At 51.0% G+C, this 116,599-nt stretch overlaps 5 protein-coding genes and 1 long non-coding RNA gene across 23 annotated transcripts; 4 read left to right on the top strand and 2 right to left on the bottom strand.

Annotated features, from left to right (window-relative positions):
* Positions 1 to 2,715: 2,715 nt before the first annotated feature.
* On the top strand, positions 2,716 to 16,434 carry LOC118144101 (uncharacterized). 3 transcript variants are annotated; one of them, XR_004728606.3, is made up of 4 exons: positions 2,716 to 2,793; positions 11,595 to 11,836; positions 13,028 to 13,253; positions 16,213 to 16,434. It is a non-coding gene; the product is annotated as an uncharacterized LOC118144101 (long non-coding RNA). The 3 variants fall into 3 exon arrangements; XR_004728607.3 differs by having other exon boundaries at positions 16,261 to 16,434; XR_004728605.3 differs by lacking the exon at positions 16,213 to 16,434 and adding an exon at positions 14,205 to 14,395.
* A 525-nt stretch (positions 16,435 to 16,959) lies between these two features.
* On the top strand, positions 16,960 to 34,707 carry PLEKHG6 (pleckstrin homology and RhoGEF domain containing G6). Of its 5 annotated transcripts, none has more exons than XM_054238045.2 (16): positions 16,960 to 17,077; positions 18,956 to 19,160; positions 20,441 to 20,596; positions 21,878 to 22,042; positions 22,427 to 22,522; positions 22,761 to 22,811; positions 23,141 to 23,290; positions 24,505 to 24,615; positions 24,750 to 24,899; positions 25,054 to 25,191; positions 25,496 to 25,615; positions 25,945 to 26,077; positions 26,193 to 26,308; positions 32,649 to 32,794; positions 33,466 to 34,155; positions 34,340 to 34,707. In XM_054238045.2, the coding sequence occupies exons 2-16, from the start codon at positions 19,023 to 19,025 to the stop codon at positions 34,347 to 34,349; spliced, it is 2,370 nt and encodes a 789-aa protein (XP_054094020.2). In that variant the 5' UTR covers positions 16,960 to 17,077; positions 18,956 to 19,022; the 3' UTR covers positions 34,350 to 34,707. The 5 variants fall into 5 exon arrangements, with proteins under 5 accessions (XP_054094020.2, XP_002752296.4, XP_009001707.3 ...); XM_002752250.7 differs by lacking the exon at positions 16,960 to 17,077 and adding an exon at positions 17,525 to 17,642; XM_054238044.2 differs by lacking the exon at positions 16,960 to 17,077 and adding an exon at positions 18,043 to 18,203.
* A 265-nt stretch (positions 34,708 to 34,972) lies between these two features.
* On the bottom strand, positions 34,973 to 49,595 carry TNFRSF1A (TNF receptor superfamily member 1A). 2 transcript variants are annotated; one of them, XM_003733711.4, is made up of 10 exons: positions 49,285 to 49,595; positions 40,675 to 40,828; positions 40,264 to 40,392; positions 39,891 to 40,040; positions 39,592 to 39,670; positions 37,094 to 37,167; positions 36,844 to 36,954; positions 36,515 to 36,543; positions 36,022 to 36,310; positions 34,973 to 35,846 (listed from the first exon to the last, which is right to left on the bottom strand). In XM_003733711.4, exons 1-10 carry the CDS (start codon positions 49,321 to 49,323, stop codon positions 35,536 to 35,538), a joined length of 1,365 nt encoding a protein of 454 aa, XP_003733759.3. In that variant the 5' UTR covers positions 49,324 to 49,595; the 3' UTR covers positions 34,973 to 35,535. The 2 variants fall into 2 exon arrangements, with proteins under 2 accessions (XP_003733759.3, XP_035111382.3); XM_035255491.3 differs by lacking the exon at positions 39,891 to 40,040.
* A 181-nt stretch (positions 49,596 to 49,776) lies between these two features.
* On the top strand, positions 49,777 to 60,976 carry LOC144577746 (uncharacterized). 7 transcript variants are annotated; one of them, XR_013522274.1, is made up of 3 exons: positions 49,777 to 50,000; positions 59,205 to 59,321; positions 60,266 to 60,976. XR_013522274.1 is itself a non-coding variant. In XM_078337947.1 (3 exons), the coding sequence occupies exons 1-3, from the start codon at positions 49,805 to 49,807 to the stop codon at positions 60,808 to 60,810; spliced, it is 441 nt and encodes a 146-aa protein (XP_078194073.1). In that variant the 5' UTR covers positions 49,777 to 49,804; the 3' UTR covers positions 60,811 to 60,976. The 7 variants fall into 7 exon arrangements, 1 of the variants encoding a protein (XP_078194073.1); XR_013522275.1 differs by having other exon boundaries at positions 60,464 to 60,976; XR_013522277.1 differs by lacking the exons at positions 59,205 to 59,321; positions 60,266 to 60,976 and adding an exon at positions 50,557 to 51,607 and having other exon boundaries at positions 49,777 to 49,837; positions 49,940 to 50,000.
* SCNN1A (sodium channel epithelial 1 subunit alpha) lies at positions 54,356 to 84,949 on the bottom strand. 3 transcript variants are annotated; one of them, XM_035255487.3, is made up of 13 exons: positions 84,739 to 84,949; positions 83,752 to 84,242; positions 71,328 to 71,592; positions 69,649 to 69,839; positions 63,338 to 63,441; positions 62,841 to 63,004; positions 62,301 to 62,399; positions 61,993 to 62,110; positions 56,826 to 56,904; positions 56,658 to 56,715; positions 56,449 to 56,504; positions 56,226 to 56,301; positions 54,356 to 55,748 (listed from the first exon to the last, which is right to left on the bottom strand). In XM_035255487.3, the coding sequence occupies exons 2-13, from the start codon at positions 84,225 to 84,227 to the stop codon at positions 55,368 to 55,370; spliced, it is 2,067 nt and encodes a 688-aa protein (XP_035111378.2). In that variant the 5' UTR covers positions 84,228 to 84,242; positions 84,739 to 84,949; the 3' UTR covers positions 54,356 to 55,367. The 3 variants fall into 3 exon arrangements, with proteins under 3 accessions (XP_035111378.2, XP_035111379.1, XP_078194071.1); XM_035255488.3 differs by having other exon boundaries at positions 84,719 to 84,949; XM_078337945.1 differs by having other exon boundaries at positions 83,752 to 84,949.
* Positions 84,914 to 101,937, top strand: LTBR (lymphotoxin beta receptor). Of its 3 annotated transcripts, XM_054238047.2 has the most exons (11): positions 84,914 to 84,980; positions 89,640 to 89,735; positions 95,462 to 95,558; positions 95,895 to 96,020; positions 96,104 to 96,256; positions 96,653 to 96,749; positions 96,934 to 97,031; positions 98,925 to 99,032; positions 99,303 to 99,328; positions 100,484 to 100,712; positions 101,049 to 101,937. In XM_054238047.2, the coding sequence occupies exons 5-11, from the start codon at positions 96,106 to 96,108 to the stop codon at positions 101,312 to 101,314; spliced, it is 975 nt and encodes a 324-aa protein (XP_054094022.1). In that variant the 5' UTR covers positions 84,914 to 84,980; positions 89,640 to 89,735; positions 95,462 to 95,558; positions 95,895 to 96,020; positions 96,104 to 96,105; the 3' UTR covers positions 101,315 to 101,937. The 3 variants fall into 3 exon arrangements, with proteins under 3 accessions (XP_054094022.1, XP_035111383.1, XP_035111384.1); XM_035255492.2 differs by lacking the exons at positions 84,914 to 84,980; positions 89,640 to 89,735 and adding an exon at positions 95,029 to 95,331; XM_035255493.2 differs by lacking the exons at positions 84,914 to 84,980; positions 89,640 to 89,735 and adding an exon at positions 95,029 to 95,328.
* Positions 101,938 to 116,599: the final 14,662 nt, after the last annotated feature.

Here is a 116,599-nt window from a genome sequence, read left to right on the forward strand (position 1 = left end):
GTAAATTTAATAAATATTTCTAGAGCTCTCCACTTTAAATACACAAAATATACATTCTTGTCAATACCACATCGCACCTACTCATAGGTTTAAATGAAATATTGATTGGCCATTATTAATACCCATTTTTTTTAGAATAAAGCAACATTTCCGTTCTCTCTCCCTCTTTTTCTTCTTCTTTCTTCCTCTCCTTCACTCCTTTTTTTTTTTTTCTTTCCTAGAAAAAAAAAGAAGGTGGGCACATTCTTGTCTGTCAGCTCCGGTGCTTAGGCACATGGATGTCCTTCTTGGCCACCATGACTCCCTCCTTAAAAAGGTGTTCATAAATGGCAGTCCCATTCTTCTTAAGCATCAACATCTTGGCAGTTGTAGGGGCTGGGGCTGGGGCCGGAAAAGAACTTGGGTATGTCTTAAAACCACTGAGATTACAAGGTAAACTTCATGTTATGTCTATTTTACTGCAATTTAAAAAAAGTTGAAATTCAACATCAGAACATGAAGTACTTTCCAATGAAGCCAAGGGTTGGATAAGAAATCTCTTTGCCACCACCACCACCACCCAGGGTTAAGACAGTCTTCCAAATGTGGAGTGTCATGTGCTTACAGTTGTAGGTCCTGGCGGTGTGGCAAATCGCCTTCCCTGAGAATGTCCTCCACGGTTCTGAGTTCAAGTTTCATGGGCTCATCTAGGACTAACAGCCACAGAGCCCTGGATGTCATTCCTAAAGTCTGACATCAGGCTGAATATAAACAACCTAGTGAAAATGACGACGTCCTTCTCCTTGATTTAAAACAGAGACACTATGGTTACTTTTTTAGTGTTTTAATGCATTATTTTAAAATTCAAGACAAATTTTTTTGAGGCAGAGTCTTGCTCTGTCACCCAGGCTGGAGTGCAGGGGTGTGATCGTAGCTTACTGCAGCCTCAACCTCCCAGACACAAGCGATCTGACCACTTCAGCCTCCGCGGGCAACTAGGACCTCAGGCAGTGCGCCGCCACACCAGCAGTGACGTTTTCTTTTCCAAGACAGGGTCTCACTCTATCACCCCGGCTGCAGCACAGTGGCATGATCTTGGTTCACTGCAACCTTTGCCTCCTGGCTTCAAGTGGTTCTTCCACCTCAGGCTCTCAAGTAGCTGGGACTACAGGTGCCCGCTGCCATGCCCAGCTAGTTTTTGTATTTTTAGTAGAGATGGGCTTTCACCATGTTGGCCAGGCTGATCTCGAACTCCTGACCTCAAGTGATCCCCCCACCTTCGCCTCCCAAAGTGCTTACATTACAGGCATGAGCCACTGGCGGGGGCCCAGCTGACAATTTGTCAAGTTGACCAAAATTTTGGCACTTTGTGTGTATTAAACACCCATTAAAATGGCCCAGGGAGGCCCAAGTTTGAGAGACATTTATTTGGTAGAAAGAGCATTGCACCAGGTGTGGTGGCTCAAGCCAAAGTGTTGTAATCCCAACACTCTCGGATCATTAAAGAGAAGCCTGGGCAACATGGAGAGACCCATCTCTATTGAAAAAAAAGAAAAAAATTAAAGAAAGCACTGGCCAGGCATGGTAGCTCAGCCTGTAATCCCAGCACTTTGGGAGGCCAAGGTGGGTGGATCATGCAGTCAGGAGATCGAGACCATCCTGGCTAACACAGTGAAACCCTGTCTCTACTAAAAATACAAAAAATTAGCTAGGTGTGGTGGCACATGCCTGTAGTCCCAGCTACTCAGGAGACTGAGGCAGGAGAATCACTTGAACCCAGGAGGGGGAGGTTGCAGTGAGTCGAGATCGTGCCACTGTGCTCCGGCCTGGGCAACAGAGACTCCATCTCAAAAAAAAAAAACAAAAGAAAAAAGAAAAAGAAAGCACTGAACTGTAGCCAGGAGCTCTAGATTCTAGTCCTGTTTTTGACCTTGGCTGTGTTAAACAACTTTCATAAGCCAGAGTTTCCTCATTTTAAAATGGATTGATGTTTTTTGTCCGGGCTTCCTCACAGGGCTTCTGTGACAAGCAGATGAGAAAATAGAGGCACAAATGCTTTGTAACCTATGAGGCTTTGTGCAAATGTGTGAAATGAAATACTCTTTTGAAAGTCCACCTGTCCCTCTGGCTTCCCTTTCTCTTGGTTCCTTTATGTATGTCTCTGCCAGATGCCAAACAACTGCTCCTCCCAACTTTGCATTTATACATCTGCCACCGCTTTGGGGAACAAGCGACTTGCCCTTGGTGAAGAAACGAGCCGCGTCTCCTAATCCTGCTCTAACTCTTCCTGGAGTCTCTCTCTCCATCTCCTGGGCCCCTCCTCTAGTTATGCAGAGGGAATGGGGCTTCCGATCAGCTTAGAGTTGCCCAATTCTCGCCCACTCAATGGACGTGGCCCCAAGCCCTGAATGCAGAGATCTGTCCCTTCACCCAGCTCCTTGTCCCAGCCTCCCAAGGAACCCCACATTTGAGATTCCATAAACAAAGACACTCCCACAACCCCCCACTGCTGCTGGCTGGGAAGCTTCGAGGAGTTCTGAGCCAGAAAAGGGAGAGGACAGCCCCACCCTGTAGACTCCACCCTCTAGGAATGGATTTATGCTTCACTGTTAGTGGGAACCATAGAAACCACAGATGACTGTGAGTCAGTAGATGGTAAACAGGACTCTTTACAAACAGAGGTTGCCCAGGGCAACCCTGGGAAGGTGAGGCCCTGGGTTCTGTGGTTTGGCCTCTGAGAACCTCCTAGCACCCTAGAACTCCCAGACAGAATGTTAGGTAATGCTAACAAGCACAGATCAATCATTTGTACAGGTAAGTCCTTCTGGGGTTCCTATTCCAGAGGCCCCAGCACCCTAAGCTCCCCCATCCAGAGCTTCTTTCCATTCCTCAAACTTACCACACGGTCTCTTGGCTCTTGGCTTTCCTACCCAAGCCCGACTCCTTGAAATTCTCTTCCCTCTTCCTACTCAGAAAATACCTATTCATTCTCCAGACTCAGCTTAAATATCAGGACCCTGGCATAAATGTCCCTGATCCCTGAATGTGTCAGAAACCCCAGAAAAGAGGGCCAGGCTTGGTGTCTCATGCCTGTAATGCCAACACTTTGGGAGGCTGAGGTGGGCAGATCACTTGAGGTCAGGAGTTGAAGACCAGCCTCTCCAACATGGCAAAGCCCTGTCTCTACTAAAAATACAAAAATGAGCTTGGTGGGGCGGCGGTCACCTGTAATCCCAGGCACTCAGGAGGCTGAGGCCGGAGAATTGCTTGAACCCAGGAGGTGGAGGTTGCAGTGGGCCAACGTCTCACCACTGCACTCCAGTCTGGGTGACAGAGCAAGACCCCAGAAGAAATGGGATCTTACTTCTCCCCGACATAGAATGAAGATGGAGCACTTTCTATGGAGGTGATGCAGGGCCGGGGTCCTAAGCTCCTTCCCGCTGTGCCAGCCCTAGGGCAAGTCTCTCAGCCTCAAGGTCTAGGACAGCAGCATCTCCTGACAAACAGTAGGACAGAGACTGGAACAAGATAAGAACAAAGTAGGGGAGGGGCCAAGGGCTGATGCTGGCTGGCGTCCCACCAGCCTTTTGCCATGAGTCACCCTTCTGCTACTTTATAAAAGAGAGGTGGACCTCTTCTATCGGTGGCAGGCAAGAGCAGGGTAGTAGAAACTGTTCCCTGCCCACCACCAAGGCAGGGAATAGATGGTACATTGTCCGTAGACAATTGTAAAAGAGTAACCAACCCAAAGCTCTTGGTTATCCCCTCAGCCAGCAATCCTAAACAATGTCAGTGATAAAACATTCCTCCCTCAAAAAGTATTTTATTGGTCCAAGTTCTAAATATAAATAAATGCTGTCATTACCACTGAGTTTTAATAATGTGTGAACTTCGGCCAGGCGAAATGACTCACGCCTGTAATCCCAGCACTTTGGGAGGCTGAGATAGGTGGATCACCTGAGGTTAGGAGTTCGAGACCAGTCTGGCCAACCTGGTGAAACCCCCATCTCTACTGAAAAATAAAAAAGTTAGCCAGGCGTGGTGGTGCATGCCTGTAATCCTAGCTACTTAGGAGGCTGAGGCAGGAGAATCACTTGAACCTGGGAAGCAGAGGTTGCAGTGAGCCAAGATCAAGCCACTGCACACCAACCTGGGTAACAGAGTGAGACTCTGCCTCAAAAATAAGTAAACAATATGTGAACTTCAAGTTAACTTGTTTTTATGACTGTGCATTTAAAAAACATTATCTCCTATGCAGAATTTAAAGCTGAAAGCTCCAGTTATACAGTGGGCCCCTGACACCCGCAGACTCAGCTACATGGGTTCCTTCCTCCTGAGTCCTCCTAGCTCCCTGCAGGCTGGCCAGTGCCTCCGTTCCTGTGGGACTGCTACAGAAGCAGGGGCGTGGGAGAGCCAGAGTGACGCCATTTTACAATCAACTCCATCTTTTTTTTTTTTAATTGAAAAACAGGATCTCCCCATGTTGCCCAGCTGGTCTCAACTCCTGGTCTTAAGTGATCCTCCTGCCTCGGCCTCCCAAAGTGCTGGGATTATAGGTATGAGCCACGGCACCTGGCCAATAAATTCCATCTTAAAACTAGAAAGGCACATACCTTGCTGGTCACAGTCTGTAGTCATGGGGTGTTTATAGTTGAGGAAACAGTCTAAAGATCCTTACAAAGACACACTCCAACAACAGTGGAGAGTCCGCATGTCCCAACACCCATATCAACAGATGCTCTGAAGATAATCATAGTTATACTTTGATGTATTAATACTTACATCTTGGGCCAGGCGCAGTGGTTCACACCTGTAATCTCAGAACTTTGGGATGCCCAGGTGGGCAGATCCCCTGAGGTCAGGAGTTCGAGACCAGCCTAGCCAACATGGTGAAACCCTGTCTCTACTAAAAAATACAAAAAAAAAATTAGCTGGGCTTGGTGGTGGTCACCTGTAATCCCAACTACTTGGGAGGCTGAGGCCAGAGAATTGCCTGAACCCTGGAGTCGGAGGTTGCAATGAGCCAAGATTGAGCCATTGCACTCCAGCCTGGGCGACAGAGCAATACTCCATCTAAAAATAAAAAATATTTTGCTATCATTTATCAATTACTTCTCTGCTCATTTATTTATTCCTACCATGTTCTTAGATTAACTTACCACTGAGATATGATTTTGCTATAAATAATGCATTGAACAATTATGAATACATCTTTTAGAAACCTCCAACTTACTAGTGATATAATATCTTCTTTTCTTATTAATTTGCTCTGAACCCTAGTTATTCTAGCAATAAATAATTTTCCATCCATTTGGTGCATTCTATTACATCAAAAACGCAAACTATGTTTACAATATATCAGGTAATGTTCGAACTAAGCACTTTATATACTAATTCATTTGGTCCTTACCACAACCATATGACGTAGACAGAAATATTGTGAAGATTCTGTGGCACAAAGAGAATAACCTGCCCAAAACCACACAGCCCCTAAGTAGCAAAACCAAGATTCAGACCAAGGCTGCCTAAATCCACACATGAACCAAACCCCCACACATGTTGCCTCTCCTTGAAAAAATGTTGGGGTGCAGGGAAAGCTCTGTCCATCTCACTGAAGAAGAATACAATCTCAATTAAATTTTTCTTTTTAAATTGAATATATATTTTAAATATATTTCTGCTAGCCTGGATAACATAGTGAAACTTCATCTCTACGAAAATTACAAAAATTAGCTGGGTGCAGTGGCAGGTGCCTATGGTTCCATGTACCTGGGAAGCTGAGGTGGGAGGATCACTTGAGTCCAGGAAAGTCAAGGCTGCAAGTGAGCCATGATCCTGCCGCTGCATTCCAGCCTGGGCAACACAGCAAAACCTTGTTTCCAAAAAAAAAAAAAAAAAAAAAAAATATATATATATATATATATATATATATATATATACACACACATATTTTTTGTTGAGACCTTGTCTCAAAAAAAAAAAATTCTGTTGGTAGTGGTAACAGGTCCAAAGTTTGACGGCAATACAGTCTTAAGGAACATATCTGCTTTTTTTGAGATGGAGTCTCTGTCGCGAGGCTGGAGTGCAATAGCGCAGTCTTGGCTCACTGCAACCTCCGCCTCCCAGGTTCAAGTGATTCTCCTGCCTCAGCCTCTGGAATAGCTGGGATTACAGGTGCCCACCACCATGCCCAGCTAGTTTTTGTTTTTTGTTGTTAGTAGAGATGGCATTTCACCAGGTTGGCCAGGATGGTCTCAAATTCCTGACTTCAGATGATCCACTGGCCTCAGCCTCCCAAAGTGTTGGGATTACAGGTGTGAGCCACCACAGCCAGCCTCAAGAACATACCTGCTTTTATCCTATTGGCCAGATCTTGCTACATAGTCACCTGTATCCACTCCCCACAGGTTAGTTCCAGGAAATCTAATTCTAAAATGGGGATATGAATGTAAGAGGTCAATTTGAAAGTCTCTTGAATTTGACCCTTGTGGAGAAATTAAACCGAATTAGGCAGAGGAGAAAGCAGGGACATGATGTAGTCATCCAGTCCCTAGCCACAGGCAGCTCTGAATCTGAAGCTAGGATGGCCCTGCAGAGTTGCCCCCAACAGCAGCAAGGGGCCAGACTTTCACACTTCCACATTAGCCAGTCAATGGCTACAGGCGGCCCCAGGAAAGGGAGCAGAACCCTGGGTGAAGCAGCTCTTCAGCAGAAGCAGTCACTGGGAGAAGAGCCTCGTCTGAAGCTATCAACAGTGTCCACTACATTTCCATTTTACTGACAAGGAAGTTGAGGTATATAGCAGGCAGCTGGGTGTGGTGGCTCATGCCTGTAATCCCAGCACTTTGGGAGGCCAAGGTGGGTAGATAACTTGAGGTCAGCAGTTCCAGACCAGCCTGGCCAACAATGTGAAACCTGTCTCTACTAAAAATACAAAAATTAAGGCTGGGCTCAGTGGCTCACGCCTGTAATCCCAGCACTTTCGGAGGCTGAGGCAGGAGGATCACAAGGTCAGGAGTTCGAGACCAGCCTGGCCAATATGGTGAAACCCCATCTCTACTAAAAATACAAAAATTAGCCAGGTGTGGTGGCAGGCACCTGTAGTCCCAGCTACTTGAGAGACTGAGGCAGGAGAATTGCTTGAACCTGGGAAGCAGAGGTTGCAGTGAGCAAAGATCGCAGCACTACACTCCAGCCTGGGCAACAGAGCGAGACTCCATCTCAAAAAGAAAAAATGTACAAAAATTAGCCAGGCATGGTGGCATGTGCCTGTACTCCCATCAGCTCAGGAGGCTGAGGCAGAAGGATGGCCTGAGCCCAGGAGACGGAGGTTGCAGTGAGCTGAGATCATGCCACTGAACTCCATCCTGGGCAACAGAGCAAGACCTTGTCTCAAAAACAAAAAAGTATAGCAGGATCACAGAGCTAGTAAATGGTTGTATCCATTCTTTAACACCACATAAGTGCTGCATAACAAGTACCCACAAAATATCTACTGACAGCTTAATAACAATACAAATGTACCTTTTTTTTTTTTTTGAGACGGAGTTTCGCTCTTGTTACCCAGGCTGGAGTGCAATGGCGAGATCTCGGCTCACCGCAACCTCCGCCTCCTGGATTCAGGCAATTCTCCTGCCTCAGCCTCCTGAGTAGCTGGGATTACAGGCACGCGCCACCATGCCCAGCTAATTTTTTGTATTTTAGTAGAGACGGGGTTTCACCATGTTGACCAGAATGGTCTCGATCTCTTGACCTCATGATCCACCCGCCTAGGCCTCCCAAAGTGCTGGGATTACAGGTGTGAGCCACCGTGCCCGGCCTACAAATGTACTTTTGCACAGCAATCAATAGGGTTGGCTAAGTCACTCTGCTGATTTGGTCCAAGTTAGTGAGATTTTATCTGGGCTCCCTTGTGTGTTTGCGGCTCTGGGCCAGCTTTCCTCTGCTGGGTCTAGGATGGCATCAGCTAGGATGACTTGCTGTCCTGCACGTGGTCTCTTGTCCTCCTGACCTTGTTCCTCATCATGGTGGGAAGCTTCCAAGACAATGAATGTGGGCAGAGCCTTTGGAGCCCCAAGACTAGAACAAGTCCATCATTCTACCACATTCTATTGGCCAAAGCAAATCACAAGGCCGAGTGCGGAGTCAGTGCCGGAGGATCTTAACAAATGGTATAGACGTTCAGAGCATGAAAAAGCAGGGACGACCCACCACAGTGATGGAGCCCGAATGCAAACTCCAGAGACCTTACTCCTAGAGGTCTTACTCCACAGCCATTTCCCAAGCAAATCTTTAATTAGTATCTAAGTCAAGTTTCACCTACCTGGGCACTCTGAAAGAGCAAGGCCCTGCTTTTAAGGAGTTTACAGCCTAGATGAGGTGAAGCATCACACACCCTGAAAGTCTGCTAACAAGAAAGGCAAGGCAAATGGTAAGAGGGGCCAGCGCCCACAGGAATCAGGGGCAGGGAAGGGACTGTGGACCAGCTTGGTCCAGGACTGTCTGGGCAGAGATTTTTCCAGGTCTTGCAGGATGTGCAGAGTTGAGTCAGATGGTAAGGAGGGGTTAATACCCACACCTCTCCTCCTCCTACCCCAGGTACTGATGGAGGGAAGGGAAGGAAAAGAGACAGAATTTAGAGCCTGTGACGAAAGTAGTTTTCTCTTCTTTTTCTTTCTTTCTTTTCTTTTTTTTGAGACAGGGTCTTGCTCAGTTGCCCAGACTTGAATGCAGTGGCACAATCTCGGCTCACTGCAACTTCTGCCTCCTAGGTTCAAGCAACTCTCCTGCCTCAGCCTCCCAAGTAGTTGGGATTACAGGTGTGTGCCACCATGCCTGGCTAATTTTTTATATTTTTAGTAGAGATGGGGTTTCACCATGTTGCTTAGGCTGGTCTCGAACTCCTGAGCTCAGATGACCCACCCACTTTGGCCTCCCAAAGTGCTGGGATTACAGGCATGAGCCACTGTGCCTGGCCAGAAAGTAGTTTTCTAAATCCCCTCTCCGTTGTCCCCTCAGCCCCTTAGGGTTTTCTTTTATCTGCCTTGGCCATGCACGGGGAGCCCAGCATGCCAAGTACAACCATATTTCATTATTACATGGATTTACTATCCTCTTCTTGAGGCCCATAGGCAAAACATCTTTGTTTTGCTGAGCAGGTCAGACAAGATTACCAAAAGAAGGCAAGGGTAGATGGATCCATAAAGGAAAGGGAATGGAGCCACGGGAAGAGGAAGATCAGGAAGAGGGTTTGGAAGGAGACAGAAGTGGGAGTGGGAGAGAAGAGTACTGAATGGATACTACTGGGAAAAATATTTGGGGAAAAGAGGATTGAAGATACATGTTAAGAAACAACACTGTATGGTGAGCAGCAGAGCCCTGAACCAGGGCTCTAGGCAGCAGCCTTCAGTAAAGACAAGCCCTGGCCAGCAGCCTTCAGTAAATACTTCTCAAAGCTTTAAGGAGTTAGATTTTTTGTGTATTCAAATGCTGAGATGACCTTTAGGGCTGAAACAAGGCAGTTGGCTTTATCTGGTTTCCTTTCCATACACCAGGCTTACCTAGAGCAACTTGTTTATTGTCCTATTGGATAGTAGTTAAAGGCACCAGCTCAGGAGTGAGACAATTGAGTTCAAACCTTGACCTTTTTTCTTGCTAACTTTGTCATCTTGAACATGTCATATAACCTCTCTGAGCCTGTTTCCTCCTCTGTGATAGGAGTATGATAATATCTATCTCCTAGGATTTTTTTGAAGGTTAAATAAAATAAAACATATAAACTACGTACCTTACACATTTTATTATTGCTTTAATAAAATGTTAGCTCTGGCAGGGTGCAGTGGCTCATGCCTATAATTTGAGCACTTTGGGAGGCCAAATCAGGAAGATCCCTTGATGCCAGGAATTCAAGTCAAGCCTGGGCAGACAGGGAGACCCCCTTCTCTACAAAAAATTAAAAATTAGCCAGGTGTGGTGGCACACACCTGTGGTCCCAGCTACTTGGGAGGCTGAGAGGGGAGGATCACTTGAGCCCAGGAGGTTGAGGCTGCAGAGAGCCATGATCGCACCACTGTACTCCAGCCTGGATGACAGAGCAAGACCCTGTCTCAAAAAAAAAAAGTTAGCTATTGTTGTTATGACAATAATCCAATGATCCCCAAATTCAGTTATTTTATCCTCATTTTATATACAAGGACAGTGAAATAGACAAATCAAATCGAGCTGCCCTGAAAGTCTGATGAAGGGCTTCCCTATGAACAAAGACCCTGGCATGAGACAGGGATGGCTCCAAGCCTCTGAGCCCTGCACCATGCATTTGTACTCTAAAAACAGCAAACCAACAAGTGCATGAGCAGAACGGGAGGCAGAAATCCGTAACTGAAGGTCATTTAGGCAGGCAGAAATGACTAATGCAAAATTAAGGTAGAAACCAGGCAAAATGGATGCAAAGTCAGAGGCAACATCTGTCCTACATGCTCACAGTGGTCTGCTTGGCAGCTGGTGGCTGGACCAAATGTCCGCTCTAAAGCCTTGTTAGATGTAGGAATTGAGCCAGCTTTTCCACATCCTGGCTTTGTCACCTTGGTCATGTTATTTTACCTCCGAGACTCAGTCTTGCGCCAACTAAGTGGGATGATCCCAGTAGCACCTGCCTCTTGGGTTGTAAGGAGAAGTGTGGAACGATGTCTTCTGAGCATCCTACCCAGTGCCTGGGGCACAGGATGGTTCCTCAGACCTTGTTGTCTGCCTGTATGAACCCAAACTGAGAACGTGGTCTCTGAAGGAAGGTAAAAGGATCCAGGACTTCTAAACCTGCTAAAACGACTGGAACTGTGGTTCAGTTACCCAAAGAGGGGTTCATGATAGAGAAGGGTATTCGGCAGAGCATGAGGAAATTACATTTAAGCTGGAGGTATCTGGGTCAGAGATGAGAAAGAACTTCCTGAAAGTCAGGTTTGTCGAATTAAATTAGAAATGATGATTTAAGACTGTTGAGCTGCTACTGTCTACTCTAAGAGGAAAACCAGCCCATCTTCTTGGGCTGGGCAAGGTGTGCCATAATGAGATGGGCCCAGACAGTCAGCCACCCAGGGCAAATGGGCCTCAAAATACATGTGCCACAGGTGAGGGCTGGCTGTGACCCTGGATGAAGTGACAAGGGCCAGAGTTAGAAGACAACAGAGTTAGAAGTTGGCCATGGGGGAAGGGCTGTTCTAGCTTTGAAGACACTGGCAAGGATTGACCCAGAGGCTTAAACTGCCTAGGTGCGCGTATGTTTGAGTCATCGTCAGGTGGAAGAAACCTGAGAGGACCCAGTGTCAGTGCAGACCCGAGGGAGGGAGCCAAATGACCACTGGAGGGAAGGGGGCTTGAAGGAAGTGACGGCACTCCCTGAGCAGAGCCACCTGAACGAAGGCATTGACCCTGGAGGAAGCATTGCTAGAGGTGTTGGGCACAGGCAGGAGCCATTTGCCAAGGCACTAGCCCGTGCTCCTGCATGGGGAGGCATGTGGGACTGTTAGACCACTTGAGGCCCATCGATTCAGGAAGGCCAGGCCTTGGGGGATTGTACACTCCTGCCCCAAAGACCAAGACAAATCTCATTGCATTTCCAGGGGAGGCTACTACGGGAGGCCATGGCTGTCAGGTGCCCTGGGGCAAAGATAGAAAGCCAAGAAATAAAACTCCTCTGGACGTCATTCACTTTGGATATGCCCTTGTAATTCCTGAAGGCCTGAGCTGCATGGAAAGAGAGAAGGATGGGGAACATTCCCACAGCTGGGAAATTCAGTGCCATCACCTCATTGTCACCTGCTAAGGAACCTGCTGGGGCTCCTGAGCCATAAAGGCCCTACAGGTCTGCTTAAGATTCCACAGCCCCTCTCTTTCTCTCCCCATCCCTCTGCCTCCTCTCCTCTCTCTCCCGCTTCCTCCTCCTTCCCTCTCCCTCTGTCTCTCTCTCTCTCTCCTTCTCTCAAGAGGCCCTCTCTCTCTCTCCACCCTCACCCTCCCTTTCTCCCCCTAAAAAAAAAAAGATTCCACAGCCCTTGGTTGGGCGGGGTGGATCACTCTTGTAATACCAACACTTTGGGGGGCTGAGGCTGGCAGATCATGAGGTCAAGATATTGAGACCACCCTGCCAACAAAGTGAAACCCTGTCTCTACTAAAAATACAAAAATTAGCTAGCATGGTGGCACACACCTGTATATAGTTCCAGCTACTCTAAGGCTGAAGCAGGAGAATCATTTGAACCCAGGAGGCAAGGGTTGCAGTGAGCTGAGTTCATGCCACTGCACTCCAGCCTGGTGACAAAGAGAGACTCCATCTCAAAAAAAAATAATGAAATAATATAAAAAAGATTCCACAGCCCTTGGTCCAGGCCCTTTTTCTCCTTCTCTACCCAGCCGACTGCTACTCAACCTTCGAGTCCCAGAACAAAGCTTGCCTCCTCTAGAAGCTATCCCTGGCTCCCCTTTGTAGTAACTGGTCCCTTCAACGTGTTCCTGCAGCTCCCAGTTTATCCCTCCTGTGTCTAACCTCAATATCAATACTCTGTTCACCCAGTGTTCTGTTTACTATAGGGCATGCCATCATGATGGCATGCTCCTGTAGTCCCAGCTACTCAGGAGGCTGAGGTGGAGAGGTCTAGGCTCAGAGAGCTGTGATGGTGCTACTGCACTCCAGGCTGGGTGACAGAGGGAGACCCTGTCTCAAAAAAGGAAAAAAATTCCACAGCTGCCCTGGGGCCATATGTCAGAAGGGTGCGTCAGAGATCCAGGCATCTGACTGGAAGGTAAACCACCATAAATCCCAAGAAGGTAGATCCACCTGCTGGTCTTCTAGTCACTTTCCCCATCAGCTCCACCAGAGGCAAAGGCCCTACATGCTCAGGGTCCCAGTCTTGGCTCAGTGCAAGAAAAGTGACAGACAAACATTTCACACTAAGGCAGAAAGAGCCCTCTTTCCCCTGGGGCAGACATTGCTAAGCCATCTTAGCATTCTTTCTGCCCAGCCAGCCACAGAATCCTTCTTAAATTAATATTCTAGGAAAGCACCACCAATCAGAATTGGCTTGCAATCCAGGATCTGGGAGAATTTGGAATTTAAAAAAAAGAAAAAGAAAAAAGAATTGGCCTGCAAGGTAAACTTCCATGGTATGTTTCTCCTAACGGGGAGGAACCTCGGGGCGCACGACAGATGTGCTGATGCTGCAGTAATCAAGCAAATGCGAAACTGAAATGACGGAAGAATTCCAGGGATCTAAACAGCAAAGGTGGGTCCTTTGGGCAGGGATAGAACAGTACAAGCAAGTCCATCTGGAAATCATTCGATCTGGGTCCTCCAGCAGGTAATTCAGTTCAATTTCCAAACACTATGCCAGTCCTGTGTTTGCCAGTCCCTGCCCTCAGCATAGGTGGTATAGGTAAATATCAACAGCAGTAGGCAGAACAAGAGTGATTGGTGACTTTTAAAGAAACATAGCCGCCAAAGCAGTTGCAAGCAGGGAGGAAAGTGATCAGCCTGGCCGTGGGATTATTAAGAAAGGCTTCCTGAGGGAGGCAGTGAGGAAAGACCTCGAAGGAGGTAAGTGAAGTGGGAGGACAAGGCACCAAGCTGAGGGGAACAGCTTGAGCAAAGGCATGAAGTCGGCTGGGCGCGTGGCTCATGCCTGTAATTCCAGCACTTTGGGAGGCCAAGGTGGGCAGATCACCTGAGGTCGGGAGTTTGAGACCAGCCTGGCCAACATAGTGAAACCATGTCTCTACTAAAAATATAAAAATTAGCCAGGCACGGTGGCGTGTGCCTGTAATCCCAGCTACTCAGGAGGCGGAAGCCAGGGAGGCTGGAACCCAGGAGGCAGAGGCTGCAGTGGGCCACTATCAAACCACTGCACTCTAGTCTGGGCGACAGAGCAAAACTCCATCTCAGGGGAAAAAAAAAAAGGCATGGAGCCAGGAAAGCCGAGGGAGATCCAGAAAATGGGGACACATCTGGGGATTGAGTAGGGAAGTGTAACAGGTCAAACTGGAGGTCCTGAAAGGCCATCAGGAGGGTTCGTCCTCCTAAGTCACTTCCCAGAGATCACTGGCTTGGAAGATGGGATGTTCCCAGGGAGCCAATGGTGGGGGGGCGCTCAGAAGGCCTTTAGGGAAGTCTGCCCTCCTCCAATTTCTTTTTAAACATGCTCTTCCCTCCTCCGGAAATGTCCTTTCCTCCTCCTCAGGCCAGCTGTCTGCTACTCATCCTTCAAGTCCCAACGCAAGCTTGCCTCCTCCAGAAGCCATTCCTGGCCGGACGTAGTAACTGGTCCCTTCAAAGCGTTCCCACAGCTCCCGACTTACTCATTCTATGTCTAACTTAAATGTCAGTGCTCTGTTCTCCCATCTGCCTCCTCATTAGTCTGTAATCGCTAGAAGTCAGGACCTGTCTGATTCTTTTCTATATTCCTACTGTCTTGCACATTGCCAGTAAGTGTGGAAGGAAGGAGGGAGGGGAGGAAACGGGAGGCAGCAGTTCTGGCCTGAGGTGCCGGTGGCTATGCCCTTGGCTGGCCTCCTGGTATTCATCTGCCTCACATGACCTGGGGCATCCCTGCTTGAACCCTCAGTTTCTCCCTCGCTCTGGACAGGGAGGACACGGCTCCCATTAGCTGACTCCTGTTACTAGTGCCTGTTAGTCCCTCATTAGCCCAGATGGTCCCCACTCCTGCCCTGACATTCCTGCCTGGTGAGCCCCTTATGCCAACCCCATAGGGACCCCCCATGCCAAGTCCAGACAGTTATCCTCAGGTTGCTGTGGGACAGAAGCATTTGATCCTCAGAGCTCTGACCGTGGAAAGACACTTTACCATCAGTTATAGGGTCAATGTGGGGGGCCTGGTGAGGCGCACCTTACCTGGGAGAAAGTGAGGGATATGCCTCAAGCTAGGGATGTGAGGAAAGACTAGGACCACCAGGAATAGAGAGAAGTATCCAGGTGGCATACTGTGGTCCAAGGACCAGGTGGCCCCTAGCCTCACTTGGTAGAGGCCAAGCCTCTAGCCTCCCAATTCTTTAGATTTCATCCAGCTCTCTGAGAGTGCTCCTCTCAGTCTGCCACAGGAGTGTGCTCTCCACAGCACAGAAGGGATTGTGGAAACAGAGACTGTGAGAGCAGCAGAAGAGAAGAAAGAGAACACAGGAGGCCCGCCTCCCAGCCCACACACCCGTGCCTGGCCACACCTCTGGCTTCTAGACTCCAGCTTTCCCAGGGAACCTCTGCTCCCAGGGAGGCTGAAGATAGGCCCTGGGGCAGTGGTGGGTGGAGATTGGACCTTAGGGCCTTGAGGGAAGTGAAAGGGTTAACTCTCCCCAGTCCACTGGGCCAGTCTAGCCAGCTCACCCCAGAGCACTGTAAGCCCAGGCATGTCTGGTGCTCTCTCAAGTTCATTTTCCCTCTTACTCCTCAATCCTCCTTCTCACTCCTTCTGGGAGACACTGGGAGGAGTGGGAGGAGAAGCTAGGGGCCCTTGACACCAGCTGTCTTTGGGGTGTCATTTAATACTGTTCATAATCACCACCTCCTGGCTTATTAACTCTTTCCCTCATGGCTACTCTTGTCATTCCTGGATCTCTCTCTCTCTCTCTCTCTCTCTCTGTCTAGCTCTCACAACACACACACACACACACACACACACACACACACACACAGAGTGAATGGGGAAGAGGGAAGGGCTAGGAACTAGGCAAACTCCGGTTTCTCCTGTCCCACCCGACTTCACCCCCGAAAACTGGTCCCACCACCAGCTGGGAGGCAGGAGCAGGAGACAGGCTGGTTCAGGGAGCCGGAAGAACAGAGAGGCTTCTGAACCAGCAGGACAATCACCCAACAGCAAGCTCAGAGAAAGAGAACCCCGGAGGGCAGATCTGAGGATGGACACAGGGAATACAAAATTAGAAACTGTCCAATGATATAGATTCCTCCTCCAAGCGAAATAGAATCACCAGAGTCCAAATGAGGATTAGAACACTCTGATCATGTATGCGTTTCATATGCTAGAAAGGAGAGAGGAATAGAGACCCCCTTCCCCGAGCAACCCAAGAACATTCTGCTTCTGAAAGTGTTTCCTGAACTTCAGGATGCTCTGCAGAAGTAAGGAGCCGAATCAATCACTGTCAAGTTCACTGGCAGGACATAAACCTCAGGCAGGGTGAGGGAGTGGGAGCCTCAGACCTGCCGTCTGCCCACTACAGGATCTTGGGCTTCATGGTTGTAAGATTATAATGACCGCACATCCACAGCACGCTTCTGCGTCAAATACCCAGTGCTTCCATCAGACGAGGTGCCATGATCTGGAGAAGTGAAAAGGTGGGGAAACGGAAGCAGGAGGATCGCTTGAGCCCAGGAGTTGGAGACCAGCCTGGGCCACACAGCAAGATCCTGTCTCTATTTTCTTTTTAAAAAATCAAATTTAAAAATAAAAAATAAAGGATATAAAGTGTGGTTCTTTCCGCAATGCCCAGCACGTGTAGGTCCTTCCATATCATCTTTTTTTTTTGAAACAGAGTCTTGCTCTGCCGCCTAGGCTGGAGTGCAGTGGTGCAATCTCTGCTCACTGCCACCTTTGCCTTCTGGGTTCAAGTGATCCTCTTGCCTCAGCCTCCCAAGTCACCGGGACTACAGGCACCCACCACCACGCCGGGCTAATTTTTGTATTTTTAGTAGAGTCGGAGTTTCACCATATTGGCCAGACTGGTCTCGAACTCCTGACCTCATGATCCCCCTCATGGGTGGGGATTACAGGCGAGAGCCCCCATGCCTGGCCCCACAGCATCTATTTTAGCAGCCACCACAGGGGCTGCGTGGCCCTGGTGTAGCCGGGAGTGGGCTTATTTGAGGGTGAAGTTGGAGGGTGCCCCCACATGAGTCTTAGGTCACAGAAGTGCGATATGCCTCAAGCCGGACACTGGGCCCTATCCCTGGAGCAAAGGCAAAGTCCAGGATAGCTTTCCACCATCACCTTCCACCAGGAAGGCAGCCGGCCCGCTGACAGATAAGGCCCCTACTTTAGACTCCACAGCCGGAGAGCAGCGATGGGGCCCCCCGCGGCCCTTCCAGGTGGAGGAGGGCTCCCTGCTTGCTGAGGGATCTAGGCCGAGGGAGGGGAAGGACGGGAGGGCCAGCCACTCGCCGCGACCCGCAGGAGGGGGGTGCCTGCCATCGGTCGCCACCCTGGCCGCCTCCCCGGCCGCGCTCGCCCCGCACTCAGTCCTCACTACTGCGGCGCCTCGCGGGGGTCTGCCCGGGAGGGGAGGGCGCGCGGTCCCAGTCCTGCCGCCCGGGTGAAGAGTTCAGGCGCGACGGAAAGCGGGGACGAAGGGCACGGCCACGTGAGCTGTCCTGCCCGGGGAAGGCGGCGGCCGCGTGAGGGCGGGGGCTGCTTGGTCCCCAGGGCCCCGCCTCGCTGCCCCGGGCGGTGCGGGCGGTAGGGAGGGGCCAGCCGGGTCCCCGCCCCTCTCCGCGCCCGGCCCCGCGCCGCCCGGCTCCCGCGGGCCGCTCGGTCCCAGTCCCGGGCCGGGCAGCGGGGCTGGCTGGCATCGCCGGGGAGACGACGGCTACGGGGAGCCCCGCGGGCGGGGAGGGCGGCGCGGGGCAGCGGGCGCGGGGACACCTGCAGGCACAGGTGAGCGGCGGGAGGGCTGCGCGGCCTGGCGCGGGGCGGCGGGGACCCGGGGCCTGGGAGCCGGGGCGCAGGGGAAGGAAGGCGGGAGGAGGGGGAGCCGGGGGCTAGGTTGAGAAACGACCCTGGGTAGGGAGCAGTGCCAGGGAGACAGCGCCCTCCGAGGGAGGACTTTTGGAGGCAGCACGAAGGACGGTGAATGTTTCCTCCTTTACTCGTAAATCGGAGGAAAAGTAAGGGGAGGGCTGAGGAGTGACCTCAGACCCACCTGGTGGGGGCACAAGCACCTGCGCTGCCTTCTTGAGCCCATCGCCCCTTAGGAGGCCTCTCCTCTCCAGGCCCTGCCCACCCGAGGGCGGGCCCTCCCTTCAGGTTTAGGGGGAAGGGATGGAGCCCCACGCCTGGCCTCCAGCTCCGTGGTGGTGTTCCCAGAGGCTGGGGAGGACCAAATATAGCCCAAGAGCAGAGAAACTCTTCTATTTGGCTGGTCGTCAAGGCCAGTGTCGGAACCCTCACTCCCGGCCCCACTCGCCTCCCTGTCTGTCTGTGGCCAGGAGGGTTCAGGTAAGAGATAAGCGAGCCTTTCAGTAAAGGCCAGACAGTAAATATGAGAGACTTTGCGGCCCACACCATCTGTCCCAACTAGCAAGAAAGCAGTCACAGACTCTTAGGAGACCAGCAGAGGAGGCTGCATTCCAACAAAAGTGTATTTTCCGGCACTGAGTTTGAATATCATGTAATTTTTGCTTGTCCCAAAATATTGGTGTTTTTTTCTTTTCGCATTGAGGTTGCGGTTCTTTCAACTGTGTAAATATGTACAAACCATTCAAAGCTTGCAGGCTGTACAGAAGCTGGTGGAGACTGGGCTGTCTGCAGCCGCCCCCGCCCCCGCCCCCACCCCACCCCTCCCACGGCCTCCCTCCAGCATTTTCCCAGGCATTATGTGGGGAAGGCGATGGGGTTATATCCAGGTGCAAGGACAGCTCTCCCATCTGGGTGTATCCAGAAAGCCTGAGACCTGACTGGGACCCTGGTTCCCATTTGAGGCCAGTGCAGGAGTTTGTACCCCAAAAACGCACATATGTGAGAGAGGAGGTACCTCTCCAAGGGGCTTTCTACCCAGTATGTGCCTGGACCTACCCTATTCCCACCAAGTCGTAGATGAGGCAGCCATTTCCCCCCAACAAGTGACCAAGCCCTCAGCCCTCTCCTCTCCCACTACACCCTCTCCCCAGGCCCCCCACCAGCCTTGGTCTCCTGTCTGGTGCCACTCACTGATTGCGGATGGCTCTTCATTCCTCTTTTCTCTCTTGCAGCCCCAGAGGACCCTTTCTCCTGAACACTGAAGTTATGGCCCTTTGGAGGTGACCCAGGAGAGAAGACATGCAGGCCTTGGGTCCTCCAAATGAGGGCCCCCTGCAAGGACTCGTGGCCTCCCGCATTGAGACTTATGGGGGCCGGCATCGAGCCTCTGCTCAGAGCACTGCTGGCAGCCTCTATCCCCGAGGAGGCCCCGTGCTGGTAAGTCTAGGCTGTGCCCCAAAAGTGACCTGGTGGGGCAGGAGGGAGGACACCTAGGCTGCGGAGTCTCTGTCCCCTTGCAGTTTCAGAGGTTGCGCTATTCCTGTGCCTTACCCTACTTTTCTTTTCTGGGGGAAAGAAGGGCAGTGCCAGACCAGGGGGAGAGAAGGGCAGTGCCAGACCAGGCTCCAGGGATGTCACACTCCAGTCCGAGACAGCTGGGCAGGAGAGGCAGAGCCAGGAGAAACCAGGCCCACAGAGGAGTGCTGTTAGACAGGTCTCAGGCACAGAGCTGCGGGTAAGGTCATCAAACCCTGAGCTGGCGCCTCCCAGGCTCCCGCCTCTCCTTGGCAGGAATTTGAGGGTTTCCTGACATCTGCGCCTCCCTGAGTCAGGATGAAGAAGAGCAAAGGTTCAGGATGTCCCTGCTCTTCCAGTGGTGGGTAGGAACAGGAGGGTGCCCGCCTTGGCTCCACCCCTGGCTCCACCTGCCTGGCCCTCCTCCAATCCTGACCACGGAGAGGGGTGTGGAAGCCAGGTGTGTCCCTCAGCCTGCAGGCTTCCCCTCCACCTTGAAGACAGTTCCACTTATGGCTGGGATATCCCCTGCCTCACTGCACGAGAATTTCACCCTTGGAGATGGGACTCTCCTAGGCAATAGGTGAGAAAGGAGACTAGGAAGTATGTGGGGTAATTCAGGCCACAGGCAAATGAAGGAATGTGACCAGGCCTGCCCTGGGAGGAGCCATGTGGCTGTGGCTGCAGCCTTTCACACAGAAGGGCAGCCACCCCCAGCTGGATGGGATGCGGCTGCATGTCCCTGGGGAGGAGGCTGCACATGTATGTGCCCTTGTCCCCATGTGTGATGGAGGCTGGTCACAGACAAGGAGAATTACTAGAGACCAGAATGCCATGTGCACCACACCTTGTCCTTGCACACCTCATGGTACAGAGAGCAGGAGGCAGTGGGGACACATTCACCAGAGCTCAGGCATGTGTGTGCCTGTGCACCTGCTTGGCAGGAGGCCCCACTTCTGCTCCAGACCCCCTTGGGGAGTCAGACTGTCATGTCCCTGCCCACTCAGCTTAGCCTTGCTGGCAGCGGCCGCTGTGACTCAGGGCAGGAACAGCCCACACCAAACTGGTTTGTGGTGAGAGGTGAGCCAGCGCAACTTACCAGGGTGGGGGACGACATCCAGAGCCAAGCCTGGCCCCTACTACCTCACTGGGTTTCTGTGGAAAGGGAGGCAGCCCCAGAACTTCCCCTGCTTCTCCCCCAGGATCCCAGTCGCCGACGCCTCCAGCAGTATGTCCCCTTTGCCAAGGGTTCTGGCCAGGCCCGAGGCCTGTCACCCATGAGATTTCGAGACTCAGAGCCCGAGAAGAGGCATGGGGGCCACACGGGGGCCGGCCCACCTCACTCCCCCAAACTCAAGGTAAGGGGGTCCCTCTCCTCCCATCCCCACTCATACGGCCCCAACTGTGATGGCTCCACAGATGACCAGCAAACCCCTGGGGCTGAGAGCCCAGGTCCGGGAGGCTGCTGCCTGCCAGTCAGACATGGCTCTGCCTAGGACATCTCAAGGCTACACTTCTCCTTGGTCCATGGATTGCAACCAGGGACTTTGACGTGAGACACTTTGCTTAAACGTGGATAAACAACTGATACTGAGCTTTCAGTTTTTGAAAATTAGCAAGTCAAATTAGCAAGTCAAATTAGCAAGTCACTGACAGTCAGGTATGCTCCCTCCATCCTCAGGGCCACGCCATGCTTCAGAGCCGCCAGCGGTGAGCCTCACCCCTCCTCCCGAGCCACATCTGGATGGAGTGAGTGAGGGTCAGGAGTGTCTATTGCCCACATTACTTGGTACCAAAGAAACCTTTAAAATGGGTTGGGCACAGAGGCTCATGCCTGTAAATCCAGCACTTTGGGAGGCTGAGACAGGTGGATCACCTGAGGTCAAGAGTTCGAGACCAGCCTGGACAACATGATGAAGCCCCATCTCTACTAAAAACACAAAAATTAGCTGTGCATAGTGGTGCATGCCTGTAATCCCAGCAACTCAGGAGACTGAGGCAGGAGAATTGCTTGAACCCGGGAGGTGGAGGTTATGGTGAGCTAAGATTACGCCACTGCACTCTCCTCACCTGGGCAACAAGAATGAAACTCCATCTCAAAAAAAAAAAAAAAAAAACAGAGAGCAAAGAAAGAAACCTGTAAAAAGCAATGCTGTTCATAAAAAAGCCCATTTTATAGGCAAATGTCAAAACGGTGCCTGAGACCACTGGTTCTCTAAGTCTTGTTCTGATTCACTTGAAGGTCCCCCTGAAGCATCTGTTTCTGTCCCTCCCCTACCTCATTGTGAATCAGGAGACCCACAGAAGACCTCTTTCCTGTCAGAGAGCCTAGATCAGACCCCTTTCTGCACCCCTTTCAGAGACCTTTCTGCAGACAAGGGTGCCTCTTTACCCATATTACAGCAATGCATTTTTCCCTGGAATTCCAGCTGGGGCTGACCTCCATCCTCTAGGCCTCCATGTCCCCCAATTCATACTCAGTGCTGCTTGCCTCCTCCCATCCTAAAACACACACACACACACACACACACCTGTGCACACGCACACTTAAACACACGTACACACACGCGGCCCTCCCGCAACCTTGTGGCTGGGTGCCAAGGATGTGGCCAGAGCTGATGCCCTTCTTGGCTCCCCAGGAAGTCAGCAAGGCCCACGAGCTGGAGGTGAGGCTGCACACTTTCAGCATGTTTGGGATGCCCCGCCTGCCCCCTGAGGACCGGCAGCACTGGGAGATAGGAGAGGGTGGCGACAGCAGCCTGACCATCGAGAAGTCCTGGAGGGAGCTGGTGCCTGGGCACAAGGTGAGCCTGAAACTCACAAGGTGAGTCTGTCCCCATGGTGTGAATGCACACACAGATTCTGCTCTGGAGGAGGGAAAGGCCTTGGGAAGTGGGGTCATGTGGAAAAAGCATCTGGAAACTCGTTGATCTGGCTTCAGATCCCAGCTCTGCCACTTACTAGTGAGACCTTGATGAAGACAATAAGGTTCTCTGGGCCTCAGTTGGCACAAATGTAAAGTGGGGATAATGTCACTTATACACTGGAGCATTGGTTTGAGGGTGAAAAAGTCATGGCCATGTACAAAGTACCTAGAACCTATGAAGTGGATCCTGGAGCACTTAACAGCTGGTACCTGCCATTCGAATCATCATTCCCCAGCTGAAGCAGCACTCTCCCCACCCCAGGAGATGAGCCGGGAACTTTGCCACCAACAGGAAGCCCTGTGGGAGCTCCTGACCACCGAGCTAATCTACGTGAGAAAGCTCAAGATCATGACCGATGTGAGCCTCCCTCCTCCCCAGCCCTGGCCCCATCTTCCCTGCATGATCCCCCATCCTCTCAGACTGGAAGGCAGGTCACTGGGGGAGGGAGGGGCAGGATTTTCGGCCAGTCTGGGATCCAGGGAGAGAAGTTGGCAATACTGAAGTTGGTGGGGGCTGGGGGCTGACCCTGAAGTGCTGTGCTGGGTCCTGAGTGCGGGGCGGGGGGGTGCTGAGATCCTTATTTCCCTCCCTGCAGCTCCTAGCCGCCGGCCTGCTCAACTTGCAGCGAGTGGGACTGCTGACGGAAGTGAGTGGGCACTCAGGAGGGGACTCTGACACGGCCCGAGCTCTGAGGATGAGGGTGGGCCCTCCAGCCATCCCTGTCTGAATTCCCACTGCCCCATTTTTGGGACACCTTGCCCTCCCTACTCCCCTGTTACTGGGGACTCCAAGCAGGTCACAGGCCCCCCCATTTCCCAGACCAGTGTCCTTGAGATCTTCCAGGCCCACTGCCAGGTTCATCCTTCTCCCTCCCCGCCCCTGCTGTCCAAGCTTAGGGTTCTCACCTTTCCTTGGCCATTACTGCCCTTGGTGACCTGCCAAAGGCATGCTGCTCAGTTCTGCTCCCTCCTCCAGGTGTCAGCTGAGACCCTGTTTGGAAATGTCCCCAGCCTGATTCGAACACACCGGAGCTTTTGGGAGGAGGTGCTGGGGCCCACCCTGGAGGAGACTCGGGCCTCGGGCCAGCCCCTGGACCCCATCGGCCTGCAAAGTGGCTTCATGACGGTGAGGCCTGTGAAGGGCTGTGTCTGGATGGGGCAGAATTGGGAGCCCTCGGGTATCCTGTGTATAGGACATGCCTGCAGTACACAAATCTCTGTGTGATTTGAGGGGCTGAAGGACGCAGCCCCTGCCCCTAATATCCCCTTAACTGCACCTTTCATGCCACAAATCTGACTCACCTCTGTGCCAAAGGCTCCTTGTTCTGGAGGCCCTTATGAAGTGAAAATGCAGCTGTCTCAGGGTGGGTGCAGTGGCTCATTTCTGTAATCCCAGCACTTTGCGAGGCTGATGCAGGTGGATCATGAGGTCAGGAGCTCAAGACCAGCCTGGCCAAGATGGTGAAACTCTGTCTCTACTAAAAATACAAAAAAATTAGCTGAGTGTGGTGACGGGCACCTGTAATCCCAGCTACTCAGGAGGCTGAGGCAGAGAATTGCTTGAACCAGGGAGGTGGAGGTTGCAGTGAGCCGAGATCGCACCGCTGCACTCCAGCCTAGGCGACAGAGCGGGACTCTGTCTCAAAAAAACAAAACAAAACAAACAAAAAAGAAAATGCAGTTGTCTCAGGGAAGCGTCACACCTCGGCTCCCCTCAACTACAAAAGCTGGGTGCAGCAAATGGGCCTAAGTGAGGAGACCCTGAGGATGACTTGGGCAGATGTAAAAGGCCACAGGAGGTGCTCGGGGTATGGAGAAGAGGGACAAGAGAAAGCGAGAGGGCCTGGAGTCCAACTTTCTTCTACAATGTTACCTAGCCAGGACAACATGGGCCCCGCAGGAGAACGTTGCAGTGGGGTAGAGAGGTGGAGAGAGGCAGGCGCACGTCTCCTGGGAGCCTTAGGCACCCCCTCCACAGGAGCAAGGGTTCTGAGCAAACCCTTAGGTCACCACCCCATCCCCGGGTGAAATGGGATCTACAATGTTCTGTAAACGGCCCAGCTGAATTATTGATGGTGGGAGAGTAAGTCCAGAGCAGCAGGGCCCAGTAGCTCTGGATGGAGAGAGCTCTCTGAGCTCTAGGTCTGTGTCGGGACCTCCACTCCTCCCTGGAATCCAGAGAGAGGGGCCTGGGCTCAAGAACAATCCTGGGAGGGAGAGACCGGCAGGAGCTGTGCTAAGGGCCTCTGTGAGGCTCTCTCGTCACCTGCTCCTGGGTCCTGCAGCCAGAACCTGTATGCATGGCCTTCTCCCCGCCACTTCCCTTATCTGTCTCTCCAGTTTGGCCAGCGGTTCCAGCCCTATGTCCAGTACTGCCTCCGAGTGAAACAGACCATGGCTTACGCCCGAAAGCAGCAAGAAACTAACCCTCTCTTCCATGCCTTCATACAGGTGGGAGAGAGGGTGCTGGGGAGGGGGACGGGTGCCCTTTAGCCAGCCAGTCTCCAGCTGAGCCTGAAGCTGAGTTCACCACTAGGCAGGGCAGGAGGAAGCAGACCCCTGAGCCCTGCCTGCCTTCCCTGCAGTGGTGTGAGAAGCACAAGCGATCCGGGAGGCAGATGCTAGGTGACTTGCTCATCAAGCCCCACCAGCGCATCACCAAGTACCCACTGCTGCTCCATGCTGTGCTCAAGAGGAGCCCCGGGGCACGAGCCCAAGAGGCCCTGAATGCCATGGTAGGTGCCCCAGTGGGGCCAGGACTCTGATGAGTCGGGGACTGGAAACACGTCTTTCTTACTGTGTCTGTGACAGTGTGGCGCTGTGCTGTGGCTGGTGTTGGTTGGGAGGGGTGCTGAGCTGTGCCTCCTCCCGCACCCCAACTCCACCTAGATTGAAGCTGTGGAGTCATTCCTGCGACACATCAATGGACAAGTCCGCCAGGGCGAAGAGCAAGAGAGCTTGATGGCTGCAGCCCAACGCATCGGGCCCTACGAGGTGCTGGAGCCACCCAGTGATGAGGTGGAAAAGGTGAGAGGACAGAGGGAAGGGATGCAGAAAAAGCAAGGTCCCAACGATACTGGTGAAGGGGAGGCCTGGAGAGGCCAGAACACCCCACACTTGGGTGCCATAGGGTGTCTATCATTCTTCCCGCTAGTGACAGCCCAATGAGTAGAGGTAGCAGAGTAAAAAGGAGACACTGGGAGGCTTCCTCTGGCCCGTGGGGGAAGGATAGAGACAGAAAGGTGTTGGTGGCAGAACCAGGAGCCGCCACTGGCCAGGAAGTCCAGGCAGCCTGCCAGGGGCTCTGACCCCTCCCCTGTGTGTCCCTCAGAACCTGCGTCCATTCTCCACCCTGGACCTGATGTCCCCTATGCTGGGGGTTGCCCCTGAGTACACCCGACAGTTGCTGCTGGAAGGACCCGTGCGAGTGAAGGAGGGGCGAGAAGGGAAGGTGAGGGTGCTGCAGGCAGAGCAGAGGGGACGGGGCACAGCGGGAGAAGTTAAGAGGCAGCAACTTCCGGGGGGAAGTGGGAGAAGAGGGGTGTTGGGAAGAGGATGTGGTTCTGGCTAAGCTCCAGTCATTTGTGTGACCCTGAGCCCGCCATTTTCCCTGCCTGTAAAGCAAGAGATGGGACCAGAGTGATGCCCCTGCCCACTCCCACATTCGGGCTCTGCATGTGTCCCTCTGTGCCTGCGCACCACACCTGAACCTCCTCCCGGACCAGCCCTGCCTCTGGCTCCAGCTGACCCTGTCTCTTTCCCCCGCACCCCCACCCCCAGCTGGACGTGTACCTGTTCCTCTTCTCTGATGTGCTCCTCGTGACCAAGCCCCAACGCAAGGCAGACAAAGCCAAGGTCATCCGCCCCCCTCTCATGCTGGAGAAGCTCGTGTGCCAGCCCCTGCGAGACCCTCGTAAGTCCTTCCTGCAGGGAGCCTTTTCCCCTACCTTCTTTTATCGAGGCGAAGGAGGTGTCGGGATGGGTATCAAATAAAGGCTGGCCTCTTGAAGGTTGTCTCCTCCATCCAGACAGCTTCCTGCTCATCCACCTCACTGAATTCCAGTGTGTCTCCAGCGCCCTCATTGTGCACTGTCCCAGCTCTACAGACCGGGCCCAGTGGCTGGAGAAGACCCGGCAGGCCCAGGTATGGGAAAGCCAGGAATGGGGAGGCATGGGCAGGGGTCCAGAGCTCAGAAATGGGAGCAGAGCGGTGGCTCACACCTGTAATCCAGCAATTTGAGAGGCTGAGGTGGGAGAATCACCTGAGGTCAGGAGTTTGAAACCAGCCTGGCCAGCATGGTGAAACCCATCTCTACTAAAAATACAAAAATTAGCTGAGCATGGTGGTATACACCTGTAGTCCCAGTTATTCAGAATGCTAAGGCAGGGGAATCACTTGAGCCCGGGGGGCAGAGGTTGCAGTGAGTGGAGATCGTGCCACTGCACTCCAGCCTGGGTGACAGAATGAGACCCTGTCTCAAAAAGAAAGAAAAGAAAGCAAGCAGGGAGGGAGGGAGGAAGGAAATGGGAGCACAGAGGGGAGGAAGAGGAGGAGAGAGAGGCTGGGTGGTTTCAGGTTCAGACTGGACCAGCTGGTGAGCCCTAAAGAGGGAGGCAGAGACTCCACCATCCATCAGAAGATGGAAAAAGCCGTTGGCCAGCTACTGCGCCAGCCACTGGGAAAGCCCAAGACATGGCATCCTCTGAAGGTTTGTGCAGCCTGGAATGATTAACTTCTAGAAGTCGTCCTCCATTCGCAGACATTTATGGGGCACTTGCTGAGTACAGGCACTAGGGCTAGCTGCTAGGGAATCAGAAGAGAATAAACTGCCATTCCTGTCCTCAAGGTATAGGTACTGCAGCCTACTTAGGATACCTAGGAGTATGTCGGGGAGTCAAGGGAGGGAGGAAAGGGCGTTCCACATGGAGGAGCAGAAAGTGCAAAGGCCGGAGATGTGAAACAGTTGTGTGTGAGAGAGAACTGTCCCCGTTGGTATTATAAAGTGCAAGAGCAGATGCATGGAAAGGGAGAGCCTGTAAGTGCCACCAGGTCATGCCCATCTCTGGATGTCATGATAAGGCATCCTGTAGGTGAGCTAGGGGAGTGATATGAGCAGATATAAAGCAGGAGGAATTCAAAATAAGAGAGAGTTACAAATGGAGCTGTATTAGGTCCCACAAACTTGGTGGCCTAAAATCCATCAGAAGCTTACTCTCTCACATTTCTGGAGGCCAGAAGTTTCAAACCAAGGCACTGGCAGAGCTGAGTTTCCTCTGGAGGCTCGAGGGGAGAATCCATCCTTGCCTCTTCCAGGTCCGGGTTGCCCCAGGTGTTTTGTGGCTTGTGGCAACAGAATTCCAGTCTGTTTCTCTATCCTCCCCTGGCCTTCCTCTCTGTGTGTCCTGTGTCCAAATCTCCCTCCCCTTTCTCTTAGAAAGACACAAGTATTAGATTTAGAGCCCACCCTAAACCCAGGAAGAGCTTATCTTGAGCTCTTAGGATCTCCGCAAATCTGCAAAGACGCTTTTTCGCAATCAGGTCCCATTCATGGGTTTCAGAAGTCAGGAATGAGATCTATCTTTTGGGGGGGCCACTATTCAACCCACTACAGGAGTGGAATGGCCAGAGACGGGTGTTTGAGTTGGACTTTTAAGGATGGGAAAGACCACGGGCAGAAGAATCAAAGGACCATTTGGGCGGGATTTATTTCTGGAATAATGACCATACCTGCCTAAGTCTGGAGCACAGGGTTTGTGAGTGGCTGGTAAGAGGCGAGATACTATAGAACCTCAGAGCTGCAGCACCCTGTGGCCTGGATGGCTTGAGTTGAATAGGGTTGACAAGAGACAGCCACCGTGAATTCTTTTTTTTTGGTCAGGGGCAGAGTCTTACTCCATAGCCCAGGTTAGAGTACAGCGGCATGATCATAGCTCACTGCCGCCTCAACTTCCTAGGCTCAGATGATTTTCCCATCTTAGCCCCCCAAGTAGCTGGGACTACAGGTGCACACCACCACACCTGGCTAATTTTTTGCATTTTTTGGTAGAAACAGGGTCTTGCCATGTTACCCAGGCTGGTCTTGAACTCCTGAACTTAAGCGATCTGCACACCGAGGCCTCCCAAAGTGCTGGGATTACAGGTGTGAACCACCATGCATGGTCCTGCCATGAATTCTTGAGCAAGGGAATGACATGGTGAAATCAGTGTGTTTCCTCTCGAATCGGGGTTTTCGGGAAATCAGGTGGCAGGATGCTAGGTGGGCTGGAGGAGGGAGAAATTGGTGGCAGGAAGTTTATTGTGCTAGTGTGGATGTGAAACACATTGAAGGTGTGGTGCCGTAGCCTTAGGGAGATATTGCAAAAAAGGACAAAAGCAAAGGAGAAGAAAGGAGCTATAGAAGAAAGAGGCAGGGGAGCCTTAAGGATACTGTGGTTCAAATCTTTACTGAATTCAGAAAAATCCACATTCAGACACCGGTCCTACCAGGTCCTAACCATGTGACACTTTGGGTAAGTTATATGACCTCCCTCAACTTCAGTTTCTTCAGCTGCAAAACAGATAATAACAGTACCTGCTTCCCAGGGAGATTCAAAGCTGTCATTCAGCTTAGGCGCACAGCCTGGTGCCAGCACTGGGCACAGGCCCAGGAACTCTAGATACCCAGGGGCAAAGAGCACGATTGGCCTCCCGAAGTTTCTGTCTGGAAGACTGCGTGGGCAATGGGACCCCGGACAGCAATGCATTCATTAGAAAGGGAAAGGGAAACGTGTTTATTTAGTTATTGCTTCCTCGGCGAAGTAGGTTAGAGTAGGAATATTTAGTTTTAAACAGCAGCGCTTTGAAACTGAAGCAGCCAAGATATACCCAACTGGAGATATCTTTGGAGCTTTGAGAAATACAGAAACAAACACCTGGAATTCAGGTGAGAAATAAAGACAAAAGACAAGCCCCAAGGGGAGGCAGGTGGGTTTTGTGTTGAGAGTGGCCTCCCATCTGCCCTGCCCCCTGCTTCCAGTGCCGTTCACAGTCCCCTCTATGAGGCAGAGACTTCTCTCCACCACTTCTGCCTAGGCCTAAACACACTTTCCACTAGGCTGGACTGACTGGCAAGTGACACCGTTCTGTTGGTTAATCAGATTTTCTTGGCCAGGCACAGTGGCTCACTCCTGTAATCCCAGCACTTTGAGAGGCTGAGACGGGCAGATGGCTTGAGCCCAGAAGGTCAAGATCCAGCCTGACCAACATGGCAAAACACCATCTCTACAAAAAATGCAATAATTAGCTGGGTGAGGTGGTGGCTACTCAGGAGGCTGAGGTGGGAGGATCGCTTGAGCCCGGGAGGCAGAGCCTGCAGTGAGCTATGATCGCACCACGGCACTACAACCTGGGCGACAGAAAAAAAAGTCAAATAAAAAAAACATCCCAAAGACTAGAGGCTCAAGGGGAGCCCAAGGACAAAAGATGGGGTTCTAGGGCCTCTGTGTTCCTAGAACCCCAACTCCCCAGGACAGCCAGTGGGGGTGAATGACAGGCTGCCTTTTTTCTTTGCCACTCCCACCTTCAAAACTTTCTCCTTTTTTTTTTGGTTTTTAGTCTTGGAACAACTGCCAGACCCTCACCTTCTCCCTCTAGAGTCCCCAGGGCTATTAAAAAATACGAGTATTTTACTATGCCAAACAATTCAGCCCCTGTAGTCTCACTCCAGGCTAACTAGAAAGACCTATGAAGATCTATAACCAAGATGCGCACCAAGGCTCCCTGCCTTCCTTAGCAAAGCAGAGGAAACCGAAACTTTGAAATTACTTTTCCTGCTATTGTCTCACACCAAATTCTTAGAGTCCTCTCCAGAGCCCTCAGTCTTTATAAACTGAAGAGGGCAGTAGAATCTCTATTGGTCCCTTTCAGAGAGCAATCCCCAGGGGTCAGACTGTTGTTTTCTCACCCTGGCAGAAATGTTGACTTGTAAATTTATTCCTACCAGTCTAGCTGTGATGGCTCACACTGTTAGGGAAAGTGAGCTGCAGGGAGAAGAGACTGAATCTTGGGGAATGCCCAGGGACTGAGAAGAGGAAAAGGAACAGTGACAGGAACAGATACAGCTGTCAGAGACGGCGACCAAGAAATTAAAGCAGGGAGACTGAAGGAGGCAGCTAAGGCTAAGAGCCAGGGTTGGAAGGAGAGATCCAAGTCCCCCCTGAGCTCCGGCACGTAAGCTGTCAGGGAGTTACTTCACCTCTTCTGGGGAACTTCAGTGCACACAGGACAGACAGAACAATTATATCCGCAAGTGGCTGGCCACAAGGCTCAGCACTATATGGTCACTCCATAAATGTTTGCCATTGTCATATTAGAAGAAAGAGATGGTCCGTGGGACCTGGGTAGGGCCAGCTGCTGACTGGGGAAATGCATCTGTTGCTGGGGAAGTCAGTGGGTGCCTTTCAGAATTCGGTTTTAGTCCAGCACTGGGGAGTTCTGGGAGGAGAGTAGGTGAATCTAGGAGCCACCCCAGAGACAGCAGGGAAAGGTGGCATTTCCTCTACACGGGGACAAAGGAAGAAGAATCCTGCTGGGGACCCTCCCTTCCTATTCTCAGGTTTGTAGGGTGTCACATTCTGGCTCAAGTGCCAATTTCCTTTTCCTTCCCTGTCCTCTGCTCTGCCCCCTATGTGTCTCTCCTGTTATACAAGCTGAGAAAATCCTCCCAGGGTTGCTGGAGAGGATTTGGGCTTGCTGGGAGGCACCTCAGACAGCCCCGTCCCCCACCTCCAGCCTCTTCTCGGGGTCAGGCAAGGAGTTTAGTAGAGATGCTGGCATTGGATGTCCCTTACAGAAACCCCGCTTCCTTCCAGTTCTTTTCTTACATGTAACATCCCTCTCCTGACACCCCAAACATAAACTGAATTTGGGTCCTGTGGGGCACCCCAGCAGGACAAGCAGATCAGCCCAGCCCCTCTACCCTCCCTTCTCTCACTCCTTCCCTACTTCACATGGACCTGGGATATAAGGCCTGGGGAAGAGGGAATCCTGCCCCAGGTCCTGGCCCTCACAGGTTTCCTGTCCCCAGGTACCTTCCCCTGCTCTGGACAACAGACCACATCTTATAAGACTGCTGTCACCCTTGGGAATAAGTGACTGGAGAGCCAGAAAAAACGGAATTGGAAATATAACTCTGATGTCATTTTCCTATCTGGGTTCATCCAATTCATTTCTTGTGCTGACCCAGATGCCCCCAGGCTTTCTTGAGGGGTTTCGGGAAGGTCCAGGTGCCCAGGAGCTGCTGCCTCATATACCTCAAGCTGTGGAGAACAATTAGCATGGCATGGGCATCAACCAATCAGAAGGGAGCGTTGTACTAGAGGTCCTCTGCTGTGCCAGACTGTACCCACTAGTTGCTAGATCATGGGGATGGCAGAAGTGGATGAGGCCCAGGCAGCAGCCATTTCCTTACTAGCACAGAAGCCTTCAATATTTTAACAATGATGTGGCCATACCAGCAAGGGCTGATATCAGTGCTGCCCACAGCAGCCACCCGTTCCTCCCCTTTGCCAAGGCTTGTCTCTGCCTCCAACCTCAGCTCTGCTGCCTTCTCTTCCCTCCCCAAGCTAATGACCTTCAGTAACTCTTTATCCTTCAAGGCTGCCCTTGAAAGTGTTGCAGTGACTGAACTAGCACTCAAAGAGCAAGGCCCTGTCCCAGCTCTGCTTCTCCACAGCTGTGGGGCCTTGGGCAAGTCACTTCGCCTCTCTAGGTCTAGGATTTTTATCTGTAAAATGGGCTACCATTCATGTTCTCCACGCCAAAGGGTCATGGTGTGTATCAAATGACCACACGTGCAAAGATCTTTGAAGCTTATTCAGATGGCGCTATTTCATTCTGATGGTACCTGTATGAAATTGCTGAGGGAGGGAGGAAGACAGACGATACAATGCATCCTCTCCTCAACCTTCTAGGAACTTTCCTCCCTCTGCCCGGGACAAAGCCCACCTCTGCCCATGTTCTGCCCTCCTGCTCCTCCCAGCTTCAGGGCAGAGGCCCAGGGGGTAGGAAAGAGGTGCTCTTGAAGGAGCAACCAGTACCAATTCAGAACACTTACTCTACCATCACCACCAACCAGGGAGGGCTTCCTGAAGGAGGGGGAAGGCCTGATAAAGGGTCTACCAAGAGGGCATGAGAAGCAAGACCTGTACAGGTAGGAAAAGGGGCATTCTGTTCACCCCACTCACCCCCAACACCAGCTCCAGAGTTTGGTGCCACCAGATCCCCACACCACCCCACTTTCTTACTATAAGAAGTACCCCCTTGGGCAGTTACTCAACCTTAGAGTCTCCATGTCTTGGTAGTAAGGGAGGGGTAAAAATATCTGGCTAATGGCGTTTTGTAAAGATTAAATAAGGTGATATATGTAACGCACTTAGCAGGGTGCCTGGCAAACAGCAAGTGCTCAGTAAATGGGAGTGCTTAATAATGAGGTGTCCTCTCCCAGGCCACCCTGCAGAAGCTGAAGGAAGAGGAGTACATCCAACAGAAGAGGGAGCTCCTGGCCCTCTATCGGGACCAGGACAGGGAGTCCCCCAGCACCAGGCCCTCCACGCCTTCCCTGGAGGGCTCTCAGAACAGTGCAGAAGGGAGGTAAGACTCACATGGACTACAAGACCACCCCGAGTAGGGGGCCGCAGGCAGGGAGGGGAAGAGGAGGAAGCCATAAGGCTGAGAAATGGCATTACAGGACACTTTTGGTGGAATTAGGAATAGACAGAGGAACGCAGTCTATTGGGAGGGTAGGGAAGGTCTGTACCAGTTGTGTTAGGGGTGGGGGGCAGGGCATGGACAGCCTACAGGGTTAGCCAGCCTAGAGCCACACGGGAGCACCCCGAGAGGAGCAGGCTCGAGAGTGAAGGGGCTTGTAGATTTGCAGAAGATCAGAGCTGCCAAATCCCCAGGGAATATGAGAGGTTCATCTAGGACAGCACTGCTGCTTGGCAGCATGATTAAGGAGAAAAGAAGAATCGATCCATGAGGATGACATCGGGTAAGTTTAGGAACCACTTGGCAAAAACCTGACCACCCACCCCATACAAGATCCTGAACCAAGTGCTATGGATAAGACAGCTTAGAGGCAGCCCATGCTCTCTTAGGAGCTTAAAATCTAGGGAGCCAGATGAGAAAACCAATCACAGTGAGATGGAAAGACTACCAAAATAAGTTTGGAGGAGGGGCTGTTTCTGGATGTAGTGATCAAGGGAACCTCCCTGAACTTGAACTTGACCCCTATGCATCTGACTCTTCACCATTAACTCCAGGATTCCTGAAATCTCAACCATCATCCCCCACCTGGTGGTGACGGAAGACACAGATGAAGATGCTCCCTTTGTGCCAGATGATACCTCAGACTCTGGCTATGGCACTTTGATCCCAGGCACCCCCACGGGGTCCCGCTCCCCACTGAGCCGTCTACGCCAAAGAGCCCTTCGGCGGGACCCTCGCCTCACCTTCTCCACCCTGGACCTCCGGACTATCCCTCTGCGTCCCCAGCCTCCCGACTCCCAAGCTCCTCAACGCCGAAGTGCCCCCGAACTGCCAGAAGGAATCCGAAAAGGAGGCAGTCTTCCCCGGGGAGACCCACCAACCTGGTCTGAGGAAGAAGATGGGGCCTCCGTGCCAGGGAATGTGGTGGTAGAAACACTGCACAGGGCCTGGCTTCGGAGCCAGCTTCCCTCCTCCCCAGCCCATGCTGACTCTGCCGGGGAGAGTCCCTGGGAGTCCTCAGGGGAGGAGGAAGAGGGGCCTCTCTTCCTGGGTGCTGGCCAAAGATCCCTGCGCCCGCTGAGGGCTGAGGACATGCTCAGAGAGATCCGGGAGGAGCTGGCCACCCAAAGGATTGAGGGGGCTGCGGAGCCCCAGGACAGCAGGCCACGGAAGCTGACTCTGGCCCAGCTGCAGAGGATGCGGGGGGCCCACATCATTCAGCTGGATACACCCCTGTCCACATCGTAAGTGCTGGAGGGAAGCTGGCCTGGGAGGGGTCAGATGGGGACATCTGTATGGGGGTGCAGTACAGAAAGAGGGCAGTACAGGAGCAGGGAGCGAGGCAGGAAGGGCTCTCCGCTTCACTCTTCACCTGATGCTCAGCCACTGCCACTGACTGTCGCCTAACACCCCCTCCTGTCTTTTCAGAGAGGTGTGAGGAACGCGGAGGACCTTCGTCATGCATCTCTCCCAGAGGAAATCTCTCACCAGCAGTGCTGGTCACCCTCCGGCATCCTTGACTCTACCTCAAAGCCCAAAGGAAGCCTGGCGCAGGCACCCTCCCTCCTGCTCTGAGGACTTTGGGGATCAAGAACTATAAATTTATGTATAGGTGCACCTGAGCCCCACAGAAACTTGACCCCTTGTGCATAAAAATGGCTGCCCCGGCTGGGCATGCCTACCTATAATCCCAGAGCTTTGGGAGGCCAAGGTGGAGGATCCCTTGAGCCCAGGAGTTCCCGACCCGCCTAGGCAATATAGGGAAATCCTGTCTTTCCAAAAAAATTTTTCAAAAATTAGCCCGGTGTGACAGTGTGCCTATGTCTGGAGGCTGAGGTGGGAGGATCCCATGAGTCCAAGAGTTGGAGGCTGCAGTGAGCTTTGATGGCACCCCTGCACTCCAGCTTGGGCAACAGATAAGGGAGGACAGAAGGAGAACCTGCTGCTCCTCTCAGTTGGCGTGGTGGTGGTGGGCTACCTGGCCCTAGTGCAGGACTCTTCCCAGCTCACCCCTCAGGATCTGGGCCTCTGCCCTGCCTCCCATCTAGACAGACCATTCTCTCCAAGAGCAGAGCTTTAATTTCCGAGATTTAGTGCATTTACAAAAGTCCACAGCTCCAACTGAAGGCCCCATTGTTCTGTGCTCACCCCTGCCTTGGGACAGTTTATCCTGCTCTGTGCTTGTTTAGGCAGAGGGCACAGAAGTGCCAAGTTTCTATTAGTGTAACATGATTGCTTTAAAAAAAAAAAAAAAAGACTGCTTATGTATGAAAAAGGCTCAGGGAGAAACCAGGGGTCCCCGAGCAGTCTTGCTGGTAAGAACACCCAAAACAGACAAGAGGCACAGCGCCCCTCATCCCCGAAACTACCCACTCAGGCTCCTGGCACGCTCTGCCTCTCCCGGGCTCTTGAGCCCGTGGCACACCTCTCTCCAGGCACGCAGCGCACAGCGCTGACTGTCGGCTACGCTCAGACAGCTGAGAAAAGCTATGTACATCTAGAGGGTAGCACCAAGCCGGCCAGCGCCTGCCTGCTCCTCCAGCACCCCTCCTCTCCAGAAAAAAGGGGGGTCGGAAGGGGATTTCGCAGCGACAGTCCTTCGAGCTGCCCACGGGGGCGCAGCCTCATCTGAGAAGATCAGGCGCGGGCGGGAGGGTGGTGGGGCCGCACAGCGCCTCCTCGATGTCCTCCAGGCAGCCCAGCAGGTCCATGTCGCGGAGCACGCGGCCCAGCAGCTCCAGCGTGGCCTCGCGCCGCGGCGTGCGCCGCCTCCAGGCCGCCAACATGCTGTAGTGCGCTTCTCGGAGGCAACGCCCGTTCTGCAGCTCCAGTCGCTCGATCTCGTGGTCGCTCAGCCCTAGGCGCCGCACGAACTCCTTCCAGCGCAGCGGGGGCACACCGTCCACCACAGCGTACAGCGTCGCGGGGTCGTCGGCTGCGGGGACGAGGGCTGGTGAGCCTCGGGTGGGTGGCAACCCCAGACCCCTCCCGCATCCCGCGCCCTCCGCCTTTTCCAGTCCTCTCTGGGAGCGCAGCCCGTGACCCTCCCACCTGTCCCCCGCCAATCCCCCCATCCCCCACCTACATCTCCAGCCGCTGGAGAAACTCACTGTCTACGCTCTGTGGCTGGTGAGCGCTGTCCTTCCACTTCTGAAGCGGGGTGGGGATGAGGGCAGAGGCGAGGGCTGGGGCCAAGATGGGGTCAGCACCCTGGTAGGGTGGTGCCATCTCTCTGTGAGGAGCCGCAAAGTTGGGACAGTCACCAGGGGTATAGATGGAGCTGGAGGTGAAGATGGAATTGGGCATGGGACTGAAGCCCTGGGTGGAGATGCAGCCTGGAGAGGGACTGAAGCTTGGGGTTGGGGCCAGGGGCTTAGAAGTAGTTCCGTCAGGCTCCCCCTGAAAGAGAGAAGGCGGGTCAGCATTAATGGGGGAGCAAAAACCAGCCCCCGCCCCTCCCCTCTTTATTCTGGATGGGGGGTTGGGACTTAGAGGAAATGAGGGGAGCCTCCGGGAGGTGAAGGATGTTTCCAGGGGAGCTGAATAGGCACTTATAAGGAACAGTCAGGGACATTTGGGAGTAGCTCCCTGATTTCATCTCACCTCTTTTTTAGGCGTTGGTTTCCCACAAACTGAGAAAAAAGAAACAAAGCATCATAAATTTCACTTCCTCTCTCAGCCCTTGCGCCCTGGACTCAGCTGGCAGTGGGGAATTGTGGTGACATGCCTCAGGGCTTATGTGGCCCCAAGGACAAGAGAGCTACTGATGCAGCTCGACCTCTCCCCAGCCATCCAGGGCCACCTTCTGCCCAGAGTCCCCAGCAGTGTGAACTGAGGGGACACTCCTCACCTCCCTCCACACCCATCCACCGCACCCACCCACCTCCTCCCTCACCCTCACCAGCTCCCTCTCCCTCCCAAAGCCCACTCACCAATGGAGTAGAGCTTGGGCTTCCATCGTTGATGACGATACATTAAACCGATGAAGAGGGATAAAATGCAAAGACCAAAGAAGATGACCAGGGGCAACAGCACTGTGGTGCCTGGAGAAAAGCAGGTGGCGGTCAGAGCAAGGGGCAGAGGGAGGCCACAGGGGTAGATGGATGGGTGGGATGGATGGACGTGTGGAGTAAGGAGAAAGAGAGGGCGGGTGAGCATGGGTACCGGGACACTTCTCCTCACCTGGGTCCTCAGGGCCCTTAATACCCTCAGTGGGGGGTAGGCACAACTTCGTGCAGTCCAGGTCTTTCTTACATCTAAAAGAAGAGGTGGCACTGGTGAATAGAGGCTCTACCACTGGAGGAGCACAGAAAAACAACAACAGAGACTGTTGGAGATCCTTTCTTTACAAATATTTTTGCTGTCTCTTGATATAATTTGTTTTGGGAACTGATATAGAAGAATGAAACACAGTTGATCACAAATCATTTAATTTTAGAATTGGCAGGGATCTTGAAAAGGCTGTGTAGAAGATGTGAAAAGCAGCCAGGGTCAGGGTGTAAATTCCAGTCCATTCCTTGGCTAGCAGCAGGAATCTAGGCAAGCCATTAACTGTCAAGCTTCGGTTTCCTCATCACCACAGGGGTCACCCCCTCTCAGGCTTGAGGATTAAGCAAAATCCTTTTACCTGATTGAAGAAGTGCTTCAGAAGGTAACTAGCTAGCTTGGGATTGCTGTTTCATCACTGTTTTGTTGATGAGAATCCTTTGGCAAAGAGAGGTTAATTGGCTTTTTCTTTTTTTTTCTTTTGAGAGAGAGTTTCAATTTTGTTGCCCAGGCTGGAGTGCAATGGTGTGATCTCCGCTCACTGCAACCTCCACCTCCCAGGTTCAAGCAATTCTCCTGCCTCATCCTCCTGAGTGGCTGGGATTACAGGCATGCACCACCACGCCCAGCTAATTTTGTATTTTTAGTAGAGACGGGGTTTCTCCATATTGGTTAGGCTGGTCTCAAACTCCTGACCTCAGGTGATCCGCCCACCTCAGCTTCCCAAAGTGCTAGGATTACAGGCGTGAACCACCACGCTGGGCTAAAGGGCTTTTTCTTAAATGACATTGCTAATTACAATACCTGACTTCAGGGAGGGAGGTCAAACATGCATGTGAAAAATTTAAAATACATGTTGCTGGGGCAGCCAGACAGCACCCTGTAGGACCAGCAGACCTTCCATATTGGGCATTGTCACTGGACAGTGTGGAGCCATGAAAACTATATGGGGTGGTGCTGGAAGGAACTTGAGAAGGTGAGTTCCCAGCAGGAAGCTGAAAACAGGAAGAGGCACTTTAGCCCACCTCTCAAGCTCATGGTGAGAATTACATGGAATGGCATATAAAAGTGCTTTCAAGAAGAGATGAAGCCAGGTGCGGTGGCTCATGCCTGTAATCCCAGCACTTTGGGAGGCAGAGGCGGGTGGATCACCTGAGGTCAGGAGTTTGAGACGTGCCTGGCCAACACGGTGAAACCGTTTCTACTAAAAACACAAAAATTAGCTGGGCATGGTGGCGCGTGCCTATAATCCCAGGTTCTCAGGAGGCTGAGGCAGAAGACTCGCTTGAACCTGGGAGGCGGAGGTTGAAGTGAGCTGAGATCGCACCACTGCACTCCAGCCTGGGTGAAAGAGTGGGACTCCGTCTCAAAAAAAAAAAAAAGAAGAAGAAGAAGAAGTGATGAAGATTAATGGAAAATAAATAGCTTTGGGTCAGACGTGTTATAGGTTTTGTTTGTTTTGTTTTTAGCTCTCACAAATTCACCAAAGGAATGTCATTATGTTTACTTTAAATATAAGAAAGGTAAGGCCCAGGTCAGACATGGTGGTTCATGCCTGTAATCCTAGCACTTTGAGAGGTTGAGGCAAAGGATCGCTTGAGCCCAGGAGTCCAAGGCCCGCCTGGGCAACATAGTAGGACCCTGTCTCTACAAAAAATAAAAAATTAGCTCAGCATAGTGATTCGCGCCTGTAGTCCCAGCTACTCAGAAGATTGAGGCAAGAGGGGATGACTTGAGCCTGGAGGTGGAGGCTGAGCCACGGTTGCACCACTGCACTCCAGCCTGGGTGACAGAGTGAGACCCTGCCTCAAAAAAAAAGAAAACAAAAGTCAGGCTCAGAGATGTTGAGAAACTTGCCCGAGGTCACACAGCCAGTGTCTATGCTGTGGCTCAAACTCTGAGAGCCCTCAGAGTTTATCTTTGCCTCTGGAGAGCCAGGAGTGAGGAGGCCTGGACAAAGTGACTAAGGAGGAAATACCATATTGCACCAAACCGAAGGTGCATCAAGAATAAAGGGTGCCTTTCTTTCCATCACCCGGACACACACAAAGCTGCCAATCAAACCATGACGAATCATCAGTTACAGGAAGATGCGGTCTGATTTCAGAGCTGTGAGTGTATGTCCTAGAATCAATGAACTATGGTAGATCCTATGGCCCAAGAATCTACCTATCTGAGTTGGAAGGGCTACAAGTCCTTAGGGCATGATCTTCTATCCTTGAAGACTTCTTAAGAGTTGAAGAGCAAGGGGAAGGACTGCCTAGTGTCTTAACAAAGTGTCGTCCACTCAGCCAATAGGAGCTTGAGCACTCTGGGGCATCCTGGCATCCGCTGCTCTGCTAGTGGCTCCCTCCACGGTCACCATCCCAACCCATGCTACTATCCAGTGCCCAGCAGCTCACAGAGATACTCACTTACTACAGGAGACACACTTGTTTTCACATAGAAAGAACCCTGCATGACAGTTGCACACGGTGTTCTGTTTCTCCTGGCCTGTGGGGAGAAGTGCCGCACAGCTAAGGAGGAGCGCCTTGCACCCCCACCCCACAGGACAGAGGAAGTGATGAGGGACAGGGTGGGGCGGCTGGCCCAGAGGAGTTGGTTGTCAGACCCACAGACTAGGGAGGGGAAGAAAAGGAAGTGCCCGCGGCATGGGGAAGGGGTCAGCCCCTGGGGTGGGGACAGGGCTTGGGATCGGGAGAGCTGCACTCACAAGGGATATGTATGGTGCCATTGAGGCAGAGGCTGCAGTTGACACATTGGAAAAAGTTTTCATTAAAATAATGCCGGTACTGGTTCTTCCCACAGCCACACTCCGTGTCCCGGTCCACGGTGCAGGGAGAGATCTCCACCTGGCCCACTTCTGGTGTCGGGAGGAGATGGGGTATGAGTCCTGCAGCCCCTTCCTGACACGCCGCTACGTGTGTGTCTGTCTCTTAACACACAGTCACACCCATGCAGTGTCCCACTGACACACGTGCCCACACCCACCTGCCCTCACGCAGGCGGGTGCCCACACCCACCTGCCCTCACGCAGGCACACGCCGCTGAAGACCCGCCTGACTCTCCAGCCTGTGCACACTTACCCTCTCGGCATTTGGAGCAGCTGAGGCAGTGTCTGAGGTGGTTCTCTGAAGCGGTGAAAGAGCCGCTCTCGCACTCCCTGCAGTCCGTGTCCTGCCCTGGGCCTGGACAGTCGTTGTACAAGTAGGTTCCTGTGAACGAGGCAGCAGAGTTAGGCTGCGGGTGAGAGCTCAGGGAAGGAGCCATGCAAGGGACAACAGCAGAACCCTTCCTGCTGGGAACTCACTCTCTCAAGTTCCTTCCAGCACCACCCGCTGTAGTTCTCATCGCTCCACCCTGAAGTCTCTAGGAGAGGAGGGAGGGAGAAAATCCCAGCCCAGGAGAGGAAGCAAAGTTAGGGAAGAACAGCTGAGAGAAGCAGAAGCAGCAGCGCCCCAGACCTGAGGACGTTCACCGTTTCCACTTTCTCCTACCTTTGTGGCACTTGGTACAGCAAACAGAATTATTTTGAGGGTGGATATATTTTCCTTGGGGACACGCACTGTCTCTCTTCTCCTTGTCCCCGAGGTGAGGGACCAGTCCAATAACCCCTGAGGGGTATATTCCCACCAACAGCACCAGGAGCACCTGGGGAAGAATCAGATAGAGGAGACACCATCAGGAGAGGGAGGGAGGGAAGCTTACGGGCAACGGATCTAAAACGTCCCCAGCTCAAGTCCTTCCTCCATGAAACATTCCCCCCAGGCCACCCCCTCACAAAGCTGAGAGTTCTTCCTGGAAACTTAGACAGTTGGGGCCATATAATCTGAAGCTTCATTTTTCTCTAGTTGTCCTGTGTGCTCATTTGTGTTCCCTCAATTCGAAGCTAGTAGGCCCCAGAGCTAAGCTGTATTTTTTTTTTTTTTTTTTTTTTTGAGACAGGATCTTGTTCTGTTGCTCAGGCTGGAGTGCAGTGATGCAATCACTGCAGCCTCCACCACCCACGCTCAAGCGGTCCTCCCACCTTAGCCTCCTGAGTAGCTGGGACTACAGGCGTGCACAACCATGCCCAGCTAATTTTTTTTTTTTTTTTTTTTAGTAGTGTCAACTCCTTCTACCAGTTCAACAAGTCTCCAACAGCTAAACCCGTTCAAAAAATCCTGGTCTCAAAATCCTGGGCTCAAGTGATCCTCCCACCTTGGCCTCCCGCAGTGCTAGGATTACAGCACTGCATTTTATCCTCACTGTGAAATCCCCGACAGCCTCTAACAGTGCTGGACACCGGGCAGATGTTGAAGGTTGTGTTTTTGATTGGGAATTGGCAGGTTACTTCAGGGCTTGTTGGCCCTTTCTTCCAACAAGCAGCCCTGAAGACTGGGGCAGTGTTTCTCCATCTGGGTGCTGGGTTCACAGTGGGATCACTTTGTGAACATTCACAGGGGTAATCAGTGAGGATCTGTGCACATCCCGGGAGCATGTCACACCATGAAAAGCTTTCTGAAAAGTCGGCTGCTGGTGGGGGCGAGCAGTGTTCCTGTGAGCACCACTCCTGGGGAGTGGGCAGAAGCAGAAGGAAGTTTATTTACCCGTTTGTATCAAACCTTATTTGGCCTCCTGCCCTCACATTCCCTGGCCCATCCCCTCCACCTCATAATCTACACAAACACCCAGGGTTGGCAAGGACAAATGGGGAGGGGAGTCAAAGGGAAAGGTTGTGGGCCCTGGATGGGTGGATGGGAGACGAGTTGAGATGGGGACAGGAGTGGGCAAAGGTGTACAGGTCACAGGCAAATATTGCTGGCGAAGGCTGGTGACCCAGCTTGGATGAGGGTCAGGTCAGAGCTGAGGGCGTGCTGGGGGGTCCCGGAGGCCCCTGCACGCCATGGCATTCTGGAAGGTATGCTTTACAGCCTCAGGCCAATCCCGCAGCAGCTAAACGGCTTGCCCTGTTCTGGCATCAGAGCCAGGAAAGCAAAGCCAGGAGTGAATATTTAGCTCCAGCCTGGGACTTTGATCTCTGCCAGTTTCATTTCTGGTTTTCCCTGGGCTTCCACTTTTTTTCTCTGCTATAAGAGTCACTTTATGTAAAGATAAGAGGGTGTCCTCAACGTCTGTTAAACACTGGGGAGCAACAGACTCACCAGGTCACAGAAACCCCAGGCCAGGGAAGAAGGGCCAGGCAACCCGCAGCTGCCCAGCCTCTCCAGCTCCACATTTCTGAGTAGGAGGCCAGTCGCACCCTGAGTCAGCCACTGGGAGACGCTGCAGCTGCAGCTGCAGCTGCACAGGCCCGGAAGCCCAAGCCTCAGCCGCAAACATGTGAAGCCAAACAGAACAAACACAGCGGAGCCCCAGCCCTGGCGGGCGGAGGTGTGCGCCCCCTCTCAGAGGACAGCAACCTTTCCCAGCCCACACCAGCCAACACCGTGCCACCTCCCCTGAAATAGGACTGGGGCATCCAGGGCAACAGGAAGGGCTTGGGGTGGTGATGGGAAGAACTTCCCAATCCTGAAAGTGTGGTTCCTTTCCCCGAAGAAGACATTGGGGCATCTAAGGTCACTGGCATTTTGGATCCCATCCCGGCCGCTTGAGGCAGAGTCAACAGGCAGAGACAGAGTCAGGATGAAGAACTGGGGGACGCCAGTCCCAGACAGCCTTGAAGGAAGCTTTACAGGGACCTCTGGCGAGTGGGGGATGAACCTCCCTGGAGGGAGGAAGAGAGGGAGAGAGGCTTTCTCAGGTCACGTGTTCCTTTTTCATTCCAGTACTCTGGGGGTTAAGTCAGATCCGGGAAAGGGAAATCTTTTCCCAGCAACTCCGCCCCAGTGACTCAGGCCAGAGGGAGGGAGATCTAAGGAGGGGGAGAGGGAACTAGCAGCTTCCCCAGCTCCTCAGGGTCGTGAGTCAGCAGAAAGGCAGAAGGCACCAGCCTGCGTGTAGGACTCCATCAATCCCTTCTTCCTATGACCCAGTCCCTCCTTTCCATCCCCACTGAACCCCCTTTCAACCCCTCTCCATTCAAAGAGCCAGGCCACAGACCCCTGTCCCACTTGGCCCACTTGTTCCGGGAAATGCCTCCCTCTCCCCATTCCATCCCAAAGGGAAGTCTCCCTTGACCCTGGCTTCCACCCATCAGGTCAGTGCCCTCCCCTCCCTGAAGACCACTTGGCTCCTCCTTGCCCCTCAGCATCCTTTAACTGAGGCCCCGCCCCGCTCCTTCTACCAGTTCAACAAGTCTCCAACAGCTAAATCCCTTCAATGAGCTCTCACTCCAGCCCCCGACTCTCCCCAATCCCAGTAGGAAGCAGGCCAAGGCTGCCCTCGCACCCTGGGGTCACCGCATTCCCACAGCCGGGCTGGCTCTGGCCAGTTGTGCTGGGTTTGGGGACCTCCCTGGGGTCCCCAGACAATCCCTAGGAAATCAGGCCAGTTCTGAGTGTCCAAAGCCCCTCCCGAGCCCACTGGCAGCACAGGAAAGGTTCCAGAGCCCTGAGCACCCACTTGCAGGAATAAGAGAGCAGGCAAGAAGAAGAACTGGGCCTGCTTCCCAGGCTTCCCCTGGCCCCCAGAATGCTCCAGGTCAGCCCTCCCTGACCCCTAGGAGCCAGGGCCCTCAGACTCCCCCCAAGTGGGCACCACTGCTGGCACCAGCTGGCCCAGTGAGCCCAGTCCTCAGCAGTTGCGTAAGTGAAGCCAATCAGCGGGAACAGGAGGTGAGCTCTGCAAGCCCAGACTCCAGCCTAGAGCAGGGGAAGGGCAGGAAGCTAGGGTGCCGGTGGAGAGACAGTTGAGGGGGTGGCCCAACACCCCTCCAACTCCCCCGCAGTTTCCGCCAGGGGAGGCTTTAAAGTGTGACTTCCTGTGCTGGGGCTGCGGAGTGGGGAGGCGAAGCTGAGATCTACCTTGTGGTCTGACCCGGATCCAGCCACCTTGCAGGGACTCAATTAGTCTTCCTTTCCCCTGCATTCACATGTCTGTTCATTTAATGTCAAGATCTTGGGGGAGGTCATGGCAGCTTCTCCTCTGAGGGCCCAGTTGAGATCCCTTCTCCCTTCCATGAAGCCTCCATTGATGATGTCTGTTTCCTCCATCCCAGCTCCTTAGACCTTCAGCCCCTGTGAACTTGAATTCTGTGAACTGACCCTATCTACTTTTGGCTCTTATCATAATATGGTTATGTTGGGTGACAGATATGATCTTCCCAAAGTGACCACGAACCTTGGTCAGATGAGAGATCAAAGAGGGTCTTGGTCGGAAAGTATCGGAGAGATCAAAGAGGGTCTTGGTCCTCTCAGCTCCCAGAACCAGGCCTCTAGACTGGGAGCAGATAAATATTGATCAACTGATCGATCTAATGACACATCTGTCTTCCACTCTGGTGGAAGCCAGTGATCCCCAAAGAGGGAGGTGAGGAGACAGCACACTGGTAGGAATATATTGATCTCCAGGGGATAGTTTTCATACCATTCCCCACCTCCCCACACATAGGCACACACACCCATACTGAAGAGTCTGGTGTGCTCCTCTCCTCTTGAGAAGCACTGATGGGTGAATACAGTGCATCCATGATACAAAGGCAGAAAGAACTTCGAGCACCTCTGCTCTAGCTTGGTAGGTACAGACTTCCACGTGACCATTCCCCTGACTCTTAACATGCCTCAGATGGAATTCATCTGTCTCCTTACCTAGACGAACGACACACCATCAACTTCCCAGACAAACGCTGAGACCTTGCCACGCTCTCTCCCCAGGTCCCTGTCCCTATCCTTGCCGCCATCCTATGTGTCAGTTCATCTTGCCAGGCCTCCCTCTGTGAGCTCTCCGTCCTCTCCACATTCCTGGGTCGCCTTACACCTGGGTTATGGAAGGTGTGAGGCAACCTGCTCACATTCACCCTACACACTTCCTTATCTGCGTTCAGGCTTTTTTTATTTGGAATGGAGTCTCACTCTGTCACCCACGCTGGAATTCATTTGGCTCACTGCAACCTTTGCTGCCCTGGTTCAAGCGATTCTCCCGCCTCAGTCATCTCAGTAGCTGGGATTACAGGCTCCTGCCACTATGCCCGCCTCATTTTTGTCTTTTCGGTAGAGACGGGGTTTCACCATCTTGGCCAGGCTGGCCTTGAACTCCTGACCTCGTGATCTACCCACCTCAGCCTCCCAAAGTGCTGGGATTATAGGCGTGAGCCATCATGCCCAGCCAGTGGCATCAGTACTTTCAGGCTTTAACTTGCACGCACAGGTGTGTGAACTTCTCTCTGTCTCCAGGGCCTGGCTCCAAACACCATTTCCATGGTCATGGAAATGATCCGAATGAGCACTTCCAGAGATGCCTCACTTCTTTTTTGACATTCTTTTTTTTTTGAAACAGGGTCTCACTCTGTCGCCCAGGGTGAAGTGCAATGGCACAATCATAGCTCACTGCAACCTCCACCACCAGGATGGAATGCAGTGGTGTGTTCAGGCCTCACTACAACCTCCACCTCCTGGGCCCAAGCGATCCTCCCAGCTCAGTCTCCTGAGTAGCTGGGACGACAAGCATGCTCCCCATGCCCTGCTCGTCTTTGTATTTTTTGTAGAGATGGGGTTTTGCTGTGTTGTCCAGGTTGTTCTCAAACTCCTGGACTCAAGCAATCCATACGCCTGGACCTCCTGAAGTGCTGGAATTACAGGTGTGAGCCACGTCACCCATCTGAGATGCCTCACTTCTAATCACAGTCCAGGAACAGCGTGTCCCGTGGGGACATAAGCCCACCTGGGCTGAAGCACCCCAGGCCCCAGGCACTTCCCTTTACCTGTTCAGGCTACCTTTACCCTCTGTTTTCCAGACAGGCAGCCATCCAGTAATTACTACTAATCAGAGCAATATACAAACTTTATTTAATGTCAAGATCTTGGGGTTTATTGAGTGCTTTCTATTTGCTACAGCCTGTTCCCCTGACGGACTGTCAAAGCTCTGAGCAGGGATTTTGTTCTCTCCTGTAATCCCAGCACCTGTCACGGTGTCTAGCCCAGAGCATGCACTTAATAAATCAAATGAACACGTAACATGTATCAGAACAGCTTCTGAATAAAGGAATGAATGAATTCCTTCACCCGGGACCACATTCAACGTTCTTCCTCCATCCTCTCCCCGACTCCCTCTAATGTTCCCATTCTCACTTCTTAGTGTTTCTCAACATGGTCTTTCCACTCCCGCCAAGGTGTCTGGCTTCCTGCCACCCTGCCCATCAACACAAAATCCCATGTCTCCATTGCTCTCCTCTCCCTTACATCAGCCTCCCACTCTGCCTTCCTCCTTTCTATCTACCTTGCCAAGCAGTGACTTTGGATGTCAGTCTCATATCCACTTTTCTATGAGGCTTTCCCTCCCTCATCCCATCTGACCCATCTCTTGTTCTTTAATTCATTCGGCAAATAGTTAAGGGGCACAGTTTATGTGACAGGTCCTGTGTGGGTGCTAGGGAGGCCGAGGTGGGTAATACACAGCTCGTGCTCTCAAGAGCTCTCGGCCAGCACTTTGGGAGGCCAAGGCGGGTGGATCACCCAAGGCGGTCAGGGGTTCAAAACCAGCCAGACCAACATGGTGAAACCCCGTCTCTACTTAAAAAAAATACAAAATTAGCCAGGCATGGTGGCACAGGCCTATAATCCCAGCTACTAGGGAGGAGAATTACTTGAACCTGGGAGGTGGAGGTTGCGGTGAGCCGAGATCACGCCATTGCACTCCCACCTGGGCAACAAGAGTGAGACTCCATCTCAAAACAAACAAACGAAAAAGAGCTCTCAGTTGGGTCAAAGACAGTCATAGGCCCTGAAATCTATATAGGGAGACTCCAGTTGCACAGTGAAGGACACCGAAGCAGCCTGGGGAAGCTCCTGAATTTTGTGACACTGAGAGCTGGAGCTGAGACCTACTAAGCAAGGCAGGGCCGTGGTCAAAGGCCCATCTCGCTCCCCAGTTCTTCCTCCTTCCACTGCTGCTCAGGACACCACATCACCATGCATTTTCCTCGGGATTGCTCTGAAATCATTTTTCACTGTAAGCTGTCTTGGTTCCTAGGCTGTAAGCTCGTGGAGAGCAGCAAAATCCCGTTTGCTTTGCCACACTCTCTCCTGTATCATTCTTCTCTAGTCCCCTACCCCACCTCTCTCTCTCTCTCTCTCTCTCTCACACACACACACACACACACACACACACACACACGATCACACACTGTGAGCTCTGCATTGCCCAGTGAATGGTGAGAAATTCAGAAAGATGTTGCACTCTCTTGGTTTCCCCTTTCCCCCAACTCCAGACCAGGCTTCTATCCCTTAGGCAACATAATCCCACCTGGGTTGAAGCACCCAGGCCTCAGGCACTTTCCTTTACCTGTTCCTGCTACCTTTAGCCTCTGTTTTCCAGACAGGCAGCCACCGAGTAATTACTACTAATCAGAGCAACATACAACCTTTATTGAGTGCTTTCTACTTGCTACAGCCTATTCCCCCGATTGACAAAGCTATGAGCAGGGATTTTGTTCTCTATCACAGTGTCTAGCTCAGAGCACGCGCTTAATTAAATCGAATGAACGCTTAGCATGTATCAGTCTAGTCAATTTTCAGAACAGTATGAGGTCATGACTATGACACCCATTTTGGAGATAAAGAAACGAAAGCATGGAAGCTTAGGTTATAAGACCTGCTCTTGCTCATGCCACTGGTACGTGGGAGAGCCAGGGCCACCCCAAGCAGAAAACAGAAGCAGGATGTCAGGGCAGCTGTCTGGGTGAAGGACAGTGGGGAGAAGGGAAGATGGGGTGAAACTAAGGAGACAGGAGGAGGGAGAAGAAGAGTCAGACCCTGACGGAGACGTGCCGCTTGGGGACCTGGGGCTGGAAATGTGGGACCAGAGCGGAGTAGAGAGGAGGTGCAAGGGTACTACAGAGAAAAGATTTTAAAAAAGAGGCTCTTGGAAGTCTGTGGAGAGTGTGGGGAGATTGTTGGAAAGAAGGGAATGGTGGGAGTGGAAGAGCATAAGAACGAGGAGGTAGGCACAGCTTTCAGAGGCCGGGCAGGGCAAGGCCACAACAGGGCAGAGAAAATCTGCCCGATTTGATGGGCCCAGGGCGACTGAACGGGATGATTCCCTGACCAAGACATGGAGGGTGATCAAGGATACATTGAAACAAGGCCGAGGTCAGAGAAAGGGACATTTTCCAGTGACGAAACAACTTTCTACCAACTTCCCCAAACTGAACTGTAGAATCAGAAACCAAGGGATTGTTGTTTAGGTCTGTGGGAAGCAGGGGGTGGGGGAGGGGAGGCTGGAGGACAGGCCCAAGGACACTTTCCAGGTGGGGGTAGTGCTAGCTCCCTGTGAAGAGTCAGTCCCACAGAAGCACCTGCCTACCAGCAGGCAGAAGGGTAAGGAATGCCCCCAGGTGAGAGGCCGGGACACTGGGGCACTGTTTACTGGGTTGCCCTGCCCCATCCAGTGTCCCAGCCCATTCTCAAATACCTCCCCCCACGAGCATCCCAAACCCACCACACCAATGCGTCACGCCTGGACTCACTCTCCCCACTTCCCTAGCCACCTTACTCCTGCCCTACAGGCGGTGCTGAGCCAGCCTCCATAGGCAACCTGGCCTCCCCACAGCCCGACACACTCCAGGCCAGCCAGCTGACCACAGGGACAGGGACAGAATTCAGAACTGTCTGGGCTCCCGGAGCACTAACCTTCCTACTCCCACTCCTTTCCTTTCCCCGCCAAATCTGCCCCACCCTGGACCTATCACCTGCCCCCATTCCCGCGGCTCCGGCAAACTCCGGCAAACTCCGGCAAACTCCCACGCTGTCAGGGGCCAGGGCTTCCTTTTACTCTCTCCCTTTCGAACTTCTCCAGTTCCCCTGCCCTGCCTCAGCGCAGCCCCTACTCCAAAAGGCGGATGAATGGGGAACCCCACACTGGCAGCGGCTGACGTTAGGACCTGCTGGCCTGAGGCTCGTGCCAGAGCCAGGCTGGGGCAGGAGAGGCTCAGCCCCCTCCTGGATAGTGCCCACGCTGGCCGGGCAGGGCCTCGCCCACCAACCCACTCTTCCCTTTCTCCCTGGTCTCACCAGTGGCAGCAGCAGGTCAGTCACGATGGGGAGGCCCATGCCAGACACCTATGGCCTCTCACTCCCCCATTTGGGCTCAGGGCAGTGTGGCAGTGGCAGCGCAGGAGGCTTCCCGAGTCTGGTCTCGGTCTGTCCAGGACGTCACAAGTGTCTTGGGATGACAGTTAAGGGTTGAGACTCGGGCATAGAGACCACGGCCCGGTCCCAGTGATCTTGAACCCCAAAGGCTAGAACTGGAGCCCGGGTGCAGAGAATTCTGAGAAATTAGAGAGGAGGAGAGAGGAGGTGGGAGGAGAACAGTGAGGCAGAGTGAGGCAGTGTTGCAACAGCACACCAGGAAGAGCTGGAGGAGGAGGCGGGAGGCGGGTTAACTCTTTGTAAGCCCCAGTCAGAAGCACAGGAATCCCAGATCCGGCTGCCTTGCACCCTGAACCCACCAATCCGAACCCACCAATCCGACCACTCCCAACCAAACACCAGGGTGCAATAAGCCCCTTCCCCCATCACCAGCTTTTCCCAAATGGAACACAGCAGTGAAGAGACCCAGAGCTTGGTAGTCAGAGTCACTGGGTTCCAGTTCAGAATGCTTAGCTTCTTAGCTGGGTGGTCTTGGTCACATAACTGAACCTCTCTGGGTCTGTTTTCCAATTTGCAGAGTGGAGATAACCTGTCTCCTGGGGTTCCTGTGAGGATTCGTTCAGACCGGAGAGATACAGGTAAGTGTCTGCCACACCGCAGGTACTCCGCGTCCCTTACTGGCACTCCCCTTTATTTACTCCGGAGTTCTTCACTAGCCTCCACGCCTCCCTCTTTCTTGGGAATTTACTTGTCCAATCCAAACCTCAAAGTAAGCCTTAACCCTCGTTTTCTGTCCTGACTGGGTCCCTGCCACTACTTACCCCAGGTCTCATCCACTCTCTGCCTGGTCAGGTCTCCCTGCCCCACTGCCCCACTGCTGATCCTGGCTCTGCCACCAAGCATGGGGCATCAGGCAACTCCTCTCCTCAGCCTCTGTTGGTTCCTCATTTATTAAATAGAGGCAACAATGCCTGCCCACTACATGTGGAAAGTGATGCCATGGGGATCAATGAGACACACGAAGCTGCTGTGGAAATAAAGGTATTTCTATCAGGTGTTCCTCATATATTCCCAAGGCCCTTTTCCCAAATATTCTAATACATCAATTATAAGTGACCCTAGAGATCATTTACTCCAACCCCATAGGTTTTTTTCATTTCTTCGTTTGCTTGTTTTTCATTTTTTTGTTTTGAGGATCCACCCCGTTTCCCAGGCTGGAGTTCAATGGTGCCATCACAGCTCACTGCAGCTTCGACCTCCTGGGCTCAAGTAATCCTCCCACCTCAGCCTCCCAAGTAGCTGGGACTAGTGTTTTTTGTAGAAACGGGGTTTCACCCTGTTTCACAGGCTGGTCTTGAACTCCTGGGCCCAAGAGATCTGCCCACTTCAGCCTCCCAAAGTGCTAGGATTACAGGTGTGAGCCATTGTGTCCGGCCAACCTCCTGGTTTTATAGAGAAGAAAACTGAGATCCAGAGACCCGGTGTGCCAGGAGGCAGAGCCAGTAGAGAACACCAGACTCCCGACTCCCGGTCCAAGGGCCCCTTTGGCTAATGAGAGACACACTGCCACTTCTTCTGTCACTTTGAGTCAGACCCCACATCCTGACTCTGGGTACTTTATGCCATCCCCCCTGATGCAGATGTCTCCCCAAAGAATCCTACAACAAAGATAAAACATTTACACAACTATCTTCTGGGTACAATGACCTTCCCTACACCCAGCCCCATCCAAGGGCCTGCAGCAGCCGAGGCTGCTAGAAATGAAGGGAGTCAGAGAAGAGGGGGGTCGTAGAGCTTCAGAACTTGAAATCAGAGCTCCTCACCCCTTCTCCCTCTGAGATGACCTCCCAGCCGCAAGACCACCGTCCCTGGCTCTTCCTGGCCTCCCCTCTGTGATCTGTAGATGAGAATGGCGCTTTGGGGTCCCGCACTGCGAGGGGAGCTGACTCCACCCCATCATCCAGAAGCTGGACTCAGAGAGGGAGCAGCTCACCACCACCGTGAAGGGAGACCCCGGGGACAGTAGAAGCAAACCCGAAGCAGAGTTCTTGAAGAAGCAGGGACCTTAGAATCAAGTGCAAGTTTCCAGTATGAAGCAGCAAGAACTTCAGTCTGCTCATCTAAAAACTGGGAAACACGCTGGTACCCTTCAGAGAGCTGGCTTGATGCTTAAATCAAGCATGTGAAGTGTTTAGCAAGCGTTTGCCATATATTAAACGGTCAATGAGTGATGGCATGATGCCAATTAATTTTTTTTTTTTTGAAACAGGGGCTTGCTCTGTCACCCAGGCTAAAGTGCAACAGTGCAATCATAGTTCACCTAACCTAGAACTCCTGGCCTCAAGCTAGCCTCCCACCTCAGCCTTCTGAGGGGCTAAGACTACCATCGCACACCACTGTGCCCAGCTAGTTGTGTTAATGATTAATAACAGCTTCAGGGAGATAAGTGATACAGTGGAGTGTGGTGTGGGAGAGGGCTGCAAAAAAAAAAAAAAATGACTTCAGTGTCCTATTTTTAATGCCACAAGGTATTTCTAATAGTCTAAAAGTGCCAAAGCCATAACACATAACCTGGCACAAATGCAGAATATTTCTCAATATTTAGGATAAATGCTTATTTACTCAATAACTTTACAACGTTGGCACATGTAGTATTAAATTGTTCAATAAAATGTTGTTTAGAAAAAAAAGACAGTGAGAAGTGGGTGGATCTAGGAATATGAAAAACTGGAACGTTTCGTGAAGGAGGTAAGAATGAGACCATCATCCCTCCAGGGATAGAAAAAAATCATGATCAGAGGAGATGCAGAAACAGGACACAGGAGACGAGGAAGCACAGAATCGGCTGTTAGGGTTTGTAGAACAAAGGATGAAGAAAACAGCTACCGATAGCAGTGACCTTCCTCCCCCATCACGAAACACACACATACACACACACACAGGCACACACATACACACGCACACACACACAGGCACACACACATACAAACACTGGCACACACACAGGCACACCCAAACACCGGCACACACATACACATGCACACACACACAGGCACACACACACAGGCGCACACACACACAGGCACACCCAAACACCGGCACACACATACACATGCACACACACAGGCACACACACACAGGCACACACAGGCACACACACATACACAGGCACACACACACAGGTGCACACACAGGCACACACAAACACTGGCACACACACAGGCGCACACACACAGGCACACACACACACCGGCATATACACAGGCACACACACACAGACACATGCTTAACCCAAAGGGTCGCTGAACTCCCAAGTGCAGGTGACATGGGTTCTAGCCCCAGCCCTGCCATTTAGACTGCATGTGTCATAGCGTGGCAGGGTGAGTCAGAAAGGGACCGGGTTCATGGCTGGTTCTGTAAGAATTATGAACCTTAGCAAGTCACTTCATTTACTAAGGCTGATAAGGAAAATAAGTCAACTTAAACCCTTTTATTGCTAACAGCCTGATTCCAACTCCTAACCCCAGGGTCCAGGAGAAACCCACAGACAAGAGAAGATAAGGAGACAGGTCCGGGGGAAAAGAGCAGGAAGCAGGAGAAGCAGGATCCTGAGGGAGATGACTGCAGCCATCCATGATACACCTGGCTATGTCTGGCAGGTCCTCCTGCATCAGCCAGAGGAGAGGGCGCTGGGGACCAGGCGGGCCAAGGCTGAGGCTGAGGGGGCAGACAAGGGCAGTCTGTGCCTGAGGGCTCTGACGGAGAGACTGGTGAGGCAACACCCGTTTCCCCTTCGTCAGCTCAAATCTAGGAAAGGGAAGTCAGCAGTCGTCACACCGTTTCAGGTCACAACACTGCCTACCTTCCTACCCATCACCAGCTCCTTCTCCTCTTTCCCTGAGTCCCTTTCTCCTTTGACTCCTCAGAACCGGGAGACTGTAATTAAGATGAATAAGACTAGGCTGGGCGTGGTGGCTCAGGTCTGTAATCCCAGAACTTTGGGAGGCTACGGCAAGCAGATCACGAGGTCAGGTGTTGGAGACCAGTCTGACCAACACGGTGAGATGGTGAAACCCCATCTCTACTAAAAATTTTTTAAAAAAGAAAATAGCCAGGCGTGGTGGTGTGCACCTGTAATCCCAGTTTCTCAGGAGGCTGAGGCAGGAGAATCGCTTGAACCTGGGAGGCAGAAGTTGCAGTGAGCCAAGATCACGCTGCTGCACTCCCGCCTAAGCTACAGAGTGAGACTCTGTCTCAAAAAAAAGAAAAGATAAACAAGACGAAGGTGGCAGGGACAGAATCCCCAAAGATGGTGAGAAAGGGATGCTTCTGGATTGCAGGTCTTACGCTGGAGCTGGGGAGAAACCAGGATCAGAGAGCTGGGGTTCCACTAACACATCCTTCAGCCCCTCCCAGGACCACAGTCTCTCCTTTACTCAAGCTGGGAAGGTTCCCGGTGCCCCTCTCTGCAATCTTGTATGAATAAGACCGTATAAGGCTTTGCAGCTCCAGAAGAAACTGGCCTGAGCCTCATCATCCTCCACCACCACCAGGCGGCTGATGGGAGATGGACAGGTGAGGGTTCATTGTCGCTGGGTGGTGAGTGAGACTCAGCAAATGGAGTCAGGGCGGGGTGGGGGGAGTGTTAGTGATGATGGTGACTACAGCAGAGAAGGAAAAGGAGGATCAGCCACTGGGCAGGGCAAGTGTCCCCAAACACTGTCAGGTAGGTCTCCTGAGGGGGCGGCACCATGTCTCCCCGCTTCCACCCTAACATGGCCACGGGCACATAGCAGCAACACCCATGGAGGAATTCACGAGAACATTTGTCCCTCTTAAGATCCCATGAAGAATGGTCACTTCCATGGTGCAGCCAAGGAGCATGGGAGTCTATACCCTCCCCCAACCCTGGGACCACCCAGAAGCCTGGGCGGTGACTTGTATCCACTCCCTGCCCCCTTCGTCGTGCCCCATCCAGCTCTCCAGACATTCCTTTATGCAACAAACATTTATTGAGCACCTGCCTACTTGCTCCAAGCAGGATGATGGGCTAGACGTGGAGCATATGTAAATGGGCAAGATTCAGTCCCTGACCACAAGGCCCTGGCAGTCTGTTGGGGAGGCAGACACAAATGCACAAGTGTTACACAACAGCAGCACTCCAGCATGACACAGCGTGCTACAGAAGCCCAGGAGAAGGGGCAGCGATCAATTCTGGGAAAGACAAGATGGGGTGGAAGCCTTCACAAAAGTAATGGTGTCTGAGCAGGGTTCTGAGGGATGCATAGGAGTTCTCTGGCAGATGGTTGGGGAAGCTTTCAGGCTGAGGAAATATCCTGAGCAGACTTGAGTATGAAAGACACAGGGCAGAGACACCAGGGCATGGCTCTGTGAGGGCATGCATATGAGGCTAGAGGAGCCTTGGGGCCACCTTTACTACATGGGTCTGCTCCAGCCCTCGCCTGGGGAGTGAGGGAAGGAGAACTGCCTAAGAAATAACAAAGGAGGCTTTTGGGCGGGGTTTTCCACCCAAGTTCAAGAGGAGGAGCAGACATCTGTGTCACTAGAGAGCAGTGTGGCCAGGCCAATCAGGGGCTGGCTTTAGCCATCGCTGGGCAGGAAACCCATGCATGCCCGCGTGTACCCTTGGCTGTGTTTTGTTCTGGTCGTCAGTCATTTCTTAGGAAAGTTCCTTGTCAAAGCTCCAAGTTTGGCTTGGCTGATTCAAGGGAAAAGGAGTCTTGTCTGCAGTTGAGTGGGGAAACCAGAGTGCTCAGAGGCAGTTCCCAGGGGCACGGAGCTGGAGCCAAGGCATTTCTGGGTAGCTTCATTGGCCACTGTTCTTGGAGTAACTTCCTGAAGCCCTTACCCATCTCCTTCCCCTCCACACATCAAAGACAGTCTGGGCGGCTCCGAGTGGAAGCCCTGCTCCTCCTTTAGTCCAGCCAAGGCCAGCCCCTCCCACCAGGGGAGCATCTGCCTCGGTGAGAGGAACCTCTCCTCTCTCAGGGCCCCCCCAGAGGACAGGCAGAGGAGCTGGCCCCTGTGGTGCCCCCTGGAGATGGGCAGGAACCCAGGGTGGCATAGGCAGGGGGAGGGGCTGTCAAGGCTGGGGAGGGAGCAAGACCCGGCTGGGACAAGGACAGAGACGTGGGGTGGGGGCAGAAGTGGGAGGGGAGGGAGGATGCCGGGGTGGAGGCCACCTCCTGAGCACCCCTGCCCCCTCGGCCTGGAGACCAGTATCGGCTTCGGAACCTTCGGAGCAGCATGAGGAACGTGATGACCAGCAGGTCCAAGATGAGCTCAGCCATCTCCACCACAGACAGCACTGAGGAGCCAAACCACAGGCTCCACTGGCTGCCCAGGTTGGACAGGAGGGTGACCATCTGTGAGAGGAGAGGCACACTGATGACGGGGCAGAGGGCTCTGGGTGGGCTCTGGCAGAGGAGCCCCCATCCCTCCTCATCAAGCGGTTTCCCTTCATCCCTGAGGACGCCCGAGTCCTCTCAGCCTCACAGCGGTCCCCTGGGCTCCTTGTCTCTGCTCCTGGCCAGAGTCACCCAGAGAAAACTGAGAACTGGCCCCACAGTCAGGGGCAGCTGCAATGGGGACATGGCTCAAGCACCTTCTCCCCAGCATCTGGCATGCCTGTCCCTCGCACCACCCCCAGAGACCTTATGCCCTGGCTGAGCTCCTTCGTTCAGCCCTCCCAAACTCCCCCTGCTGACCCTCTTATTTGGTCCCCTGCCTCAGAGACCCAGAGCCTTCTGACCCCACAGAGACAACCTTTTGGCTTTCCCTGACAGCTGCCCTGCTAAGACAGACCCCCAGAGCATCACAGGTTCCATCCAGGCAGGACCCACCGTGACAGAGGGAGACTCGGAATTGCTTTTGTAGTTCAGCTCCTTGAAGAAGATGTTGACTTTGGCCACTCCATTCCTTAGATGTGGGTCAGAGGGCGGGAAGAAATGGCAGAGGATGAACTTCGTGGACCTTCGTCTAATCAGCCATATCGACCCCTCTTCCTAGGTCTATTTTCCCTCCCAAAGATCCCTTTCCTGCAGCTGGGACCAGGGCAGGACTGACCTCTTGTTGCTGATGGTGTAATTGTTCTGCAGGGATAGCATCTGGAAGACCCATTTCTAGGAAAGAATGGGGTGTCATCAAGGTCATCCCGTACTCTTCAGGCATACAGGGATAGGGTTGTGTCAAACACACTCATACATATATGCAGAGAAGGCCACAGCATTACATGGGTACACACATCCCCCACCTGTCCCTTCCTCACACTCTACCTGGGATGTCACAGAGGGCCATCGTGAGTAACCAGCAGAGAGCTGGTAGCTGGTCACACTGGGGATGGAAAAAGGTGCTCAGTGTTGGGGGCAGAGCTCTCCCACTCAAAGGTTTGGCTGGGTAACCCGTATTGTACCCAACCTGTACCCTCAGCAAGGGACACTCACCTGCATGGCTTCCGGCACTTGGTGAAACAGCCCAGGTGGTCCGAGGAAAAGTCAGCCTGGAGCTTATAGTAGCAGTAGCCTGTGGGTACAGAGAAATGCCTGTTTTCCTAGGGCACCTCAACTTCCTCCGCCCCACACCCAAGGGGTCTCCCCAGATCTCTGAGTACGCACTTTACAAAAGCATTAGTTAGCATTACAATGATGCAGTACCAGGAAGTGTTTAAGAAATTAAGCTAGCCAGGCACGGTGGTTCATGCCTGTAATCCCAGCACTGTGGGAGGCCAAGGTGGGTGGATCACCTGAGGTCAGGAGTTCGAGACCAACTTGGCCAACAGGGTGAAACCCTGTCTCTACTACAAATACAAAAATTAGTTAGGTGTCTGTACTGGTGCGCGCCTGTAATCCCAGCTACTCAGGAGGCTGAGACAATCGCTTGAACCTAGGAGGCGAAGGTTGCAGTGAGCCGAGATTGCACCATTGCACTCCATCCTGGGCAACAAGAGCGAAACTCTGTCTCAAAAAAAGAAGAAGAAGAAGAAAAAGAAGAAGTAATTAAGCTAGGCCAGGGACAGTGGTTCAGCACTTTGGGAGGCTGAGGTGGGAGGGTCCTTTGAGCCCAGGAGTTGCAAGTGAGCTATGATTTTGCTTTTGCATTCCAACCCTGGCAACAGAGTGAGACCTTTTCTCTAAAAAATAAAATAAAAATTAATGAAGAAAGAAAATAAGCTAAGTCTGGGGAAGAACAAAACAGGATATGCCAGTGTAAGGAAATATAGGCTATGGACAAAAACTTAAAAGACACAAAGAAAAATGGGAACAATCATTGTATGAGAATAAGGGAATTAAACCACAATGAGATACCACTTCACGCCCACTAAGATGTCTATTATTTAAAAAAGACAATAAGCCAGGCATGGTGGCTCACACCTGTAATCCCAGTACTTTGGCAGGCCAAGGCGGGTGGATCACCTGAGGTCAGGAGTTCGAGACCAGCCTGGCCAGCAGGGTAAAACCCCGTCTCTACTAAAAATACAAAAATTAGTTGGGCGTGGTGGCGCACACCTGTAGTCCCAGCTCCTGGGAAGGCTGAGGCAGGAGAATTACGTGAACACAGGAGGCAGAGGTTGCAGTAAGCCAAGATTACACTACTGCACTCCAGCCTGGGCAACAGAGTAAGACTGTCTCAAAAAAAATAAAATTAAAATTAAGAAAGACAAATAACAAGAATTGGCAGGATGTGGAGAAACTGGAACCCTTTTACAGTGCTGTTAGGAATGTACAATGGTGAGGTCGCTTTGGAAATAACCTGGCAGCTCCTCAAAAAGGTTAAATATAGATTACCATACGACCCAGTAATTACACTCCTAGGTGTATAGCCAAGAACATGGAGAACATGTGTCCACACAAAAACATGTACACAAATGCTCACAGCAGCATTATTTACAATAACCAAAAAGTGGAAGCAACACAAATGTCCACTAACTGATAAATGGGTAAAGTGTGGTCTTTTGTTATTCAGCTATACAAAGGAATGAAGCACTGCCGTTGCTACAACACAGGTGAACATTGAAAATATTACGCTAAGTGAAATAAGGTGGACACCAAGATCACATGTTCTAAGATTCTATCTATATGAAAGATTCAGAATAAGGCCAGTTGCAGTGGCTCACTCCTGTAATCTCAGCACTTTGGGAGGCCGAGGTGGGCGGATCATGAGGTCGAGACCAGCCTGGTCAACACACTGAAACCCAGTCTCTACTAAAAATAGAAAAATTAACTAAGTGTGGTAGTAGGCACCTGTAATCCTGGCTACTTGGGAGGTTGAGGCAGGAGAATCACTTGAACCTGGGAGGTGGAGGCTGCAGTGAGCTGAGACCATGCTATTGTACTTCTGGTTGACAGAGTAAGACTCTGTCTCAAAAAAAAAAAAAGGCTGAGTATGGTGGCTCATGCCTGTAATCCCAGCACTTTGGGAGGCTGAGGTGGGTGGATCATGAGGTCAGGAGTTCAAGACAAGCCTGGTCAATATGATGAAACCCCTCTCTACTAAAAAATAGAAAAATTATCTGGGCGTGATGGCAGGCACCTGTAGTCCCAGCTACTCGGGAGACTGAGGCAGGAGAATTGCTGGAACCCGGTTGTTGGAGGTTGCAATGAGCTGAGATCATGCCATTGCACTCCAGCCTAGGCAACAGAATGAGACTTCATCTCAAAAAAAAAAAAAAAAAAGAAAGAAAGAAAGAAAGATTCAGAACAGAATAGGCAAATCCATAGAGAAAGAAAGAATTGTGATTGCCCTTGGGCTGACAGTGGTGACGGAGGGGAGGGAATCTTGGGAACTGCTAATGAGTAAAAAGATTATTTATTTTTTTTTTTAAGACAGGGTCTCACTCCATCACCCAGGCTGGAATGCAGTGGCCTGATCATGGCTCACTGCAGCCTTGACCTCCTGGGCTCAGATGATTCTCTCAGCCTCCGAAGTTGCTGAGACTACAGGTACGTACCACCATGCCCAGCTAATTTTTGTATTTTTAGTTAAAGACAGGGTTTCGCCATGCTGCCCAGGCTGGTGTCAAACTCCCGGGCTCGAGTGATCTGCCCACCTTGGCCTCTCAAAGTGCGGGGATTACAGGTGCGAGCCACCGTGCCCGGCCTGAGCAAGTACAAGGACTCTTTTGGGCACACTAAAAATATTCCAAAATGGATTGTGGTGATGATTGAGCAACTATGGGACTGTACTTAAAACCTAAAACTAAAAACTAAAATTTTACTAAAATAAAATTGTACACGTTAAATGAGTGAATTGTATGGGATAAAAATTATCTCAATAAAGCTGTTACCCCGGCCAGGCATGGTGGCTCAAGCCTGTAATCCCAGCACTTTGGGAGGCCGAGGCGGGTGGATCACGAGATCAAGAGATCGAGACCATCCTGGTCAACATGGTGAAACCCTGTCTCTACTAAAAATACAAAAAATTAGCTGGGCATGGTGGCACGTGCCTGTAATCCCAGCTGCTCAGGAGGCTGAAGCAGGAGAATTGCCTGTACCCAGGAGGCGGAGGTTGCAAGAGCCGAGATCGCGCCATTGCACTCCAGCCTGGGTAACAAGAGCGAAACTCCGTCTCAAAAAAAAAAAAAAGCTGTTACCAAAAAATAAAATAAAATAATGGAACTGTAGATTCTCCTCCTCCCCATTTCTCAAATTCTAAGTAATGTTATTTTGTCACTATTGCTACTTTTAGTTCCTCAGTCCGAAGTCCTTCTTCATTTCTGACCCAAATCCCTACCAGGGCTGGAGATCTTTAGGAAGAAGGGGAGGCAGCTGGCCCTCCTCTCCAGGGAAGTGAGCCCTAGGAAATAAACAGACTGTGCTTTCAGCCTTACTTCCTCTCTCATCCTCACGATTCCTCGGCAATCGATATTCTTATTTTTCATTCACAGATGTGCAAACCCACAGCATGGAAATAATTATTTGAGGGCAGGGAGGAATGATGGGTGACGTCCCCTCTGTCCTGGTCCTGCATACCCTGGGATGTGTCACATCCTCCCCCTGGACCTCAATTTGCTCATGTGAGAAAGGAGGTGAGGCCAGATGGCCTTTGGGTTTCCCCCAGTTATGATGTGCTACAATCCTCTAAGGTCAGAGAGACAGGAACCAGGAGGCCACGACTGGAAAGTCCAGGCAGAAGAAAACTGCGGAGCCAGCCCAGGAAAGAAGCGGGACAGTCACCACAGGAGCCAGGCAGGGATGGAAGTGGACGCTGAACACTGGGATGAGACAATCCACTGCCTTTGAGGGCCTCTGCATCTTCAGTGCCCGCTACCATGTCACCTCCCTCGATGGCCCTCAGCCCACCCTGTGGGACAGCTGGGCCCAGCAGAGCCCTGGGAGGAGGAACTGCAGGGGGAACCGGCCAGCTGTGCCAGGGAAGAGCACGCACTTCAGGAATAAAAACCCTTGGAGCTTCCGTATTTTCTTTTTGTGATGTTCTTTTTCTCAGCTTCCTGGCACACAGCTTTCCTGCCAAACAACTCAGCTGTAGTCGAAGGGAAAGAGATTTGCTACTCCTATACCAGGATAAGGAGGAGATTCCAAGGTGCTCCAAACTTTGATTGTGACCTTGTTCAGATTAAAAAAATATATATCTTAAATAAGCAGATCCAATACATGTATTTGATTTCTGTTTTTGTTTTCGAGATGGAGTCTCACGCTGTCGCCCAGGCTGGCGTGCAGTGGCTCAATCTCAGTCACTACAGAGGATCACGGCAACCTCTGCCTCCCGAGTTTAAGTAATTTTCTTTTTTCTTTTTTTTGAGACGGAGTTTCGCTCTTGTTACCCAGGCTAGAGTGCAATGGCGCGATCTCGGCTCATCGTAACCTCCGCCTCACGGGTTCAGGTAATTCTCCTGCCTCAGCCTCCCGAGTAGCTGGGATTACAGGCACACACCACCTCGCCTGGCGAATTTTTTGTATTTTTAGTAGAGATGGGGTTTCACCATCTTGGCAAGGCTGATCTTGAACTCCTGCCTTGTGATCCACCGCCTCGGCCTCCCAAAGTGCTGGGATTACAGGCGTGGGTCACCACGCCAGGCCCTCGTGTATTTGATTTATAAATTACCTACCTCTACTATTGAATGGATACAGTATGTCCATTCTAAAGCACGTAAGATGGAAAATGTGAAGGAATGAGACAGATCCATGTAACTTCTAATATTTTCTGCCTCTGCCCCAAGGAAGTGTTGTGTACCCCACCAGCGCCTCCAGAGCCTGCCCAGCTAAGCGCCCTGGGCACTGAGCAGGGAAGCTTCCCTGTTGGCAGAGTGTGCACTGAAACCTTAGCAGTCAGTGAGGAAGCGCTGGAGATTTTCTCACCTGCTCTTCCTTCCTTCTGCTGTAGGTTATTTTTAAATGGGGCAATTCCTTGACAAAGGCCAAAACAGAGAGGCTGCAACACTGAGAGGGAGGAACAGAGATAGAAGAGGGAGACAGAGGGAGAGGGAAACTGACAGAGGCGGAGACTAAAGGTTGAAAAACAAGAGCGAGGGAGGATTCCTCCAGGCCGGTGGGAGTCATTCCACAAACTGCACTGCTGAGAGGAAGGAGCGCCTGGGCTCCGGCTCTGTGAGTGCTGCGCTCAGTGGGGCAGGGCAGGGGCTCCCTCTCTCACCCCAGGAACTGTGCTTCTTGTAGTCACAGTACTCCACGTTCTGGGGCCGTGGATAGAAGATGTAGGCACAGCCACACGCTTTGATCATGCTCTCCTGGAAGCAGGAGTGAATACACACCTGGAAGGGAGGAGGGGGAGAGGAGAGGGGTTCAGACCTGATCTCAGCCCTTCTCTGCACAGAGCCTTCATCTTCTTTCCACCCCCCACCCCCCAGTTTCCCTCTCTCTCACACACACTCTCCCCTCCAGCTTTGCCCGATGATGGACCAGGGCAGGCCTGGGGTGGCTGCCACAGAGGTTGGGCCTCACCTGCTGCGTGTACTTCGAAGGGTAAAGGTTCTTGACAGGGACATCACTGCCATTCTTGGTGCAGTCGCCATAATCCCCCCCAAGTCTGTCCAGGGCTTCCTATGAACCCACATACACCAAGAGATCAGAGGATAGAGCAAGTGCCTCTCGGTTCTCTGCCTTCCCTCAGTCCCAGGTTGTACCTCACACCTGCCAGCCCCTCCTACCTGCCTTGCCCTCTCAATACATGCCTCTAGCCACCCTCATGCCCACCCAGTGCCCATTTCAAGGCCACTAGGCCCAGAGCATTCCCAGAAATCCTAAGCATGCCCTGAACACCTTCTCAGTCCTTGTCCCCCAGGGTCCACCCTGCAGGGCCTACTTCCCAGTGCCAGCCCCTCTGCCCCTCATTCCTGCTCCTGAAGACCTCCACATGCTCAAGGTCCACCCCACACGCTCTCCCTCCCCAGCCTTCTAGCTGCTAGGCCTACCCGCCATGCCTTCCCCCTGCTCCTCTGCAATCTGGGCTTTCTTCCTAGGCCTCCCCGTCAGCATCCTTGCCTTCCTCATGCTGATGGAGGTCTCCACGCCAGGCCGCAAGTTAAAGCCACCATCATCCATAAAGGCAGGTTCATCCTGCCCATGCACCATTACCCGGGCCCCAGTCACTGTGGACAGCAGGGGAATGAAGTCATTCTGCTCCGTGCGCAGCATCAGGGACAGACCTAGGGGTGCAGAGAGAGCAGAGTTGGCAGGGGAGGGAATCCTGGAGAAGAGATAGAAGGTGGAAATCCGCCCTGGCCCAATCTCTAACGCTGCAAGAAGAGCAAGCTCAGGAAGACCGCAATGGGACCTGGCAAGCCCTGAGCTGGATTCTGGAGGCAGGAGGAAGGCCTGGGACAGGATTCCTCTCATGCCTGGAATGGACTATGTGGCGCTTATTGGGCAGAGAGAGCAGAGAGGACCCCTCCCCGCAGCTCTAGGAGGTGAGCTCAAGGTGAGTACACATGAGTGGCTGAGGCAGAGGGCGGCCACGGAACAAGCCGGGAGTCACTCACCATTGTTGATTCCAGGCATGGAAGACATCCAGAGGTTGGAGTTGTTCTTGTCATTGAAAGTATAGCAGTTTCCATACATCGGGTGGTGGAAGTGAGAGTAATTCCTTATCAGGAAAGAGAGAGTAGGGTCAGAGAGGAAAGTGTACATGGTCCGTGGAGCAGGAAGATGAGGGAGAGAGAAATCGCCACTTCCTTAAACTCCTGCCGGACTTGTGCCTTTCAGAGCCATTTGTTCCTGATCACCTACTACATGCTGGCACAATGCCAAGAGATTTACTCACACTCCCTCGGTCACTCCAACCAACAGCCTGTGAGAGCCTCATCCTCACCTCACACAGGAGGAAGCTAAGGCTCAGAGAGCTCAAACAGCTGGCCCAAGGTCACACAGTGTTGACGAGCCTGGGGTTCACACTCAGGTCATCTACCTTCTAGCCCAGGCTCCTCTCACCAGGCCATCTGAGCTCACTGGCCTTGACTTCCCTGCTGCCTTGTGACTTCTCTCTTGTTGCACTATAAAGATTCTTGCAGTGTCCCTAACTGTTCATGTGTCTAAATGTTAGTTTCCCATGAATCATGAGCTCCTTGAGGACAGGAGCCACGTCTCATTCAGCTCTGTGTCATCTCTGCGTTAGTTGCATAGTTCCTGTCATCTAGGAGATAGAGGAGATAATTAACAGCTGTTGAGTGAGGAATGAATGAATGACTGAAATGGAGAAGTGGAGGGGAGCTAGATAGTTGTTGAGTGAGAAATGAATGAATGAATGAAATGGAGAGGTGGAGGGGAGCTAGACAGCTGTTGAGTGAGGAATGAATAAATGAATGAATGAAATGGAGAGGTGGAGGGGAGCTAGACAGCTGTTGAGTGAGGAATGAATGAATGAATGAATGAATGAAATGGAGAGGTGGAGGGAAGCAGGGTTAAAGGAGAGAGTATGACCAGTGATGAGCACGGAGCTAGGGGAGGAAGATAAGTTCCCAGGGCAAGAATGAGACCAAGTGTTTCCCAGAGGCTTTTGCATCAGCATGTCTTAGAATGGGGGGTCTAAAAGTCATCTGTGACGGGTGTGGGGACAGAGAGAAAGCAATCACAGAGGCAACACTGCTGCAGTAGGAATGCAATTTCACAGCAAATCACAGGTTCCAGAACAGGGAGGCTGTGTGGGTTGTAGCACAACACATGTGCCACACAGTACAGATAGAATCTGTGTTCTGCTACTCTGCCATCTTGGAGCTAGCGATGGGAGCAGGGCAAAGAGGGAGTGGGGACTTTGGCTGGTGAGAGGCAGAGAAGGAATGAAGAGAAGAGGGAGAAGAGGCTGGCCGGAGATAAGGAGCAGGGCTCTGGTTGTAAAGCCTTGAGCGAGTCATTGTTTCTAAGCTTATTCTCCTCTTCTGTAAAATGAGGAGATTGGAACTAGATGACCTAGGATATTCCATGGGCCTTAAAAATAAAGGCACGGAGGCGTGATATACCAGTGCACATTCTAGGATGTGCTGGGAAGTTAGCACTTCTAGAGCTCGGGCTGGATGCAGGGAAGGAATGAAGGAGAGGCTACAGAAGTGGCCAGTCCTGAAGGCTGGTGAGCCCTGCACACACAGAGGGGACAAGCACAGTGTGGTGGGTGTCGCCCCTACAGAAAGCATGCACAGGTTGGATGAGCAGGTAAGGTGGAACAACACAGATGGGTTTCAAACATAGAACTTCGTTAAAAAAAAAAAAAAGCCGGGGGCGGGGGGGGGGCCGGTGGCTTATGTCTATAATCCCAACACTTTGGGAGGCCAAGGCAGGCGGATCAGTTGAAGTCAGAAGTTCGAGACCAGCCTGGCCAACATGGTGAAACCCTGTCTCTACCAAAAATACAAAAATTAGCCAGGCATGATGGCGGGCAACTGTAGTCTCAGCTACTTGGGAGGCTGAGGCAGAAGAGTCGCTTGAACTCAGAGGCTGCAGTGAGCTGAGATTGCACCACTGCACTCCACAGTAAGACTCTGTCTCAAAACAAAAAGTAAGAGGTGAAGTGAGATCTATAACACAATACCATTTATGTTAATTAAATACACATTTTGCAAAAACTCACAGAGATACACACTAAGTACATTAATATAATGGCCTATGAGAAGCAGTATAATGTGATAGTTAAGAGCACAGACTCCAGAATTAAATTCCTGGTATTTGAATCCCGGGGCTCTAACAAGTGTTAGATGTGGGACCAAACGAGTTACTTCATCTCTCTGAACTTCAGTTTCCTCAGCTGTAAAATGGGGATAACAAATATATCGACCTCACAGGGGTGTGAAGAGCATTGAATTGTGCTTAGAATGGTGTTTAGGCTTAGTAAGAACTGTATTCGCGCACTATTACGATTACAGGGATTATTAAGACGGCCAGGCCAGGCGCAGTGGCTCACACCTGTAATCCCAGCACTTTGGAGGGCCGCAGCGGGTGGATCACGAGGTCAAGAGATCAAGACCATCCTGGCCATGGTGAAACCCCGTCTCTACTACAAAAATACAAAAATTAGCTGGGCGTGGTGGCACATGCCTGTGGTCCCAGCTACTCGGGAGGCTGAGGCGGAAGAATCGCTTGAACCCAGGCAGAGGTTGCAGTGAACCAAGATTGTGCCACTGCACTCCAGACTGGCAACGGAGTAAGACACCGTCTCAAAAAAAAAGACGGCCAAAGTCGGAAAGACAGACAACTACATGGGGAGGATGTAGAGAATTTAGAACCTTCATACATTGCTGTTGGGAATGTTAAATGGTGCAGCCATTTGGAAAAGTCTGGCGGTTCCTCAAAATGTTAAATACAGAGCTGCCATATGACCCAGCAGTTCCACTCGTAGGTAAACACCCAAGAGAAATAAAACATAGATCCATACAAAAACATGTACAGGAACGTTCACAGCAGCATTATTCAAAACAGCCAAAAGCAGAAACAATCCAAATGTCCATCAGATGAGAATGGATAAGCAAAACTGTGGGCCAGCCATGGTGGCTTACGCCTATAATCCCGGCACTTTGGGAGGCTGAGGCAAGGGGATGGCTTGAGCTCAGGAGTTAGAGACCAGCCTGGGTAACATAGTAAGAGACTCAGCTCCTCTAAAATTAAAAAAAAAAAAAAAAATTAGCCAGGCATGGTGGCATAAGCCTGTAGTCCCAGCTACTTGGAAGGCTTAATCAGGAGGTTCATTTCAGCCCAGAAAGTCAAGGCTGCAGTGAGGTCTGATCCTGCCACTGTACTCCAGCCTGGGTGACAGAGTGAGAACCTGTCTCAAACAAAAAAAGTGGTATATCTACAAAATATAATAGTATTCAGCCATAAAAATGAAGCTCTGATCCATGCTACAATGTGGATAAACTTTGAAAATGTTATGCTAAATAAAAGATCACTCACAAAATATCACATATTGTATGATTCCATTCATGTGAAATGTCCACCATAGGCAATCCACAAAGACAGAAAGCAGAGGCCGGGCACGGTGGCTCTCGCCTGTTATCCCAGCACTTTGGGAGGCCGAGGCAATGGATCTTGAGGTCAGGAGATTGAAACCATCCTGGTCAACATGGTGAAACCCCGCCTCTACTAAAATACAAAAAAATTAGCCTCACGTGGTGGCGCACACCTGTAGTCCCAGCTACTCAGGAGGCTGAGGCAGGAGAATCACTTGAACCTGGGAGACAGAGATTGCAGTGAGCTGAGATCGCATCCAGCCTGGCCAACAGACCAGGACTCCATCTCAAAAAAAGAAAGCAGAAGAGTGGATCCCAGAGCTTGGAGAAGGGGAGAAAATGGGGGAAGAACTGACAATGGGCACAGGGTTTCTTTTTGGAGTGAGGAAAATGTTCTAAAAACAGGTAGCAGTAATGGTTACACAACTCTGAATATACTAAAAATCACTAAATTCTACATAATAAAAGGATGCATTTATGGTATGTGAATTATTCTCAATAAAAGTGTTATTTTAAAAAGATTATAGGGTGGAGAAAAGGGCATGGGTTATGGGGGAGGAGAGGGGTGAGAAAGCCACACTAAGGAGCTCCAACTTGTTGCTGGAGGCCATGAGACACACTGAAGGAATTTAAACAGGATGATTCAGTTTGGATGTTTGTCCTCTCCAAATCTCACAATGAAATGTAATTCCTAATGTTGGAGGTGAGTCTAGTGGGGGGTGTTTGGGTCACAGGGCGGGCCCCTCTTGAATGGCTTAGTGCCCACCTCACAGTAATGAGTGAATTCTCACTCTATTAATTAGTTCAACTGAAAGCTGGTTGTTTAAGAGTCTGGTGTCTCTTTTTTGCCCCCCCCCCTTCCCCTTCTACCACAAGTAAAAGTTTCCTGAGGCCTCCCCAGAAGCTAAGCAGATGCTGGTGCCATGCTTGTACAATATGCAGAACCCTGAGCCAGTTAAACCTTTTATTTATAAATTATCCAGCCTCAGATATTCCTTTTTTTTTGAAAGGGAGTCTCACTCTGTTGCCCAGGCTGGAGTGCAGTGGTTTGATCTCAGCTCACTGCAACCTCTACCTCTTGGGTTCAAGCAATTCTCCTGCCTCAGCCTCCTGAGTAGCTGGGACCACAGGTGCGTGCCACCACACCCGGTTAATTTTTACATTTTCAGAAGAGACGGGTTTTCGCCATGTTGGCTGGGCTGGTCACCAACTCCCGACCTCAGGTGATCCGCCCATCTCGGTCTCCCAAAGTGCTGGGGTTATAAGCGTGAGCCACCAGGCCTGGCAAGATATTCCTTTACAGCAGCACAAAATGGACTAACACACAGGACTAACTGGAATGGTTTGTGAAGTGAAGTAAGGATGAAGTACAAAGCTTCCTGTGGTTGCAGAAGGAAAGGGGGATTTGGAGGCAGGACACAGTAGGGTGGAGGGGGGGCTCTAACAACCCAGGTGGAAAGTGAGGCTCTGAGCTGACCTAAGCGGCTAAGTGCCAAGACAAAATGAACCACGGACTTTCTGTTGACAGGGAGGCAGGTACACGGAACAAAGGGAGGGCATTGGATGAGGGCATAGGGAAAGCACAGGTGCCAAGGTGACGGTTAGAGGGACCTGGTGGCAGGTGTGGGCTGACGCAGGCTTAGGTGTTGCTACCCTCTTACTTCCCAGCTGGTAGATTCTGTCTTCAAACAAACACAAAGACTAAAGATGGAACAAAATCATGTACTGAGCAGAGTGCGTGAGGGGTGAGAAGTGACACCTCGCCCTGTGGCTGTTCTTCAGGGACAGGGGAGGGAAGACCCCCTGTAGAGCAGAGCCAGAGCAGAGGCAGGGAGATGGCTCCTGAAAAATCAATGAGCAGGAGGAGGAGGAGGCAGGGAGGAGGGGGCCAGAGGCTACAGAAGGGGACCCCGTGGCCTCAGCCTCTCCCAGCCCTCAGAGAGCCTACAGCTGCCATGAGCTCTTTGCAAGGACATTATAACAGGGGTCCTCACAGAATGAATGCCTGAGGGGCAGTGGGGTGGGAAAAATCCTTAACCAGGGCCGGCCCATTCCCAAGGGCAAGTCACTTCACCTATCTGAGTACAAGAGTAATGAAACCCATCATTTACTGCGGTCTGGAAAGTGCCCTCACCTTTGTATCTCACGCACTTGCTACAGTTCTTGAGATAAGTGTTATGATCATCATCTTCATCACTTGAGTAAAAGTGCCAAAGGGGCGCGGATTACATAGTTTTTCCTTTGATGTAGCCCAAACGCCTAGAACAGTGACTGGTACATAGCCCAGACAGTCAGAACTATTTGTCAGAACGAACATTGAATGAATCTCATTTTTGTTTTACTTCCATTTTACAATCAAAGAAATAGTCTCTGAAGAATGATGTGATACACCCAGAGTCACCTGGCCAGGAGGGACGGAGCTAGAGTGGGAGCTCAGGTTTATTCCCTCAACCCATGCCACTCCATCTCGCTGCTACTGCCAGCCTCAGCTCAGGGAGCAGAGTATATGGGACAGATGACTTTCCAGGCCCTTTTGAGCTTTGATGCTAGGGAGAAAGGGGCCTTAGAAAGACCAAGACCCAGGCTTCCAAGCTTTGGTTTCTCAAAGCCCAACTTCAAGCCCCCAAGGCATCCATGTGAAGCCGCTTCCCTCAGATCCAGCAGTGCAGGGAGCAGCAGGAGGGCGTAGGGCGCTCTCTGGGGCAGGGTGTGGACCCGAAGCCAGTACTTCCCCCTGGCCTGCTGGTACCGGCGTTTTTTTAGTCAACAAGCATTTCCCCGGCCCTGTCCATGCAGGGCGTGAGGCTGACCCAGGGCAGGGGACCCCATGGAAAGCAAGGAGCCAGGCAGGACTGACTCACGCCTGGTTGCAGGAGACCTGATTGAAGCGGCAGGCGAAGATGAAGTTGCCTAGCGTGTCCTCCTCCAGGGATGGCAGAGTCTCTGGCAGCCTCGACAGGATGTTGATGTAGTGGAAGCGGTACCACTCCCTCACTGCATCCACCCCTGATGAGTACGTCTGGTAGAAGCAGTCTGATTTGTTCTGGTTGCACTGGACACAGAGACCAGAGTCAGAGGGGAAACACAGCCAGGGATAGGCCCCCTGGCAGGGCCGAGGGCAAAGAATGAGTGGTCAGGGTTCTGAGGACTGATGGACAGGGGTTGGAAGCCAGGAGTGGGGAAAGACACAAGCGGAAGAGAAGCAGAAGTCCCCAGGATCGTGGAGCAGGACAGCATGGGGTTAAGGGAGCTGTGGGCCAGGAAGGAGACCAGTAGCTGCACACACGGTTTGGGTTCATTTATATGTCCCCTGTGCCAGAGAGGAGCAAGACTTTCCCTCCCATTTCACTGATGGGAAGACTGAGGGATCAAGACATTCATCCCCGCAAGAGCTGAGACTAGAATTCCAGTCCCCAGCCCACTCTTACTAGTGGGAACTTCCCTGTCTCCTTCCCTTGGCTCCTCCCTCATTCTCCCTTGCTCTTTTCTTTCTTTCTTTTTTCAGACAGTAGCTCACTCTGTCAGGCTGGAGTGCAGTGGTGTGTTCAAGGCTCACTGCAGCCTCCACTTCCCGAGTTCAAGGGATCCTCCCATCTCAGCCTCCTGAGTAGCTGGAACTAGAGGCTTGTGCCACCACAACGCCGGCTAATTTGTATATTTTTTTGTAGAGACAGGGTTTCACCATGTTGCCCAAGCTGATCTAAAACTCCTGGGCGCAGGCGATCTGCACTCCTTGGCCTCCCAAGCACCAGAATTACAGGTGTGGGCGCAGCAGCTCACGCCTATAATCCCGGCACTTTGGGAGGCCAAGGCAGGCGGATCACCTGAGGTCAGGAGCTCGAGACCAGCCTGACCAACATGGAGAAACCCCGTCTCTACTAAAGATACAAAATTATCCTGGCGTGGTGGCACATGCCTGTAATCCCAGCTACTCAGGAGGCCGAAGCAGGAGAATCGCTTGAACCCGGGAGGCAGAGGGTGTAGTAAGCCAAGATCGCGCCGTTGCACTCCAGCTTGGGCAACAAGAGCGAAACTCGGTCTCAAAAAAATAAAAATTAAAAAAATAAAATAATTAAGTTTCCTTTTTTTAAAAAAAAAAAACTGTCTCCTTATTCTCTATCTCGAGTTGTTAGTCCAGTTCTCCATCATGCTGGAGGGTCCCAACTGAGTCCCACCAGTGGGGACTGGAATTCAGAAAGTTGCATCTTCCTTCCTGAATCAAGGAACACAAACAGTAAAACAACAACAATAATAATAATAATAATAATAATAAAAGTACATTTTCCGTAATAGATTTGACTTCCCATCACTGAAACCCTTCTACATAGGCCCCCGGGAAGGAAGCACCATAAGCTGGGGCACCGAGAGGTGTTTTAATTATCTGGTTATTATTTGTATCTATTTACTTATTTTTTTGCTCGCGAGCCCACTAGGCCCCGCATGGTGACACTGGGCTGCGCCGGCGGGTCCGGAAAGGGGCGGAGCCCATTGGGTGGGCGGGGCCAGGGCGCGGCCGGCCACTCGGCGCTGCGGGCCTCACCAGCTGGAAGCCGATCTTCCAGTCCTTCCTGTCCACTTGGGGGTTGTTGTCCCGAACGCTGGAGGCCGCACTACGTGCACGACGGGCCCCGTGAGGCGGGGGCGGGACCCTCAGGCGCTGCAGGGGGTGCGGCAGAGTACCCCGAAGTTCGCGACGGCCGCGGGAATGGGCCACGAGGGTGGTGGAGTTGTACTTGTACAGGTCGTAGAGCGTCTGCTCGGTGATGCGGTCCAGCTCCTCCAGCTCCTCTTTAATCTCCGCGTACCTGGAAGCGGGGAGGGGAACAGCGTCGGGCCAGGGGGCCTCGCGCCAGTGTCCGCCCCTCCGGAGGTCGGGGTCCTCATCTGTGCCCCGGGAGGCTGGTCCACCCCGGAGAAACCCGGGCGGGGCTGGGGTCGCCGTGGCGCCTCCCGCCGGTCGGGCGGGGAAGGGTAAACAGGTGTGTCCACGGGGGAGGGGGAGGCGGAGGCGGAGGCAGCGGGGCCGGGCTGGGACTGCAGTTACTGCTGCGTGTTTATTGAAGGAGAGAGGCGGGAGGCGCCTGTCGTCTGTGGGGCGCTCTCCTCCCCTTCGCCTGGACCTAGAAGGGAACCCGGAACTTGCCTGCCCTTTACCGAGAAGGGGAAGGGTGGGGGCCTCGGCCTGGGCGTGACCGTGGTGCCCAGGTCATCCCGCCCTGATCCCCTCAGGCGAGGGTCAGTGGCCGTTGGGCTTGAGTGCCACATGGCACCTAAATCAAGAGTTCACAAGGGCACTTTTAGAATCTCCCCAGAAACTGAAAATACAGGATGCCTCACCCACCCCGCCTCCCTCCTCCGAAGACTGTTTTCATATGTTTCGGGTGCGGCCCAAACACCGTAAATTAAACAGTCACTATAAATCCCCACATTCCTTCTTCTCAGTACAGGTCCTATTACCATCTCCATCAGGAAAGTCCAGAGTAGCAGGGCCTTAAGGATGCAATCTACCAAAACAAAACAAATATAGAACTAATGAACTGAACAAGGTTGCAGAGTACAAAACACACACAAAAATCAATTGCATTTCCACGTGCTAGCAACAAAAAATTGGAAAATAAAATCAGAAATACAACAGCAATATTAAATAACATAAACAACATCAAATACATGGAAATAAATGTAACAAAAGATGTGCAAGACTGAAAATATATTGTGCACACTGAAAATTATATCGTGCACACTGAAAACTATATTGAAATCCCTGCTGAAATAAAGACCAGAGTAAGTGGAGAGATACATATGTTCATGGATTCAACACAATCCCGATCAAAATTCCAGCTTTTTGTTTGTTTTTTTTGGACAGGGTCTCGCTCTGTCACCCAAGCTGGAGTGCAGTGACATAGTCACCACTCACTGCAGTCTCCTCCTGGGCTCAAGCAATCCTCCCACCTCAACTTCCCTAGTTGCTGGGACCACAAGCGTGCCACCGCACCTAGCTAATTTTTGTATTTTTTGTACAGAGGGGGTTTCACCGTTGCCCAGGCTGATCTCCAACTCCTAAGCCCAAGTAATCCAGCCACCTCGGCCTCCCAACGTGGTAGAGTTGCAGGTGTGAGCCACTGCACCTGGCTGGGCACCAGTGGCTCACACCTGTAATCTCAGCACTTTGAGAGGCCGAGGCAGGTAGATCACGAGGTCAGAAGTTCAAGACCAGCCTGGCCAAGATGGTGAAACCCCGTCTCTACTAAAAATACAAAAATTAATTATCGAGGCAAGGTGGCAGGCGCCTGTAATCGCAGCTACTCGGGACGCTGAGGCAGGAGAATCACTTGAAGGGGAAGGGTGGGGGGGTGGTGGAGGTTGCAGTGAGCTGAGATGGAGCCATTGTACTCCAGCCTTGGTGACAGTGAGACTCCATCTCAAAAATAAATAAATAAATAAAAGAAATTGATAGAGTGGTTCTAAGATTTATCTGGAAATGCAAACAATCTAGAATAGCCAGAAAATTTTGGAAAATAAGAGGCAAGTTGGAAAATTTATTCCTCCTGGCTTTAGTATTTACTATAAAGCCACGGTAATCAAAACAATGTGGTTCTTGGTAAGGAGAGACAATAGATCAATAGATCAATTTCTGGAACAGAATAGAGTCCAGAAATAAACTCATGCGTAGATGGTCAACTGCCTTTTGACCAAAACACCAATTCAGTGGAGAAAATAAAATTTGTTGGCAGATTGTGCTAGAACAACTGAATGCCGTATTGGGGAAGAAATGACCCTCAACCTCTATACTATACACGCAAAAGGTAATTCAAGATGGATCATAACCTAAGCACAAAATTCAGAACCAAAAACACTCTAGAAGATGGAAGATATCTTCCTGAACTCAGGGTGGGCAAAATTTTCTTGTAAGAAAAATTAATGAAAAGAAAACAAAGAATCTCTACAACAACCCTATGTAGTAGGCACACTATGGACAGACCTACATTTTTTTTTTTTTTTTTTTTTTTTTTTGAGACGGAGTTTCGCTCTTGTTACCCAGGCTGGAGTGCAATGGCGCGATCTCGGCTCACCGCAACCTCCGCCTCCTGGGTTCAGGCAATTCTCCTGCCTCAGCCTCCCGAGTAGCTGGGATTACAGGCACGCACCACCATGCCCAGCTAATTTTTTGTATTTTTAGTAGAGACGGGGTTTCACCATGTTGACCAGGATGGTCTCTATCTGTTGACCTCGTGATCCACCTGCCTCGGCCTCCCAAAGTGCTGGGATTACAGGCTTGAGCCACAGCGCCCGGCCCAGACCTACATTTTTAAAAGATTCTGACCCTGTACATAGCTAGTGATAATATAAAAATGATACAATCACTTCAGAAAACAATCTGGAAGTTCCTCAAAACGTTAGATACAGAGTTACCATATAACCCATCCATTCCGCTCCTAAGAGAAATGAAAACATATGTCCACATACAGACACACACATACAAATACGCATGAATGTTCATGCCAGTATTATTCCTAATAGCCAAAAAGTAAAAATAACCCAATGTCCATCAATTGATAAAAGTATAAATAAAATGTGGTGTATCCATACACTGGAAGCTTATTTGGCAAATAAAAAGGGATTAAGTACTGAACTATGTATGCTACAACACGAATGACGCTTGAAAACATGGTACTAAACGAAAGAAGACACTCACAGAAGACGACGTATAGCACGATTCTGTTTACAGGACACTTCCGGAATACACAAAACTAGAGAGATAGAAAGAAGATTAGTGGTTGTGCGGGGTTAGAGGTTAAGTAGATAGGGAAAGATGAGTGCCTGCTAATGGGTATGTGGTTTCTTTTGGGGTGACGAAAACGTTCTAAAATTGATTGTAGTAGTAATTGCACAAATCTGTAAAATATATTAAAAACAACTGACTTTTAAGTGGGCAAATTGTATGATATGTGAAATATGTCTCAATAAAGCTGTTGTTTTAAAGGAAAAACACCTAATGAAATCATCTTGATATAAAAAGAATTCTTATAAATTAACAATTTTAAATGTTTTTAAATGACCAAAAAATGTATACAAATGGTCACCAAACACCTGAAAAGCTACTCAACATAATTAGTCCTCAGAGAAATGCTAATCAAGTCCATAATAAAGTACCATTAGAAAGGCAAAAATTAGAAAGACTGACAATACCAAGTGTTAGTGAGGGTGTAGACAGCAACTGGAATTCTTCTAAGCTGCTGATGGGAGTATAAAATGGTACCACTGCTTCAGAGGACCAGTCAGTAGTTGCTTATAAATTTAAACCTACATATCTACCTTATGACCCAGTAATTTCATTTCTAAATATTTTACCAGGTCCACTCCTAGCTACTACACAAGAGCAAGAAAAACAGAAAGATTTGTACATGCAGGTTCATAGCTATGTTATTTATAATAGCCAGAAAGCCTAAAGCAACTCAAAGGTGTGTTGAAGGCATGTGTTTGGCATTCTAGGAATCTCGCTCATTACAGCGAATTAAAAGACTGGCAATCATTGGGCACGGTGGTTTACACCTGCAATTCCAACTTTGGAAGGTCAAGTGGGTAGATCACTTGAGCTCAGGAGTTTGAGACCAGCATGGGCAACACGACAAAACCCTGTACTATAAAAAAATACAAAAATTGACCAGATGTGGTGGGACACACCTGTAGTCCCAGCTACTCTGAAGCCTGAGGCAGAAGAATTGCCTGAGTCTGGGAGTGTAAGAGGCTACAGTGAGTTGTGATAATGCGACTGCACTCCAGCCTGGGCAACAGAGACTGTACTCCAGCCTAGGCAACAGAGCGAGACCCTGTCTTTAAAAAAAAAAAAAAAAAGAATGGCAATCATAGCTAGCATTTATTGAGCACTTACTGTGTGCTAGGCACTATGGTGTTAGAATGTACATTATTTAATTCTTAAAAGAAGAACGTTAGACAAAATTATATTTAACAGAGTTTACTTGAGCAAAGAACGATACTCTACATCAGGCAGTCCCTCACCAGAATCGGTTCATCAAAACCACTCAGCAATAAAAAGGAACTGATACTTGCAAAAGAACAGGGAAGAATTCCAGAAACATTAAGCAAAATAAGTCAGATGCGCATACAAGAAAATACATACTGTATGATCCCATTTGTATGAATTCTATGACAGACCAAACTAGTTGATGGTGATAGAATTCAGAAAATGATGGTGGGAGAGGAAGAGGAATTGATGGAAAGAGCACCAGGTAATAGGAGTGTTCAACATCTTCACTGTCAAACCTCAGGAGACACTCAAGATTTGTTCATTTTATTGTATGTAAATTATGCCTCACTTAAAGAAAAAAATACCGGTGCAGGGTCCTACTTGCCAGAGATTCAGATTTAATGAATCTGGGATGGGGCCAGAACAAGGTTGTTTAGAAGAGCCCCCACGTGGTCCTAACGTGCAGCTACATGAACCAGTCTAGTCCAGGTCTTCACTTCCTCTTCCATTTAGCTCTATTTCCATCTCCACCATAAAAGTCTAGCTGGCTGGGCCTTAGGCATCAGCTCTGGCAGCCCTTAAACCTCTCACAGGAGGAAATGTACTCTGGCCAAAGGTGTGTGTTTGGCATCCTAAGAGTCTTGCTTGTTATTAGTAGTTAAAAGAATGGCAATCATAGCTAGCGTTTATCGAGCACTTACTATAAGCCAGGCACTGTGGCATTAGAATGTACATTATTTAATTGTTAAAAACTTTAAACAAATTAAATTTAACTTGAGTTTCACTGAGCAAAAAATGAATCTCGAATCAGTAGCCCCCCTGCCACCCGCCCAACCAGAATAGGTTCAGAGCAACTCTAGGGGCTGCTGAATGGCTCAGGTAATATTCATGGCCAGGAAAAGCAAAGTGACCCACAGAAAATGGAAGTGACGTACAGAAAGAGCCAGATCGGTTATACCTTCGGCATTTGCCTTATTTGGACAAGGTTTGAACAGTGGGCTGCCTTTCATTGGCCAAAATCTGTGATTGCTACAAAGGTAGGTTATAGTGTAACACACTCTAGTGTAAACACACATCCAACTAGGCTGTAGTTCACCATGCACAAAGCAACCTTTAGGTCAAACTTTAAAAAAGGAAAGAGACGGCTTTAGGCTAGGTAGACTTCTTTAACATGATTTAATCTTCGGGGTAACACACTACACTGTTAGCCACTATTAGCTAACACAATTGTCGCTCCCTTTTCCAGGTGAAAAACCTGAGGCGTGATGACTTGTTCCAGATGGCCCAGCTAACAAATGGGTCAGACAGCACTCCAACCGCAACCCTGCCTCTGGTCCTTCCCTGCTACCTCTGGCTATTTTAGGAGGGCCACATGGTACCCCAGAAAGAGCACCGAGCTAGAATCTATGAGATGTGGGGCCTGGTGTTCTGGTCACACACTTTCTGTCTGGGTAACGCTAGGTAGGTTACCCAACCTTTCCGAATCTCTCTGAATTCCTTATCCATAAAATGGGCATAACACTAGATCTACCTACCACATTGAAGCTCTTGGAGGGTTAAATGGGAAAATATTCAATGACACAAAGTGAAGAGAACATCGACTATCAGGAAGACACAGAGGAGCCTGGAGCCCAGAAAAGCAAATTGCCTTTCTCAAGGTCACACAGGAGGAATACAGATACCCCACTTGGCTGGAGTTATTTCTACCACATCCTGGCTGGGCCTCCCTTTCCATCCCTCCCCGAAGCTGGCTCAGATCGTTTCTGCCTCCTGCTCCTGTCTCTCTCATCACCAATTTCAATCTAGTTGTCACTTCTCTGGCCACACTCCTCTTCCCTGGGGAGCCCCATGCCATCCCTGTGCCAGGCTCTCTCCTCCATGCTGCCACTCTACGCCCCTCCCTCCTGCCTGGCCTCACGGATGAGCCCCGCACTGAGCACAGCCTCGGCTCCCAGCCCTTGTTCGCCCACACACACACCTGTGACAAGGCCTCCAGGGGAGGTTGGACTCCATAGGGAATTCCTTCACTCCACTTCCTTACCCCCTTTTTGGCATAAGATATAAAGGATTCCTATATCACTCTCTCAAAACACAAATATCTCCGTTCCTGACCCCCCAATACTAGAAGTTCATATAGTGAGAGGCAGAGGACACCTAGAGCTAAGAGAATTCACCACTAAACAGAGGGCACACTGAAGACAGCTGATCTTGTTTTGAAGAGACTAGCGGCTAGAAGGAAGGCATAAAGAATGCCCACAGGGGCTGGGCACGGTGGCTCACACCTATAATCCCAGCACTCTGGGAGGCTAAGGTGGGTGGATCACTTGAGGTCAGGAGTTCAAGACCACCCTGGCCAACATGGTAAAACCCCATCTCTACTAAAAATACAAAAATTAGCTGGGCATGGTGGCACACACCTGTAATCCCAGCTACTCAGGAGCCTGAGGCAGGAAAATTGCTCCAAACCGGGATGCAGAGATTGCAGTGAGCCAAGATCATGCCACTGCACTCCAGCCTGGGCAACGGAGTGAGATTCTGTTTCGAAAAAAAAAAGAATGCCCACAGGGGTTCCTCCAGACAGGTCAGCCCTTCTAGCCTTGACCTCCCCAGGTCATGCGCACTGCCCTCACTCCCATCTGCTCTGGCAGGCAGCCCTACACTGACTGGAGGGTGAGTCAGCCCACATCAGGCAGGCATTATCTCCATTTTACAGTTGAGGAAACCGAGGCCTGTCAACTAAGTGAGTTTCCCAGGGTCACTCAGTCAGGAAAGACTGGAGCCAAGATGTGAAGCCAGGCCTGTTCATGCCATGGCTCCTGCTTTTCCGCTGTGTCTGCCTCCCAGCTCTGAAGCATGTGCGATCAGGCAGCAGTCTCCTTTCCCTGTAGCTGGCCCTCTCCTGTCTAGCTCCTCTCTGTTCAGGACAGACCAGCAGGGTACAGGGACCCGGGGAGACTTGGGGCCTGACACCTTGCTCTCTCGTCATCTGGTCTCCTCTTCTTCCCTCCCTCTTAGCCCTGGTGGCCTCCTCTCACAGAAGAGCCCATGCTCACCCTGACAGCCTTGGGACTTGCCTAGGCCCATCCCACCCAGAGGCCCCACCAGAGCACTCAGCCAGCATTCCCAGATTACCAGGCAGAGCTGGGCACAAGAAACGCACTAACTTCCTCCCAGCAAGTGCTCTCTCCCACCTCCAGGGACCACCTAGAAGCCTTAACTTCTCCTTCTTTGGCCCCTTTTAGCCCTGCCACAGACCATTCTCCACCTCTCAGCATCTCCAGCCTTTTCTCCCGGGGGGCTGTGAACACTCACCCCAGTGGAGTCCTCCCCACACGCAGTCCCTCTGAGCTCAGCCTGCACCACAGTGTGTTCACAGACAGGTGCCCCTCACCTGTGAGGCCCCCTGAGGACAGAGGCCAGGTAACAGAGATGGCCCCACTAGAGCCTGTTCTGAGCTCTCAGATCACATGTGGAGTTCAGTTCTGGCTACAACATTTTTTTTTTCTGAGACAGAGTCTCACCCGGTTGCTCAGGCTGGAGTGCCGCAGCATGATCTCAGCTCACTGCAACCTCTGCCTCCCAGGTTCAAGCAATTCTCTGCCTCACCTCAGCCTTCTGAGTAGCAGGTGCACAACACCATGCCTGGCTAGTGTTTGTATTTTTTAGTAGAGACAGGGTTTCTCCATGTTAGCCAGGCTGGTCTCGAACTCCTGACCTCAGGTGATCCACCCGCCCCAGCCTCCCAAAGTGCTGCGATTATAGTCGTGAGCCACCACGCCCAACCCTAGGACATTTTAAGATCAGTAGGTGCTCACAAACCAACGATTGCCCAGAGGATGAATAGCCAGGGCAGTGAGAGGCTCAAGTGATTTTCATGCTTCAGCCTCCTGAGTAGCTGGGACCACAGGTGCATGCCACCATGCCTGGCTAACTTTTTTTTCTTTTTGTACAGACAGGGTTTCACTATGTTGCTCAGGCTGGTCTCAAACTCCTGACCTCAAGGGATCTGCCCGCCTCCGCCTCCCAAAGTGCTGGGATTACAGGCATGAGCCACTGCGCCTGGCCAGGAAGAACTTTTTAATAGCATCTGCCATAGAGGTAGCAAGGTTCCTGAGATGAGACGGATTCAACCACTGTGGCAGGGCTAGAGGGGAGTCAACTCTTCAGAGTCCAGGCTTTTCTCCTGCCAGGCCTGCTGAGCAAAGCCTGGTGTCCAGACTGCCCAGGGAGTGCAGGGTCACACTGCCACATCAGGGAACCACGGGCAGGGAGAGACTCCCTAGCTCAGGGTTTTCCCACCCTCCCCAAGGGACTCTGTCTGGGAAATTGCCCCTTGCCTCACCCACGCCTGCTGCCAGGCCTCCTGCTGTGCCATTTCCAGGAAAGACGCTACCATGACCTCCTTCATTGTTCAAGAACTCCAGGTTCTTAGGTCCAGCCTAAACCGTTCCTGGGACTGGATGAAAAATATGTCTGTGGGCTCTGTTTCCCATGATGGTAGGTATGACTGGCGCTCTCCTTTGAGTGGAGAACCCCTTTGTTGACCAGAGAGAAAGGGGCTGCAGTGGCCAACCCCTCCCTTTGGACTCAGCACTCCTTTGCTTAGTCGGAAAGGTCTTCAGCGCTTTGTCCCCTTTCCTTGAAGCTGGACAGCAGCACAGAGTCCCACATGCCCTCTTCCTCTTCTCCCTCTGCTGGTGGTGACCTCCAGCAGGTGGGCAGCCCTGGAGGACTCTGCCTCACTTCAGTCCCTCTAGCTCATCAACCGATTTCCTCTGTAGGAGTCACTCACCACGCTCCACATGATTCACTCACTGGCAGCCAGCAGCAGGCTGCGTGAACCTGTCCACCCGCCCTGCCTCCCTCCTGAGCAGGAGTGGCCCTGGATCCCTCCCTCCTGCATGCCTGACAAATTGTCCTCCTATGACTGCTGCTCCACACACTGGGCTCCCACCAGCTGCCACAGCCCTGGGAGGGCTTTGCCTGATCCCTACTTAAAAGTGTAATGGGAAAAAGAGCCTTGAATCAAACACACTTGATTTGGGACTCAGCTGCTAACCTGAGATGCCCTGGCTTCCCGTCGCGGGTAGGGGGATGATTTTTGAGTCCCAGTTTCACTACTTGCTGCCTGTCTGAAGTTGAGCCAGTTACTTAACTCTCTGGGCCTCAGTTTCCTCATCCATAAAATGAGAGTAATCATGATATCGACCGGGCATGGTGGCTCACACCTGTAATCCAAGCACTTTGGAGGCCAAGGCGGGTGAATCACATGAGGTCGGAAGTTCACGACCAGCCTGACCAACATAGTGAAACCCGTCTTTATATTTTTTAAAAAAAGAGCAATCATGATACCTACTTCCCAGTTGTGTTGTGAGGATTAAATAATTTAAAGCAGAATCATTTAATTTAGATGTAGATTCATTTATAAAAATGTCTGGCACATAAATATATACAAGTGTTATTACTGGTTTTTTTTTTTTTTTCTTTGAGCAGGGTCTTGCTCTGTGGCCCAGGCTGGAATGCAGTGGTGGATCTCGGCTCACTGCAACCTTGGCCTCCTGAGGTGATTCTCCTGCCTCAGCCTCCTGAGTAGCTGGGACTACAGGTAAGCACCACCATGCCCAGCTGATTTTTGTATTTTTAGTAGAGATGAGAGTTTCACCATGTTGGCCATGCTGGTCTCGAACTCTTGGCCTCAAGTGAGGGGCTCTTTTAAACAGCCTTGTTTGGGCTCCATCCCAGACCCCTCAACACCTGCCTTGGCCTCCCAAAATGCTGGGATTATAGGCATGAGCCACCATGCCCAGCCGGTATTTTTTAATTTAATAAATAAATAAATAATGTATGTTCCCTTGTTCAAATTATTTCCCCTTGCCAAGCCTTAATTTCCTCATCTGAAAAATGGAAATAATAATGGCCGCCTCCCTGGACTTGTCAGTATTAAATGAGTGAGTGTCTATAAGCACCCGGTTTTATAGCACATAATGTGACTACAAGGTCAAGTGCGTAATGCTGGGTGGGTGTTGAATCTCCTTTCCTCGTGCTGGGGAGTCTTCCCCGACTCCCCTCCCATCCTAGGTGTTCTCTCCCTCCTAACTCCGCAGCAGCCCTTCCAGCAGGAGGGAGTCTTTCTGGGCAGATGCCTGCCTCCCAGCCTGCAGGCCCCAGAGGCAGGGCTCATGGCTTCCTCTCCCTGGCTTTTTCCTGGACTGTCTAGGGTCCCGCAACCAGCAGAACTTGAGAACTGTGCAGGCCTCACCCCATTCACCCCTGCCCTCCCTCTCCATCTCGCACTGACATCTTTTCAACCACAAATAGTTATTGAGTGCCCACTGCCTTGCCTGGCCTGCCATCCCTCCCCTTCCTGCTTCGTCCCTCCCCTCCACCAAGGCCTAAAGGGATGAAGATGCCTGCAGGAACCAGGGGGAGAAAAATGAGGCCGAGAGAAAGGACCCACGAGAGCTCTGAAATGAGATGGAAACCACATCTGACTGGAAATCTCATTCACTCAACACCCCACATCTTGGCTATTAAAAAGAGGCAGAGTTTTGGGATGAGGTATAAACAGGATGAGTCACAGTTCAGTGACTCGCTTGCTCGGTGATCTTGTGGCTTGCCTCTCTTTGCCTTAGTTTCCTCAAATGTAAAATAGGGATAACAATAGCACCTGCCTAGTAAGATGTGAGAATGAAATGAGATGCCTGTAGACACCTTGGCGCTGTCTGTGCACACGGCAGCTTCCTAAGGAAATGGTTCTACCCGGACGTCATACAGAGGTTAATCAACAAAAGGGCCTGGCTTTTTTTTCTCTCCAGGACAGGACATCCCAACCTTTCTTAGTCCATATCACGCCTTTGGACATGATGGAATATAAGAAGGGGCCTCCACCCACGGCGTGACCAGTCCCAAGCATCCATAATCACACATATACTGATATGTACACACACACACTCATAAGGTTTTACACTCCCTGAAGACACTAACTCACCATTTTTATCATACATATCCCAGTGTGCCACAGCTACTGGCCTGTCTCTGTCATCTTATTTTAGCTTTCTGTCCCCAGAACTCAGCAAACTACCAGGCCTTCAATAAGGGTGTATGAATTATTCATGAATCCATTTGCCAGGTGTCTAGCCCGGTGTCTGGCTTGACGTAGGTGTCCCCAAGGGGTGGCGTGGCTGAGTGAATACAAATAGAGGTACATAAAAACACTCAGCCCTGCCCTTCTCTCTTCTCCATGCTTACCACCCCCCCCAGCCCCCCACCCCCGGTTTCCAGACCCAACACTGGCAAAGAGCGCTGATGAAACCCAAAGCTCCAGGACACACCCAAGCACGGAAAGGTCAGGCACCTGCACAGGTGAACAGTGCGGCGGGAGCGATCGCCTCCACGTTTCAGCCTGGGGATTTTGCGGGAACAGCTTCACAAGGCGCTGCTCTCTAGCTGGACCCATTCTCCTTGTTCTGTAAGGTCCCTGTCCCCAGCCTTTGGGCTCACTTGCAGCCCTAACCTCTACGACCCCCCACTTTGCTTTCTCCATAACAGAAATTTGTTTCATCCCCTTCTCCACCTCCACAGCACCTGCGTGGCCTCGCCTCCCCTAGCCTCACCTCTCTATCAGACTCTCCTGCTGAGGTGGACGAGGTCTTATACTTGGCTGGCATCTTGCTCCCAAAGAGGGATGGAGCTGCGCACACCCCTGCCCTTTTGCAAGCACTCCCTCCCATTTGCAGGAGGGAGAAGAGAACGGGAGGGAAGGAGAAGAGAGGGCAGGGAAGGGCAAGGCCGCTCTGACAACCACACTCTGGGTGAGCCTGTGGTGCTAGGATGGCTCCACCAGGCAGGGACATCAGTCCAGCAAGCTGGAGGCTCCTCACCCTCAGGTCTGAGGCTCTGCCTGCCCAGTGAGCACCTCAGCACCCTGGACCACCCTTCCAGGCACAGGCGCCAGGAAGAGGCAGCGGGACTGACCGACCTGTAGGGATTGAGGGTGCAGATGGTGACCGCGGGGAAGACGAGCTTGTCGGAGTTGAGGTTGATGTTGAGGCTCACGGGATAGCTGAAGTACTCTCCGAACAGCAGGCCGAATTGCCAGTACATCACACCAAAGGTGCAGAGCCACAGCACTGCCCAGAAGGCCGTCTTCATGCGGTTGTGCCGCGAGCACACCAGGCGGATGGCGCCGTGGATGGTGGTGTTGTTGCAGAAGAACTCGAAGAGCTCTCGGTAGGAGCGGTGGAACTCGATCAGGGCCTCCTCCTCTGCCATGGGCTGCTGGGGCGCCGCCGGTTCGGGGCCCAGCCCCTGCTCCTCATGCTTGTCCCCCTTCCTGGGCCTTGGGGTGGGCTGTGGAGGGCTAGAGTCCTGCTCCTTCAGCTTGTCCCCCTTCCTGAGCCCTGGCATGGGCTGCAGAGCTTTAGGGTCCTGTTCCTCCAGCTTGTCCCCCTTCATGAGCCCCGGGGTGGGCTAGGGAGAGCAAGGGTCAGGGTCAAGGCTGAGCTCTGGGCGCTGAGTGCCCTCTCCCATCACCTCTGGAACCTGAGTGAGGCTGCCCCTGGCCAGGCCCACGTCCCACCCGGTGCCCACATTCTCCCACTCCTCCCTCCCTCTTCCACCTTTCCTGGAGCCAGCAGACTTTCGGGAGTTGGGACCAGAAGTGCCGCAGCTGGGCTTCCCAGGAACAGCCTCTCCTCTACTTCCCTGATAGGGCCACCTTTTGGTTTCTGTCCTAGCACCTCCCTTTCTGTCTCCGAAGCAGTCTCTGCCCTCCTCCTTTGGTCTTCTTCCTCCAGGATCTGTGTCTCGCTCCTGCCTCTTACTCCCTCTCTGTCTGCCTTCTGTTTCTCTTTGGGTGTCTCCTCTTCCTGGCCTGGCTCCTTTCTCTGATCCTGCCTCTCTTCCTCTTCCCCCTTGCCTTGCCCCCTCTCACTCTAGACCCTCACCTCCAGCCTCTGGCCCTGACCTCGAGCTGTGTCCTGATTCCGTCTCCGCCCCAGAACTGCAGGGCTCCGGGAGGTCTGGGCTGCTTCCAGCTTCCCACTCCCAGGTTGCGGCTGGACTGGGACTGGTTCCTTTCCAGTTGAATCTGGCAGCCAAGCCTCTCCTCCCCCTCACCTGACAGGTGCTACGGCCTGACTGGGGAGCCCGCCCGCCGGCTGGCCAGGGATGGAAGCGACAGGAGCCTCATTAGCATCTCAATTAAAGGTGAGCAGGGCGTGGGGAGGGGCCGAGTAGGAGTCAGAGCCGGGAGTTTTCCGAAGGGAGGAGGGCTCCAGAGCGCAGGTGAACCCGGAGTACTGGACCTGAGAAGGTGGACTCTGGGCAGGGGCTTTGATCCGGAGCTGATAGGCAAGGAGGCTGGGGGACAGGAGGGAGGGTGAAGGGCAAAGATCTGAATAAGTAGAAGGATCCTGAGCCCACAGCCTGGAGGGCAACACAAAGAGAAGGAGCCAGCCAGGTTGAGAGGGCCTGGATGGGGAACCCGGAGGACGGGAGGACAGAAAAAAGGGAGATAATAGAGAGGGACAGCGGACAGCGAGGGATGGAGAGACAGGGATGGAGGAGGGGCACTGAGTGAGTAGAGGTGGAGAGGGGGCCGCAAAGAGAAGGAACCGGCCCCAAAGGGAGCCTCTCTCCAGCAGGAGAGCAAGCGGGAGTCCTAAGTGTGCTTCCAGGAGCTAGAGTCTCTGCAAGTGGGAAGCGCTCCAAGGGCACCCACAGGTCAGCCTCACCCACAGGCCCTGGAAAGAACAGAGAAGAGGTCTCTGTAAGTCTCCTCCCCGCTCACTCAGGTGGGGGAGCAGCGCACTCAGGTGGGGTGCATTTGCCTCCACCTGGTCCATCCTCTTTCCTGCTCATTCCTCACGACCCCCTCCAACCTTGTCCAGATCCAGGGAGGGGCCCAGGTAAGGCTGGGGGCTGGGCAGGGCCCTAGGACATTCTGTTCTTTTTTACACCATTGGCTGCCAGGCCAGGAATGTGTAATGGCCCCTGTTGTGGTCACGGGGTTGCAGGAATGTGGGCACCCAGAGGCAGCACGAGGGCCAGGCAGGACGCTGTGGGCACAGACCCGGAGCCCAGGGAGAGTCAGGGAAAGCAGACAAGGTGCAGGGAGGATGTGGCCAGCGCCAGCTCTCGGGGAGGAAGAGGGTGGGCATGGCACAAGCCTGCACAGGCCCTGAAAGGAGGAAAAACTCATCAGTAGGGGCTATATTTTTCTCCAAAATCTGTTTCTAAACCTAATGCAAAAAAAGGATAAGGAGTGAAGTGCCAAGTGGTGAGCAAGGAGAGGGGGAAGGGTCAGAGAATCAGGCCCAAAAAGAGGGCTGGAGGAGACTCGGGAGAGTCACCCACACAGCCCAGGCCCTGCACGCAATGGGGAGGGCTGCGGCTCCCTCGAGGGCCCCACCGGAGGCAGCCCAGAGTGCAGGAATGTGGTCACTGGCCTGTCCTGCCTCCCTCCCCAAGCCTGCAGACAAAGGCCCAGCCTGAGCACTGATACAGATGTGGGGGGGACTTAGGCCTGCAAATAGGTAGCTGCAGTATCATAAGATAAGGTTCCTATGTACACATTTTAAAAGATCGTTTTAAAAATAGACTTCTAACCAAAGTGAGGGTCTGAGATTTCTCAGCGATAAGAGATAAGAGCCAAGGGCTGGGTAGCCTAGGGAGGGAGGCAGGGGAGCTCACTGCAGGAGACTCAGGAAATCTTCCCAGAGAAGGTGTCATCTCTGCTGAATCTGTTTTTTTTTTCTTTTTGAGACAGAGTCTTGCTCTGTCGCCAGGCTAGAGTGCAGTGGCACAATCCCGGCTCACTGCAATCTCCTCCTCCCGGGTTCAAGAGATTCTCCTGCCTCAGCTTCCCAAGTAGCTGGGACTACAGTTGGGTGCCACCACGCCCAGCTACTTTTTGTATTTTTTAGTAGAAACGGGGTTTCACCATGTTGGCCTGGATGGTCTTGATCTCTCGACCTTGTGATCTGCTCGTCTTGGCCTCCCAAAGTGCTGGGATTACAGGCCTGAGCCACCGTGCCTGGCCATGAATCTTGAAGAGCATGGAGTTTGCCAGGCAAAGGAGAGAAAAGGCGGTATGCCAGGCTCAGGGTCCAGTCTGTGGCTTCCTCTCTTGTAGCCAAGCCTTGCGACTTCTTAAAGTGAGAGCCGGTGTCAGCCAGAATTCCAAACCAGGTCCCCTTGCTTACCTTGGTACCGCTCATGATACCTCCCCTAGGAAGGGATGGCTGGATTTTTCTTCATTGTCCTGATGAAGAAACTAACTCTTCCCAAGGATAAACCAGTTTTCTGAGGTTACAAAACAAAATAACAACAGAGCTATAAACAATTCAGAATTCTCCTCCTCCTCTGGGGTTGTCTCCTTAGCCCTTTTGCCATTTACTTCTGAGACAGACTCATGGGGGATCGGGGCTCCCGTGCACCCGGATGTGAAAGCCGGGAAGGTCCCCATCACTCCCACACAGAGCCCATGGATTCATCCGCTCTCTGGGTGCTGGGTTATCTCCTTGGCTCTGTGAAAAGTTCTCTGCACTGTCCCCACTGCCCCAAAGATCCCAGATACCCCCAGAAACTCCAGTGTCCCTTGAGCCACGCCCTTACATTGGCCATGGTCCTCCTTGCAAACACAGTGCTCCCTGACTGTTTGACCTCAAAGGTTCTGAAAAGCACCTCCCTGCCTTTTCTATTTGCTAGCTCGAGGCTGAAATCCAACCACTGGCTTAAGGCAACATGGCAAACAGTTTTCGTATCAAGGGCTCTGTGAGAAGAACTGCAATGCCTGGTCTGGGCTAAGCCAGAGGGCGGTGACCCTGCCATGTCCTGCCAGGTATGGGAACGGCAATGGCCTAGCACTGTAGTATTCTAGACCCGGAACGGGCTAGAGCAACTTGGTGTTGTGAGGAAAATAGACATCTGAGACCTGCACTTTGGTCAGAAGTCCATTTTAACAACACTCTTTTAAAGTGTGCAAATAATCCACAAATATGTTTTGTCGCAATACAATTTTCCAGCAATATAGAAGTATATAGAACAATAAAAGCTTCCCTTTGTCCCCTTCCTTCCCCCACCCCCGAGGGGAGCCACTGTGATTTGTATATTTGTCTATATCTTTTTGTGTGCCTTTATAAACTTACATGTGTTTTTTTTTCTTTGAGATGGAGTCTCACTCTGTAGTCCAGGCTGGAGTGCAGTGGCGTGATCTCAGCTCACTGCAACCTCTGCTTCTTGGGTCCCGGTGCAAGCAATTCTCCTGCCTCAGCCTCCCAGGTAGCTGGGATTACAGGCACAAGCCACCATGCCCAGATAATTTTTGTATTTTTTAATAGAGACAGGGTTTCACCATGTTGGCCAGTCTGGTCTTGAACTCCTGACCTCATGATCCACACCTGCCTTGGCCTCCCAAAGTGTTGGGATTACAGGCATGAGCCACCACGCCTGGTCAACTTACATTTATTTTTAAAAAAAAAAATATATATATAGTTCTTTTTTTATAAGAGGCAAATAGAAAAGCCAGGGAGGTGCTTTTCAGAACCTCCAGAAGAAAATCACTATTTTTCTACAACTTTCATTTTTGCTTTTATTTACTTATTTATTTTAAAGACAGTATCAAGCCAGGCACGGTGGCTCACGCCTATAATCCCAGCACTTTGGGAGGCCAAGGCAGGTGGATTACCTGAGGTCAGGAGTTCGAGACCAGCCTGGCCAACATGGAGAAACCCTGTCTCTATTGGGAAAAAAAAAAAATGGTTAACTAAAGACAGTATCATGCTGCTGTCCTCTAGGCTGGAGGATCATGGCTCACTGCAGCCTCCAGCTCCTGGGCTCAAGTGGTCCTCCTGCCTCAGCCTCCCAAAGTGCTGTGATTACAAGTGTAAGCCACCATATTCAGCCCTTATTTTTGCTTTTAAACTATGTGACTTTGAGAAAGGCACGTGACCTCTCTGAGCCTCAGTGGTCTTACCTGAGAAAACAAAAGGGCAAGAAGGAGTGGGTAAGGCAGCCCAGATGGGCACAAAGACTTTTTCCAGATGACCCTGCATCTAGCCCCCTGCTTCACTCATGAGGGGACTGAGGCCCACAGAAGCAAAGTGACTTGGCCACAGTCATCCAGGAGTTAGGGGTGGGACCAGATTGAAAACTAGGCGACTCCTTTTGAAGCTCAGTTCTCTTTCTCTGACTTTGAGGGAAGTGTGGTTTTGTTCTATAAGAAGTCAAGGCTGGGCACAGTGGCTCACGCCTATAATCCCAACACTTTGGGAGGCTGAGGCGGGTGGATCACCTGAGGTCAGGAGTCCAAGACTAGCTTGGCCAGCATGGTGAAACCCTGTCTCTACTAAAAATGCAAAAATTAGGCAGGGAGGCTGAGGCAGGCGAATTGCTTGAACCCAGGAGGTAGAAGTTGCAGTGAGCTGAAATAGCGTGATTGCACTCCAGCCTGGGTGACAGAGCAAGACTCCTTCTAAAAAGTAAAAAAAGTCAAGAGCTTTGTAGATCTGTCTTGGAAGGACCCCCTGCCTTCCGAGGACCACCCCAGATTCCCCCAGAGCCCCAGCCCTTCCTGGCAACCTAGGGCTGCCTTCCCCTCCCAACACTAGCCATCGTCTAACCCTGTGGCGTGGCCAAAAAATGTGCATGGCTGCAGAGAGAGAAGTGAAACCAGAGGGCTGCCGTGGGATGAGGGTTATGAGTGCGAAGGGTCTTCCTGACTCTTGTTCTCTGCGGACAGGAGATGACAGAAGTCATCACCCTTCCCTCCACCCGCCTGGGGAGAGCCTATCTCTGCATTTACCACTGTTTACTATTATTTGTTATTATTATTTACTACTACCCTGATGTATGTGTGTTTGCCAGGAGAGAGACCAGGCGTATTGATCTTGGTGACCTCAGTGCCTAGTGGTCACTGCTTGCTGACCCACTCTGCAGAAGACAGCAGAGCGACCTCCTTGGGTAAGACTCGAGGTTTATCTTTGACAGAGCGGGACATGCTATGAGAAAGCATCTGCAAAACTTCAACCATCCTAACTTCCTCTGAGAACCCATTTATTTGTGGTCTATTAATTTACCTAAATTTTCTTCACTTTTCCCTTTTCAATTCTATCCTTTCCAGGATGAGAATCAGTTACTTAGTTAAATGCAACTCTTTATTCTTACCACTTGGAGCCATTAGCCGCTCCACACTGGGCTGCTCACTGTGGAAGGCCCCAGTCCTTTTAGCTGCCTTTATGTAATACAGATTTCTCTTTCTTTCTTTTTTTTTTTGAGACGGAGTCTCGATCTATTGCCAGGCTGGAGTTTAGTGGTGTGATCTCGGCTCACTGCAACCTCCACCTCCTGGGTTCAAGCAATTCTCCTGCCTCAGCCTCCTGGGTAGCTGGGACTACAGGCACATGCCACCATGCCCGGCTAATTTTTGTAGTTTTAGTAGAGATGGGGTTTCACCATGTTGGCCAGGATGGTCTCAATTTCTTGACTTCATGATCCGCCCACCTCTGCCTCCCAAAGTGCTGGGATTACAGGTGTGAGCCACCACACCCGGCCTCAGATTTCTCTTTCATCTAAAATGATGGACCAGAAAAATGCCGCTCTTCGTCTAGTGCCCTGGCAGGTTACTTAGAAGCTCACTATTAAGTGTTTATCACTTTGAGTTAAGACAGCGTTGGCCAGGTGAGGTGGCTCACGCCTGTAATCCAGCACTTTAGGAGGCCGAGGCAGGTGGATCACGAGGTCAAGATATCAAGACCATCCTGGCTAACATGGTGAAACCCCATCTCTACTAAAATACAAAAATTAGCCAGGCTTGGTGGTGCTTGCCTGTAGTCCCAGCTACTCGGAAGGCTGAGGCAGAAGAATTGCTTGAACCCAGGAGGCAGAGGTTGCAGTGAGCCGAGATGACGCCACTGCACTCCAGCCTGGTACCTGGTGAAAGAGCAAGACTCTGTCTCAAAAAAAAAAAAAAAAAGGCAGGGTTTACCAACCTTGGCACTGTTGACATTTTCAGCTGTATCGTTCTCTGTGGTGGGACAGGATGATTCTGTCCTATCTACAATTCTGTGCATCGCAGCGTGTTAGCAGCATCCCTGGCTTCCATCTATTAGACACCAGCACTTCCTCCTGGTTCATCACGACCAAAACCATCTCCAAATATTGCTAAGTGACTTCTGGGAAGCAAAGTCACCCCAGCTGAAAACACTGGGTTAAGGCATTGTCACCACTGAAAATGCAAACACTCTGGAGAAGGACAACCCTCATCAGTTACGCACTTCTGGGTGTTTGCCAGACCCTTTCCAATAGTGCTAGTCAGCTAAGAGCAGAGTGGGAAAGAAGAGACAAAGAAAGAGTATTTAGAAGAATCCACTCCTGGCCAGGTGCAGTGACTCACGCCTGTAAGCCCTTTGCACTTTGGGAGGCTGAGGTAGGCGAATGACTTGAGGCCAGGAATTCAAAAACAGCCTGGCCAACATGACAAAACACCATCTCTCCTAAAAATACAAAAATTAGCCGGGCCTGTTGGTGCATGCCTGTAGTCCCCTAGTTACTTAACTGGGGAGGGTGAGTCCAGGAGAATCGCTTGAACCTGGGAGGTGGGGATTGTAGTGATCCAAGATTGAACCATTGCACTCCAGCCTGGGTGACAGACTGTGAGACTCTGAAAAATAAAAGAAGAAGAATCCATTTCCACCAACCCCCTTTCTGGATGCCTCACGGGCCTGCGGGAAGAAGGCTCTCTCAGCAGCTCCCTCTAAAGAAGGCCTGGGAGAAGAGCCCCACCCTCATACATCTTCCAGGAGTCCTGGGGCACTCGGCCTGGATCTGGGGTTGCCCAGTGGAAATCAGCCTCAGGGAGAATGGTGAAGAACACGAAAGGAAAGAAGCAAAGACAATGCCCTGCCCACTTGAGTTCATGGATTTCTCACCCCTGTGAGTCTCCCTTTATTCTCCTGGGGAAGGCTGGGATTTATAGTAGCCATTTATTGCTAAGATTTGTCTTTTATGATCCAGCTGGGAAACAAGTAACACTCCAAGTCTTTCAAACAGCAGGAATTTAGGCCGGGCGCAGTGGCTCATGCCTGTAGTCCCAGCACTTTAGGAGGCCAAGGCAGGCTGATCACCTGAGGTCGGGAGTTCGAGACCAGCCTGACCAACATGGAGAAACCCTGTCTCTACTAAAAATAGAAAATTAGCTGGGCGTGTTGGCACATGCCTGTAATCCCAGCTACTCAGGAGGCTGAGGCAGGAGACTCGCTTGAACGTGGGAGGTGGAGGTTTCGATAGGCCGAGATTATACCATTGCACTCCAGCCTGGGTAACGAGTGAAACCCTGTTTCTCCCAACCAAAAAACAAACAAACAAACAGGAATTTAACACAGGAAACTAACTGGTACATAGGTGATGGAAGCGCTATGGGAGGCAGCTCAGAAAACAGCAAAGCAGGAAGCAGCTACCATCTCTAGGCCTGGAAAGATGGCAAGGTGATGGACCGATCAAAGACCAGGAAGCCTTTGGAGCCATGTGGCAGGATCTAAATAGTGTGGAACTGGTGGGAGATGGGATTATGGTAGGAGGGAAGGGAGGAAGGCAACCAACCACAGGTGAAGCCAGAAAGCAGAGAGAGGAGGAATAGCCTGGCTGCCTCTCTCCTCCCACCCACCTCCATCTCACAGGTCTGCAAGCAAATAAAGAGGTGCACAGAGATAAAGCGATGTGGCCAACATCAAAACCCAGATCTCAGGGCTCTTTCCTTAGGGGGTAGAGAGTCCCTGAGGGCTGAAGTGCCAGTTTGGGGCTGGCAGCAGAAAGAAGGATATAGTCCAGCCAGCTGGGGTTAAAAGGGGTCTGACATAGTTGTTACCCGTGAAGCTGGAAGCTTTGACTGGGAAGGGCACGCAGCGACCTTTTGTAGTACAAGAAACATTCTGGAACAGTTGGGGGATATGCAAGAGTACCCAAAAGTGAAAATTCTCTGAGCCGTATCTGTAAGATCAGTGTGCTTTATGGGCTTCATTGCTTTATATGTTATACCTAGATTAAAAGGCAGGGTCTCCGCACTGTAAGACAGGGTGGGGGAAAAAAAGAAAGAAAGACAAAGAGTCCCTGTCTTTTAGAGTAAAATCCTAAAATATTTTCTTTTTTTTTGAGGCGGAGTTTCGCTCTTGCTGCCCAGACTGGAGTGCAATGGTGTAATCTTGGCTCACTGCACCCTCCATCTCCCGGGTTCAAGCGATTCTCCTGCCTCAGCCTCCCGAGTAGCTGGGATCACAGGCATGCACCCCCACACCCAGCTAATTTTGTATTTTTAGTAGAGTTGGGGTTTCACCATGTTGCCCAGGCTGGTCTCGAACTCCTGACATCAGGTGATCTGCCCGCCTCAGCCTCCCAAAGTGCTGGGATTACAGGTGTGAGCCACCTCTCCTGGCAATCCTGAGATATTTTCAAATGAAATGATACGATGTCTGGGATTTACTTCAAAATAATCACGAGGGATTAGAAGAGTGTGTGTGTTGGTGGGGGAGGGGTATACAGAATAAATGAAACTGACTGTGAGTGGAAGCTGGGTAGGGAGTATACGGGAGACTCCCAATATTACTTTTTTTTTTTTTGGTATATTATCTTGGGTGTGAAATTTCCACAGTAAAAAGTAAAAAGAAGAGAGAGAAAAAAGGACCTAGGGTCACCACACACACATTCTTTTACACATTTAAGAGCTCAGTGGGGAGTATCATCCAGCCCCCAGCACTAGGGGCCTGGAAGGAGCAGCAGCCCCACCATGCTCCAATGCTCTGATACTCCTGCCCTTTCCAGCCATCCGTGGCCCATCTGTACAGCGAGCTGCCTGCACCAGCTGAGGGGAGAGAGCCTCACCAAGTTAAATGCCTACCGCCTAGGCAGGTCCTTTCACCCTTTTGTGACCTCTCCTCCCCATGCACACTTCTCATTACCTGCACTAAGAGCCTGTCCAGACATCAGACCCAAAATTAGACCAGCGTAAGGATGAGTGCTGAACAGAGTCCTTCAGGGAGGGAGATGGTGCCCAAGTGACCTATCCCAAGAGAATTTAGCCCCTCATCCCAAGGGAGACACCCCTGAGCCACAAGGAGGTGGCAGGACTGCTGGAATGAGCTGGAACCTAGAGATCAGGAGACTCAGATTGTAGCTGGCTCTGCCATGGACTGGCTCTGTGATGTGGCCATCACCTGCTTATTCCATAAATATGTATCGGGCACATGGTATGTGCCAGACTCTGCTATGGATGGGGAACACAGCCTTGAAGATTCAGTCTGGGCCACTGTGGCACTCACAGCCTGGTGGGAGGCCGACAAGACAACAGCGAACAGAAAGAGGGCAATCTTCATGGGGACTTCGTAACCTAGGGCAGAGGACGCCCCCCCACCAGAGCCTCGGTGAAGCCTCAAGGACAGGTGGGAGTTAGGAAGACAGAAACTTGGGGACCAGAGAGCCACGTGTAAAAGGGGGCAGCCGCAAGTAGCTCCACGGGTGCGTGGGCCGCTAAGCAGTGAGGGAGATGAGGGGAGGAAAGGGGACAGGAACCAGACTAAGCTACCCTGGAATCCTGGTCCCCTTATGTGTCACCCCGGCCTCTCTCTCCATGCTAAAGGGGAGGGGGCTGGACAGGGTGGGCTCCCAGCTTTGGACAAGGAGCAGGGCTGGCTGCACAGCTCTCAAGGGTCTCCTAGGTGACCTGTGCCTACTCCTGTGTGGATTGGCTTGGGTGGGTAGTATAGGGGGCTGGCTGACTTGCTAGTCCCTTGTAATTTGTCTGAAAAAGTCCCACAGTAGGGCAGGAACCTGGGCGTCTGCCAGCCGGTTCTCCTGGGTCTCAGAGCTGCTTCTGCGGCCTCAGCCTGGCAATCCCTGTGCCCTGCCCTCTCCATGCCTGTCCTGCCCTGGCCCCAGACCCTCACTTTCCAGATCCCACACCCAGCTGTCCCCTGTGCACTCTGGAACTCCCTCTGCTTCCCCTCCGAGGCTTGTCCAAGGGCTGACCCCGGGACCCGCCGCCCTTCCCTCGCTGGGCCCGGCCTGTCCGCAGCCCGCTCTCCGGATCAGGCTTCCTAAGAAGGGAGGAGGCCGGTTCCGGCCCCGCGGCCCTCACGTGCTTTCCCGGCCACCCCTCCCGCCCTGCATCGAGGCAGACAAGCCTGTTCCTCTTCCCTTGGCTGCGATTGCGACAGGGCGGCCCGGCTCCCAGCGCTCCCTGTCCCCGCCCCGCAGTTAGCTTTCTGCACTCCCACTTCCTGAGCTCCGCCGTGGGAGCCCCGGAGGCCCGGCCTGGCCGCTCCCGGCCCCGGGGGGCACATCGGCCCTGAGTCCCGTCCCAGGCTCTGGGCTCCGGCAGCTGCCGCCACCGCTGCCCAGGGCGTCGGGCCTCCTGCCTTCCTCCCAGGCCCCCTCGCTGCTGGCCTGCTGGCCGGCTGGCCGAGTGGCCGCCATGCGCCTGCCTTGGGCCACCTCTGCCCGCGGCCTGGCCTGGGGGCCTCTGGTGCTGGGCCTCGTTGGGCTCCTAGCAGTATCCCAGCCCCAGGTGGTGAGGAAGGGGACCTGGCAGAGGTTGGAGAGGGTGGGGAAGAAGGGTCTGGACAGCCCTCGCTTCATTCCCTCTGCCCTCCCAAGCTGACCCCTAACTTTTCTCTCCTCTTCTCCATCTCCCTTTGAAGGTGCCTCCATACGGGTCGGAGAACCAGACCTGCAGGGACCAGGAAAAGGAATACTACGAGCTCAGGCACCGCATCTGCTGCTCCCGCTGCCCGCCAGGTGAGAGGCAGTGGCCGGACAGAGCTGGGCCTCGGAGGTGGGTCATGGGGGGGGGGCTCCAGTCCCCTTGTGGCCTTAGAGGGGCACTGTCCCCCCAGGAAAAATGGCTGCTGGAGACGAGCATGGGAAACCCTGGACATCACCTGCAGGAGCTGGGACTGGTCCTCCCCACTGGGCCTCCTCTTTTCTTACCTCTCTGAGAGGGAGCCAGAGGGCCACCGGCAGGATGATGGGGAGCCAGAGAGGCCGAAGGACAGGCCGGGGTCACACCACAGGCAGCGGAGGTGAGGGTGCAGCCCTGTCTCCTGAGGCTCCACTGCCCCGCTCACATTCTAGGCACCTATGTCTCAGCTAAATGCAGCCGCAGCAGCGACACAGTTTGTGCTGCATGTACTGAAAATTCCTACAATGAGTTCTGGAACTACCTGACCATCTGCCAGCTGTGCCGCCCCTGTGACCCAGGTGAGCGAGGATGTGCCTGGTGGCGGGGGAGCTGGATCCCCTGGATCTCAGCCTCTCCCTGAGCCCTCCCGTCTCCCCACCAGTGATGGGCCTCGAGGAGACTGCCCCCTGCACAAGCAAACAGAAGACCCAGTGCCGCTGCAAGCCGGGAATGTTCTGTGCTGCTGAGACCTCCGAGTGTACACACTGCGAGCTACTTTCTGACTGTCCACCTGGCACTGAAGCCGATCTCAAAGGTCAGAGGTCCCTGAGGGCTGGATGTGAAAAGGAGGCTGGTTGCCAGGGATCTCGAGTAGGAGCAGGGAATATGGTACTTCGTCCACGGCGACCCCCTAGGTAGTTCTCCTTGGCTTAAAATTCTTCTTCTCATTCCATGCATAGGATCACAGAAGGGGTCTGGAGGGACTGGAACTGGGGCAGGTGCAAGGGGCACACGAGGGGGTTCCTCTCAGTACTGGGAAGTTTGGGCAAAGTGGTAGGCAGCAAAGTGGAGCTTGGGAAAGGTGAGAGCTACGGAATGGGGCAGATGGGCAAGGAGGAGTCCATCCTGGGGCTTAAAGGAAATTCACAGTGGGCAAAGGGTTCCTCCCTTTTGCCCATTCACCCTGGCTGACCTGCCTTTCTCTTGCCAGATAAAGTTGGTAAGGGTAACAACCACTGCATCCCCTGCAAGGCAGGGCACTTCCAGAACACCTCCTCCCCCAGTGCCCGCTGCCAGCCCCACACCAGGTGAGTGCACCCCTGCCTGTGCTCCTTCCACCCTCTGAGAAGCCTCAGCTGCTAACAATCCTCACCCCCCACCATCCTTGACATGGTGAGCTGGACTCGCCACTTCCAGCTCCGCATGCCAGTTGGAGTCCGGGCACTGGTGGGCCAGAGCATGAAAAGGTCATCATCTCTTTTTCCTCTGCAGGTGCGAGGACCAAGGTCTGGTGGAGACAGCTCCAGGCACTGCCCAATCCGACACAAGCTGCAGAAATCCATTAGAGCCACTGCCCCCAGAGATGCCAGGTGAGGGACCAGGGGTGAGGGGCACAGGGAGGTGCCTGGGAACATGCCTTAATGCCCCACATCTTTAAAAAAATAGGGAAAAGATGAACCCTTCCCTCCCAGAATTGGGGCAAGAAGAAAAGTTCCTTACAGAAAAAATTGGAATACCCCTAGGGTAGTTTACTTACACACACACACACACACACACACACACACAATTTTAAAATTATATATACTGTTATACTATGTCAAGGAACACATCCGACACTGAGATGTAATGATAACCATTGTCAACATTCTGGGTATGTCAGCATCACACAATCCATTTACTAGACCAAATACCTCTTTAGTAGACTATGTACTTTTATTATTAGACAGAAGATTCCCATTTGACTCTTGACTTTTTCCTGTGGATTGATTGGCTTGCTAGCCTAGTAGATGACTACAGGTTGTTTCTAAGGACTGTAACATCACTCATTGGCAGAAGGTTTGCTGTGTGTGTCGGGCACTCAGTCACCACTTGACATTCACTAACTCATTTCATCTTCTTAAGGATGCTATGAAGTAGCTTCTATTATTATCCTCATGGACTGAAGGAAGAAGAGGTTCAGTGACATACCCAAGATCACCCACCCAGGTGGTCATTGGTGTTACTAGAACCTGCACTCAGGTTTTCGTATTCTAGAGCCATGTCATAATGCATGCACTATCGAAAATTGGAAACTTCATATGAGCAAAACTGAAACTCACCTGTAGAACCACCACCTAGACTACCCACTCTTTACATTGTGGCATCTATCCCCCCAGACATTTTTCTATGCATGATTATACATACTGGGTTTTGTTGCTGTTATTTATTAAAAGTAGAGTAATTTTAATATTTTGTAACCTGATTTTTTTCATTCCACAATATAAGTATTTTTCCATGCCTTGTTAGTTTTTAACTATGTATCAAATACGACTGGCATTTTAGAGCTGGAATTTTGGAGAGTATGTAAGCTAACCTCTTCTTATGTATGAAAAACTGCTGCTCAAAGAAATGAATGACTTAAAAGTCACCGAGCTGGCAGGAAACCATGGTCCAGACTCCCAGTCCAGTTTCTCTCCAGGCCTCCCATTCCACATTCCCTTAGGCTACAGAGGGACATGAATCAGAAGGGGCAAAATGGCCCGAATACAAATGTCCAAGTTCTCCCACCCTGGCCCAGGTGTAGTCGATGGCCACTGGAGACTCCGTGCTATTGCTGGCAGCCCTGACACCCAGAGGCTATGGACCAAAGCTGGAGAAGCTGAACTCTAGCCTCTCTTTTCCTCCCCTCCTAGAACCTGCCCTGAGCAAGGGGTGGAAAACCTGCAAACCCTGCTCTCTCAGGTGACCACAGACAGTACAGAAGCAAGGCTCCCCACTCTCTCACCCCTGTAAACACCCCCACAGGTACAGCAAGGCAACCATAGCCCCTCCACAGTGGCCCCTGTGTGCGATGGCTGAGGCCACAGAAATGTGGCTCTACCCTGTGTCTGTTTACAACTCCAAGCCCCGCCCTTCCCTACTGTCTCCCAGTCCCACTTCCAGACCTTGAAAATCAACTGCCCAAGCTCCCATCCCACATGCACAAGCCTGCTCAATCCTGGTCTCTGAGAAGGAGGGCACCAGCACCACCCCCAAATAGGTCCATCCATGATACAGTCTCTCCTGACTGCCAAGAGGTCCCCAAGCCCAACTTAGTTCCCCTTCTCTGTAACCCAAGGGAAGTTTCTCTCATTCTGCCTTTAGGAGCTGCAGTGTGGCTAGAAGGAAAAGAGCTGCTCCCTTTTCTCTGTCTGGGTTGCCCAGGGATCTGGAAAGCTCCTCCTTCTCCTCCCCTCTGCCCTTCTGGGGGCTGTCATCACCCCTCCTGTCTGCTTTCCTGGCAGGAACCATGCTGATGCTGGCCATCCTACTGCCGCTGACTTTCTTTCTGCTCCTCGCCATTGTCTTCGCCTGCATCTGGAAGAGCCACCCTTCTCTCTGCAGGAAACTGGGTAGGAAGGGGTTGGATGCAGTGGATGGGGTGGCAGTGGGAGCCCAAGGGAGGAATATTCAACTTCCCCGGTGCAACCCTCCACACCCTCAAGACTCCCAGTGCCCAGCCCCAACATAGACATTCTTATCTCCATCCAGCTGCTTATTCTGAGGCTGGAGATGAGCGTGACAGTGGTCAAGTTGCTACACACTGGGTGGGGGGTGGAGGCTGAAAGCCTAGGTCTCAGGCCTGCCAGAAAGCCTTACACCCATTTTGTTCTCCATTGCAGGATCGCTGCTCAAGAGGCATCCAGAGGTAATGGCGGGGGCTGAGAAGGCAGCAAGGAGGGAAAGAGGTGATGAGGGTGCAAGGTGGGAGCAGACAAGAAAAAGAGTGTGCAGGCTGACTCCCCACTCATTCATTCATTCAGCTGATGATTTACTGAACATGCCATGTGTCAGGCACTGCCATAGCGCTATAGGTACAGCAGTGAGCAAAACATAGTGCCTTCTTTCTTGGAGTTGACGAACCCATGGAGGGAGAATAAAGTTCAATATATATCGGGGGTATAATTGCTGAATAAAGCAGGGAAGGAGCCAGTGAGTGACAGTGGCAAAGGATGGGGGCATTTTAGACAGAGTGGACAGTGAAGCCCTCTCTGAGAAGGTGATATTTGAGCAGAGAGCTGAAGAAGTGAGGAGCCAGCCATGGGGCTGTCTGGGGGGGACGTCTTCCAGGAGGAAGGAGCATCCAGTGCAAAGACCTGAGGCAGGGGGTATGGGGAGGGGCAGAGGCACACCATGAGTTGCCAAAACACAGAGTGGGGTGTGGAAACTAAAGAAAGATGAGCTAGCCTGGGCAACACAGCCAGACCCCATCTCTATCCAAAATGTTTCAAGTTTTAGCCAGCAGGGCCGGGTGCAAAGGCTCACACCTGTAATCCCAGCACTTTGTGGGGCTGAGGCAAGTGGATTACCTGAAATCAGGAGTTCCAGACCAGCCTGGCCAACATGGAGGAACCATTTTTAGTATGTCTACTAAAAATACAATAATTAGCCAGGCATGGTGGCACGCACCTGTAATCCCAGCTACACAGGAGGCTGAGGCAGGAGAATTGCTTGAACCTGGGAGGCGGAGGTTGCATTGAGCTCAGATAGCACCACTACACTCCAGCTTAAGCAAAAGAGTGAGACTGTCTCAAAAAAAAAGAAAGTTAACCTGGCAGTCCCAGCTACTCAGGAGGCCGAGGCTGGAGGATCACTTGAGTCCCAGAGTTCGTGAGCCTGCAGTGAGCTATGATCACACCACTGCACTCCAGCCTGGGCAACAGAGCCAGACCCTTTCAAGAAAGAATGAAAGAAAGAAAGAGAGAGGGAGGAAGGAGAGAAAAAGAGAGAGAAGAAAGAAAGAGAGGGTGGGTCTGGGGCCCTCATCATTGTCATTGTTTGGATCTCTGTCTGTCTCCTGCAGGGAGAGGGGTCCAATCCTGCCGTTGGAAGCTGGGAACCTCCGAAGGCCAATCTACACTCTCTTGACCTGGAACAGCCACTGCTGCCCAACTCTGGAGATGTCTCCCCAGTCTCCACTGGGCTCCCCACAAGCTCAGCTTTGGAGGAAGGGGTGCTGCAACAGCAGAGTCCTCTGGGTCAGATCAGGGAGCCACAGTTGGAACCTGGGGAGCAGGGCCAGGTGCCCCATGGTGAGCCTGGGGCAGGGAGAAGAGGGGAGGGTGTGGGGAGGGATGGGAAAGGAGGGATGGCTGGGAGGGAGACACTATGGGCCAGATGAAATAAAAAGGGACAGGGACAGAGACTCCGCTGCCAGCCAGTGTCACAGCTAGAGAAGAGGGAAGAGACTGGAAAACCCAGAAACAGAGAAATGAACACAAAGCTCAAGAAACCAGCAGCAAGCAGGAGAGGGGCTGGCCGGGTTGGGGAGGGCAGGGGAAGGTGAGAAGAAGACAAGGAGAATTCAAGAAGCAGCGGGCCTGAATTAGGGGCCTTCCTTCCTCAACGCTCTGCCTCCCTTCCCACAGGTACCAACGGCATTCATGTCACCGGCGGGTCTATGACAATCACTGGCAATATCTACATCTACAATGGACCAGTACTGGGGGGACCACCGGGCCCTGGAGATCCCCCAGCTACTCCAGAACCTCCATACCCCATTCCCGAAGAGGGGGACCCTGGCCCTCCCTGGCTCTCTACACCCTCCCAGGAAGACGGCAAGGCTTGGCACCTGGCAGAGACAGAGCACTGTGATACCATACCCTCTAACAGTCACCCAGTTTGTCACCCATGACTGATGGTGTCTGGGAAAAGGCAAAAGAAGGGAAGCACAAGAGCACCTTCTCCCCTGAGGCCGCCCTACCCAAATGGGATTCACAGGGGGCCTGGGGAGGGCCTGGGGAGGCAGAGCCCTAAGGGACTGAGGCTCAGACACCTCTGAGAGCAGGTGGGCACTGGCTGGATACCATGCCCTCCACAGGACTCTCCCTACTGCCTGAGCAAACTTGAGGCCTCCTGGCAGGCCCACCCACTGGGGCTGCTCAGCCTCAGGCACGGACAGGGCATATGATGCCAACTGCTGCCCACCATGGCATGCTGCATCGGAGCACAGCACTGAGGGAGCCGCCACGCGGTCACCTGCAAGGATGTCACCGGGCCCTCTAAAGGATTCGTGGTGCTCATCCCAAAGTTTCAGAGGCCCTTTGGGGTTCCACACTTCACATGGACTGAGGTAGACCCTGCATGATGAAATTATAGGGAGGATCTCCTTCCCCCCATCCTAGAGGAGAGGAAAGGGAGTCGCTAACAACAGGTTGGGTAAGACTCCTAGGTATGGGAAAGCGTTTTGGAAGGGGAGGAAAATGGCGAGTGTATTTATATTGTAACCACATGCAAATAAAGAGAATGGGACCCGGACCCAGATGATTTATTTTCTTGGGATTTATACAGAAATACTGTTCCACGGGAACAATCTCAAAGACAAAGGTCAAGACACTAAAATATAATCCCATAAAGGTATTTCAGTGAGGAACTGGAGGTGTCATCCAGTAAGAGCAGTATTAGTCAGTGACGGCAGCCAGCGTGCCAGGCAGTGCTCTCAATGCTTTAAAATACTAATCCCAGCACTTTGGGAGGCCGAGGCAGGTGGATCACAAGGTCAAGAGATCGAGACCATCCTGGTCATCATGGTGAAACCCCGTCTCTACTAAAGATACAAAAATTAGCGGGGCATGGTGGCACATGCCTGTAATCCCAGCTACTCAGGAGGCTGAGGCAAGAGAATTGCCTGAACCCAGGAGGCGGAGGTTGCGGTGAGCCGAGATCACGCCATTGCACTGCAGCCTGGGTAACAAGAGCGAAACCTCGTCTCAAAAACAAAAAAAAATACTAACTTATTGAATCCTTGCCATAACCCCATGAGGTAGATACAATTCCCATTTAACAAATGAGGAAACTGAGGCACAGAGAGGTAACTTTCCCAATTCAGCTGCAAATGCAAAGCTCAGATTTGCACCCAGTTAGTCTGGCTGTTAGAGGTCTCTTGGGTTAAAAAACAAACAAAAAACACTTCATATGCCACGTCCTTCCAGAATTTCTCTGAATGGGTAGAACGGTCTGGCCCTCTCGGATAATCAGATCTCTTCATGTTCCACAGGTGTTACGTTTCAGTCAACTCTCAAACATCTAGCCTCATGCAAAGTGAAAAATATTCTCCAAGGTTGGTTGAAAGGAAAGGTGTGCACTTTTTTTTTTTGAGACGGAGTCTCATTCTGTTGCCCAGGCTGTGGTGCAGTGGCACTATCACAGTTCATGGCAACCTTGAACTCCTGGCTCAAGGGGTCCTCCTGCCTCAGCCTCCCAAGTAGCTGGGGCTATAGGTGTATGCCACGACACCTGGCTAATTTTATTTTATTTTATTTTTTTTGAGATGGAGTTTCACTGTTGTTGCCCAGGCTGGAGTGCAATGGTGTGATCTCGGCTCACCACAACCTCCACCTCCTGGGTTCAAGCTATTCTCCTGCCTCAGCCTCCCAAGTAGCTGGGATTACAGGCAAGTGACACCATGCCCGGCTAATTTTGTATTTTTTTTTAGTAGAGACGGGGTTTCTCCATGTAGGTCAGACTAGTCTCGAACTCCTGATCTCAGGTGATCTGCCCGCCTCGGCCTCCCAAAGTGCTGGGATTACAGGTATGAGCCACTGTGCCCAGCCTTATTTTTTTGTATTTTTAGTAGAGATGAGGTCTCCCTGTGTTGCCCAGGCTGGTCTCAAACTCCTGGGCTCAAGCAGTCCTCCTGCCTTGGCCTCTCAACATGCAGTGGTTACAGGCATGAGCCACAGTGCCTGACCCAAGGTGTGCACTTTATATGTACAATGAGAGAGCGCAAGTTCACATGCTGTTGGTGAATAGAAATCTAGCTGGCCTCCTTTTGGCTCAGAAAGAGTATTTATGATTTTTACGTTTTTGGTTTCTTTTTGTCTCTTTTATCCTCTCCCCCACCACCGCCACCGCCACTGCCCAAAAAGGCCTTTAAATCTCCTCAAGCCCTCTTATTAGTAAATGTTTGCCTTGCCCCTCCCCTGCCCTGAATTCTCTCCCATGCTTACTCCATGGAGAGGATCTTAGCTTGCAGGATTGTTAGGGAGCTGCTGCCAGCTGGCTGCTCTTTCCATAAAAGGCCACTGTCATGGATCTGATGTGAAGAACTCTGTCGCTGGGGCTCATCAGGATGGGGCGGCTGCAAAACACACACCTCAGAAGGCGTCTGAGCCAACTGAGTGGACGGGTCATTTAAGGTTAACCATAAAAGCATCAGCTCCAACTTCCTTTTTTGAGAAGTAAATAATGGTGAGCTGTATCTTTAAATAAAGTTAAATCTTCCTGCCCCTACAATATGCTGGGGCCAGACTGCATGGATTCTTAATAGTTTAGATTAAAAAAACAAATGTTATACATTTTTCAACAAAATAAAAGGAGAAAAATATTTTGAGAGAAATGGGGCTAAAGCACAGCCCTCTGTGACACCGTTCACATTGACAATCATACCTGCATATATATATGCAGAAATTTCAAAAACATTAGCCAGGTGTGGTGGCATGCCCCTATAGGGGAGACTGAGGTAGGAGGATCACTTGAGCCTAGGGGTTGAGGCTACATGAGCCATGATTTGCCACTGAACTCCAGCCAGGACAACACAAAAAAATATAGGCAGGTAGGTTGGGCACGTTGGCTCATGCCTGTAATCCCAGCACTTTGGGAGGCTGAGGCGGGTAGATCATGAAGTCAGGAGTTCAAGAGCAGCCTGGCCAACATGGTGAAACCCCGTCTCTAGTGAAAATACTAAAAAATTAGCCAGGCGTGGTGGTGTGTGCCTGTAATCCCAGCTACTCAATAAACTGAGACAGGAGAATCGCTTGAACCCAGGAGGCAGATGTTGCAGTGAGCCGAGATCCCCCCATTGCACTCCGGCCTGGTGACAGAGCAAGACTCCCTCTCAAAAAAACCAAAAAGAAATGGGGTCTCGCTATGTTGCCCAGCACTGTGTGAAACTCTCAAACTCCTGGGCTCAAGTGATCCTCCCACCTCACCCTCCCAAAGAGCTGGGATTGCAGGCATGAGCCACTGCACCCCGCCTGCCTATATTGATTTTCTAGGGCACCGTAACAAAGTACTGCGGACTGGATAGCTTAGGTTGCAGAGATTTATCTTCTCACAGTTCTGGAGGCTGGAAGTTGGAGGTCAAGGTGTTGGCAAACTTAGTGTCCTCTGAGGCCTTTCTCCTCGGCCTGCTGATGGTGGTCTTCCTGCCACCCGTGTCTTCACATGGTCTTTCCTTTCTGTGTGTGTCCTAATCTTCTCAGTGGATTAGGGCCCACCCCGATCACCTCATTTTGACTTAATCACCTCTGCAAACTCCTGTCTCCAAAGTAGGTCCCATTCTGAGGTCCTGGGGATTCAGCTTCAGCACATGGATTTTGGAGGGGCCATGATTCCACCCACAGCACTGCCCCTGCCTATTTTGCCAGTGCTGAGTCAGTACAGGCACCAGGACACATCCACAGAGCACAGGCCACATGGAGGGGAGCTCCTGTCTAGAAGGAAAAACTGAGAGAAAACGAACAGAGATAGCTTTTTGATGGTGGCCTTCAAAAGACACAACAGGATGCCACGGTCGTGGACAATGGGATAACTGTTAGTTGTGAGAACCCTAATCCTCTATCCCAGGGAGGAGACAGCTGACACCAAGTCCAACCCACATCCACACAGTTGTAGGACACCTGTGAGAGGGCTAAGGCTGTAGCCCAGAAGAAAGGTGGATGAGACGGGACAGAGCGGCAGCACAGGAAGATGGGGGAGCATGGGGTAATTCAGAATTTCCCTTTTTGAGAGTGGCATCAACAAAATGTCGAGGTAGGAGTTATCCAGCTCTTCTCCTCCCTGACAGAATTTCAACTGGCAACAATCCCGTGGCAAGTTTACCACTCTGAACATCCCAGAATTTGGAGTGAAGCTGTGTATCCCTTGAGATGACAGACCGAGAAAAACCACGATCAGACGGTAAAGGGACGGCTGCTCTCTGGCCACGCCACTCCCCTAAGCACGCACAGTGCCACACACAGAGGAGCCCCTGGGTGTTCCGTTTCTCCAGTGGACCTAGTGGATGGGAGGTGGGTGTTCAGCTTCCCCGCCAGTCTGAGACTTCACAGGAGACGTTCCAGTGTTTTCCTGCAGAAAGCGTGGTGGGCACTGGCAGGGTTAGCCCACCAACGGTCAGTAAGAATCTCCCTTTTCAAAAGATGAAGCGATTCACAGAGACAGCTGTGCTAGACTCTTTCTGCTGCCTGCCTAATAGACTTCTGCACATTTCCTAAGGACAGAACCCCATTTCTCTACTAGAGCAGAGATTCCGTGACATCAGGAGGAGAGGCCTTTTCCCCAATCTCAGGAGCCAATAAACTCATTCTTCTTTGCGATTGTACAATGACATGCACAGGGAAGTCTTTCTTTCCAGGATAAAAAGCATCATTAGGAGAAAGTTTTTGGCTTGCGTTGGCCCTTATTTTTTGTTTGGGAGATGTTGTGTATGACAACATCATTCCTGAGCTGTGGCAGCCATCTTGCCATCATGAGGAAACAGCCACGGAAATAAAAGCCAATCCTCTGAGGACCTGGAGGACAAGGAAGAACCTGGCTCCCAAGACATCACTGAGCACCCAAATCAACAGTAAGTAAGCACAGCACCTCCTTCTGGGCTTTTTTTTTTTTTTTTGAGATAGAGTTTTGCTCTTGTTGCCCAGGCTGGAGTGCAGTGGTGAGATCTCAGCTCATTGCAACCTCCACCTCCCAGGTGGAAGCAATTCTCCTGCCTCGGCCTCCTGAGGAACTAGGATTACAGGCGTCTGCCACCACAACCGGCTAATTTTTCTATTTTTAGTAGAGACAGGATTTCACCATGTTGGCCAGGTTGGTCTCGAACTCCTGACCTCAGGTGATCCACCCACCTTTGCCTCCCAAAGTGCTGGGATTACAGGCATGAGCCACCACAGCTGGCCTGGGCTTGTTTTCATGAGAGAGAGAAAAAAATTCCCATTTGTGTAAATCATAGTGTCAGGTTTTCCTTTTCTTTTTTAGTTTTAATTGTGTTTATTTCCTCTCTTTCGGATGGATAATTTATTCACATGGGTCAAAAATAAAAAAGTATCAGAGTCAACAGTGGAATGTCTCTCTTTCACTCCTATCCCCCCAACCACCAAGGTCCCTGCCCTGGAAGCAACCAATGTTACTGTTTCTGATACTTTTCCAGAGACAATTTATGCATATTCAAACAAATATATACAAATATATTCCTTTCCTTTTTTTTTGAGATGAAGTCTTGCTCTTGCTCTGTCAACAGGCTGGAGTATAGTGGTGCGATCTCGGCTTGCTGCAACCTCCACCTCCCGGGTTCAAGCAATTCTTCTGCCTCAGTCTCCCAAGTAGCTGGGACTACAGGTGCCCACCACCATGCCCGGCTAATTTTTTTTTTGTATTTTTAGTAGAGATGGGGTTTCACCATATTGGCCAGAATGGTCTCAATCTCCTGACCTTGTGATCTGACCTCCTCAGGCTGCCAAAGTGCTGGGATTACCGGCGTGAGTCCCCATGCCCAGTCTCCTTTGCTTTTTTATTTCTGCAAATGGTAGTACAGTAGCCCCCCGCTTACCTCTGGTTTTGCTTTCCATGGTTTCACTTATCTTCTGTCAACTGTCATCCAGAATATTAAATGAAAAATTCCGGAAAGAAACATGCATCCGTTTTAAATTGTGCTCTGTTCTGAGAGTGAAACCTCGAGCTGTCCTACTGAGGCAGGGTAGGGATGGGACTTGGGCCACACTCGTGCCCCACCGAGGACCTCTGTTGTAAGCTGGGTGAGGGTGGCCAGCAGGGACCCCAACCAGGCTGTCCAGACCTTGCACCATGAATCTTGCTCAAGGTGCTATGCCCACTCATCGTAGAGTCTTGGAGAGACTAAGATGAGCAATGTCCAACATAAATCTTACTCCAGGTGACATACCCACTAGTGGCAGAAGCTTGAGGAAATTAAAATAAGCAGCTCCCACCTTAAATCTTACTCAAAGGAGTTAACCCTATCTCCCTTATGTACACAAGACCAGAAGAATGAGTGCTCCCTCGCCTTTGTTTCATTATAATAATAAAAATCACACTCGGGTGGAGATTTAACATGCTAATGACACACGTGATGCACAGAGAAGTGTGTTATTAAACTGAACAAGTGCCAGTTTCCCCACCTCTACCTGCTCAAACTCACTCCCTTCCCAGTTTAGCTCTCTTGAGGGCCGGGAGCCGTGGCTCATGCCTGTAATCCCAGCACTTTGGGAGGCCGAGAGGGGCGGATCGACTGAGATCAGGAGTTCCGAGACCAGACTGACCCTGTCTCTACTAAATATACAAAATTAGCCAGGCATGATTATTCATGTCTGTAGTCCCAGCTACTCAGGAGGCTGAGGCAGGAGAATCACTTGAACTCGGGAGGCAGAGGTTGCAGTGAGCCGAGATCACGCCACTGCACTCCAGCCTGGGCAGCAAGAGTGAGACTCCACCTCAAAAAAAAAAAAAGATTACTCTCTTGAGTCTCCTCCAGGAGCCAGAGAATTCTCTGTCGCTTATGCTACCTCCCTTATCCCCTGCACAAGGCATAACTTTCCGGGAAAACTCTTTTGGCCTCATGTTAATTTCTACTGCATTAACAACCCCCAAGACCCCGTGGTCAGCAACACTACTCCTGTCCCTTCAAGACATGAATTCTCCCTTTGTCCAACATCTCCTCCCTGCAGACGCTCCCTACTCCTTAGTCACTTCCAAGCCCTCCAGTGAACAGACCAACTGTGGAGGTATAGCATGCTTATGTTCAAGTCACACTTATTTTACTTCATAATGGCCCCAAAGCCCACGAGTGGTGATGCTGGTAATTCAGATATGCCAAGGAGAAGCCGTAATGTGCTTCCTTTGATGACCTTGCTGAGATCTACGGTAAGAATGAACCTTCTATTCATGAAACTGTGAAGCAGAAAAAAGAAATCCAGAACCGGGTGCGGTGGCTCACACCTGTAATCCTAGCACTTTGGGAGGCTGAGGTGGGTGAGTCACCTGAGGTCAGGAGTTCAAGACCAGCCTGGCCATCATGGTGAAATCCCATCTTAAAAAAAATTTATTTAAAAAAAATAAATAAAAAGAAATCCATACTAGTTTTGCTGTCACACCTTAAACTGCAAAAGTCATGGTGCATGATAAGTGCTTAGTTAAGATGGAAAAGCCCTCAAATTTATGGGTGGAAGACATGAACAGAGACATGTTTTGATTGACAGCAATCGGGCTTAGTGCTATCCATGGTTTCCGGCATTCAATGGGGTCTGGGAGCGTATCCCCCTTGGAGGAGGGCGGATTCCTGTACACGATGCTCTGTAAATTCTTCCCCTTGCCTTTTTCATGTATTAAAATAGCTTGGCCATATGCCGTGTTAGTACCAAAAAAACTTCCTCGTTCATTTTTATATCTGTGTAGTATTCTACTACATGGCTGTACCATTTAACTGGATCCCTTTTGAGGATTTTTAATTAATTTCCAATCTTTTCTATTACAGGCAATGCGACAATAATAGCCCATGTCATTTTGCACATGCGGAAGTACTACTAAAAAAGCTTGCTGGAAATCAAATGTCCTGGTGAGAGAATAAATACATTTTGTTTTGATAAATGTTGCTGATTTGTCCTCCATAGAGATGGAACATCAGCAATTTCAAGTGTCCATTTTCTTACACAAACACCAACTTTGATGTGTTAGCAAACATTTTGATCTTTGCCAAACTGAAAGGTTAAAAAAAAAGTTGCCGGGCGCGGTGGCTCATGCCTGTAATCCCAGCACTTTGGGAGGCCGAGGCAGGTGGATCATAAGGTCAGGAGTTCAAGACCAGCCTGGTCAACATGGTGAAACCCCATCTCTATTTAAAAAAAAATTTTTTTTTAAAGTTATCTCAGTGTAATTTTTATTTGGATTTCTTATTGTGAGTAAAGTTTTTTTATTTAACTGTGAATGAACATTTTATTTCATAGGAGTGAACATTTCACATGTGAAAGAGCGATTCTCCCACTCAGTCTCCAGTAGCTGGGACTATAGGCATACACCACCACACCAGGTTAATTTTTAAATTTTTTGTAGAGATGAGGTTTTACTTTGTTGCCTAGGCCAGTCTCGAACTCCTGAGCTCAAGAAATCTTTCTGCTTCGGTTTTCAAAGTGCTGGGACTACAGGTGTGAGCCATCACGCCTGGCCTCCTATATTTCTATTAGACGGTTTCCAAACGTTATCTGATTGCCAATCATCTATTGAACAATAATTTTTTCTTCACTAATTTAAAACTACTGTTATGATAAACCAAATTTTTGTGCAAGTTTGAAAGTGAGGCTTAGATTAAACAAACTAATAGAGTATCAACAAATAGAAAGGTATTTCATGTTCTTGAGAAGAAGACCTAGCCTGGCGCATTGGCTCACACCTGTAATCCCAGGACTTTGGAAGGCTGAGGTGGGAGGATAACTTGAGGTCAGGAGTTTGAGGGAGAAACCCCTCGGTAGCATTTTAATGTTTCCTTAATATGGGGGTTTCTTATTATAGTCTTTCCTTGGTGTTACACCTTTGTAAGTGCTATAAAAATGAGATCTTTTCTTTTAGTTCATTTGTTTTTTCTTTTCCCTCAGCCACCTACTGAATTTCCCTCATAGTCTATAATAGTTTTTCAATTAATTCTCTTAGGTTATCACCTATAAATAATGTGAAATATGTCTCTGCTGTCTAATTGTTACACTTTTTTTTTTTTTTGAGACAGGGTCTCAGTGTGTTACACAGGCTGGAGTGCAGTGGCAGGATCACAGCTCACTGCAGCCTCGACCTCCCAGGCACAGGTGACCCTCCCACCTCAGCCTCCCAAGTAGCTGGAACCACAGGCACATGCCACCACACCCAGCTAATTTTTTATAATTTCGGTAGAAACAAGTTCTTGCCATGTTGCCCAGGCTGGTGTCGAATTCATAGGCTCAAGCAATCTGCCCATTTTGGCCTCCCAAAGTGCTGGGATTACAGGCATGAGCCACCTCGCCCGGCCCTCATCTAAATGCATTGGATAGAACCTCCAGAACCGTAGGAAATACTAGTGGCCAGCTCTGTCTTGTTCCTGATTTTAAGGGCAATACTTTTAGTGTTTTCTGATTAAGTAGCAGTTGAAACATACATATGTATATTTTATTATGCTAAGGAAGTATCCATATCTTATTATTTCATAATAATCCAATGGATGATGAATAAATAATGGAAACAGAGACCAGATAGAAGCCTACTGCAATGGGGAGATTCGGGAAGGAGGAAGGTTGGAGACAGAGTCAACAGGATTTATTGGTAGCGTAGGTCCCAGATCTATTTTATGGGCTTGGGTTATTACTAGTTTGTTTAATCTGAGCCTCACTTTCAAATTAACATTTGGTTAAACATTAAGTGAGTATTTACTATCTACTAGGCATCTTAAGATACAACAGCTGGCCAGGCGCTGTGGCTCACACCTGTAATTCCAGCACTTTGAGAGGCCAAAGTGGGCAGATCACGAAGTCAGGAGATTGAGACCACCTTGGCCAACATGGTGAAAGCCCGTGTCTACTAAAAATACAAAAATTAGTCAGGTGTGGTGGCACATGCCAATAGTCCCGCTACTCGGGAGGCTGAGGCTCGAGAATCGTTCGAACCCAGGAGTTGGAGGTTGCAATGAGCCAAGATCATGCCACTATACTCCAGCCTGGCAACAGAGCAAGACTCTGCCAAAAAAATTTTTTAAAAGCCCAGGCGTGGTGGCTCATGCCTGTAATCCTAGCACTTTGAGAGGCCGAGGTGGGTAGATTAGGAGATGAAGACCGTCCTGGCCAACATGGCAAAACCCCGTCTCTACTAAAAATACAAACATTAGCTGGGTGTGGTGGCACATGCCTGTAATCCCAGGGAGGCTGAGGCAGAAGAATCACTTCACTATCTCGGGAGTCAGAGGTTGCAGTGAGCCAAGATCACGCCACTGCACTCCAGCCTGGTGACAGAGTAAGACTCTGTCTAAAAAAAAAAAGATACAACAGCCAGTGAGACAAACCTGATACACAAACTTCTGGAGCTTGTAAAATAATTACAATTACTGCTTTTGTAAACAAGTGCTACAAAAGAGAAGCACAACATATAACCCGTGACCTATTCTTGGTCTGGAGATGAGGAAATCCCTCTGTAAGGAAATTTAAGATGCAACTTGAAGAATAAATAAGGGTTAGCTAAGTTAAAGGGGTGTAAAGGAGGGGAGCTCTGCTGGTGGGCTAACTGGTACCTGCAAAGGCCCTGTGATAGGAAGAATAGTTTGGCTGGAGCTTGGAAATTGAGAGATGAAGCTAGAGAAATAGCCGGGTAACAGATCATTCAGAATTAGACTGTAACAATTTTGAGCTTTGCCCTAAGAGCAACAGGAAACCAGTAAAAATTTTTTCCAATGCAGTAAAGTATATGTATGTGCGTATGTGTGTATATTATATGTGTGTGTATGTGTGTATATCTATGTGTGTACGTGTGTGTGTGTGTGTGTGTGTGTGTATTTAATTCTGCTGCCTCTGGCTCACTGCAACCTCTGCCTCCCAGGCTCAAGAGATTCTCCTGTCTCAGCTTTTCTAGTAGCTGGGACTTTAGGCATGCGCCACCACACCTGGCTAATTTTTGTATTATTAGTAGGGACGATCTTGCACCATGTTGGCCAGGCTGGTCTCGAACTCATGACCTCAAGTGATACACCTGCCTGGGCCTTCCAAAGTACTGGGATTACAGGTGTCAGCCACTTCACCAGCCTGTAAAGTGTATAAAGTCTACTAATCTTAAGTGTATAACCCGAAGAAGTGTTACATAGGTATACACCCATGTTACCATCACAGAAGCTATGGAACATTTTAGTTCCTTAGAAGATAACTTCATGCCACTTTCCACTCAGTCGTGTTCACTGCTTGAGTTCCAGTTTATATTCCAGGAGACATATGATATCGCAGAGACATCCACTTCTTTTGTTTTCCACTTTGACTTCTATCCCTATTGGTTAGAGAGAGAGAGAGAGAGAGTGTGTGTGTGTGTGTGTGTGTGTGTGTGTGTGTGTGTGTTTATTTATTTGTTTAGATGGAGTCTCCCTCTTGTCACCCAGGCTGGAGTGCGGTGGCATTATCTCGACTCACTGCAACCTCCTCCTCCCAGGTTCAAGCAATTCTCCTGACTCAGCCTCCTGAGTAGCTGGGATTATAGGCGCCCACCACCATGCCCGGCTAATTTTTGTATTTTTTAGTAGAAATGGGGTTTCACCATGTTGGCCAGGCTGATCTCGAACTCCTGACCTCAGGTAATCCACCCGTCCCAGCCTCCCTAAGAGCTGGGATTACAGACATGGACCATCACACCTGGCCTCATTTGTTGCTTTTTTTTTTTTCTTAATGAGTTTTTAGTTTGGAATAATTTCAGAATTACAGAAAAGTTGCAAAGATAGTACAGAGGGTTTTGGTATACCTTTCACCCAGCTTCCCTTAATGTTAATATCTCACATAGCCATTGTCAAAACTAATTAAGAAGTTAACGTCGTTGAAACATATTAACTAAATTACAGATTTTATTCAGATTTCACCAGTCTTTTCCTTAATACCCTTTTTCTGTTCCAGAATTCAATCCAGGATACCACATTGCACTTGGTGATTATGACCCTTTACTTTTCAGTCTTCTCTGATCTGTGACCGTTTCTATCTTTTCTCATTTTTTTATGACCTTGGCAGTTCTTTTGTTTTTGTTTTTGTTTTCTTCAGAGACAGGGTCTCACTCTGCCACTCAAGCTGAAGTGTGGTGGTGCAATCATGGTTCACTATAACCTTGAGCTCCTGGGCTCAAGCAGGCCTCTCCATCTTAGCCTCCTGAATAGCTAGGGCTACAGGCGTGCACCACCATACCTTTTTTTTTTGAGACAGGGTCTTGCTATGTTGTCTTGAACTCCTGGCCTCAAGCGACCCTCCTGCCATAGCCTCCCAAAGTGCTGAGATTACAGGCATGAGCCAGCACACACATGGCCAACACTTTTCTGATTAATTATTTTGTAGGCTGTCACACATTTGGGTTTATGTGATGTTTTCTCATGATTAGAAACTGCCAATCTAGGCCAGGCACCACGGCTCATGCCTGTAATCCTAGCATTTTGGGAGGCTGAGACGGGCAGATCACTTAAGTCCAGAAGTTCGAGCCTAGCCTAGGCAACATGGCTAAACGCTGTCTCTTCAAAAAATACCAAAATTAGCCTGGGGTGCTGATGTGTGCCTATAGTCCTACCTACTTGGGAGGCTGAGGTGAGAGAGTCACTAAAGCGCAGGAGCTGTGATCACACCGCTGCATTCCAGCCTGGGAGACAGAGCAAGACTCTCAAAAAGAAAAAAAAGAAAAAAGCAACTGCCAACTTGTCTTCCAAAGTGATTATATCACTTTGCCTTCCCAACAGCAATGAATGAGAGTTCCTATTGTACATCCTCACCAGCATTTGGTGGTGGTGGTGGCAGAGTTTTAGAAACTCTAGTAGGTGAACAATGGCACTTCATTTTAAAATTTGTGTTTCTCTAGTAACAACTGATGTTAACCAACTTTCATATGCTTATTTGCCATCCAGATATTTTACTTTCTGAAGTGTGTCTTTAGATCTTTGCTCATTACTAAATTCGGTCATTTGGCTGGGCGTGGTGGCTCATGCCTATAATACCAGTACTTTGGGAGGCCAAGGCAGGTGAGTCGCTTGAGGTCAGGAGTTTGAGACCAACCTGGCCAAAACAGCGAAACCCCATCTCTACTAAAAACACAAAAATTAGCTGAGTATGGTGGTGGGCATCTGTAATTCCAACTACTCGGGAGGCTGAGGCACGAGAATCACTTGAACTTGGGAGACAAAGGTTGCAGTGTGCCAAGATTGTGTCACTGCACTCCATACGGGGTGACAGAGCAAGACTCTGTCTCTAAATAAATAAATAGAGCCCTTTCTTTTTCTTTTTTTCTTTTTTTCTTTTTTTTTTTTTTTTGAGACCGAGTCTCGCTCTGTCGCCCAGGTTAGAGTGCAGTGGTGTGATCTCGGCTCACTGCAACCTCTGCCTCCCGGGTTCAAGGGATTCTCCTGCCTCAGCCTCCCAAGTAACTGGGACTACAGGTGTGCACCACCACATCCTACTAATTTTTTATATTTTTATTAGAGACGGGGTTTCACCATACTGGCCAGGCTGGTCTTGAACTCCTGACCTTGTGATCTGCCTGCCTCGGCCTCCCAAAGTGCTGGGATTACAAATATGAGCCACCACGTCCAGCCCAGAATAATGAATTCTTTTTGTTTTTTTAAGATGGGGTTTCACCATGTTGGTCAGGCTGGTCTTGAACTCCCGACCTCAGGTGATCCACCTGCCTTGGCCTCCAAAGTGCTTGGATTACAGGTGTGAGCCACCACACCCGCCCCATAAAGAATTCTTAAAACAAAATAAGAAAACAAATGGCCCGGCCCTGCAGGCTCACACCTGTAATCCCAGCACTTTGGGATGTTGAGGTCAGGAGTTCAAGACCAGCCTGACCAATCTGGTGAAACCCTATCTCTACTAAAAGTATAAAAAGTTAGTCGAGTGTGGTGGTGTACAGTTGTAGTACCAGCTACTCACGAGGCCGAGGCAGGAGAATCCCTTGAACCCAGGATGCGGAGGGAGCCGAGATCGTGCCACTGCACTCCAGCCTGGGCAACAGACAGAGACTCCGTCTCAAAAAATAAAGAATAAAAAGGAAGAAGAATTCTGTTTTATTCTGGATACAAGTCCTTTATTAGGTACATGATTTGCAAATATTTTCTCCCAGAATGTGGTTTGTCTAATCATTTTCTCAATGTATCTTTCACAGAACAAAAGTTTTTAATTGTGATGAGGTATAATTCATCATTTTTTTCTTTATGAATTGTGTTATTACCAAACCCAAGGTTACACACAAAGGTCTCCTGTGCTTTTTTCTAAATGTCTTACTTCTTTTTTTTTGAGATAGAGTTTTGCTCTTATTGCCCAGGCTGGAGTGCAGTGGCGCCATCTCAGCTCACTGCCACCCCTGCCTCCCCAGTTCAAGAGATTCTCCTGCCATAGCCTCCCGAGTAGCTGGGATTACGGGTATGCGCCACCACACCCGGTTAATTTTGTATTTTTAGTAGAGACGGGGTTTCTTCATGTTGGTCAGGCTGGTCTCAAACTCCTGACCTCAGGTGATCCACCTGCCTCGGCCTCCCAAAGTGCTGGGATTACAGGCGTGAGCCATCGCGCCCGGCGATGTCTTACTTTTTACATTTAGGTTATGATCCATTATTTTTTGTGTAAGTGTCAGGTATGTGCTGAGTTTTTTTGGTTTTGTTTTTGCATGTGAATGTCTAATTTTTCCAGCATTATTAATTGAAAAGACTATTCTTTCACCATGGGATTGCCTTTACATCTTTGTCAAAAATCGGTTGACATTATTTTCGTGGGTTTGTTTCTGGGCTGTGGGCTCCATTGTAACGTGTGCTGTCTACCCTTTTGCTAATACCACACTAACTGCTTTCTAATAAGTGTTGAAATTTGGCAGAATAATTTCTCCAACTTCTTTTTAGTTCTTTTTCGTTTCTTTCCATTTTCATATACATTTTAGACTCAGTTTGTCAATTTCTACAAAAAAATGTCCTTTGATTTTGGTTGATAATGCATTGAATCTTTAGATCAAACTAAGGATAATGAACATATTTACAATGTTACATTTTTGAATTTATGAATACAGCATATCTTTCTATTTATTTATACATGTATATTTTTTGAGACAAGGCCTCACTCTGTCACCCAGGCTAGTGTGCAGCTTAGAGTGCAGTGGTGCAATCACCGCTCACTGCTACCTTGAACTCCTGTGCTCCAGTGATCCTCCCACCTGAAGTCTCCTAAGTAGCCGGGAGTGCAGGTAC

This window comes from Callithrix jacchus, chromosome 9 (assembly GCF_049354715.1).
Source record: "Callithrix jacchus isolate 240 chromosome 9, calJac240_pri, whole genome shotgun sequence".
Lineage (NCBI taxonomy): Eukaryota > Metazoa > Chordata > Mammalia > Primates > Cebidae > Callithrix > Callithrix jacchus.

Excerpts from the sequence above, each read along its gene's own strand:
- SCNN1A (XM_035255487.3), bottom strand. The coding sequence starts at position 84,227 with ATGAAGGGGGACAAGCTGGAGGAACAGGACCCTAAAGCTCTGCAGCCC. Across the intron at positions 62,400-62,840 it reads CCTCCATCAGCATGAGGAAG|GAAGCCCTGGACAGACTTGG; the intron begins GCAAGGATGCTG and ends GTGGGTTCATAG. Across the intron at positions 56,905-61,992 it reads CAAGAAGCACAGTTCCTGGG|GCTACTGCTACTATAAGCTC; the intron begins GTGAGAGAGGGA and ends CTGTACCCACAG.
- PLEKHG6 (XM_054238045.2), top strand. The coding sequence starts at position 19,023 with ATGCAGGCCTTGGGTCCTCCAAATGAGGGCCCCCTGCAAGGACTCGTG. Across the intron at positions 19,161-20,440 it reads CCCGAGGAGGCCCCGTGCTG|GATCCCAGTCGCCGACGCCT; the intron begins GTAAGTCTAGGC and ends CTTCTCCCCCAG. Across the intron at positions 32,795-33,465 it reads CAGAACAGTGCAGAAGGGAG|GATTCCTGAAATCTCAACCA; the intron begins GTAAGACTCACA and ends CATTAACTCCAG.
- LTBR (XM_035255492.2), top strand. The coding sequence starts at position 95,236 with ATGCGCCTGCCTTGGGCCACCTCTGCCCGCGGCCTGGCCTGGGGGCCT. Across the intron at positions 96,750-96,933 it reads CGCTGCCAGCCCCACACCAG|GTGCGAGGACCAAGGTCTGG; the intron begins GTGAGTGCACCC and ends TTTCCTCTGCAG. Across the intron at positions 100,713-101,048 it reads GCAGGGCCAGGTGCCCCATG|GTACCAACGGCATTCATGTC; the intron begins GTGAGCCTGGGG and ends CCCTTCCCACAG.
- LOC144577746 (XM_078337947.1), top strand. The coding sequence starts at position 49,805 with ATGGAACACAGCAGTGAAGAGACCCAGAGCTTG. Across the intron at positions 49,838-49,939 it reads GTGAAGAGACCCAGAGCTTG|AGTGGAGATAACCTGTCTCC; the intron begins GTAGTCAGAGTC and ends TCCAATTTGCAG. Across the intron at positions 50,001-60,463 it reads TTCAGACCGGAGAGATACAG|GTCAGAGAGACAGGAACCAG; the intron begins GTAAGTGTCTGC and ends CAATCCTCTAAG.
- TNFRSF1A (XM_003733711.4), bottom strand. The coding sequence starts at position 49,323 with ATGGGCCTCCCCATCGTGACTGACCTGCTGCTGCCACTG. Across the intron at positions 39,671-39,890 it reads TGGCACCATACATATCCCTT|GCCAGGAGAAACAGAACACC; the intron begins GTGAGTGCAGCT and ends TTCTCCCCACAG. Across the intron at positions 36,311-36,514 it reads AACCAACGCCTAAAAAAGAG|GGGGAGCCTGACGGAACTAC; the intron begins GTGAGATGAAAT and ends TCTCTCTTTCAG.